Source organism: Hyperolius riggenbachi, chromosome 2 (genome assembly GCF_040937935.1).
Source record: "Hyperolius riggenbachi isolate aHypRig1 chromosome 2, aHypRig1.pri, whole genome shotgun sequence".
Lineage (NCBI taxonomy): Eukaryota > Metazoa > Chordata > Amphibia > Anura > Hyperoliidae > Hyperolius > Hyperolius riggenbachi.
Window position 1 is genome coordinate 215461759 of NC_090647.1, and position 122681 is coordinate 215584439.

General features: G+C 43.7%; 1 protein-coding gene across 5 annotated transcripts; it reads right to left on the reverse strand.

The window, feature by feature from the left end:
* Positions 1-33336: 33336 nt before the first annotated feature.
* JADE3 (jade family PHD finger 3) lies at positions 33337-111982 on the reverse strand. 5 transcript variants are annotated; one of them, XM_068268118.1, is made up of 11 exons: positions 111783-111982; positions 94610-94669; positions 93407-93465; positions 61874-62031; positions 59870-60060; positions 59566-59777; positions 56655-56822; positions 52571-52687; positions 50788-51261; positions 39548-39665; positions 33337-35459 (listed from the first exon to the last, which is right to left on the reverse strand). In XM_068268118.1, exons 2-11 carry the CDS (start codon positions 94656-94658, stop codon positions 34588-34590), a joined length of 2418 nt encoding a protein of 805 aa, XP_068124219.1. In that variant the 5' UTR covers positions 94659-94669; positions 111783-111982; the 3' UTR covers positions 33337-34587. The 5 variants fall into 5 exon arrangements, with proteins under 5 accessions (XP_068124219.1, XP_068124217.1, XP_068124218.1 ...); XM_068268116.1 differs by having other exon boundaries at positions 93407-93498; XM_068268117.1 differs by lacking the exon at positions 111783-111982 and adding an exon at positions 96496-96540 and having other exon boundaries at positions 93407-93498.
* Positions 111983-122681: the final 10699 nt, after the last annotated feature.

The window sequence follows — 122681 nt, forward strand, 5'->3', positions numbered from 1 at the left end:
AGAGAGAGAGAGGGAGGGAGAGGGAGAGGGAGGGAGGGAGGGAGAGAGAGAGAGAGAGAGAGAGAGAGAGAGAGAGAGAGAGAGAGAGAGAGAGAGAGAGAGAGAGAGAGAGAGAGAGAGATAGTACTGTATTAACTAAGCCTGTTTTTAACATTCAGTCTGAAGCAACCAGAAAGCACACTTATCCTGGATAACTGATTTTCTACTGTAATCACATCTTTGTACTGATGTTAATAAGTTATATCTCCCCATGTAACACATGAGAAAAAAAGAATTCTTAAGATCCAGCAAATAGTGTAAGAGAAAATGATAATACCAGAGTGTAAGAAAACAAGTGCATTTCATATGATTGGTGAAGCAGCCAAAGCAGGTTTGATGAAGGAATGTTGAAAGAAGCTTGGATGTGGCAACAGGAACCACTCTATAGCTAGTGTTTGAAAGGCAATTCCTGACTAGGTATAGGAAGAGTAATTGATGTTTCAGTAGTGGGCTCAGGCAGTAGCGTAACTTAGGAGCTCTGGGCCCTAGTGGGGATTTTACATTGGACCCCTTAAGCACTCTATACATAACGATTGATAAGAAAACAAACAATCTACTAATGGCTACAACTAATCAAAGCACATATTGAGGTGATCATTACCAGCTTAGCACCAATAAATAGCTGATAAAGCAGTTGAAGGAGGGCCCCTACTGGTTTAGGGGCCCCAGTAAGGTCGCTGCCTCTGCATCCCCTATTTCTACGCTACTGGGCTCAGAGAGTGTAATGTAACATACTGTGGCACCACAAAAGTAGAATTAGAAGTATTGGAGTGCAAAATCCATATAAACTCTGGTTTCCTCCCATATCCCAAAACACATACTGGAAGGTTAATTGGTTTTTCACCAAAACTTGCCCTGTACTGTGCAGACATATATCAAGACTAGACACGCGCACACGCATGACTAGGACAGCTGGTAGCTCTATGCTCTCCTTAGCTGCTAACGTGTTTTGAGTTCTGTGAAAGAAAGGCATATAAGAAATGTTAGTTCATCCATTTATTTATTAAAGGGCCAGTGTCATGATGAAAAGCGCTGCATCCCATGTAAAGAAGCCTAAGGCATATAGTTATAAATCAATGTAACAAAAGCCCATATCAGTTGCATGGCTTGTGAATACCAGTTTGTTTTTAACCAGCTTTACCAATTTTAGGCTACATGCAAAACTCAGTCTAGATATAAAAGTATGCAGATATTCTAACATTCTCTGAATAAAAACAACGTGTAAAACAGAAAATTCGGGAAAAATACAAAAAAAATAAATCAATAATTAGACATTTCCTCAATGTTGCCAAATGCATCTTAGTCAGACACTGGAGAGATACCATGTCTCCTGACTTAAAAGAACTGGTTAGAGAAATTGATCAGATATACATAATGAAAGACCTAGCTCATGTCGCTCAAAATAGAACAGAAATCTTTAAGAAAACCTGGGACTTCTGGTTGATGTTCAGAGAATCGGAGGAATTTTAGGCAGTTAGGCATTAACTGAACAACAGAAGACTACACACTTAAAGAAAACCTGAACTGAAAATTAAAAGTCAAAATAAGCATACACAAGTCATACTTACCTCCCGTGTAGTCTACTCCTCAATCTCTTTCTCCTTTCCCGCGTCCTGTATGTCTACTGTGATCAAGGGAATTCTCCGTCCTCCATTTTGAAAATGGCCATTACCCCTTAACAGCTTTCTAGTCAGCACACTGTTAAACTGTTAAACTGTAACATCGTCCACTTGAGTCCACTCAGCTATAACTGACAGCAACTGATATATTTCAGTTCTGACAAAATGTTGTCAGAACTGGAAGGAATCATTGTCAGAAGAAAATGGTGAGCTTCTGAGAGGAACTGATGGCAAGATAACTATTTAATGTTCATTTGAAGTTACCCCATGTGTTTATTTTAAATAATTTTACTCAGTACAGGTTCCCTTTAAAAGAACTCTCTAGGAGTTGATGGTGCATTAAAATATATCCTGGTTACACAAACAGCTACAGATGCTGCTGACTTTGAACATATATAAGACTAAGAGCTCATTCACACTATGTGCTGCGCTGTCAGTTTTGACTTTTGACGCAACGCACATAGTGTACGATCTACATGGCAACATGAAAGTCCGTAGACTTTCATGTTACCATTCACATTACAGGTGTGCGTTCCCATGCGTTACGTTGTAACGCTTCTGGGAACATCTAATCGCACAACGCACACATTCTCCTGATTAGTTGGCTGCCATCGTCTGCGCTCCTAGCGCACCACGTGTATTCTGCGTGTTGGCCGCACGATTGCAACGCATACACGAAATCGCGTTCGTGTATGCGCTCTGTAGTGTGAATGAGCCCTAAGGAAAGCTATTACAAAGTGTCTCTAAAGAATATTGTGGTCTAACTGGTTTAAAGTTTAGTTCTTAGTTTAGTTATATAATCATATATGTTTTTTTCCCTATAACTTACATATTTTATTCATACTGGTCACATAGACTCAAGGATGACAATTTGTTGTACTGATATATGCAATACCTTTATTGTAATATTATGTACGTTCATGATGCTTTTATTGGACACAAGGATGATATACATCTGATGCGATATATTGTACTGTTCATATATTCTTGTTAAATAAAGATTATTTAAAAAAAAGGAAAATTCAGAAGTAATAATGGACAGACTCAGAACGGATACATATTAATGTGCAAAACTAATATTAAAAACAAGAATTAACATACAAATAGTTGAACTTCCCTTTAATTGCATAATCTCCCCAGAAGGGTTGTCTCCAATCTAAATATGTATACTGTAGGCTGGAAGAACCCACAACTAGGGATGCAAATAATCAGGGTACCAATTTTATGCTAATTGTTATACAAGTTTATGTAGCTTAAAATGGACCAATCGGATCCTGCAGTGCCTTCATTCCATTGGGTTGTTTTCAAGCTACATAAATATGCATTTCTTTGACCATCCCTTCCCACAACAGTCTAACCTTAGGATCAGGTCACACAGTACAGTAGGTGTATGGGTAGCCACAGGCACTGCTAGTCAACCAAACTTGTTGAAACAAGTGACTTGAGAAGACAGAAAACCTGTTTTCATCTGTAGCACAGTCCCTCCTTCACCCTCCTGCTATATAAACTTGTATGCTTGGTTACACAAAGCACTAGAGTTTAATCTCTGTCACTGCATGTACCCTCTCATATCACTTGTCACTGAAGTCATTGCATTATAATGTATGTTAAAATAATATAAAGCTGCAGGTTGACATGATCACATGCACTGTAAATACAATGGCATTAATGTGCACTGTAGGATTCTAAAATCCAATCTGCAACAGGTGGTGTCTAGTACTAGTAAATATCTGCAACTTTCTGTAAACACTCACTGGTTGTTTATCCTAGGATTGGCCGAGTCTGGGCACGAGTCTGGTGTCTAGTCCTGCTGCATGTGACATGTAATTACAATTATCTAGCTGCAATGAGAAGCCAGCTGCCTGAGTAAGCAGAAATCGGTGTTTTTCTCCTTTCACATAGGAAATTCATTCTATACTACTTCCTGCCAAATTGTGCTGAGCGAATGCCAAAGGAGACTGCCTGACATCAGTTTTCACTCAGGACCCAAGTGCTCCACCTATAGGAGAAATAAATGTTGCAACATTTCTCAAGGTTACAGAACTCAGTTATAACAAGAACTGTAGGCGAAAATGATTATTGGCATACAGCAAGCATTTGCAAAACAGAAACAGAGTCTGCTGTAGGAATACAGCAACAAATGTTACATTCGAATCAGGCACATTCCCTAGTGCGTGGTATAATAAGGCATAGTAGCTACAATTATTTCCTGTGACTGCAACAGCCAGACATCAAACTGACAGTTATATCATTCACTCTTGGAATCTGGTTAGCCGTGTGTAAAATACAGTTTAGTCAGGGCCGGTGTGGTGAAATTTTTTGCAACTTTATCAGATTTTGCAACCGGTTGCACTTATTTATACGTATAGCTATCAGAAAGTGCAACCTAGCCATTGACTTTAACCTATCTGTATCAGAAAATGCAACCCAACCAAACCCTATTCTCACACAGAACCCTCCCCTCTTGCTCAACTAATAACCCCCCCTGGAGGGAACAATCCCCCCTGTTGCTCAACTAATAACCCCCCCTGGAGGGAACAATCCCCCCTCTTCCTCAACTAATAACCCCCCACCCCCCGAGGAAACAATCCCTCCTCTTGCTCAACTAATAACCCCCCCTGGAGGGAACAATCCCCCTTCTAGCTCAATGGGATCTGTGGTTGCAAAAAATTACAGGCGTGTTAACAGAGAGGAGCCACGCCTACACAGTCATACACTGTCCTCTATGGCAAGTTGCAAAATATGATAGGTAGCAAAAATTTTCACTACACCGGCCCTTCCTAATAGAGGCAAATGGGATGATTGATCCAAGGCCTCAAAGGTTTTAGCCCCCAAGGTGTCCCCCCCCCCCCCCCCAAAATGTGCTGCAATTATATTGTAATGGCGCATTCATATCGGAGCATTAGCAGTGTGATGAGTCCCTCAGATTAACAAGTAGCAGTTGTGCAGTACTGGATGAAGTGCAGTGAAGGGTTTATAGTTGCAGTAAAGCATACTTTTGATGTGTGGGCACCCATTAAAATACTGGCATTGCGGGGAAACATTTTTTTGGTGGGAGGGTTTTTTTTTGGGGGGGGGGGGGGGGGGGGTTAAAGGGAACTTAGGCAGTGAAATGCCTCTCAAACTCTCACAACTGCTTGCTGCTGCAGCCTGGTAACTGCTTGCTGAGCACGCAGTTCAACAGTCCGTGGAAAAGAGGCCTTAAGGAGAGAGGAATGTGGAGGCTGCCCTATTTATTTCCTTTTAAACTATGCAAATTGGCTGGCTGTCATGCTGATCCTTTGCCTCTTAGGCCTCTTTTCCTCAGACAGTTGATAGGCAGTGAAATGGCTCTCAAACTCGCACAACTGCTTGCTGCTGCCTAATAACTGCTGACTGCTGCCTAGTAACTGCTTGCTGAGCACACAGTTGAACTGTCTGTGGAAAAAAGGCCTTATACTTTTAGCCACAGACCCTGAAGCATATGCAAATCAGGTGCTCTGACTGAAGTGGGACTGGAGTAGCTGCATGCTTATTTCAGGTGTGTAATTCAGACACTACTGATGCATAAAGGATCAGCAGGACTGCCAGGCAACTGGTATTGTTTAAAATATAAATATGGCAGCCTCCATATGTCTCTTACCTCAGGTTCAGTAGAGAGGAGGGTTGAGTGTAAGGGTGTTATTTAGCTGTTGTAACATATTGGTATGTTTTACCGAAATCTACCAATATTCTACTATCAGGTTTCCGGAGTGCCCAGATTCCCCCGACGCCTTTTTTTACATGTACATCTTTATGTACTGTATGTGATGTGTAACACAATGCCCCAGTGTGAAGCTAGCCCACCTCTGGTTTGTGTTATATTCTCCATACATAGCCGCATCGTCACACATTGTCATTCAGCTGCATTCCCTCTCTGCTTTTGGCACACTTCACATACACAACTCATGCTTCACATACAATGTATGATAGTAAGTCTTACGTATGGAAATCCGTCCCAGCGTCTCACTGATGGCTCCAATGCGACACCACATGATAATTTGCCGGCTTATGTCTATCAGGCTGATTAATATTTAACTCAATTGGTTAATATACCTTTGAAACATCAGCTTAGCGAAGTTAACATAAAATTCTTGTATTCTTGGCTAATCATCCAGAAAGCCTGTCATGTTCAGCATTTCCCTATTTCTGTGAGATCAGGTGTGGAATTAGGTCAGGAACAGAGCAATAGATATTTACTAGCCCAGCACAAATCCATAACCATACTCTGTGATACTCCAGGGAATGCAAAAACCCAACATTTATTCCAGCTATGTATTCAAAAAACCACCAAAGATCCAATTATGAAACAAGGATAACATGTAAAGCACTTTTTCACTCTGTTGCTTTTAAAGGGGAACTGAAGAGAGAGGTATATGGAGGCTCGCAGGGGAGGACTGGCCAGGGGGGAAGGAGGGAAATTTCCCCCCAGGCTGCCTCTCATTTAATGATTTAGGGCTGGTACAGTGCCTGGTACATGTTTTTGTATAAGGCAATGTGAACCACTAGGCTGGCCGAGGGAAATCCATGCCTAATTACAGAGTAATTAGAGGGTGGGCAAGTTGGTAAATATAAACAGCATGTTGCAGAGCAGAGGCTTGCCTGCAGGGTCCGTGGGAAAATGTCTGATTTCAGGTGGAAATTGGTTGAAAGTATCGATCTGAGATGCTGGGAAATCTCGGGCTGATGTGGTCGATCCAGTGCGATAATCACAAACAATGAACGCGACGGAAACCCTGACCACTATAACTCAAAATGTTTTATGTGCCCCCCATTGCCAGTGCATTATATTTTACTTGTCATGCTGTCCCTCATGTGTCCTTGCTGTATTTCCCATGTGACTTTTGGCATATAGCACGTGTGTGATGTAATTTGGGCCCGGGCTGCTGTGAAACTGGGCCTCTAGTTTGTGTTTCCCTCCAGGCCAAAAGGTCCCAGTCCTCCCCTGGGAGGCTGTCATGTTTATTTCCTTTTAAGCAATACCAGTTGCCTGGCAGCCCTGCTGATCCTCTGCCTCTAATACTATTAACCATAGCCCCTGAACAAGCATGCAGCAGATCAGGTATTTCAGTGGTTCAGACTTTAAAGTCAGATCTGACAAGACTAGCTGCATGCTTGTTTCTGGATTTATTCAGATACTACTGCAGAGAAATAGACCAGCAGGGCTGCCAGGCAACTGGTATTGATTAAAAGGAAATAAACATGACAGCCTCCATATAGCTCTCTCTTCAGTTCCCCTTTAAGGCTTGTCTCACACTGGGCCCTGGGGTGTTGTGTTGCACACAGTGTAAAAACAGGATAGCAATGCAACACAATGTTTCAGTGTGAAAGTAGGCAAAGTTGTTGCCTCTTCCTATTTCTAGGGTCCTTTTAAGCTGGCCACTAACGGTCCAATTTCTAGCGAAAAATCGTTTGAGCGATCAGAAATTCTGATCGGATTGGTTGTAAATAATCTCCATTGATGGACACAATCGATTATGAACGAGTGAAAAAAATGTCGCCCGAATGAATTTTCGTTGAACGAAAATTTGGATTTTCTTGGTGGTCGTAATAGATAGGAAGCAAAGATTGGTTAGTTGATGGTGTAGTGAACGTTTTTTCGTTCGATCAGAATTACTGATCGCTCAAACGATTTTTCGGTAGAAATTGGACAGTTAGTGGCCACCTTTACACTGATGCCGTGCATACACGGCTCGTTTCTTGCGCCGGATCGAGCCAGCGGCTCGATGCCGGCGCATCCCCGCTCGTCTGCGCCGGCGCTTCCTTATCACTGCTCGATTCCATGCCATTGTCTGCCGGCGGGAATTGAACGGGCGCGGATCGAGCGGCATGATCGGGCTAGCTGAATATTATCAGCTGGCTGGATCAGCTGGTCGATACACGGTACAGAAACGTACCGTGTATCCCCAGCATTAGGCCTCTTTTCCACGGATTGTTGATAGGCAGTGAAATGCCTCAAACTCTCACAACTGCTCGCTGCTGCCTGGTAACTGCTCACTGCTGCCTGATAACTGCTTGCTGAGCACACAGTTCAACAGTTCATGGAAACTTAATCAGTTGCTGTCAGTTATAATGGAAAGGATAATGATTTTCAAAGTAATGTGCATGTTTTCCTATGGCTCAGTTCTCACTATATGCATTTTAAAAAGGGATTGTCAGCCACAAATTTTAATTTTAATTTAGCCACTGCTCTGTGTTTAATATGCAGCCTGTAACCTTTCCCTGCATTGCAAGCACTCCAATCTATTCAGAAACATTTCTGCTGTAATAAATCTCATCTCAGTCAGCCTGGCTCTATTTTTTTACATTGCAGAGGAGAGGGAGACTTGTCATCACCCCTCACACATTCCTGCTCCTCACTGATTGGCTGAGGGTAGTTCAGTGAGCTGCTGAAATCTGATCTATACTGTGGTCACATGAGTTTACAAAGCAAGCTAGCTATGACAGTGCAGTTTCTAGGAGAAAAAAGTAAGGGATGAAAGGACATCAGGGCTGGCTTCAGTCAGAGAGAATCAAGATGGAACATGCCAGGAACAGAATTCTCATTATTTAGTATATAAAATTCACTGAAATCTAAATGTGGACAGTACATGTGTTATGTGAGTAGATCAAATAGTTAACGGTACTTATCCGTTAGCCGGGCGCATCCTCTAGGTGGCGACAAAACTCCACCAGAGTTACAGCTTTCCCTACTATCCATGTCGGCCTGGAGGGGGAATAGTAATTAGCGCCACCTGCCGGATGCGCCCGGCTAACGGATAAGTACCTAGTTAACTACTTACATATGTGTTTTTTTTCCCTTGGATAGTACGGCTGTCCATGCTGCTTTAACTGAAAGCTTTTTCACAATGCACTGCTATGGAGAAAAAAAAATGAACATGCAGCGCATACCATCGCATTAAATGTAAAAGAGCACTAAGGTCTCTTTCAGACGGGAGGCTGAACTACACGCTTGCTGAGCAGTTGCCTCCCATCTGCTCACATCTGACTCTATGTGGGCAGCAGTACAGAGCGCTAAGAAAGGCCTGGTCGGCTGGCAGTAGAGCAGCTGACAGGCAGCAAGTTCACTGCCTGTCAGCTGCCACGTGAAAGGGGCCTTAATTGGTGATTCGCATGGGATGCAAATTATTCTGGCTTGCAGGCAAAGTTAATGCAAATTGTATGCAGATTGGAATTAGGACAATAAAAATATCAGGAAGTGCATTTGGCTGGCCCAGTCCCAAGCTGCATACAGTTTGCATTCAATTTGCAGGAAATCATTTAGCATCTTAGCTCCAATCCAGGAGAGATTGGGGCACCAATAAATCTGGCTTGCGTACAAATTTTACATAGCTTAGAATTGGGCCAATCAAAAGTGGCAGAAAATGCAAACGAATTTTGCATACAATTTGCATGCAAGCCAGAATTATTAGAAGAAAGCAGGTTCTTGCTGCACTCTTCATATACAAATGCCTATAAGGAAAAAGACTGGTAATACTGTATAATAAGCAAACCTGCACTAAAAATCCAGTGCCAAAGTGATACTCCACTCCCCCGCTGAAAAGGCACTCACCAGATGGATGCCACCTCAGATAACAGGTGGATCTAGCGTATTTTTGAATAGATCAATGAGGTTGCAGGATTCAGTCTCATCCAGTTAACTCAGACAGCTCTTTCTCAGCAATTCAATACTTTAATTCCATATAATCATAAAAGAGAGAGAGTACACATAGCTTAATCCAGTATCAGTGGCTTCAGCCTACTAAAAAGTAATGTACTTACAGAATACTAGTCGATGTGACACATTTCAAGCATACTCTGAGCATCTCCACCTGAGCACTGCACGTGGGGAGGGCGGCATCCCGCTATCTCACCAAGGGTCCACGACGAGAGGGGTCCAGATGCTGTAACATGTGGCCGGCTACTTCCTAGTCCTGGACATCACTGCGTGCTGACTATTTCCTACGCGTTTCGTCCAATGGATGAGAAATGGGCGCAGGGAGAAATGGGGTGAATGCAAAGTACTGTACATCAGGCACTCTAACTTGTTAAAGTTGCACATTTTATTATTAAAGCGGCAGAGACACATGCTCACTTTAGGTCTGCTGATGGTGTTCTCCACAGTGAAACAGACAAATGTTATTGCTGTAAAGTGGCGATTCCGCTAATCACTGCTTTATAAACATGCAAGTTGTTACTTACTGCCAGTACCGTAATTGGCAGCAGCAGTCACAGGAAGTTGGTAAACCCTTATAAAATTGGCAAACAATTAGGCCTAGGGCCCACTGCAATTCCGGAATCATGGAAGTCTCATAATATTAAGGGCTCAGGCACACTATGGGCTCTATTCATAAAAGGTTACCGCAAGTTTTCCGCTCAAAACAGCGGATTTTCCCGTCCATTTAGCAAAGTGTGCATTCATAAAAGCTGTTCCCGCATGAAAATCTACAATCCCCCAGCAGAGCGAGAAATTTCCGCCCTCTCCAGTGTTTTTCTAGATTTATCTAGAAAAAAGTAACAAAATGGCCATTCATAAAGTTTAGAGGAAGCGGTATGTGGACGGGAAATACCGCTTCCTCTGATTTTGCGGATTACATACAAGTGAATGGGACAGACCTCCCAGAGAGAGCAGTGTACGGAGGGACTCTGCCGGCTGAAGTGTTTCCGCATGCCTTCCGACAGCTTACCGCCAGCCTTCAGCGGGAGATCTCCGCACTTGCATCGCAGCTGGCAACATTTTTTTGAATGACCACCCAGAAGTCTAAACTACCGCTGCGGTATTTTCCCTCCAGGAGTTTTTTCGCCACAACTTTTTTATGAATAGAGCCCAATAAGTGCTTTTCTGAGAGCTTTTTAAAAAGTGTTAACATTGACTTACATTAAAATCGCTGTAAAATCGTGATCAAATGATGCGATTTTACTGTAGGTCAATGGGAGCAGTTTTTAAAATGCTCACAGAAAGCTGTGATGGCCAAAAAGCGCTTATAGTGTGCCTGAGACCTGCACATGATTTCTGGAGTAATCGTAATTTGGCTCTGCAGCCATTAATGTGATCACTCAGCGATTGCTCCTAAAATGCTGCATGCGCTGCAATCAATGTTGCAACTTAGTGGAACCACCCCAACAGGTCTCCACTGGTGCAATGCATTGCCAATTATTGGGCAAGTAAAAAGCTCTGGAAAAGCGCCGACAGTGGGCCCCAGGCCTTGAGCTGATGTTATTTTTATAAAAATGATCTTTAAAAATAACAGTGCTTATCTTGCAATCTGTACATTGCCATTTTTATAAATAAGTCCCTTAAAGTGACACTGAAACGTGGAGATATTCAGGTGGAGATATTCAGGTTTAACATACTAAAGAAAAGTATAAGGGTCAGCTTGTGCCCAAGTGAAAACTAAATGTATAACATGCACTTCCCTGTGTCCCTATGTCAGTGTATGAGAGATGATGATGCACAGTAATCGACCCGAGTAAAGAGGAGGCAAGAAGACCCGGCGGCGGAATAAATAGGTTGCTCACATGGGGGAGACACATGCTGGCTGCAGTAATTACTAAGGGGGTGTGTGTTTGGGAAAGGCACTGGGAACAGATACTGGCTGCACTGCTTTCTAGCTAGAGACGTTGAGTGTTGATAATATTGCTGCACTTGGGGACCAGGAGGGTTAATAGCTGCAATTGGGGACCTCAGGGGGTTAATGGCTGCACTTGGGAACCAGAAGCGGTTAATGACTGCAATATTTTATGCATTGCAGCTGTTAACTCCTCCTTCTGGTCTCCAAGTGTAGCCATTAACTTTCTGGGTCGACTTGTACGCAAGTCATCAAACAATTCCAGCTTAAAGTGTACCCGAGCCGAAGCGGATACTTACCTGAACAGAGGGAAGTCTTAGGGCTCGTCTCCAATAGTGCGGCGTGCGTCTCGCAGACGCACGCCGCACTGAGCAGGATCGCAGGCGAATCCCATGAGCCGTGCCATGCACGGCTATGGGATTCGCAGCCTCAGCAGCGAATTCTGCGGGGGGTTCCGGCCGAATCGCTCCCGCAAGCGATTCCGCCGCGGCCCCGTCATCCCCTATGGCAGAGTTTCCCCGTGCGAATCATGTGCGGGGAAACTCTGCAGAATCGTCGTAATGGAAACGGGCCTTAGGGCCCATTCATTCACAATTACGAGATTAGTGGTCACTTCCCGCTAATCGCTTAAGTGCTAGCACTTTTTAAAGCGCTAGTTCTATGTAACCTGACGGCAGTGTTCTCACTGCCGCTATTGGCGCCGATCACGGGCGTTTTGCGATTAGCACCAATTGCAAACACGTTACTTGCAGCATTTTGGAGGCGATTCTGGAGCAATCGCGGAACAGTTCCTATAAAGCACTGAACGTGATCGCTCTGGAATCGCGAAAGTGTACAGTGATTTTTACTGTGCTAATATCACTTGCACAAAGCACTCCCGGTTTGCCTTTTTAGATGTGAATGGGTCCAAAGGGTCCCATTGAGGCTTCCCCTCAGTATTTTGATGTCTACCCATCACTGAGAATGTGATGCCCCCCGGATGGTTAGCGACAAGCTATTGTCGCTAATCATATTGAGGCCTCCCGGCTCCTCTTCCGGCAGCATGCCTGCACAGTAGCCATCCGAGCCCGCCTGCGCATGCGCAGCAAAGCCAGAGCCGTGTACAAGCAGCTCCGTGCTACAGCGTATGCATGGCTGTGTTCGTAACAGAGGAGGAGCGCGGCCCCCATCTGGAAGGGAGCCATGTTCAGCGATGAGGGACATCAGAATACAGAGGAAAGCCTCAATAGGATCCCGAGGATTCCTTCTGTGCAGCTATCTCATGTTGATCCCAAGCTTTCACTTGGGATCACTTTAACCACTTAAGAACCACGGGCTTAAACCTCCCTAAAAACCAGGCCATTTTTTTTCTAATTTGGCCACTGCAACTTTAACCACTTGCCGACCGCACGCTTATACCGTGCGTCGGCAAAGTGGCAGCTGCAGGACCAGCGACGCAGTACTGCGTCGCCAGCTGCAGGCTGATTAATCAGGAAGCAGCCGCTCGCGCGAGCGGCTGCTTCCTGTCAATTCACGGCGGGGGGCTCCGTGAATAGCCTGCGGGCCGCCGATGGCGGCTCGCAGGTTAAATGTAAACACAAGCGGAAATAATCCGCTTTGTTTACATTGTACGGCGCTGCTGCGCAGCAGCGCCGTAAGGCAGATCGGCGATCCCCGGCCAATCAGCGGCCGGGGATCGCCTCCATGTGACAGGGGACGTCCTGTCACTGGCTGCACAGGACGGATAGCGTCCTGTGCAGCCCGGATCACCGGGAGGGAGAGGTAGGAGAGGGAGGGGGGGTGAATGTCGCCGCGGAGGGGGGCTTTGAGGTGCCCCCCCTCCTGCAACTAGCCTGCACGCAGGAGCGATCAGACCCCCCCCTGCACATCATCCCCATAGGGGGGAAAAAAGGGGGGCAATCTGATCTCTCTGCCTGCACCCTGATCTGTGCTGGGGGCTGCAGAGCCCACCCAGCACAGATCACAACAAACAGCGCTGGTCCTTAAGGGGGGGGTAAAGGGTGGGTCCTCAAGTGGTTAAGGCATCGCTGCAGGGCCATACAACTCAGCACACAAGTTGTCCCCCCCCCCTATCTTTTTCTGCCCACCAACAAAGCTCTCTGTTGATGGCTAATGATCACTTCCAGCATGTTTTAATTTTTTTTGTAAATATTTATTTCATTTATTTTTAAATAAATGTGTTTATTTTTTTTATTACAACCCCCCTCCCTTCCCCCGCCAGCCAATGACTGTGATCGGCTGTTATAGGCATCAGCCTATGACAGCCAATCACTCTTGTGGGTCCAGAGGGGACAGCCATGTCACACAGCTGTCCCCAGTACAGCGCTGCCTCAGATCGCAGCACTGTACAGTGTTAATAGACGGCAGTTTCGCCGTCTAACAGTCTGGGCCAGTGCACACCAAAACCGCAAGCAGATCCTCAAAACGCTAGCGGTTTTTGGATCTGATTTCAAAGCGATTCTAGGCATGTTTAGAGACGTTTTCTAAACATGCCTAGCGTTTTTGGGAGCGGTTTTGTGTAGCAGATTACAAATATTGTTACAGTAAAAGCTGTTACTGAACAGCTTCTTTAACAAAAACACCTGGAAAACTGCTCTGATGTAGCATTTTCAAGAGCAGTTTGCGTTTTTCCTATACTTTACATTGAGGCAGAAATGTTTCTGCAAACCGCAAACATGCAGCAGGAGGCACATTTGCGGCTTACTAAAAACCTCAAACCGCCGGTGTACATCATCCCATTGAAATACATTAGCCATGCGTTTTCACAGGGGGATGCGGCTGGCGGATCGTTCCTAAAACCGCTCGGTGTGCACTGGGCCTCTCTGAGCAGCAATCACCGCTGGGAGACTGATGATGGAAGCGGAGATGCGCACGCAATGTCCTGCAAAACAGGCCCCCAGGACCTTACGCCAATCGGTGGGGCTGCTGCCTCATCCACACCAATTGTCATGGAGCGGTCATCTAAAGGTTACGAGGGTTAAATATTAGTGTGGGCTTATATATGAGGGTATACAGTACATACTTCTCACTGCGAGAGCGGCCAGGACGCCAGCAGGTAGCACATGAGGCACTCCACGTGCAGAGGAGGCCTGACCACCGCCGCTCCACACAGCCATCCTGGAAACGCATCTGCTTCACCACAGGGCCTGAAGCCGCCGTTCCACAGCGCACTACTCCACAGTGGCTACAGTGGAGGAGAGGCCATGCATTCTGGATGGAGCTCACAGGCAGCTCTCCACCGCCGCTGCTGAGACCAGTAGCAGCGTCTGCCCCATCCATAGATATGGTAGGCAGCTGACCCCCGCACAGCCCTGGTCCCAGTCTTCAAGCTGCCCAGCATGGTCCCTGGGAGCCGTCCCCTCCTCCACTGCTGCTGCTGGAGCCTTTCCACCTTGCCTCCACCACTGCCAGAGCCTCCACGGGTGCAACGGGGGGCCAGAGGTTCTGTGCTGCACCGCTGTGCTAGGTCTCCAGTGCCCGCAGCCCCATTGTTGGACTCGGGGCCCCCATGTTGGGGCCGTTGGCTGGGCCTCAGTCAGCATGGTCTCGTGCTCTCCTTAGAGGTCCTGCGCTCCACCACCACTATGCCTGCAGCCCCATTGTTGTACATCAGGCCTCCAAGCTGTCCGTTTGCATCGTCTGGGCTGCACTCGGCCACTGGGACCTTTAACCAGGTCACTGGCCAGCTGCAGCAATGCCCAGGGACTATCTCTCTCCTTCCTTCTCTGCTCTATTTTTTTTTCTCCCTCTCCAGGGCCATTCCTTGGAGCATCCAAATAGCTGCAAAGACGTCGAGCGCTGCAGGGATTGTGGCAACTCCGCTCACATAACACTCGGATGACCCCTCAGGACCCTCCACTAAGTTCTATGTATTATGTATACACTTACCATGTAACTTATATTACTGTCTTGTGTATTTTGCTGTACCATCACTGACCCTGTATGTGCCAAAAATAATTCCAGGTACAACCCCCGTTGTACTTGGCGAAATAAACAATTCTGATTCTACTTAAACATGACTTACTTTTGTTTATAAAAAACAAAACAAAAACACTTTTGTGAATCAATTGTGTGTGCATGAACTCTGTCCTCCTGGATTGTAACCACTGAACTGACAAAAAATACTGACTGGAAGCACATTTTTTTCATCGAGTAGGATAGACAGGTACACTAGACTTATTCATAGGTATGGAGAGCTTCTGACCAAAGGTTAAACAACCAGACAAACTACACATTAAATTTCTAACTTTGCTGATGCTAGCAGTATGTGTTGGGTACAAACATTTGTTGTTATTGGAGGGGTGTCTTCCACAATGCAGTGACAATCTGTAATGTGCTGTGGGCTGAACTCCTGTAGTATGGCTATTGGGGGAGGAAAAAAAAAATATGCTGTCAAAAAAAAAAAAGTTGAATGTCACCATGTTTAGGCTATATGACGAGGACAGAGGCGCCAAAAGAATAAATACAATACTTAAAAAATTTAAAAATGCTTGGGAGGCAGTGGTGGACTTACCTCCTGCAAGCAGACACAACGAGCTGTGTGTTTAGAACAACATAAATTTATTGGTACACTCCGGGAGGTAGTCGCAACGCGTTTCGCAGGCAGAACCTGCTTCCTCAGGCAATGGAAAGTGGAGTACACAACAGCAATGAGTCCGGGTAACACCTGGCGCCTCGAGGCGCCAGGTGTTACCCGGACTTATTGCTGTTGTGTACTCCACTTTCCATTGCCTGAGGAAGCAGGTTCTGCCTGCGAAACGCGTTGCGACTACCCCCGGAGTGTACCAATAAATTTATGTTGTACTAAACACACAGCTCGTTGTGTCTGCTTGCAGGAGGTAAGTCCACCACTGCCTCCTAAGCATTTTTAAACTTTTTAAGTATTGTATTTATTCTTTTGGCGCCTCTGTCCTCGTCATATTTAATATCCACCCCTGGTGGAGGGGGATACCCCATCTTTTTCCTATCTACAGAGAGCGACTTCTTATTCCTGAGTGAGGACAGGCTAATCTCCTCACCTGCCTATATAGTGGTTACCTGGAGGTAACCCGTGTTTGTGAGTATATAGTTGTACTCTTCAGTAATTTCCCATTTCCTTAAACCTACTACACTATATTGTGGCTCTCGGTTCTTCTCTTTACATATGTTTAGGCTATGTTCATTGAGAGATGCTTTCCGTTCCCAGTAACGTGGAATGCAACGGGAAAGCGGCACCGAATGTTATCCATGCATTGCATCACATACAGTAAAATATGCTTCACTGTACTGTGAATGCTGGCATTATGCGGTAAAGACACTGCATTGATTTTGCATTACAATGCACTGCAATGGCCCACTGTGAACCTAACCTAAGGGTATTATAGGTTGTCCAGTGTGTGGTGTCAGCAGGCATGTGTTGGTTATGAAACACAGAGAACAGCTGAGGTACACAGACATACGGTACATGCCTTGTTGGCACCACACACTGAATAACCTGCAGTATTTTTTTTTCCCGTCAGGGGTCTGTCCACTAACAACTAAAGAGTTGTTAATTCCCTAACGCAGTGTTCCCCAACCCTGTCCTCAAGGCCCACCAACAGTGCATGCTTTTTATAAAGCCACAGAGGTAGTTAAGCTCTGCTGCAACACTAATTGACTCACCTGTGCATGTTTGTGGTTTCCTGCAAAACATGTACTGTTGTTGGGCCCTAAGGACAGGGTTGGGGAGCTCTGCCCTAACGGGTTTAAAACAAGTTGCTTTTCTAAGCGATCAAGCAACCTAGTAATAATTATTTTACCAGTGTAACTTAGCAACTTCATATGAATATGGGGTATCAACAGGTGAAAATATGTAACCAGTCTTAGGCTCCCTGCACACTGCAAATCCATTTTGCGATTCCGATTTTCAATTCAGATTTTCCCTGAATACATTCAACAGAAAAACGGATCAAAAAATGCAGCATGCAGTAAAGATTAAAAATCAGAATCGGATGTAAAAACCGATTAAAAAGCAGAATCGGAATCGCATGCTGTGTGCAGGGAGCCTTAAAACCGTGAAACACGAATGCCAGGTTATCGTGCAAGTGGGGCTTAGTGCTAGGGCACACCGAGCGGCTTTTTGAGCGTTTTTGCAGCCGCTTGCGGCTGCGGATACGCTAGGGTAATGTATTTCAATGGGGGTGTGCACACCACAGCTGGAGACGTTTTGCAGAAACGAATCCTCCCGGGATGAGGCATTTTTTGGATTGCAGAGGCGTTTCTGCCTCAATGTTAAGTATAGGAAAACCACAAACCGCTCTGAAAAGCGGCAGATCAGAGCGGTTTGCCAGGCGGTTTTGTTACAGAAGCTGTTCAGTAACAGCTTTACTGTAACAATATATGAAATCTGCTACACTGAAATCCACAGTAGCAAAACGCTAGCAAAACATCTCATAAAAATTTAAAAAAGTGTTTAAAAATCTGCTAGCATTTTGCGGATCTGCTAGCGGGTTTTGGTGTGCACCGGACCTGAAAGCGGTTTAAAACACTGGCAAAATATTCAACAAAAATGTGTTTTCCTACTTTTTATAACCCATACAATTATATTTTCTTTTGTGCAGAAGTATTATAATTCATTTATAAATTGTAACTTCAGAAAGTTCAGTTTATTTACTTTGAAAGCTGCTGGTGCATTTTATTCATAACTGTTGTAATTCTGTTTTAAATGCAGCCATCAGTGATTTCTGACCTGTGTTTCACTCCAGGACTCAATAGCATAAGTTTCTGCACAGCCAGAGAATGTTGACTTAATTGTATCAAGTAAAGAATGTATACAGAAGATAAGCTAATCACCAGTTCGGATGCGGCAGCCCCTGCAGGAGAAAAAGTAAGTCCTGCGATGTAACCATTTAAATGCTGTTTTACTAAAAAGAAAAACATTGTGTTAGTATATTATATGCTGTAAATCTTTTAGAGCAAAGAAGAAATACTGGGTTATAGGGCTGCACGGTTTTGCGGTTTTAAACCGAAACCGCGATTCAAGTGCAGACGATCTGCAGATAGTCAGTAGCTGCGGTTTTGTCAGTTCTGTCAGCGCCCGCCGCCCGCTGGGCTTGGTCACATTGTTCCGCCTACCGCCGCCATAAAGAGCCACTGATTGGCAGAAGACAGTGCATATTTATGATTGTTAATGAGGCTGGCAGCAGGGGGATGGCGGGTCCAGTCCAGAGCGGCACACAGGGCCACCAATAGCTAGATAGAGATGCTATGACGGAGGCGGTAGGCGGAGCTGTACAGAGGGTACAGCTCCGCCTACCGCCGCCGTCATACCATCTCTATCTAGTGATTGGTGGCGCTGTGTGCCGCTCTAGACTGGACTCGCCCCCCGCTGCCCGGCTCATTAACAGTCAAAAATATGCACTGCTAAGTCACGCTGCCTGCCGCCCGCCTTGAAGTAATGATGACCTGCCGCTGCCCCCTGCCCGCCAGAGCGAGATGGATGCCTGCCGCCAGCGCGAAATGGATGCCCGCTGCCTAGCCTGCCATCGCCACCAGTGAGCAACTTTGCTGTCGTGCTGTGCCTCAGTCACTGCTTCAGCCTGCTGGACTTAATGGTGGCAGGGAGTGAGAGGCCTCAGCCTGCCAACAGAGATACCCCAGCCAGTCCTTCCATCTGCATTGGGCAGCGGCCACCTCTAGCTCCGACCACTCTCTCCCCCCCCCCTCTGTCTCTCACCTCCCCCTCTCTCTGTCTCTCCCCATCTATCTCCCCCCCCTGTTATCTGTCCCCTGTCTCTCTTTCCCCCTCTCTGTCTTGCTCTCTTCGTCTAGCCCCCTCTTTCTGTCTCTCTCTCCCCCCTCTCTGTTTCTCCCCCACTCTGTCTCTCTACCCTCCCTCTGTCTCTCCCTCTGTCCCTCTCTTCCCATTTCTCTCTCTCTCTGTCGCAGGACATCATGGTCACCACCAGCCCCTACCACTCTCAGCCGCACTAACATTGCGGCCACTGTCAGCTCTGCCACCAGTGACCCAGGTCCACCAGCCTGTGGTTGCCAGGCCACCATCCCTTTCTCGGTCTCTCCCCCTCACTCTCTCTCACCCCGCCCTCTCTCTGTGCGTGTCTCTCTCTGCCCCTCTCTCTCTCTCTGCCCCCTCTCTCTCTGTCGCAGGACATCATGGCCACCACCAGCTCTGACCATTCTAAGCCGTCAGCTCTGCCACCAACAACTCAAATCCACCAGCCCCCGTGGCAGCCGGCCACCATCCCTGGCCCTGTTTTAAATATTACTCCTGCATCTCACAAGGGCCCCCCACCAGACTAGAATCTACTTGACACTATACCTGGCTACCTAACTACCTATACGGAGGGTGAAAATTGTGGGGTGCTGTGTGATCAATCCAAATGGGGATTGATTACAAGTTTGCCTCAGGCAGCAAAAAGTCTAGGACCGGCCCTGAATCCGTCCCCCGCTGCCCGGCTCAAGCACTCCGCAAAACGCTGCACATTGTGAACTGCCTTCAGCCCAGTGTCCTCACAGAAGGCCCCGCCGCATATATACAGAAATATGCACTGTTAGTCGCAGCTTCTAATACAGTGCATTGCCTGTATTAAATTACTCTGCGCATGAACGCAGTAATATTTACAAACATGACAGAAAATGAGATACTACACTCAGTTTGATAATATGATTTCATTTTCTGTCAGTGTAGGTTTGTAAATGTTACTGTACATTGTGAATTTAGTGCTAAAGCTTGTTTTGAAAAAAAATTGAAATCTTCAATTTGAGAGAAAAATCGCAATTTTAATTTTTCCCTAAAATCGTGCAGCCCTACTGGTTTATAGTCCACTTTAAAGGGAACCTGAAATGGGAAAATTATGGAGGCGGACATATTTATTTAATTTTAAATAATACCAGTTGCCTGGTAATCCTGCTGATCCCGCCTCTAAGGGCCCATTCACACTAGGGTTATTAGCAGGGTGATTCCCTTTAATCACCGAAACCACTTGTAACCCTATGGCAGTGATCTCACTGCCACGATTGCCGCCGATCGCAGGCGTTTCACGATTAACATCAATTGTAAAAGGTGTTACTTGCAGCATTTTCTCCCGATTATGTAGCGATTGTGATAGTGCTTATAAAAGTGCTGATCGCGATCGCTCTGAAGTCGCCAGGTGGACTGGAGGAAGCCCCAGTTGATTGTAGCAAAATAGCTAGCGTTTTGCGATCAGCAAGTGTGAATGGGCCCTTAATTTCTAGGATCTATTCTTTTACAGGCAGCCATCCCCACTGATGCACTGAACAAGCTGTCCTGCAACTCTAGGATCCTACTGACTTCCCATCTACTAATCTGCACCTGTGCTCATATGCAAAGCGATTCAATAGCTGAATTGTGACACATCAATGTAATATGTGCAATGAACAGATATGTGCTAAATTATACATTTTCTAACACATTGAGCATCATGCCTTTGCTCTATTAAAAAACAAAAAAATCATATTAAATGGAATACGGATTCAAATGTACAAAAACAAACTTCTAAACACTGAAGGGAAAAAGGAAAAGAAAAAAAAGGTACTTTTCCGTTAGCCAGGCACATCCGATAGGTGGCGCTAATTACATTAATAGTCGCGTAACAAAAGTGTAGTGTAACCAATTCTATTGTGTTTTTTACTGGCCGTCTTGCTGCGGCCAAATGTATTATCAAAAGGGAGTTCATTGAATTAAATGAAGCCGCCGGCTTCGGCTCTGCCTCCTCTCCTCCCCCTGCCTCTCTCCTATAGAATATTGGCAGCCGGGGGACGCGCGTATCCCCGAGAGTCGTTCGTCGCAAGAAAGAAGCAGAGCGGGGAGGCTGCAGACATTGCTTCTGCCAGCATCAGCTCTTCAAGAACGAATGGCAGTATTCCGTGCGGTGACGAACGACTCGGGGGGGGGGGGGGGGGGGTGGCTTTGCGGGCCACGCATGTCCCCCGGCTGCCAGTATTGTATAGGAGAGAGGCAGGGGGAGGAGAGAGAGACGAAGCCGGCGGCTTCATGTTACATTGCCGCCGGCTTAATTTAATTCAATTCGCTCACTTTTGATAATACATTTGGCCGCAGCGAGACGGCAAGTAAAAAACACAAAAGAATCAGTTACATTGCACTTTTGTTACGTTACTATTAATGTAATTAGTGCCACCTATGGGATGCGCCCGGCTAACGGAAAAGTACCAAATAAAAAAAAACAAAAAAAAAAACTTTGAGGAAGCATACGCCACATAAAAACCATAGTAACTGATTTTCTTTCTAAATGTATTTTTTGTGTCAATTATACATTGTCACAGCACTTCACAGAGGAGACAAATGATATTCCTAAAGGGGCCCATACATTTAGCCGATTAGCGGCCGTTCGATCGAAAATCGATCACAAATCGATTGCCCGATCGACCGATTTCGATTGATTTCAATTGATCTGACATGCTGGAAAATCTAGGTCGATCTGATGAGATTGCTTATCAATTTGCATTGGACCTAATGGAAATCTGATGGCAAAAAAATGCCATCAGATCGATTTTCAATAGATTTCATACGGAAATCTATTCCTAGTAAAAAGAAACACCAGATAGATCAGAAAATCTATCTGATGATCTATCTGCTGCTAATCTAACGAGTGTATGGCCACCTTTAGTATAGGCTAAGTTCACAGTGAGAGCTGCATTGTGTTCCATTTAACCACTTTGCGTCCCTGGTAATTTCCCCAGTTCAGCTCAGTTCTGATTACTTTGGCAATAACTATCACAGCTAATTAATCTATATATTGTTTTTTTTTTTCAGGACAAATTAGGCTTTTTGTGGCTTATAGTTTTCAGTAATTACCTTATTTTCTATGCATTATAAAATGAAAATAGGGGAAAAAAGTGAAAAAATACACAATTTATCCACTTTCATACATTACATCTTTAATGTAAACATTCCTATTGTACATTAAACCCACACATTTTATTTGCCCATCTCTCCTGTTTATTTAAACAGTTCTTTTGTTTTGATAATGTATTATTAACACATTGTACACACCAGTGATCTGCAAACCTGGCTTTCCAGCTGTTAAGGAACTACAAGCCCCACAATGCATTTGCCTTTATGAATCATGACTGTGGCTGTCAGACTCCTCCAATGCATTGTGGGACTTGTAGTTCCTTAGCAGCTGGAGAGCCAAGTTTGTAAATCACTGGTATACACTACCTTAAGGGGCCCATACACCTAACAATTTTCCTGCTGATATACAGCAGATTCGATCACTGATCGAATCTGCTGGGAAATCGTGATCTGCTGTGAAATCGTTGCGCAAACGCTGACAGAACGATCGATTTCCATCCGAAATCAATCGTTCCCTTCGATCTATCCGTGCGGAAGATTTTGTTCGATCGCCGGCAGGTCGGGAGTACGTCGATAGCGGCGTTTGAATGCCCGACAATACATTACCTGTCCCGGCAGGAAGTTCAATGAAGCCAGCCGGACCCGGAGACCAGCGCAGAGAAGACAGCGGAGACCGGGGGACTCGCGCCGACCAGAGCAGGTAATGTATTGGGGGGGTTGGGGGGTTAGCCGCTTCACAGATTGTGAACCGATCACAATCTGTTTGCAGTAAAGCCAGTCATACGATCCCTCTCTGATCAGAGAGGGATCTATCTGTTGGTCGATATGATGGCAAATCGACCAGTGTATGGCTACCTTAATTGTTACATTTGTCTGCTCCTAAAATGTTTTTTCACTTGTTAATTCATTAGGCTTGCCATTGAATTCCCTAGGGGAAGAAGAGTGATTTGCTTTTATTCTGTTACAACTGTATACCATTTTTATCAGTTTAGAGATAACTAAACAGTGTTATCTAGGATTTTGTAGGGAAGAGAGAGTGCAGGGACTTAAGCTGGCCCGATTTGCCGCCATTTCGATCACTGGGATCGAATCTGCTGCCAATCGTTCGCGCTACACGCCGAATTTCGATCCATTCCGTCCAATCCCGTCAATCGCGCCGTGCGGAAAATAACCATCGATCGCCCGCGGGTAAAGAGCGCATCGCTAGCGGCGTTCGAGTGCCCGACGACCGACGCAATAGAGCTGCAATACATTACCTGCTCCGCCGGCGCGACTCCCGGGTCTCCGCTCTTCTTCTCCGCTCTGGTCTCCGGCATGCTTCCCTTCTTCCTGTCCCGGCAGGAAGTTTAAACAGTAGAGAGCGGAGACCCGGGAATCGCGCCGGCGGAGCAGGTAATGTATGCGGGATGGGGGGGGGAAGCGGCGGCAGCACCACCACACATTGTGAACGGTTTCAGGCTGAAATCGGTTCACAATCTGTTTGCAGTAAAGGTAGCCATACGATCCCTCTCTGATCAGATTCGATCAGATAGGGATCTGTCTGTTGGTCGAATCTGATGGCAAATCGACCAGTGTATGGCTACCTTTATTTTAACTTCATGAAGCTTCTTAAAATGCAATGGAGGTGAAAAGAGGAATTAGATTTTATGCGAGTGTTGCATCGCATACAGTCAATGAAAAATATGCTTCAGTGCCATGGTAACACACTGCACTGGGATAACGGAGACTATTGGATCGCATTGCACCGGATGCACTCCACATCATAGACAACACTCTGCTGTGAACTTAGCCCAATATGATGTGCTACTACTTATTTTCTATTATTCATATTGTGGAAAAGGTCTGAAGAATGCCAGAGACAGATATAGGTTGCCAAATACATAATTTAATGAAAAATTATTTGTAAAACAGGGACATCAGAAAAGGCTCAGTCCATCTTTTTAAAATTGAGTATATACATATTTATATATGTAAAAACAGAAGAAAAAAATGAATGAAAAACAACAAGGGAGGTTCACCAGATGACGGACAGGAATAAAGCTCCTTCATTAACTGCAATAAAACAATGCACGCAAATTACAGGTGTTCAGAAAAAAATATGTTCATATGGTTATTTCAAGCAATACTACTAGCATTCTGTAACATAGCACCAGTGTAATACTGCTGAGAGAATAGCTCATCCCTTCTGGGTACCGAGGCAAAGACCTTGCCCAGTGTGCGTAGCAACTGCATGGGGTCATGTCTGGAGACACTGAAAGATGGGGCCATATTTTATTTCCTCAGAAAACAGTTAAGATGCAGACTTAGAAAATGTACAGCAATGTAACTTATTAGCGTTATTTATAAAAAAAAACAATAATAAAAACAAACAATCTCATACTTGACGCGCCACCTGCTGGCCTGACCTGGACATTTTCTTGGTTTACTACTGAGCAGATAAAGCAGTGAATACAGCTCATCTGCAGGGAGAGGAATATGAAAGCCACTGTTTGCTCCCTTTTTTAAAACCATGCTTGTGGCACGTTGCTGTGTTCATGCTCTGACTTTCATATCTTCTGCATTAAAGACCCAAGACAAGTATGCAGATCCAGTGTTCTGCATGCCTCTTCCAGGTCTATGGCACTACTGAAGTGAAAAGATCAGCACAGCAGCCTGGAAACTCACACAAAATATTCTAAGGGCTGGGGAACACTAGAGCCATTTTTTTTGCAGCATTTCTGGATCACTAACAATAGACTCCAAAAAACGCTTTGCCAATGTATTCTAATGGGGTTGAAGCCACTAATGCAATTGCGGTAAGAAAAAAAAACAAAAACGCAGGACAAGCAGCATTTTAGTTGCGTTTGCGCTCAATGCAAATTATTTTAGAGCTGCAAAATCACTTTTCAAAGTGATTTAGCAGCAATTTGGGGCCGAACGTTTTTTAAATAGCTATACTTACCGAATGCTCTGATGTCCGGCTTACACCCGTAGCCCGTCCCCTGGCAGATTAGGTCACAGGCGCTTCTCTGCTTGGTCCTGGAGAAACACCTATGCCCGTCCTTTTCCGCTAAATGGCGGGGCTACAGACGGAAGACGGACATCTAGACACCTGGAGAAACTAACTTTATTGACAGGTACAAATCATTGATCGAAGGAACCACCAATAGCAAATGGAAAATGCCTAGGAATCTCTGAACACAGCGCTTGCGTGATTTAAAAGTGGTGCAGCGATTCCTAGTGTGCCCCAGGCTCAGAGAGGTGTATTTAGAGTAAGCAAACAGTTTGTTAAGGATTGCCACTATGCAATGAACATATAGAGGTGTTCATTACCAGCATAGCACCAATAAAAAGCTAATGAGATAGCCGACTAGGGCCCCTCTGGTCCAGGGGCCCTTGTGCAGTTGCAACCTCAGCATCCACTATTGCTATGCCACTGCTTGTATAGAGATTTTGGTAAATACATCATGTAAACACGTAAACATTTGTATACTCTTCCAGTAACTACTCTCACTGAACTTGAATGTTTGGTAATGTAACCCAGCTGCAGGGATTACCCAATATGTGAAATAGTGACCTTGTCCTGGGTGTGGGACAGGAAGCACCATAACTATTCATAAGTCTAGCAGAATATGCTCTATGATGAACACAAATCACAATACTTCAGGGTAGTATGAAAGCCAGATAGATTTTGTATTGCTGTAAATTGATCAAAGATTTCCTAACTCCTAAACCGCTAGTTGTCTAGAGTCTAATCTTGGCCCGCCACACCGCTCAACAGTAAGTGTTCCTCCGATATGTAAAAGGGACATATTTGCTTTAAGATGAAATGCTGAGGGATCAGCTATGGCAAATTAACTATTACTTCATTGCAATGAAAGAGAGCCATGTATATGTGATACCCTGAAAAGTGATGGGCTTCATCTTTCAGTTAATATCAGACATGTACAGCAAAAGATAGATGCAGAGCTGTTGCAGGGAAAGCCTATCATGCTTACTCATAAACTAACAAAAAGAGGAAGTTGCCACACAGATAGTCTACATGTCTTGACACTTAGGCCCAGTGCACACCGAGCGGTTTTTGGAGCGATCCGCCGGCCGCATCCGCCTCTAAAAACGCTTGTCTAATGTATTGCAATTGGATGGTGCACACCGGCGGTTTGCGTTTTTTGCCAAGCCACAAACGCGCCTCCTGCTGCGCGTTTGCGGTTTTCGGAAGCGTTTCGTCCTCAATGTAAAGTATAGGAAAACCGCAAACCGCTCTGAAAAACGCTAGTTCAGAGCGGTTTGCCAGGCATTTTTGTTACAGTAGCTGTTCTGTAACAGCTTTTACTGTAACAATATGTGTAATCTGCTACACAAAAACGCACGCAAAACCGCTAGGTATGTTTAGAAAACCTCTCTAAACATACCTAGAATCGCTCTGAAATCAGCTCCCAAAACCGCTAGCGTATTGCGGATCTGCTAGCGGTTTTGGTGTGCACTGGGCCTTAGAGCCAATTCACACTGGAGCAATGAGGTTTTGTAAAAAAAAACCATAGCATTACATTGGGAAGAGCTTTTAGAGGTTTCAAAAGCTCTTCACAATGTAATGCTATGGGGTTTTTTACAAAACCTCATTGCTCCAGTGTGCACAGACACATAGGATAACATTAGCAGCAGATTTAAAAACTCAAAACGCTCAGAAAAACTCCTCTGGTGTGCACCAGGCCTACAAGAGCTTTTTAAACGCTAGATATTTTAAAAGCTCTTGCTAATGCAATGCCACAGAGGATGTTTACAAACTCACATTGTTCCAGTGAGAGCACACACATAGGATTACATTAGCAAGAGCTTTTACAATCACAAAGCGCTCAGAAAAGCTCTTGTAGTGTGAACGAGCCCTTAGCAGGCATAGAAGACCCTTAGATATATTTTTTTTCAATACAGCTTGGTTTTCTGGAAGGCACTGGAATTACATCTTCAGTACAGCAATTATGCTACATACACACTTGAGATAAAAGTATTTGGAAAAGACAAGATCACAGACCAATTTTACCCCCTTCCATGTAGTATGACAGCCATACTCTACACCAGTGGTCCTCAAACTAAGGCCCGTGGGCCGAATGCAGCCACTTGAGGCTCCTGCTCTACACAGTCTGTTTTATTGAGCTGAACTCCCCATCAGATAAAAACCTTTGCAAGATGCTGCACACAAAGATGCCTGTACACATGCAAAAGATCAGTATCTGCAAAAGATCCATTCCTGCAAAATGCATTCATAGTCTATGATATCTGCAGATCTCATACACACCTTGTTTAACAGACATTCATCTGCATATCTGACAATCAACTGCAGATCTGAAGATCCATCCTGGTGGATCTGATCTTATGGGGAGTCCAGCTCAATAGAATATACTGTGTAGAGTGTGCTCTCATACTACATGGAAGGGGTAAAATTGGTCTGTGATCTTGCCTTTATAAAGACTTCTCTCAAGTGTGTATGTAGCATCAGGATAGTTGTGTTAATGAGCGACACTCTGCATTTTAAAAATGAAAATGCCATTCGATATTAAATTTGCAGGGTAGACATACCCGTGTTTACAGAATTCAGAGGTGTACGCTGAATCCACTCTCTCTGACAGGGATTCTTGCCACTAAAGGCCATATCACACGAGACACTAACAACTAAGTGCAGATGTTGTTAGCAACCGCTTTGGATAACATTAGTAGCAAACACATACGGTAGCAGCTATAAGCCTCTTGTGTGACAGGTCCTAAGGCCCCGTTCACACTACACGCGTTTCCAGCCGCGTTTTTGGAAACGCGTGCAGGAGGCAGACACGCATAACATCAGACAGTGCATAGAGTGCACTGTCTGATGTTCACACTGCATGCGTTCCAGACCTGTGCGGTCCGGGAACGCATGCTGCACGCATTTTTTGTACAAACGCATGGCTGTCCCATTCACTTTTCAGTGATGGGATCAGCCACGCAACGCACACAAACGCGGATGGCGTGTGTTCGCATGCGTTGCGTTCCGCACGCATGGCCATCCGCGTTTGTAATGTGAACGGGGCCTACAGAACACTTGTCACATTATAAACATGCTGACATTCAGGCAGGACAAACTCAACCGAAGCTGTACAGAGGAGTATGATGTTGGCACCATCGTGCATGTTCATACACTTTACCTCAATGTTTTAGCCTTACATATTTCTAGGCACGGTGATACTTTTATACTGAATGGCGCTGTCTCTCACAGTAGGCTAAAAGATGATCAGAAGCATGATATTGGATCTGCAATGTGCCTCTAGTAGGAACAACAGACATTGCTTCCTATGCACCGACATTCTTGCATATGGCACAGTAGATGTGTGCTATTATTACTGATTTATAAAGCGTCAGCATATTCCGTGGCGCTATACATGCATAGTTCTGCACCATCCCACACACACAGCATGACCAGGTTCTGAAGAAAGCATTTGCTAATTCTTAGCCGATTATGGACAGCTCTATACAATAAAAAACAAACTACACAATATAAATAATTCCAGTTTAAACTGCCTTTTTTTTAAAAAAAAATCAACAACCCCACCAGGGCACTACAGTGGCAGAGTGTTTAGCACCTTCACCTTGTAGCATAGGGTCGTATGGGTGAGTTCTCCACAGGGCAATTTCTACAGTTGGTATGTTCTCCCCATGTTTCTGTGCGTTAGCCTTGGTTTTCTCTCCCATACCGCCAAAACATACTAGAATACTGTAAATGTATCTGCTCTGCCGTAGTTGGAGGTGAGAGAGGAAATGAGTCGGATGCTGTGGAAGAAGCATACCAACAATTAAGAACAAATACTGCTCCCTGTGGCCTGTCATTGGAAGATCTCCAGGTGGAATTTTCAAGATATCAGTTTCTGAAGTGTTTAGCTGCAAAATAATAGGACACATTAGCTGTGGGGCTTATTTGTACAGTGGCACGTGTTTGTATTTGACATACATTTCTGAAGTCTATTTGAGGAGCCTTGCACATGCCCTTTCTTGATCTAGAGACAGGGTGAGCTTGCACCACAATATTGTAAATACATCGGGTATTCTGCTAAATTTTTGTGTATTCCAGTTCAAAACAAAGTTGCTGTAAATCCAAACATATCGTGAAGTGCTAAAAGCATGTAGATCTGAGTCACCCCGCAAGGAAAGAAAAACAAAGCAAATGTACATAGCGGCTGGTATGCCCCGGGAAACCACTGGGGACACTTCATATGTCATTACAGTAGATGCAACCCACACAAGATGTAAAATAGTTTCTTTTAACCTTATCCCATAAAGCAAAATGCCATGAAAAAAAAAAGCGTCTCCATAGATAAGACTGTTGCACAAGCCGCTGTTTTGGGTGTCAAGAGTATATCCATTCCCAAGCCATGGAGTGCGCCTATATATCACCACTACTCTGAAGCATCCAATCACAGTAAATCAAGTAAATACAAATCCACCAATTACAAGCCATAAATTGAGAGGATTTGATGAGGAACTGCAGGCCATGAAATAGAAACCAGCCGCTTAAACATCAGGCCATGACCAATATGCATACATTGATAGGTTTCCAGACTCCAGACCATTATGCCACATTTCCACTATAACCAGGCGAATCTGCATAGAAATAAAGGCTTGTGGATTCAAATGCGTAAATGAATTTGTGTGAGTTTGCAGGGGATTTTTAATGCGAATTCGCATGCGTAAGCAGTCTCTCCCCCCCCCCCCCCCATATTTACCCATCACTATTCATTACTATCGACAGGCTCATGGAAATACATTGCAGATAATGCATGCAAATTCGCCATGGTGGAAACGGACCCTTACTAAAGCATTGCATAATGATCAATATTAACCTATCAAGCAACAGAAATGTATTCATTTAACCCATAAGTTGCAGGAATATACATTTAGCCCATCCATACATGCACTAACTATACAAAGGTTAAACTACTGTACAAGAAAGTGCAGCAGCAATTAAACAGCAAAAAATAAAAATATATGTTTGCTTGGGATTTGCTCTTATGTTAAAAAGGCTTTTTTTTCATTTCAAGGCCTGCAGTTCCCCATTAGGCTGCTCCATTGATGGTTTCTAACATGTGGGATTTGAATTCTTTTACATTGATTGGATGTTCTATAGTATTGAGGTTGGTTTAACACTAGAGGGTGCTGCATTGCACATTCTGTGAAATCAAACAACTAATACAATGGAGGGAAAAGTTGAATTGTGCATAACATGTGCAATGTGATGCATGTAGTGAAAAATACAGTACATAAAAATATGCTTCACGCTACTCCCAACAGATTCCGACCCATCACACTGCTAATGAGCCAATGTGATGTTATTACAATATAATTGTATTACGTTAGAAAGGAGATTATATTGGCGGACACAACACAGCATGTCAGCGTGAAAGCAGCCTACAGGCAAAGCATTTTATAGAAGGATAAAAAAAGAGCTTGGGCTTCATTTCAAATAGACTGGCTAAGGCTTCATGGAGGCCTAAGAGGTGAGATTGTAATCTACAGTATTGGACATGACTGATCTAGCTAGTGCTGTATGTAAGCTGCCCTCACAATAACACAACACCGGTCATTGGTAGAGATGGACAGCATGATGCTTATAATACAGACTTGCACTCACTTCACATGCAAACTGGAAACAGCTTGGAAGTGGGCCAATTAAATGCCCTTCATGGTGATTATACAATTTGCATTAAATTTGCCTGCAAGCCAGAATTTTCAGCATCTGCCTGCCTATCGCCAGTCACTGGACTCACGAATGTGCACACTTGTAGTTCATATTTAAGCTACAGAACAGAAAATGCCACAGAGATGAAATGAAGCACAACAGGAAGCATTGTTCACATCCCACCCAGCACCTTGGCAATTTCATTTTAGGCACTTTACTTTGACAAACACAAACACTTGGGAATACCGATATGAAATCATTAGACATGCAATATGTGTTCATTTGAATCTGAATAGCACCGACTCTTGGGCAAGCATGTAGCTCAGTGTCATGTGAGCACCAACTCCTACAGACATTTAAAAAAGGCAAGCTTTTTACTGCAACTTCTAAAGGTTGTATGAATTTATCTTTTACTTCCCCTGATTTCAGCTTTGTACATTTGCAATCACTGCAATATAAAACAATAAAAGTGCCATCTGTCACTGCTTAACAAATTGGCCTGGCAGTGGCTTCCACTGCATGCCATTTGTAGCACGTGCTCAGTGTTTGCTGCTGCACAACTGGCCTGATTTACTAAGGAGCTCCTAGAGGGAGAACATATTGTGATTGACCCAGTCTATAAGGTAAAACTGTTTGCAACTTCCATTTGGGACAAGGTGGCAAAAAGGCTGACAAATTAGAGGCTGTGCAGCTGCAGCTGCATGCAAAAACCTGCTCCACAGAAAGACACAAGCCAGGTTTAGCGGATCACTAGATGTTCTCAAATGTACTTTTACCTGAAGGGCCTAAGTAATTCAGGTCCATTGTATCCAAGTGCATATAGATAAATCTGACAGACAGACATAGGTAAATAGATACCAGAACCTGGAAATGCGTGGTGGAAAGTACATGTTACAGTCTCATCACATATGGGATTTGTCATTGGTGACACCCATCAAAGCTGTTCATTCTACATACTAAATAGCAATGATCCTGCAAGCTATACCAATTAAGGTTATGTGGTGTGGGAGCACCAAAATCCTTCAGAGTAATCATCCACCCCTGTCAAGCACAATGAAAGCAGGCATTACCTGAGCTCAGCCACAATTATGGATGAATTCCTTTTATTATGCAGTGCGCATAATGCAGACAAGCAAGGACATTGCGTAATAAAAGGAATTCATCCGTAATTGTGGTTGAGCTTAGGCCATATCTGCTTTCACCAATCTACATAGTAACTCCAGAAGTGTCTGGAAAAACATGTACATGCACTCTTCCGTAGTGATGGCAAACACTCAGTATGGGAGCGCATGTCCACTTTCAAACACCAGAGGAAGTATGGTAATTTAATCCATAAAACCTGAAGTATTTGCTACCAACATAGGCTCAAGTGGCAACTTGGGAGTATCACCACAGGCATCAGTGGATGCAAATAGCAAAGATTGGGAATCTACTCCCAAGTGTTAAAGAGTAACTGTTAGCCCCCAAAGTGAAATTTAAATCTCTATAGCAATGTTTTATTTAGTAATTAAGTGAGCCAAAAAGCCAATGCAGAACTTAAAAATCAATGTAATTTTTATACTATGTAGCCTTTTGGACAAGCTCCGGACGCAAAGCCGCATATCAGAGACTGCTTCAGCATGCAGAGCATGCCTATGTCTCCCCGACCCCCCTCTCCCCCCCAGGACCAGGTGCCGATCTATTCTCACATCAAACAGCTGACCGCTCTGACACGGAGAGAGAGCGGGAGCACTTACAGCGCCGCCACTGCAGAGCAGCCGCCGCCGAGTCACATGTGAGAGATGCACGTGCATCTCTCACATGTCACTCGGCGGCGGCTGCTCTGCGGTGGCGGCGCTGTAAGTGCTCCCGCTCTCTCTCCGTGTCAGAACGGTCAGCTGTTTGATGTGAGAATAGATCGGCACCTGGTCCTGGGGGAGAGAGGGGGGTCGGGGAGACATAGGCATGCTCTGCATGCTGAAGCAGTCTCTGATATGCGGCTTTGCGTCCGGAGCTTGTCCAAAAGGCTACATAGTATAAAAATTACATTGATTTTTAAGTTCTGCATTGGCTTTTTGGCTCACTTAACCACTTGAGGACCCACCCTTTACCCCCCCTTAAGGACCAGCGCTGTTGTAGCTGATCTGTGCTGGGTGGGCTCTGCAGCCCCCAGCACAGATCAGCGTGCAGGCAGAGCGACCAGATCGCCCCCCTTTTTTCCCCACTAGGGGGATGATGTGCTGGGGGGGGTCTGATCGCTCCTGCCTGCCGGGTGTTGCGGGGGGGGGGGCACCTCAAAGCCCCCCTCCGCGGCAAAATCCTCCCCCTCCCTCTCCTATCTGGCCCCCCCTTGGAGATCCGGGCTGCACAGGACGCTATCCGTCCTGTGCAGCCAGTGACGGGACGTCCCCTGTCACATGGCGGCGATCCCCGGCCGCTGATTGGCCGGGGATCGCCGATCTGCCTTACGGCACTGCTGCGCAGCAGCGCCGTACAAATGTACACAAAGCGGATTATTTCCGCTTGTGTTTACATTTAGCCTGCGAGCCGCCATCGGCGGCCCGCAGGCTATTCACGGAGCCCCCCGCCGTGAATTGACAGGAAGCAGCCGCTCGCGCGAGCGGCTGCTTCCTGATTAATCAGCCTGCAGCTGGCGACGCAATACTGCGTCGCTGGTCCTGCAGCTGCCACTTTGCCGACGCGCGGTATGAGTGCGCGGTCGGCAAGTGGTTAAATACTAAATAAAACATTGCTATAGAGATTTAAATTTCACTTTAGGGGCTAACAGTTACTCTTTAAGGAACAGCAAGTGGGTATAGCGGACAAGGCTGTTGCTGTGCACAGAGCTAACACTTATGCCCTCAAGGATTCTATCCTTATCATTGATTCACATGGGTTACCAAAATGCACCTGAAACATACAATACAACTGGTGCTAACTTACACTAATAAACTGTAGTGGGCAGTGCTGAGAGGATTTCATTGCATTCTGCTGCCTGCCATGAACGGTCAAGTCAATGCCTCCCAGTGTGCAATGTAAGACATCCAAATCCTTGTTTGTTGGTGGACTAGCAAAGGTTTCTGCTCTGAACAATGAACAGCTACATAATCTTAATTGATGCAAGTGAGAAGACATGACAAGGGCATGGTAATACCACCAACATTCAACATCAATGCGCACTGGTTCAACGCAGCCGACAGAATGCAGGAACAGAAGTCAGCACAATATGTTTTCTGTCCATAAATGTAAACAGTACTGTAATGTGTGATATTCTGCAGAATGATCAGTGCTTTTTTCTGAGTGTAACAAAGGCTGAAACCACAAAGTGGACACTTCATGCATTTTCCCCACACTATTCGCCTGTCTTCAGCATGTTGGACGATGTAAAATGGATAGCTACCATTTGTCTCTGTAAACAGTGTTTGCATGTTGGCTTCATTTGGGTAAAATATTTACAAAGGCATTGCACAAGTAGCATTTCTGTACATAGGCCTTAAAATATTGATGAATGCAACATATTTACAGTAAATCGCTTTCACCTGCTGGCTAATAAAGTATATTACAAACCATACAGAGCTCTGTAGCCACATAAATTAACCAACAAGTATGTGTTAGTTGGGAACTCTTTATGAACATTTTGTAGGTACAAATTATATAAAAATTTTGTTTTAGATATCTGTGCATATTCTTCTGGCTGTTCTGTTGAAAGGATTTTTTTGCATTTGTGGATAATACACATCCTTGAAAAAACCCTTCTGCTGAAACCCAGAGCTTTCAATAACACGATTACGTTTTATCTCTTTCCTCTGTATTCCAGTGGGGGTTTGCAGGACCTCCTTTGGCATATGGATATGCACTAGCACAACATGAAAGTCTGTTCCAGTATATCAGTTATCACCTCTGCCCTGAACTGTGTGGAATCATGTTCTTTTTGCTCCTACTCCGACTGAGTTTCTCCAAGTCTCTGCTTGGACTATCTAGACTTGAACTGCCTCTCCTTAGTCGCATATGGTCCTTATTCTCATCACTTTCAGCTTCTGAGTCACTTAACTCAAGGTCGGGACAGTAACCGTCATTATCCTGGTAAGGAGTTCCTGATGATGGGCATTCAATAGACTGCTTATTCCATGAACGATCTTTTGTGGATTGTCTCCTTTGAAGCTTCCCACAACCTTGAAGGTCTTCCATGGTCCTGACCAAGCTGTTGGTTGCCTCTTTAAAGGATCTATTAAAATGATCCAAAGAGGACTTCCTAAAGCTGCGCTGGTTAGTTAAATGACTTAAAGACTCTGGGTCATGAAGAGTTTGGCTTGAGTTGTCTTTCTGAGATCTGTCCTCCCCAGAATGCAAAAGTCCATTCGATTTAACCGACCTCAGGTGTTCATGCTGAACTTTCCCACTGCCATTGGAGGATTGTCCGTGGATTACGGCTTGTAGTGACAACGGTTTACCTGAGGTCCTAATTCGCGTTTGGTGGGAATCTGGAGCTTGGGGGTCTGTCCGTGTTTTATTATCAAGCAAGCCATTGCTTTTTTTCTCTGAGGCATACCTATTGTAGTATTTGGCGCTGTGTTCAAACGAACCTTTCTGTAGTCTTCTGCCACCACTATGAGAACTACTTTTCTTCTCTGAAATACTTGATCGGTTTCCAGTTTTCATAGAGCTATTAAAGTCTCCTGGTGTCGATTTTGGCATTTTAAGTTTTAAAGTAATTCTGGGAGGAGGGTAGAACAGTGTATTTTCCAGTGCACTTGATAAAGGTTGTCCTAGATAAAGACACAACAAAAATATAGTTAGTCACATGCACTACTACAACTGATAAAACAAAAATGCACTGGAGCAAGTAAATGCATACTTCCAGCATGTGGCCGTCTACCCAAAATGGACAACGAACGAAGAATCCAATATGTTGAATCACCCTGACCTGAGATAGCTTGACTCATTAAAACTGCAGGTTGAAGTCTGTCCCACCAGAGGTTTCATATGCATTCACCATTGGGTGTGTTGCCACGGTAATATGGCTATTTATGATAAACCTTATGTTGTATTTACAAATAAATCATATTTAAGTATTTTAGACATCACCTCAGAATTCTACATCTCAATAACTCAAGTGTAGTTTGGTTATACTGGGCTCACCCTGTGCCCAGCTCACCGATGCACAAGAAAAAAAAAAAAGAGTGAAAATTCCAGGAGTGGAGAATACCACTCTTCAAATACACTGTGACAGAGATGGGCTCACGTAGAGGCACCTATAGTTCTGATTTTCCTTAAAACGATCCTGAATTTTAAAATAAAACAAATGTTAGATACTTAACTCTGGTGGGAAGCCTCTGGATAATCCACAGGCTTCCCGGATCCTCCCACAGTCCACTGTTCCAGCGCAGGGACCAACTTTACTTACTGGCCGTGCTCTCAGCCGTGGATATGTGCATCCAGACAGGACATATGCAAGCAATATCTGCCCATGCCCAGTACAACCAAGCTGCTCAGGCATGGTTTCTTTCCTCCATGTCCGAGCACTTCCTTCTACTGGGCATGCACACCAAGTCCAGATGTCCACAGCTTTGTTCACGCCCAGAAGAAAGCGGCTCCAGAGTATTATCCAGAGGCTTCCCACCTACTACGATAAATATCTAACTTGAGTTTTATTTTTCACTTCAGGATTGCTTTAAAGGACAACTGTAGTGAGAGGGATATGGAGGCTGCCATATTTATTTCCTTTTAAATAATACCAGTTGCCTGGCTGTTCTGCTGATCCACTGCCTTTAATACTTTTAGCCATAGACCCTGAACAAGCATGCAGCATATCAGGCATTTGATATTATTTTCAGACCTGACAAGATTAGCTGCATGCTTATTTCTGGTGTGATTCAGATACTACTGCAGCCAAATAAATCAGCAAGGTTGCCAGGCAACTGGTATTGTTTAACAGGAAAGAAGTATGTCAGCCTCCACATCCCTCTCACTTCAGTTGTCTTAAGTACAGGTTTCGTTTATTTACAAATGTTTGGCTGTAACATTTTAGTAGTGTCCAGGAATCCAGGCTTAGAATTTGAGGAAATGTACTGTACATGAGCTCTGATGGAATGCTGACAAGGATTTATGAAACATTTTAGAAGGACCCTGATACCACTGTTGGAATTTTGCATGGAATGTTGCAGAGCAGTGCACACATTTTTTGCTGCTTTAGACAAGTTTTGTTTTAAATTCTTGAAACACAGCACGTCTAATACTACTGCTTTGAAAATGCGTTTGCGACTCTTAAAGCAACTAAAATGCACTGCTTTAACTGCATTTAAAAGCTGTAGATTCAAAACTTACACAAACATATTAAGTTTGCTTGAAAATAAATGGAAGCTCTGTTCAAGAAAACCTGCACTAGCTGGGAAAAAACAACAAGTAAGGCCCAGTGCACACTGAGCGGTTTTTGGAGCGATCCGCCGGCCGCATCCGCCTGGAAAAATGCTTGGCTAATGTATTGCAATGGGATGGTGCACACCGGCGGTTTGAGGTTTTTGCCAAGCCGCAAACGCGCCTCCTGCTGCGCGTTTGCGGTTTGCTAAAAAAACTCAAACCGCCGGTGTGCACCACACATTTAAATACAATAGCCAAGCGCTTTCACTGACTGATGCGGCTGGTGGATCGCATACAAAACCGGCTTGGTGTGCACCCGGCCAAATATCTGCTCTCTGCTCCCAAAACCGCTAGCGTTTTGACGATCTGCTAGCGGTTTTGGTGTGCACTGGGCCTTACTTACCTAAAGGTGGCCATACACTGGTAGATTTGCCATCAGATTCGACCAAAAGATAGATCCCTCTCTGACCGAATCTGATCAGAGAGGGATCGTATGGCCACCTGACTGCAAACAGATTGTGAATCTATTTCAGCCTGAAACCGATCACAATCTGTGGAGCTGCCGCTGCTGTCGCGCCCCCCCCAACCCCTGCATACATAACCTGTTCCGCCGGCGCGAGTCCCCTGGTCCACCACTGTCTTCTTCTCCGCCTGGTCCCGGCATCTTCTTCGCATCGGCATCCGCGTATAACGTTCTGTCACTCTATTTGTACTTCCGCTGTCACTGCAGTGACACAGGAAGTTATACACTGATGCCGTGATGCGGATGGTGATGGGAGAAGATGCCAGCCGGGAGGTGACAGCGGGGACTCGCGCCGGCGGAGCAGGTAATTTATCTCCGCTGTATTGCGTGGGTCGTCGGGCATGCTAACCCCGCTATCGACGCACTCCCGACCCGCGAAAATCTTCAGCACGGATGGATTGATGGGAGTCGACGGGAATGATGGATTTCGGACGGAAATCCATCGTTCTGTCAGCGGTGTGCGCAGCGATTTCACGGCCGTTTCGATCACTGTGATCGAAACGGCCGTATTTCGGCGGGAAAATTGTTAGGTGCATGGGCCCCTTAAGAAGAGGAATAGTCCCAGAAGTTTCCCATATCCTCCTCAACCCAGCCATTGTGGCACTTGAAGCTTCTGAACATATCCGACAAGACCTTGCCTTTTCATGGCTAGGCTCCCCGCCATGCATGGGCACAGCCATAATGCAACTGCGAGAGTACGCCTGTGCCTGCACAGTATAGTGGCCCATATACCTAATGATTTTCCTGCCGAAATATGGCCGTTTCGATCACAGTGACTCGCGCCGGCCGGAACAGGTAATGTATGCGGGTTGGGTGACAGCAGCGGCAGCTCCACAGATTGTGATCGGTTTCAGGCTGAAATCAATTCACAATCTGTTTGCAGTCAGGTGGCCATACGATCTCTCTCTGATCAGATTCGATCAGAGAGGGATCTATCTTTTGGTCGAATATGATGGCAAATCGACCAGTGTATGACCACCTTAACTGTGCAGGTGTGAATGCAAACTGTCAGAGGGTCCCGGTCATCGACTGTGGGGTTAAGGGGGGCATGGGATGCCTCTGGACTATCCAACGGCTTCCCTCTACCTAAGTATCCATGTTTTTTTTCCCCCAAACACTTTGTGCTCACACTGAAGTGAAGGTGCGTACACACGTACAATGATGGTTACCTGTAGGGATCGGGACTCAATACCTCAGGTGACAGTTTATAGGCAAGTGCTGTACAGATGCATCACTACGCTGTTGTGTGGCCCCCCAAGGCCTCAATCAGAGGCCCAAAATGCCAGATCATCTCAGCAGAGTGCAGGCCAAGGACATTGTTCTCCTTCTTACCCCGTCCCATTCTGTCATGTGCCACGCATTGCCTGTAGGCTAGCGACACGTCTACACAGCCTCTGCCCTGAACCGTCACTGAAGGGATTGAGTCCCTATCTCTATGGGCTGACAGTTCCCCTGCATGCGTACAAACAAAAACATACAAAGTTTAGACATTAAAGCAATTTAAAGAGAACCAGAGACCACGACAAAAAGATGTTATACATACCTGGGGCTTCATCCAGCCCCATAAGCCTGGATCGCTCCCACGCCGCCGTCCTCCGCTGCCTCAGACCGCCGATACCGGGTTCCTTCATTTCGGCCAGTCGACGCAAGCACAGTGAGCTCCCTCCGTACTGCGCATGCGTACAGAGCCGGAGGGAGCCCCTGGGCATGCGGAAGACTGGTCGCGTCCAGCGGAAGTGACGGGACCCGGTACCGACGATAGAGGCAGCGGATAATACCTTTTTTTTTCATTTTTTTAGAGAACGTTCATCTCTGGTTCCCTTTAAATCTATGTTAGCTTTATTAGTACAAAAAAAAAACTTATTTATAGCCTTGCAGATATGATATCATTAAAATAGAATATCAAAATTATATACATAAAACTATGCCTTCTTCAATCATTCTATGTAGCCTTATTATTGATAAGCCGATTACCTGCAGCCAACTCCTGATTGACAAGCTGTACTTCAAGGTTGAAGATTTGTTCATGGACTTTACTGTGGGAAAGTTTGAGCTTCTCCCTTCTATTCACCATGTAGCATAAATTCCTTACCTGTTCATGGGAAAATGCAAAGTAATACAAATAAGTAAAGCTTTACCAAAAAACATGTGTTGGCATGATTTTAGAATAGCATATCCTACGAAATATCTCAGACACTATGACATTATTATAATCAGAAGAATGCAACTTGGATTTTGTAACCCACTTCAGCCAATGCACCATTTTTTCTAAACCGCTTTATATACCTTAACTAAGTACCTGAAGTGTGAGGGATACACAGGCTGCCATTTCTATCCCCCTAGAGATAATGCCTGGCTGTCATGCTTAGATTTAGGTTTTGTTTCTGAGTCACACACCTGCAAACATGCAGCCAGTGGAGACCCGAGTCAAAGCATCTGATCTGCATTCTTATTTTGGGAAGGAAGTAATGCAAATGGCTTCGTTTAATACACAAAAAAGATTGCTATCACTTTAGGTTCCTTTTAAAGTGTACCAGACAAGAGAAAAAATAGAAGTTTTACACATACCTGGGGCTTCCTCCAGCTCCATGCGCACGGATCGCTCCAGCGCCGGCTTCCTCAGTCTTCTGTATAGTCAGTGTCGGGTCCTGTAACTTCGGCCAATCACGGCCAGTCAAGTGTGCTCTCTACGCATCTCTCCGTCGGCTGCCGGATATATACGTAGAGAACACCCTTCTCTTGCACAGACTGGCTGAAGTTACGGGACCTGGTACTGGCGCTGCAGAAGACTGAGGATGGCGGTGTGGGAGCGATCCGTGCGTATGGGGCTGGAGGAAGCCCCAGGTATGTATAAAACTTTTTTTTTTATCTTCTCTGGTTTCCTTTAAGGTGTGAGGGTACAATACAATCATGTTATCTATGCAAATGAAGCAAAAAAAACCAAAACAAACAGTTGAATCCAGGGTTTTGCTAAACGTAAAACAGAAACACCACTTCTATCTGCTGATAGCACAACAGAATATGAGGCACCAGGAGTTACATTTACTATTACTACTAAACATGCAATGGATTACCTCTTTAGTTTTAGAAGGCGGTCAACTGCAGGTCAACTCCATTTGACCTAAATTTAAAGCTCCATGTACATTAGCCCTTAAAATGAACACTCCTAAGTGCATTTTCTATATAACTGAATATACCACCGTGTATATTGGACACAGTATTCACAAGAGTTCTTGTTTGTTATCACTCTTATGTTATATCTTAAGTCTGTGGATAGCTGACCGTCTCGGATGCTGTGCCTCCCCCAATCCAGATACATTCAGCAATACTTACAGCACCAAGTACACTCGGGAGAGACTGTAACCGATTGAACTGATTGTTAGTTATTTTATCTGGCAGTTTACTGGGTGCACATTTCCAAATGTTCTTAGCCTTCTCTTTTATTGATCCAGAAAAAACATCAGCCAGCTGCTGTTATGTTTTCCCACTGTCTGGCAGCAGGATTAGGCCCCGTTCACATCTGAGCGGGAATCACGCGTTTCCCGCTTACCACAAACGGCTAGCGGTTTTCAAAACCACGTAGCAAAGGTTATCCAATGGCAGTGTTCTCACTGCTGCGATCGCGGGCATTTTGCGATTACCGATCATTGCAAACACGTTACCTGCAGCGTTTTGGCGGCAATTCTTGAGCGATCGCGATTAGCATGTATAGAACCGCTAATCGCGATTGCTCCCAAAACGCTACTGTGTCCAGTGATTTTTTTCCCCGCAAAACACTAGCCGTAATTGCTAGCGGTTTGCAATTTTAGATGCGAACGGGGCCTAACTGCGGATTGAGCATTCTCCATAGAATAGTACATGCTGTTTGACATGAACAGGAAACGTGTCTGTACAGTTATCACTGGTAAGCTGTCACTTCAAACGACCACGACAGACCATTTAGTGTGACAAACTAGGTAGGAAGTTTGCAGCCCCATACATCTCTTCACCCTAAGAGGTTACGCTGTGCAGTCCCCCTGGTGTGTGTATAGCTGTCCCATGATGTCATTTATAGATGGGCCACAGCGGACCATTAAATGACCAGCAACAAACAAGCCCTTTGTGCTCGTATTTAGGGTTCTTCAACACTGCGCATGTTGTGATACCATCGCAATGCAAAAGTGCAGAGACCATACAGTGAATTACAATGAAAGTATTATGCTTCACTGCCACTGTAAACTAGCACTTCGTTCAGTAAGTGCACAGCAGGCTGTGCGTTACTACAGCAAGATCTCTCAATAGAGAGTATTTCATGGACGTATCTATCCTCCCACTTACCATGGGTACATTTTAAAATTGGATTACATGGCCAAATTCTTTGAATACACTGAGCAAATTGAGATGCATCAATACGGTATAGGGTTTATGAAAGGATACAGGGAAAGAGAAGGAGTCGGCACTGCAGCTGGATCTGCTTGCAATAGGGAGGGCTTGCAGGATTGCGGTAGGTTCGCCTTATGGCACAAACAGCGTGCTCAGACTGAAAATAGACAGGGTCTGACAATAGAAACAAAGGATGCGAAGTCGGCACTTGCTGTGATCCGTGTTTAATCCATAGGCAGTGATACATCACATACGTGCAGTACAAAAGTTCACATACCGTTAGGTGGAGGCTGCGAGCTGTGAGCTGGTGGTGGGTGCTGGGCACAGGATAAGCCTGACAGCCGTTTCGCGCTGTCTAAGTGCTTCTACGGAGGCTGGATTAAACACGGATCACAGCTAGTGCCGACTTCGCATCCTTTGTTTCTATTGTCAGACGGTATAGGGTTTGACAAAAAAATTTACCGATTTTTTTTCCTATCTTTGAGAACTGAACACCATCAAAACCATCCTCTTTATGCCTGGCAAGCAGCTGAACTGGCATTTGAGTAAAGTGCGAGGCTGAAGCTGGCCGTATACTGTTCAATTATGACTCAATATGGCAAACTAATCAATTTACGGATTGATTACTTGGGCTGTGTTTAGGGGGTACTTAAAGGAAAACTTAAGTCTCCTAAAAAAAATGACTTGTACTCACCCGGGGCTCCCCTCAGTCCCCTGCAGCTGAACGGTGCCCTCGCCGTGTCTCTCCGATGCAGCTGGACTCGCCGGCGGCCACTTCCGGTTTGGTCGTCACCGGCCGACAGGCTGGGAACGCGGCTGATTAGTCGCGTTCCCGGCCGCAATAGCATTACAGAGGGCGCTATTGCGGCCGGGAACGTGGCTAACCAGCAGCATTCCCAGCCTGTCGGCCAGTGACGGCCAAACCGGAAGTGGCCGCCGGCGAGTCCAGTTGCATCTGAGAGACACGGCGAGGGCACCGTTCAGCTGCAGGGGGCTGAGGGGAGCACCGGGTGAGTACAAGTCATTTTTTTTTAGGAGACTTAAGTTTTCCTTTAAACTCTTACAATGAGATTGGGGATTTAAAAAAAAAAAAATGATAAACCAAAAACCACAAATAAGCTTGAACAAGAATTTATACACAAAAATGTTTGTTTAACAAAGTACTTGAAATTATGATATACACAATAAGGGGTACTACGCAAACACCATCTTTTGTTGCGCAACACTGGTCTAGACTAGAGTGGGTCCACACTAGACCCGGTTGCAGGACGGACACTGCAGTCCGGATCAGGGGAATTACCCACCGTACTGCAAACTGATGAAAGTGCATCAGTTTTGCATCAGTTTCCGTTCAGGTTTTAACCTGACATAAAACGTCTCCATCATTAGGAAGGAGTGGGAGGATTTTTTTGGGCCAATCATAAAGCGTTTTAACATCCGTTTTTTGCCTGTGGAGCTGGAGATGCGTTTTCTCATTGCTTTCACTACCCCTGCGTGTATCCGTGGTCCTGATCCGTTGCGTGAAAATGCAGCAGATCCGGACCTTCCGTTCAGGTTTTGAAAACGGATCCCCGCAAACGCAGACGGATCCGTTTTTTACTTGGGTGAGGCTGGCTGCTATTTTCAACATTAGTATCCGGGACTCAGTTTTTCATCAGGTTTGAAAAACGCAGCCACGGATACGTATCCGGACCTAGTGTGGACTGGCTCTAAAGCACTTGCTGTTTTTCTCCATACCAGATTTTGTTATGTGCATAGGAGAGTCTCGCAGTCTTTTTCTGTAAACCAGCCATGGCTTTTTAGCTGCAAGTCTTCAGTGAAGACAATCTCAGACAGACATCCCTGGACTGGACTTTAGCTCTATACCAGGATTCCACTGGCTAATTCAAGTCTGTGCTGATTGGGCCACATTACACCTTTCAACTGCACTTGATGCGTCTCATTTGCATATATACTCAGGTACTGAGGAGACCATTACTTCTGATAACATTCTCAATAGAAGTAAAGATGTAACCAGGGCTGTGGCGTCGGAGTAGTGGAGTCGGAGCAAATTTTGGGTACCTGGATGCCCCGACTTCTAATGAATTTAAACTGTAATTAAAATAGAAAATATATAATAAAATGTACTATTTCTCAGAAAATAATCATAAATTATATATACAGTAATAGCTGTGCTTAGCCCACAAAAATTAAACAAACCAATCAAAAATAGTTACTTGCGCTGCTTCAATAAAGCAGTCCTCATATTTTTCAGATATACATATAGTCAGATATACACATCTGATTGTGACTGTATATATGATGTGTACACAGGAATCTTTTATATATACGAAATAACATCTATGCTGTAAGAATAAAGCCTGATGTGTAGCTGTGTCACTAATAGAGATGGTCAATAATTCTGCATTGATGCTGGTTTATACAAATGTATGCACTCCTTTTGCTCATGAAATCAAATAAATTTGATATGTTAAAATTTGGTTTGGTGACTAAAGGGTACCTGGGACAGATGAAAAAAAAAGTTTTATACATACCTGGGGCTTCCTCCAGCCCCCTTCAGGTTAATCAGTCCCTAGCTGTCCTCTACCACCACCTGGATCTTCTGCCATGAGTCCCGCGTAATGCGGCCGCATGCCGCTTCCACAGCCAGGAGCATTCTACATCTGCGCAATAGTGCTGTGCAAGTGCAGTACGTTCCTGGTGGCGGAGTGTGTGCATGCCCACTACGCCCGACTGGCTCAAGTACCTGGACTCATAGCAGAAGATCCAGGTGGCGGAGGAGGACAGCGAGGGACTAATTAACCTGAAGGGGGCTGGAGGTTGCCCCAGGTATGTATAAAACTTTAATTTCATCTGTCTCAGGTTTACTTTGTTACACAGTAGTACTATACTCTACATATGCACTCCCCACAGAGCAGCAGGGAATCCACTGAGAATGCTGTGCACATTGAACACAGAGGTGTTGTCTATCACCCTGGTTCAGATTGTGCATGAAGAATGTAATAGAGGAAGAAATTCCTCATTCTCCTGCTGAGTACCTGCACATCACCCTTACATGTACCCACAGTTACATTGCCTAGGGCCTGATAGATGTTCTTTGTTCCTGTCTGTACCTTCTACAAGTACTCTTACCAAGGATTAGTTTTAGGCCTCGTTCACATCTATGCAGCGCAGATGGCTGTGCGATTGGAACACACCGCGTACAATCGTACGCCATCTGCGCTGCTACCCGCTGCACTACTGATCCCATCCATTGACAAGGAATGGGTCAGCTCTGCGCTTGCGGCCAGAATGCATGCAGCAGTACGCAAGCGCTTCATTGCGCATCGTACTGCTGCACAGCGCATTTGATGTGAACGGCAGAAGGGTTTTCTATACCCTTCTCCCGTTCTTGTATGTTACCACGTCATACACACTTCCAAATGCAAACTGAAGCGCGTATGATGTGAACGAGGCCCAAGTCTATGACTAAAAGTATTACAGGCAGAAGATAAGCTGGATAGCCAGGTAGCTGGTATGGTTTAAAAGGGAATACATATGGCAGCCTCCATATCCCTCTCAGTTCAGTCGTCTTAAAATTCCTAAGCGTTGGCATTTAAGAGACCAATTTCATGTTACATACTTTCAATCAACAAGATTGTGATATGCAAATTAGAGGAGTCTGAGTCGAGTCGGTGGAATCCTAACCCAAGGAGTCGTAGTATTTTTGTACCTACTACACAGCCCTGGATGTAACTTCAAACCTGCAATGATTTTTACATTACACCTTACAACTGCAAAACGGACGTACATCTGATCAACCCTTGTTTTAATCCTCAGTGCTGCCTTTTTTGTTTTTTGAACAGCAAGTCCTCAAAATTTCTGCCTGTGAGAAACCTTGTTGATATAGAAAGATTATATAGTAGCAAATATATCGGCGCCAAGGGACAATGGAACCGCCGCTGAGAAGAACAATGTCCAAAAGTTCAGAAGTCAGGCATACATCAAAGGTCAGCGCAGGTTTAGAAAGTCATTGTATGTAGGGAATGGTAAATTCTTCACCACAATATATCAAATGCTCAGAGGTAGGTATCCGCCAAACATCAAAACTAGAAAAGGCTTACCAGCTCCCAACAACCCACATTATAAGGTTGTGAAATGGCTCATGTCACAGATAACGTCCAGGGAACATCAGACGTCGTGAAGATCCAGTGGACATCCGTATGGAGGTAAAGTTTCAGGAATTTATATAGGAAAACAAAAACGGCAATATCTAAGCGTAACCCGTTTATTTAGATAAAATTTCTTTAAAAGGCAGTAGACATAAAAACGATAACTCACATACGGGGCCCATAAACAGGGAACCCCAGAAGATTAGCGCGCATGTAATGGTCAATCGAAGATCAATAGACAATGGTGCCGCCTGTTACCTTCCCAGGCGGCACCATTGTCTATTGATCTTCGATTGACCATTACATGCGCGCTAATCTTCTGGGGTTCCCTGTTTATGGGCCCCGTATGTGAGTTATCGTTTTTATGTCTACTGCCTTTTAAAGAAATTTTATCTAAATAAACGGGTTACGCTTAGATATTGCCGTTTTTGTTCTCCTATATAAATTCCTGAAACTTTACCTCCATACGGATGTCCACTGGATCTTCACGACGTCTGATGTTCCCTGGACGTTATCTGTGACATGAGCCATTTCACAACCTTATAATGTGGGTTGTTGGGAGCTGGTAAGCCTTTTCTAGTTTTGATGTTTGGCGGATACCTACCTCTGAGCATTTGATATATAGTGGTGAAGAATTTACCATTCCCTACGATTACAATGACTTTCTAAACCTGCCGCTGACCTTTGATGTATATAGAAAGATTACTATGCATATTTTGTTGCAGAGTTCAACCTTGTCAGTGTGCACAATTTTGTAAACTGAATAGTCTTGGTGACCTTGATTTGTAAGGAGAACTGGCTGTTCCTCATTCACTTTCAATTCATAGCAGATTTTCTTAGTTTACATGTTCTCTTGCTGATTAATTACATCTGTTTAACCATGCACTGGATCATATGCCTGCAAACCAATAAAGTGGATTTATATTGTATTACACAATATTGCAAATCACATTTGTTAAAAATGGCCCAGCCGGCGATTAGCTGGCGGCGATCAGCAAAAAAAAGCTGTTTTTTTACTGTACAGGAAAGCGATTTAGGAGTGATTGCGTTTTGTGATTCTATAACTTTGAAATGCAATCGCTCCAAAAATGCTACATGCACCATCAGCAAATTGCTAATCGCTGCGTGAATCGCTACAGTGTGAACACTACCATTGACTTGCCATTGACTTGCATTAGCAGCAGCATTTTGCTGATCGCCAGTGATCAGCAAATTGCTGAAAAATCGCCCAGTGTGAACTAGCCCTAAGAGTGCTTACCCACTTAATCCCACCACTACAGTACATCTACGTCAGCTGTGGCACCCTCCAAGCCACAGCCACGTAGATATACTGACCTGTTTGCAGCCCTGCTGTGCACGATCGGGTGTGCTTCAGAGCGCACCCTCTGGCACGGTCAGCTGCATTACTAATTGGCGAAGGGGAACATGTTCCCTTATAGCCAATTAGTCCACCAGTAGTCAACTGCAGCGATCCTTCATCTGTCCCCCCTCCGTGCATAAATAGTTTAAAAAAAATCCACCAGCAAGCGGCCTCACTCACCTTACCTCGTTCCTGCGACTATCCTGAAGCCCGATCCTCCGATCCCCGCTCTGCATTCGTATTGCCGGTTACCGGGTCCCGGCTTGATGACGTCATCAAGCCGGGACCGGATATTCGGCATAGCGGGGCTGACTGCAGAGCGGGGATCTGAGGCTCGGGCTTCAGGATAGTTGCAGTAACGAAGTAAGGTGAGTGAGGCTGCTTGCTGGAGGATTTTTTTTTTAACTATTCACACACCGAGGGGGCTGCCTGATTTTTTTTTGGGGGGGGGGGGGGGGGTGTTAGATCACTGGGGGACATCTGGCTAACTGGGGGGGGGGGGGTGTCTTATTAGTCTGGCACATCTGGCTACCCTGGGGGGGGGGGGGGGTAATCTAATACCGGGGGCCCATTTGGCTATGATGGGGGGCTGGTGCTAATCCTGGGGGCACATCTGGCTATAATTAGGGGCACTATTCTTAGGGGCGCATCTGACGATCTATGCTGGGGGTGGCAAATGCAGGGGACACATCTGACTATACTGGGGGGGGGGGGGGGGGGCTGATACTGGGGACACATTTGACTATTCTGGGGGACATAATGCTAGTGGAATGGTTTTTATGACAGTAGCACTTTTTATTTTTAAGCTGGAACCGGTAAAAACTGAGAAATCATGCATTTTTAATTTTTTCCCCTCTTTTTTCCCATTAAAATGAATAGAAAACAACTATTTTCTTAGCACAAAATACCCCCCCCCCCCCCCCCCCCCCCCAATGAAAGCCTAGTTTGTCTTGAAAAAAACGGTATATAGATCATTTAAGTGTCATGAGTAGGGATAAAGTTATTGCTGATTAACTAGGATCATGGCTAAAACGTCAAAACGGCTCTGGTCCATAAGGGGGAAACAAGGTCTGGATGCGAAGTGGTTAAAGAGACTCTGAAGTGTCCTGAAAACAATCTTTATTTAAAAAATGTGCTTAAAGGGAACCTGTACTGAGTAAAATTCTTTAAAAGAAACACATGAGGTAACTTCAATTGAACATTACATAGTTATCTTGCCATCAGTTCCTCTCAGAAGCTCACCATTTTCTTCTGACAATGATCCCTTCCAGTTCTGACATTTTGTCAGAACTGAAATATATCTGTTGCTGTCAGTTACAGCTGAGAGGAGAGCTGATGTGTCCATGTTTCCCTATGGCTCAAGTGGGCGATGTTACTGTTTAACTGTGTGCTGACCAGGAAGCTGTTATGGTGTAATGTCCATTTTCAAAATGGAGGACAGAGAATTACCTTGATCACAGTGGACAAACAGGAAGCAGGAGAGGAGAAAGATATTGACGGGCAGACTACACTGGAGGTACGTATGCCCTGTGTATGTTTATTTTCACTTAATTTTCAGTTCAGGTTTTCTTTAACATCTTTGTCCTAACTAAACCGCCGCATTCCCTCCGCTGAAATCTATCTAAATCCCCCCAAACTCACCCTCCCTCCCTCTCCCCTGCAAAATCCACGACTTTCATGGTCGTGGATTTTGCTGCTGTTGGAGGCAGAGCTATGAGCCGCAGCTCTGCCTCCATGCCCGTCTATCAGCGGCGGATCTCCGCCTCTCCCCCGTCCCTCTCATTGAAGGAAGACAGAGGGGCGGCGATCCGGGGTGTCAGAAGCGCTGAGAGGCAGAGCTCATAGCTCTGCCTCTCACGAAAGCGATGCCCGGACTGCCCTCTGGAGAGTTAGAGGGGATTTAGTGTACAGCAGAGGGAATGCGGTGGTTTAGTTAGGGCAAAGATGTTCAGCACATTTTTAAAATAAAAAGATAGTTTTCAGGAATTTCAAGAGACTTTAGAGTCTCTAAAGTAGGGCCCTGGTCAATGATGCCATATACTGTCTTGTATATTTTACTCCTGAACTTGACACCTGTTTGAAAGTTTTCCCACAGCTTTACACACTGAAATCCCTCTACTGATGTGCAAACTCTGAATAAGGGCACAATCACACTGGAGTGAGTAGCAGGCGATGATATCTCATGGAGCAGCTTCAGGGTACACTGGGGCGCCTGGAGGTAATGTGAGTCTTTGAATGTCATGTTATTGAATAACCAGAAATGACAAGAGGGAGGGAAGGGAGTTGTGTTTTTGTTGAATTTTGGTAGTCGCTTTCATATATGTGATATATTTTATGGCAATGTTGTGCTGCTTGCATTGGTCTTCCAATAGTAATTTTTGCTGTTTCGTATTGAAGTGTTCACTGTTTCGGTTGTTTTTGATATTCCGTATAAAATTGAAAAATTGAATAACGTTTGGAAAAAAAAAAACCCTGTGACATAAAGTGAACCTTAAGTGAAAATAAACTGATGAGATAAACATTCGCATTTATCCTCTTACTCCTAAAACACTTTTTTTTTTTAATCAGATATCTTGCAGTTTAGGTCATGTTTAAAAACGTAAAAAAAATGGATTTGTTTTGTCTCTGCTGAATGACTGACTTTTGTGTCTCAGAGAGCTAAACTATTTGAGCTATTGACTTTTTATTCAGGGCTGTGGAGTCAGAGTCGAGGAGTCGAAGTTGAAGCAATTTTGGGTACCCGGAGTTGGAGTCGGTGATTTCATAAACTGAGGAGTCGGAAGATTTTTGTACCGACTCCACAGCCCTGTTTTTATCTCTCCCCTGCTATCAGAAGCCCAGTTTTCTGCCAGGAAAGTGTTTAATGGCTGCAATTCCTTATCAGTGAGGCATGCTATAGTCAGACTAGGTCTGAACTGGAGAGAAACTGTCACTTGCATGCCTGAATGTTCGCTCTTTCAGTCAGAAAAATAAGAAAACTAACACCATATTTATTTGAATGCTTGACACTGTACATACTGTACATGTGTATCTCATGTCACAGGTCCCTTAAGGTTCCTTTTAAGATGGCCCAATCCTTGAACCGGCAAAGCAGAGCAGTAGGTGTACAGTCAAAAGACAATCTGTGGAGTTAACCTGTATTTCATTTTATCTCAGAGGCCATTAACTAGCTGGTTAACTGCAACTGGCTTGCAAGTGGATAGCGACAAAGCTACAAATATGGGCAGAAAATCCTAGATGTAAGAAGCCACAATTAAGAAAAAAAAAATAAAAATGAATTAGTGTCACAAACTGTTAGGTTATTAAATAAGCTGAAAATATAATTGTAACTCTAGACTCACTCTTTCCAGGTCTTGCCTAAGGTGCATAAACATCCTCATCCTTGTGTGGATGCTATCCTCCTTGGGCTGCAACAAGCCATTCTGCTCCTCCTCCTTAGGAGGTACCAGCGGTTTGTTGAAGTTGCTTTTACGTTTCAGCATCCAGAAAGAGTAAATCAAGTCTACAGTATGTCTGGGTAATCCAAGCTCCGCTGCCACAGTGTCCACATTCACCATAGTGTAAAATTCTTCTTCCAGCTCTTTCAGCTTCTGGGCACGCAGGCTGGTTTTCTCACTCTCGCTTTGCCGGTTGTCAATGGATACCTCATGAGAGTCTTCCTGCTCCCCTTCAGCACAATGTTTGTTCGAGCTGTGCTTCAAGCAATAAGACTTGAACTTCACTTCATCTCCCTCATCCAACATTGTCTTCATGTCCAGACTGTGTTCAAAGGCGCAGGTGACGTGAAATGCTGTTATGCAGCTCTTAACTGAACACTAAACAACAGAATAACACAAGCTATGATGCAAAATGCAAGTGGCTTTGAAGAGAATACAATAACAAAAATACATTCAATACACTTATAAAAATAATTATATTTATATTAACAAAAAAAAAAAAAGTTTACATTTCACATTGTACAAAAGAATGTTTTTCCCATAATTTTCTGATTCTAAATGATCATGCAGTAAACCTCATGAAAAACTAAATTCAACTCAAACAGTATTTATTGTTATGCTGACTGTGACCCTGGAATATAGATCTTGTCCTAATCCAAACAGACTTAATAACTTCTCTCCCACAGGGAGAAACACATCAAGAAGTTCAAAGCATTACTGTACTTATGCATAGAAACACAGACATTTGCTCTCACTCCACACCCACTGCACCTTAACTTGCTCCTCAGCCTAGGGCAGGCCTGGGCAAACTTTACGCGGACTGGGCTGCATTGTGTCAACTATGGGCCACCTTCCTTAAATTCAACGCCCCCTACCCCTTGCAAAGTTGCGAGCGTACACCGTGGGATTTGAAACTCACCTCGCTCACCGATATCCCATGTCGAGAGTCTCCAGGGCAACACATGTAGTGACGTCAGGACGTGCCAGCATATTACACGCTGGTTGTAATATGCTGGGGTGTCCTGACGTCACATCATGTGACTTTCTGTTGACACAGATGCGTAGCAGCACATCGGTGACCAAAGAGAGTTTCAAATCCCGTGGTGCACACTCGCAACTTTGCATGGGGGGGAGGGAGAAGAAGGGCAATCCGGCGGTGGCCCGTAGTTTGCCCAGCGCTGGCCTAGGCTGTCAGGAGTCAGAAATCTACCCACTGCAGTCCAGAGCCCCTCCAGCCCAGGCTAATAGTGGTAAGCAATAGTGATGTCATATCCTGTCTACCAAATGATGCTAGGAGTTTGGGGGGGGGGGGGGGTGGAGGGGGGCTTCTGTTTGGCAGGGCAAGGGTACTGTTTAGCTAGTACACATATCTTCAAATCAGACAGCCATTGACTACCATCATACCACCAGAAACCCTACCTCCTAGATTGTTTCAGTATACACAAAGGCTGTGTTTCAGGATCCAAAGACTTCCCTCTACTGGGGGTACCTGATTGTTTTTTTTTCTCCTTGAAACTTACAGGTCTGCTTTAAGAAACAGTTTAATAGCCAAGTGCAGAAAGCAATGTTGTGAGGGAATGTATATGGCATTTGTTTTCTATACAACATTGCTAAAAGGCTGAGTATTAAGGCTAAACAAACTATAACTAGAGGACACCTGTACTTGCGCAAACACTAACAGACTTACTTGTATGCAAGCTCCAGTTTTTAGTTTGCAGAGACTGCAGACCAAGGCCCATCGACTTGGAGGGATGTGAGAAACTTTAGTAATTGGCTCCATTCTCTCAGGGCAAGCAATGTTCACCTGTACAAAAAAACATTTAAAACCATAACCATCACATAAAAACTTCGGGGAGGTTCAAGTTACTACCACTGCCTACTGCCCTCTGAGGAAATTGACTGCTGCTGACTAGAAAGATGGATTTTCTATTCATTTCATCAAAACGACATCTACTAACAAATTAAGTGACACCATAATTCAGGATCATTGAATTAGAACAAGATATATTGTTTATATTATCATAAGTTTCAATCTCGCTCTAGATTTATTTTGTTATTTATAACCCACACTTTTTATATAGTGCCACTGTATTTCAGCATTCTGAAGTGTACCGTACATTAAACTATTGACATCACTCATTGTCCTTCAAGCAGGCTCACAATCTAATGTCACAGCTACTTTCTTGACCACAGTTGGGGTAAGCTTCTGGGATGTGGAAGAAAACTAAAGTGTCTATACGAAGCCCATACACAGAAATACAAACTCATGACAGATAATGTTCTTGGTGTATACAGAGCTCAGGACCCAAGATATTAAATACAATGGAACCTTGGATTGTGAGCATAATTTGTCCCAGAAACATGATTGTAATCCAAAGCACTCTAATATACAAGCAAATAACATTGCATCATTCTCCAATACTTGCATTTTACAAATTACACTCTGTATATTAAATGATGGAACAGAGCAGAGCTAATGATCCTTTGAACTTCCTGGCAGGAAAATCATAAAAAATGAACAGTGAGAGACAGGTCGAGATAAGTGCTTCAGAAAACAGCACTGTAGCCGACCAAGCTTGGTTGGAGAGCATAGAGAAGTTCCTTTGCATAGATACAGTGGGTTGCAAAAGTATTCGGCACCCTAGACATTTTCCACATTTTGTCACATTACTGCCACAAACATGCATCAATTTTATTGGAATTCCACGTGAAAGACCATTACAAAGTGGTGTACACGTGAGAAGTGGATCGGAAATCCTACATCATTCCAAACATTTTTTACAAATAAATAACTGCAAAGTGGGGTGTGCGTAATTATTCGGCCCCCTGAGTCAATACTTTGTAAGAACCACCTTTTGCTGCAATTACAGATGCCAGTCTTTTAGGGTATGTCTCTACCAGCTTTGCAGATCTGAAATCCTTGCCCATTCTTCTTTGCAAAAAAGCTCCAGCTCAGTCAGATTAGATGGACAGCGTTTGTGAACAGCAGTTTTCAGATCTTGCCACAGATTCTCAATTGGATTTAGATCTGGACTTTGAATGGGCCATTCTAACACAGATATGTTTTGTTTTAAACCATTCCATTGTTGCCCTGGCTTTATGTTTAGGGTCATTGTCCTGATGGAAGGTGAACCTCCGCCCCAGTCTCAAGTCTTTTGCAGTCTCCAAGAGGTTTTCTTCCAAGTTTGCCCTGTATTTGGCTCCATCCATCGTCCCATCAACTCTGACCAGCTTCCCTGTCCCTGCTGAAGAGAAGCACCCCCCGAGCATGATGCTGCCACCACCATATTTGACAGTGGGGATGCTGTGTTCAGAGTGATGTGCAGTGTTAGTTTTCTGCCACACATAGCGTTTTGCATTTTGGCCAAAAAGTTCAATTTTGGTCTCAACTGATCAGAGCACCTTCTTCCACATGGTTGCTGTGTCCCCCACATGGCTTGTGGCAAACTGCAAACGGGACTTCTTATGCTTTTTGTTAACAATGCCTTTCTTCTTGCCATTCTTCCATAAAGGCCAACTTTGTACAGTGCATGACTAATAGTTGTCCTATGGACAGAGTCCCCCCACCTGAGCTTTAGATCTCTGCAGCACGTCCATAGTCACCATGGGCCTCTTGACTGCATTTCTGATCAGCGCTCTCCTTGTTCGGCCTGTGAGTTTAGGTGGATGGCCTTGTCTTGGTAGGTTTACAGTTGTGCCATACTCCTTCCATTTCTGAATGATCGCTTGAACAGTGCTCCTTGGGATGTTCAAGGCTTTGGAAATCTTTTTGCAGCCTAAGCCTGCTTTAAATTTCTCAATAACTTGATCCCTGACATGCCTTGTGTGTTCTTTGGACTTCACGGTGTTGTTGCTCCCAATATTCTCTTACACAACCTCTGAGGCCCTCACAGAGATGCTGTATTTGTACTGACATAAGATTACACACAGGTGCACTCTAGTCATTAGCACTCATCAGGCAATGTCTATAGGCAACTGACTGCACTCGGATCAAAGGGGGCCGAATAATTATGCACACGCCACTTTGCAGTTATTTGTAAAAAATGTTTGGAATCATGTATGGATTTTCGTTCCACTTCTCACGTGTACACCACTTTGCGTTGGTCTTTTATGTGGAATTCCAATAAAATTGATTCATGTTTGTGGCAGTAATATGACAAAATGTGGAAAACTTCAAGGGGGCCAAATACTTTTGCAACCCACTGTAACTGAAGTTTCTTAACTCTTCCTGTACTGGAAACAATATGAGACTCATTTGTGCTACTAATGGTTTATTTCTTAGCTGTACTACACATACAAATCATATCATACGTTTATTTTCACTTCAGATTCCCTTTAGGTTTTACGCAAAGTAGCTGGAGGGGAGCGGGGATGGGGGACCCAGGTGAGGGGGGGGACGACCCCCCTCCCCTCCAAGCTGCTACCCCCTCTAGCATGGCAACCCTCTCACAGGCTGTGACACAGAAACTGATCCATTTCTGTGTCCAAAATTGCCTGTGTAGAGGGTGATCAGTTTTCCTATTCCCCTTCACTACCCCTCCGTGTTTCCGGATCCATGTGCGGTCCGGGAAAATGCTGTAAATCCAGACCGTCTCTTCAGGTTTTTTAAAGGGATCCCCTGAACGTAGACTGATCCGTTTTTTGTTGGGTGAAGACAGCTGCTATTTTTAACATTGGTATCCGTGGCTCCGGTTTTGATCCGGCCTGAAAGACATAGCCACGGATACGTTTTCGGAGCGAGTGTGAACCGGCCCCTACTATAATTTACATATTACATCTAAGCAATGTAGTTATAAGGACCATTTTTCATCTCCCACTAAGATATGTAATTCACAAAAATATATATATATATATATATATATATATACACACACACGCGGAAAAACGGGCCTGATGGGGAACGGCCGTATACGTGTATAAATGTCACGTGACGCATAAAAACGTACGCATAAGAATAATAATCCAACGCGAGGGAATTTTTTGTAGGATGTACTTCCTGTTTACTGAAATCCTCCATCAGGTCCTCCTGTTTTTTATTTGCCCTGAGTGGTCGCTCCTCAAGCATCAGTTTGTTGATTGGTTGACATTTGAATCTGTAGCCATATAAAAGGCTGTGTGTAAGCACTGTTTGTCAGAATGAGCTTGCAACTTGAAGAAGAAGCATGTTGCTTCGAAACAGCGGGCTGTAGTTGCCCTCAGCCTATTCTTGATATGTGATTTTATTGCATCAATAAAAACACTTTTCACTTAAGCGGTGCTGCTGATATTTGGTTTTTGCTATTTTTTTTTTAACTCGGTGGGCAACGAGTTCTAATCAGCTATAGCACGCTGGTCTCCATTGCTGAGTGCTGGATCCAACATTTTTGCATAAGATTTCTGATGAAACAAAAATCACTAATTTTATTGTTTAAGTTTTATCGTACTGTTCACCTTTACCTTAAGTTTTAACTGTAATTTATATAAAACAAAATTGATTAACAAGTTGAGAAAAATATGTATGTTCCTGCATAAAGTATCAGTATTCTCCCACCAAACTCTTCAATGGCCTACTGAAAACAGAGGGATTTTTATAATTGAGCACACAGAAGCCTCTGTACACTTGCAGTCTTCAGATATTGCTGTTAAACACGCTCCAACAGATTTCATCCAGGGTCACCGAAGGTAATAAAATAACAAATGGTGCCTGTGCAGCTTGCATAACATGTAACCAGCAACAGGAACACTGATGGCTACAACAGGCAAGGAGGAGTGAAAACCAAATAGATTTTTACCTCTGGTATCCAGAGAGCACAGCTTACATGGGCCCATTTAGTACCAGTTCTGGTAGCTTTCATGGCTCCACCTCTCTTCGGACACAGAATACACTGAGGATGAATGCCCAAAACACATGTTCGACACAGCCAGCTGCCTTCTGGAACCTTCACAATGCCGTAACATGCCTATGAACCAGATTTAAAGAAAAAAAAGATAAAAAAACAAAATAGGACAATAAGAGTACGCAACAAAGTCCATAACAGTACGTCCAACATAAAATCAGTATATAGAGATTTTCTTCTAGCAACGATTTCATTCATCTGATCAGATTGGTTGGGAGATTGTTTTCCATTACTAGTCCCAAACGATCATTTGCGATCCCTCGTACGAAGAATCGTTAGTAAAAGATTGTTAAGCAGATTGTATCGTTAGTGGCCATCTTAACATAGAAACGGTGAAAAGTCCTCAGACCAGGAGAGAACAGTATGTACAAACATCCCCAGGGAAGCTCACAAGTCTCAAAGTGTATAGTGTCATAAGGGATATATCAATCCAGGGGTTCAATCTAAAATGAATGTAGAACAAATAATCTGGAATTATTCTGCCAGTCCAACCATGAACTCCATGTTTTATAGAAAATGTTCTTAATTTTAGCCAATATATGTTCAGATGACAAAACTGAGCTCAGGGCTATAAAGACTTAAGGTGTGGAGATTTCCAACGAGTTGTCTTAACATGAGAGACCACGTGCTGTATACACCGATTCATTGGAAAGGTAGACCCAGTGGATATATTCACCAACAAAACGATCCAGCTGATTGTAGGGGTGTGATCAGGCAAATGTTATGCCAAATCAAAAAATCCTGTGCTTTAGGACACTCCCACCATATGTGCCATAGATTACCCTCATTACATCCTCAGAAGCAAAGGTTAGAAAACTGAAATTGATGTATACGAGCTGGAGTAGAATAGCATCTACTCAGCAACTTCAGGGAGGTCTCATTTGTGGAACTGTAAATACTATACTGTATTTAGTGAGCTTCTTGCAACAATGTGCCCTGCGGGGACAGAGGAGCCATATCCTGTTCTCATTTAGAGTTGGAAGTTAATTTTTAAAGCAGAACAAAATAATGAAACTAGCACAATTGGAAGTGTACCTTCAACAACGTGTTTTTCTTTTAAGTTTTATCTTATAAAGGACACCGGAAGTGAGAGGCATATGGAGGCTGCCATATTTATTTCCTTTTAAACAAAGCAATTTGCCTGGCTAGCCTGATGATCATCTGCCTCTACTTTCAACCACAGACAATGAACAAGCATGCAGGTCAGGTATTTCTGACTGAAGTCTGACTAGATTAGCTGGGTGATTGTTTCAGGTGAGCGACTCAGGTAATTACATAATATTAATGTCAGAAAGATCAGCAGGGCTGCCAGGCAACTGGTATTGTTTTAAAGGAAATAAATATGGCAGCATCCATATCTCTCTCACTTTCCAACTCTCTTCGACAATACTTTTGCCTTCTACTACCGATATATTTTGGGCCACCACCAGTACTCAAATTACTCTGTGGGTGCACCTACAGCCGCAAAATACATTGCAGTCTATATGCTGCACCCATTTTAACAAAACACCACCGGTACCCAAAATACCAGCTTCAACACTAACCTTTTGTCTCCATTGCCTAACGTTATAACCTCTCTGATGCCCAAATGCCAACCTCTTCCCTCATATGCCTAAAGGTAGCTATTAGCGGTACAATTTTTTGTAAACGTTCAGGTTTTCAATCAGGTTATTCAGATTGTATCGTATGAAAACAGATTAGATGGTAGGCCTACTCAATCCTAAACGATAGCATTAACAATCATTCCTTAAAGGACCACTCCAGCGAAAAATAAAGTACTTTCTTCTGACAAAGATTTTGAAACCAAAAGAAAACCTTGGTAATCCCCCATGAGGCGATGTCCAAAACCTGTTGGTTCTGTCAGAATTTAACAGCTTACATTTTTCCTTTAAAGGGTTTTTTTAACCTTTAGTGAAAAAAAAAAAAAAAAAAGGTTTCACTTACCTGGGGCTTCTAATGGCCCCTTGCAGATGTGCCGTCACGCAGGGATCCTCCTGTCTTCCGCCGCGGGTCACTTTCCCATTATTCGTCTAACTAAACGTGAACACAACTGCTGAACAGTATGAGAAAACTGCACTGCGCCGGAAGCTCCCAGAGGTGCAAGCGGGAGCAAGGACGTGCGCGGCCACAGCCACGCAGTTGTGTTTTTCTAGTTAGATGAATAATGGGAAAGTGACCCGCATCGGGGGACATGAGCACCCTTGAGTGAAAGCACGGGACAGGACGACTGCAAGGGGCTGGTAGAACCACCAGGTAAGTGAAAGTTTTTTTTTTGTTTTTTTTTTTACACGAAAGGGTAAAAAACCCCTTTACAGAAATAGTCACTGGCCTTTTTTTTTCTTCCATAGACACAAACTTAAATGGTTTAGATATGATCGCAACTTTGAATCCTGCAATTGCGATGTGCATTGACTAAATACAATCTTACTTTTAGATCTGAATGATCTTATTGAAAGTAAGATTGTTCGCTGAAAATTGCACCATCAATAGCTACCTTAATGCTAACCTCCTCTCTCCGATGCCCAACACAAAGCTTTCTTCTACCTAATACTAACCTACTCTCTTTGATATCTAACACTAACCTCTGAGATGGCCTACACTAGCTCTTCACCACTAATAGCATCCGCTCGAATCAGCTGTTAGGTCAACAGGCTAATAAACAAGTACCTGGTTTTCTTTATCTTGACTTTAGTTCTGCTTTAAGGTGCCATGTTTCTGTTGCCTATAATGTCCATACTAACGCTGGTCCCATTGACACCAGGAAAGTGCTGCGTATTTGCAATGAATTAAGTAGTTTCTGAATTACCTGGTGTACGCAGATGTTGCAGCTATCACAGAACACCATTTCATTGCTTTCTTCACTGTCAGGGGAACGACACACATCGCAGATGACATCCTCATCATACTCTATACCTAGACCCTCTTCAGTTTCTATGGCGTGATTCATGTTTTCATGGCAATGGCGTTCCAGTACTTCTAAGGTCTTCTCCATAGTATTCTCATCTACAGGAGTGCAGCCTGAAGTAACCACAATATAAAGAAGGCTGCATAAGGGGCTTGGACTACACAGCATGACTACTGCTCAAATATTTGGATTGTGTCATACATACCCATGTCAGCAAGCTCAAGGTTACATTCTTCAAGCCAGAAGAGGTCCATATCGTCTAGGTCATACCTACACATGCTCTCCGCCAGCTCTAGGATGTTAATGTACCCAGGCTCTGAGGTCTCCTGGCTTGAGCAGTGAATGTACTTTCGAGGCCGTGAATATAGCACCTCCTTCACCTTATCAGCAATGACCCTATTGATAAAACAATACAATGTATTAAAATAAGGATTAAACAGGAATTGCCTGACACCAATACTTGCATTCCAAGTAAAACGAAAGTATATGCCAGTACTGTATAACTCCATCCCATTAGGTATGGGCACATTTGAGATTGCAAAACGCTCTAAAAAAACGACAGCCTTCTTTACCGCGATTTTGCAACTTAAAAGCAGAACAATTTCAGGTAAGGTGATTTGGGGCCCTGCTTTCCCTTATGAAAAATGCTCTGAAAATGCTGCATGCGTGTGATTTTGGCAAATTGCAATGGCTCTTGTGGGATCATCCCCATTCACTTTTGGAATCGCCAGTGATTCCTACAAAGTATAAATCCCTGCTGAAAGAGCGCTTGTGGGTGCCATGCCTTAAGCCTTGTACACATGCTGAGCTTAAGCTATGTAAAACGTCCGACAAATTACAGATTTTGCCATATTGGACGGGAATCGTGCAAAAATGTAGCCAAATGACATAATGGGCCACGTGTGTACAATGTCATTTGAACAACATTACTACATTTCTACTGAATATGAACATATCATGGATACTGTCGTTTACATTGGCGTTCTCAGTATTTAAATCATTATTAAACATTATTTGCATTATGTGTGGAAACTTCTAAACTTTTCAAGAAAGTTGCCGGTAAAGTAGTTTCCATTGCATTGGTTGTCTGTTCTCTGACTTGTTGGGCGCGTGTATGGACCCTTTACTCTTCCAGCAGTATGTCGCGTGCCCAAAGATGACACATCACGTCCCAGAAGTAGTGATAGCCCTACGAGGCTATTACACTGATCGCGCTATGGTGGGTCCGGTGTGTTGTTCGCGTTAAACCCAGAAGTGAGGCATATTTTCAATTGAATGTATGCCTCACTGATTTGCTTGCACCGGAGCTATAATGATCGATTGACTTGCCGTGGTCATTGCAGTGCAATCGTCTAACAATCACACCACAACAGTGTAAAAGTGGCCAAGTCTCACTGCTTGCAGGTATTTGATGACCATGTCTCACACTGATGACAAGCTTTGCACTACTGATTTAAAGATTGTGGCTAGAAACTCTTTCTGGACCCCACGCCACTGAATGAAAGGGTGACTGAGGAAGGAAAGAGGAAGCTCTACAATGCAACAGCATGGGAGACAGTAATGTGCAAAAATTGTATGCAAAGTTTAATTGACCCAGGAAGGGAAAAACTAACCTTAGTCTGCAACTCTACAGCCCTGCTATAAAACCCTAATGCTGGGTACACACAGATTTTCTGGCCGATTTACTGTCAGATCGATTATTTCCAACATGTTCGATTTGCTTTCCGATCGATTTCTGAGCATTTTCCGATCGATGTCCTATTAACATGCTCGGAAATCAATCAGGAAAATGCTCGTAAATCGATCAGAAAGCAAATCGAACATGTTGGAAATAAATAGATCTGACAGTAAATCGGCCAGAAAATCTCATAGTGTGTACCCAGCATAACAGATGCTGATCAATTAACTCACAGATGGTAAAATAACCAAATGCTAGAGTCAATTGGTTAAATAATCAACCCTACTAGCATAAGTGGAGATTTACAAATACAAGAAAAATGTGCTAACCACAGAAAAAGCGGGAGACTTTTTGAAGTGAACATTGAGATTGCCAGCGTGTATATACACAATTTTCACCATGACTGGTTCTTTTATTTTGCTCATACTGTTACTTTGAAGTTTAATGAACTCCATTTCTCTTAACCAGTTGACATCCTGCTATGAGTATGAACACAAGCCATGCTATTTGTGTGTACATTTCTATACTAACCTGAGAGAAGCCTGTGGGATGGTCTCTGGATTAGCAGGAACTTGAACCCCTTTCTCCCACTCCTGCTTCCAAGTGTCTGCAAAACTGTAATATTCATCTAGGCTGACATGCTGGGAGTCTGGAATCTTCATGGCACTAATTAGGTCTTTTCGGAATACCTAGAAAAACAAAAGTGTGAAAAATCAGAGTGCGGTCATTGATTACAACAGCTGTTCAGAATATTGGGGTCTACAGTGACCAAATGAGACTCACATTTCCAAAGTTTGTTTCCCTCAGCCCAACTACATAACCTTTTACATCAGATTCACAAGCCCAGACTTTGAACATGGATTACGAGAGCCCAGTTTTTGGAATGCAATTAAGCTGAAATAAACTTTTAAAATCAAATTGCTCCCTACAGTCCGTTGTCTACTAGGGTGATCTGTTAGAGGCCTCTTGCACACTGCAAGCGATTCCGATTCCGCTTTTTAATCAGTTTTTACATCCGATTCAGATTCAGATTTGCAGTTTGCTCCCTGCACACTGAAAATCGGAATCTGAATCGGATGTAAAAACAGATTAAAAAGCGGAATCTGAATCGGAATCGCTTGCGGTGTGCAAGAGGCCAGAAGTGGACTCAGAGGGCTCGCAGAAGCCATTCTTTACAGAATTATTTTTTGCATAAAAAGGAAGACAGAATGAAGCTTCAGTTTCCCAGAGTTATTAGTAAGCAGTATTTATAACCTTAAAAGACACCCAAGGCAAGAATGAACTACCGGTAATGAAATAAACGATTGCATCCATCTTCCGTCTCCTAAAAATGATTTAAAGCAGAACTGTAGATAGAAAAGAAACACATTGTTTCACTTACCTGGGGCTACCTCCTGTCCCGCGCTGCTTCTCAATGAGCCTCCGTTCTCCCGCCGCCAGCTACTTTGCCGCCGGGCCACTGCGCCTGCGCGGCTCCAGCCACGCGTATCCTTTCTTTGCGTTCCCCGCTATTGCAGAGGGGAGCGCGAAGAAAGGATATGCTTGGCAGGGCTGCGCTGGCCACGACTTACAAGTCGAGGTACGGGACGGAGCGGCGGCGGGAGAACGGAGGCTCAGGCAGGACTGGTGCAGGACGGTACAGCTGCTGGGGGCTTGGGGAAGCCCCAGGTAAGTGAAACAATGTGTTTATTTTCTATCTACAGTTCCGCTTTAAGATATTTCCCAGTTTTATTTTATGTTTAAATCTACTTTAAGTTTAAACTATTTATTGCTTTTGCTCAATGACACATTCAGCCCTGCCTTTTAGGTTTACGTGTGGCATGAAATGCATTCCTGTTGGTGGACATGCCCACAGGCCAAGAACCATTGAGGAGCACACAAAAATTGATAGACACCACTGAGGCCCAGTGCACACCAAAACCGCTAGCAGATCCGCAATATGCTAGCGGGTTTGGGAGCTGATTTCAGAGCGATTCTAGGTATGTTTAGAGAGGTTTTCTAAACATACCTAGCGGTTTTGCGTGCGTTTTTGTGTAGCAGATTACACATATTGTTACAGTAAAAGCTGTTACTGAACAGCTACTGTAACAAAAATGCCTGGCAAACCGCTCTGAAGTAGCGTTTTTCAGAGCGGTTTGCGTTTTTCCTATACTTTACATTGAGGACGAAACGCTTCCGAAAACCGCAAACGCGCAGCAGGAGGCGCGTTTGCGGCTTGGCAAAAACCGCAAACCGCCGGTGTGCACCATCCCATTGCAATACATTAGACAAGTGTTTATAGGCGGATGCGGCCGGCGGATCGCTCCAAAAACCGCTCGGTGTGCACTGGGCCTAACTCATGATAGTTTACTGCCAAGTTTAAAATTATACATAATACCAGGGCTGTGGAGTCGATACAAAAATCCACCGACTCAGACTCCTCAGTTTAGGATTCCACCGACTCAGACTCCTCTAATTTGCATATCACAATCTTGTTGATTGAAAGTATGTAAAATAAAATTCATCTCTTAACTGCCAACGCTTAGGAATTTTAAAAGACAACTGAAGTGAGAAGTACATGTAGACATACATACAGTGTTCTCCCCAGGATCAATTAAGTGGGCGGGCCGCCCGGGTGAAATAAGGCCCCGCCCGGCTGCTATTTTGCATATTACAACAGCCAGCGCTGTTCTGACTCCTCTGTAGCAGATTGCCCAGCAAGCTCAGCTCCTCTATGTACGAGATCTCGCGCTATCCGGCGGGCTCGTACACTCATTGGATCGGCATGGCAATAGGCGGGACCATCTGTTACACTGACTGCATAGCGCAGTGCTCCTCCAGGAACGAGGCACATTGCAAACAGTCTCTCTTTGCCTGCACAATCGTGAAGGGACGCTGGAGCCTGTGTCTCTAAAGCAGAGCTGGGCAAACTACAGCCCGTCTGACTTGTAATCTTGGTATTTAGTGCCTCCTTTCCTCCTCACGTCTGTGTCACTTGTCTCTCTCCCTCCCCACCTTACAATTGTTGTACATTTACGTGCCGTACTAACTTTCCCATCTCTGTGAATTACGGCACTTTCATCTGACTGAAGAGAGGAGGGCAGGCAATCACTCACTTCCTCCCCCGTGTGTCAGACGCACGGAGCAGATCTCCACTCTGCAGAGAGCGGGATGTTTTGGCTGCCCAGAGAACAGAGCACACAGACAGCAGCGCTGAAAGGGGGAAAAAAGCCGTCTGATCTGATAGGTACAGGCAAAAAAAAAAAAGTTGTGACCTTAGGTCAGCTTGCACATATAAGGGCCGGTTCACACGGACGGCAGGCGGTGTTGGGACGGCCAGGAAGTCGCGTCATCCTGTGACGTCCCGTTCGGTGGCGGCGGTACAGAGATCGTCGCGATCGGCGTTTCTCGTCCCCGTAGGGGGACGTGAAGCCGCGCCGGCTAGCCGTCCCTGGACGTTGCATGCGGCTTCTAGGGACGGCCGAAACGATGCGTTAAATCGGGATCAGAACGCCGCGTTTATGCAATCGACGGTAATCGACCGTAACCGCGCAATGCTTAACGCTCCTATTCACTTGAATGGGAGAGTTTAGCCGATGGGTCCCGAACGCTTGACGGTAGACGCCGCCAAGCGTCCGTGTGAACCGGCCCTAAAGCTCTGTCCTGACATTTTATTCCCACCCCCTGTTTTTTTAACCCTTAGGATACACTAATAAACCTCTGGAATCTCAAGGGGCCAGCATGTCCTTTCACACCATGCTGAGCTTTACATAAAAAAAAAAAAAACAGTTCGTATCTAGTGAGTTTGCAGCTTGTCAGTTTAATCTGTAGGACATGCTGAGCCTTGTGGTTCCATAACGATGGGGTCCACAAATATTGAAAACCTTACCAATCAGATTGGTAGAGGAACCAACCCCCAAAACATTGACGGAACAATAGTGGTTAATGCCCAATACGTATAACTGTCAAGCTCTGGACATGTGTGAAAAATATGATGTCCGTTTCACCTGCACTGTGAACCGGATTTGTGTACTGCAAATCAAGCCTATTTTTGTATTTTTTTTTTTTCAAAAGCAAACAAAAAGCACTGTGATAGCACATTAAAAACAACCAAAAAACTGTTTTTCCTGGTTTTGACTTGGCAGGTTCACTTTAAGACAGATGGTGCATATCTAATACTGGTTACACACTATGAAATTTTCTGGCTGATTTACTGTCAGCTACATTATTTCCAACATGACCGATCTGCTTTCTGATCGATTTCCGAGCATTTTCCGATCAATTTTCTATTGAAGTGATCGGAGAATGCTCGGAAATCGATCAGAAAGCAGATCGGACATGTTGGAACTACCGGTAATCGATCTGACAGTAAATCGGCCGATAAATCTCACCTAGCATCTCTGTACCTAGCATTAAAGCAAGAGTCATATGGAGGCTCAGTGTTTTCACCAGGCCTCCATCCAGCTAATTTTGGTAAGCACCCGTCTGATATCGGCTCGTTTCCTCCTCCTATGCTGTAAGCAGAGCTTACACGGCCCTGCATTCCCCCTGTTGCACACCACCCGGCTACTTTTTCATGCCACCCGGCTGGAGAAAATTTCTGGGGAGAACACTGGGGAGGTATGGTATGATACATGAACAAGGGGAGGGAAGTTTAGTTCATGTTTACTCTATGGACTGTGGAATGGAGGATGCAGTTTACTCCTATCATTTACATCTTACATGGAAATTAGAGGTTCCTTTAGAAAATGTGGAGGCGGACCACAAGGAAGTTCATCAGAATAAGCAACTAAGAAAAAAGTATTAGTCAATGTGTAGACATGCAACATAACAAAACCAGAAGTAAGTGGAGATATAAAAATAAAAAGTCTGAATTACTTCATGATGCTAGCATTAAGTTATGATGGGGGGAAAATATACAAAAATGATGGAACATGAACTAGGCCTTGATGGCCTCTACCTAGACACATGCATATTAAATTACATGTATGTTCATACAATATGATCTTAAAGTGGATCCAAGATGAACTTTTACTCATTGCATAATTGTGTTCCTTTCCTATTGTTTATAGGGTATTCCTCAAGCCAAATACTTTTTGGTTTTAATACTCTAATTCCCTATAAACTAAAGAAGCCACGCCCACAGGTTTTCAGAGAGCCAAGGCACTTTCAGACAGTAGCAAGGGCTCATGGGAGCTCAGTCTGGCCAGGAGGGGGAGGTATTACTAGCCAGAGATTTTAGAGGCAGAGGTGAGGGGGGGTGTTAGGTTTTGTTTTTTTTGCTCAAGATGCAGATAAGCCTTCTTCTGTGTAATGCTTACAAACAACATGGCTGCTGTCATTGTATCACAGTGATAATCAATCATATGCTATTAAAGCTGTTTGCAACTAGAGTTGCTGTGTAAACTATCTAAACTTTAGAGAAGATATATAGACAAGTTACTTGTTATAGTTATAGCAGTAGGGTATTGTACCGTGTTAGCCATCAGTGATTTAAAACTTCTTGTTCTAGTTAGTTTTTCATCTCGGATCCGCTTTAACACTGCACACCACAGCAGGAAAGTGGGAGATAAATGCCAAGTTCATAGGTTTCATTCTGAAGGAAGACACAAGTGTGTCTTTTGAGACAGAACAGCTGCTCTTGGCTGTTGTCCCAGACTTGTCACAGAATACACCAACACCCAGGCATGTCTGACACTTGGCACAAAGCACTACCATACAGGAATGGAATATTAAACAGCCCTGAATTTATACAGTGAGTATGGATCGTTCAACAGTAATCCGTAACTAATACACTAGAACACATCACTTCTAAGATTTCTTTCAGATATAACTTCAGTCAACCGCAGCGCTCAGAACTCCATACCTCGTAGCACAATGCTGTAAAGACGCATCAGTAGCCAACAGAAAAATGCACTCAGGCGCATTGATCCACCACACACACATGCTGTAATGCACACGTGAATGGCTCAATATAAAAACACAGCAAACTTCATGAAGCACATTACACTATCACTGTCGGCGCATTTAAATATAACGTCACATAAAGACCTATGAAATGAAACAACTGTGAATGTGTCCAGCAAAACTTTCAACATGAATAACCTGGCAAGTTCCCTTGACATATGGTTTTATATTAATGGAGTGCAAATTATCGAACATTAGCAAAACAGCTGGAATATTTAAAAAGGAGTTGTAGGATTTTAAAGCCTAGTGGGGAGGGGGGGGGGGGGGGGGGGGGGGGGGGAGACTGTGAGGGGAGGCATTACCCACCAGCAGACAGACTAGTTTTTTTGTTTAAATTTTGCCTAATGCTATATGCCAAATACATCCATGGAGTTTCTAAAGCCAATAACTAATGCTTCAACAACTACAATAACCAACTCAAAAGCTAGCTTGAGCTAGAGGACTCATCTCTCCATATGTCAGTTTGAGGTTACGAAGAAGTCAGCACTTCTTTATATGCTGATGGTTTTAAATATATGGCCATGATAGTCTTAGGTCATCCTCCCAGGCTGCCTTTTCCCAGTCCACCAACAGAAGTGGTGGTGATTTATTGTGAGGAGGGAAGAAATCAAGCAGTGCAAAGTCAGCAGTTTGATAATCAACTAAACTAACAGTAATCAACTGACAGATCTGGTCATTAAACTTTTTTATTTTGATTTTAGGCTTGAATAAAGTTTTAATTACTGGAGAAAAAAGGTGCAACCTTTTCCACTTGCAGAGAGAGTTTGCATAGAGCAATGAAGAAAATTCTCTGGTAGAAAATAATGAGGCATCTCACACACAAGGATTATGGGGAACTGCACAGCAAAGAATCATGTGACATCAATGTCCCCAATTTACACAGGGGGTCTAAAGGCACCCATATGTTAGAATGTAAGTATACTTGAATTCTAGCCTCAGGTACTGAAGTAAAGTAAAGACTTGAGATACAGGGTCTCTTTAAGCAGTTTCTCGGAGAAGAAATGATGCAGCGAGTTACCAGGAACATAGGTCTCTAGAAGGCCACATAATGGGTCAGTTAGTCAACGGGAATAAACCGAGCCGATATTTACAAAAAACATTGCATTCTTTGTAACTAGGGTATAGAACAAGGGAATATTAATTAATTAATTAGGTGCGTGTCATGACACCACGAGTGATCTGAGCCAATTGTAGGCTTGGGGGGTATGGCTCAGATGTCAGAATTTAACTCTTTAACTCTTTGATGTTCATATAAATTAGGGAGACTGGAGGGAAAAGGGTACTATACTTTCCAGCTATCCGGCTCTCTCTACGCTTCCTAGTTAGAATATTAGCTTCCTGTCTGTATGCTGTAAATATATGTGATGTACATAGGAAAGACTATTTATACTCTGAAGAAATCAAACTGTAACACAAGATGCTTAATAAAACCCCTTTGAAAGGTGAAGAAGGCTGTCTCCGCTCTATCTCCTGTACGATGTCGCTGTGAGTTGCAACACTGATGAGTTGCTGGTGCCGGAGCAAAAGGTGTGTGGTGATGTTGCCAATAGCAACCAACAAATTCTTACACCATACACTAGTCAATTTCTGCCATCAATATATGGCCGATTCAACAGTTCTGATATCTGCTAGAAATTTATGCAGCAGGAAGCATGAGCGATCATTTTCTGGCCGATTTCAATCGATTTACTTGTTTGGTTCTAAGTCGATTGGCTGCTAGTAGCAGATTGATGGCCCTTAGCGGTTCATTTTATTCTGAAATCTATTCTTCGTTTGTGCCACATAGATAGATTCCTGTCAGATTCGACCTGACAAGCATCTGACAAGAATCTGACGGTCGAATCTGCTGCAAATCTAAAAGTGTATGGGTTGCTTTACACACACAAGTTTTGTATGCACGTTAGATCAAACTAAGCTGAATCAGCCGTGCAGGTTTATCTGAGCAAAGCTTCATCTTAAATCTATGGACGTACCAAAGAGAGACATTATCCCATACAATTAAAGTGACTCCGAGCTCAGACTAAAAATAAAATTTGAACTTGCCTCCATCCCAGCCCTGATCGGGACGTCCCACGCCGGCCTCCTGGCTCTTCTCCCGGTGGCTGTCCGCATAGCGCGTACAGGCCCGGTCCCCCGGGCGACACTGGCTAGTGTCGGGCCTTCTCCTTCCTTATACGTCACACGCCGGCCGCCGCGCGTCATGACGGCGGCCGGCGTGACAGCACGGCGCATGCGCGGTTTAATCGCACATGCGCCGTGCTGTCAGCCGGCCGCCGTCATGACGCGCGGCGGCCGGCGTGTGATGTCATTTGTGCCGTATAAGGAAGGAGAAGGCCCGACACTCGCCAGTGTCGCCCGGGGGACCGGCCTGTACGCGCTTTGCGGACAGCCGCCGGGAGAAGAGCCAGGAGGCCGGCGTAGGACGTCCCGACCAGGGCTGGGATGGAGAAAGCCCCGGGTAAGTTCAAATTGTATTTTTAGTCTGAGCTCGGAGTCCCTTTAAATTAAGATTTTTCAGATATTTAGGAGAGTGTCCTATCAATGAAGGGATAGAAGTGAGGTTATAACCGGCTACTTTTTCATGCCACGCGCTGGAAAAAAATTCTGGGAAGAACACGGATCTATATACTGTACTAATCAATGAGTAGCTGTGCCAGTAAACCATCTTCAGTTGATTTTCTAGATTTCTGAGGTCTGCATGTTAGGGCCGTAGTTGTGGCTTTAACCACTTGAGGACCGTGGGCTTTACCCCCCTTAAGGACCAGGCACTTTTTTTTCCATTCAGACCACTGCAGCTTTCACGGTTTATTGCTCGCTCATACAACCTACCACCTAAATGAATTTTGGCTCCTTTTCTTGTCCCGAATAAAGCTTTCTTTTGGTACTATTTGATTGCTGCTGTGATTTTTACTTTTTATTATATTCATCAAAAAAGACATGAATTTTGTCAAAAAAATGATTTTTTTTTTTAACTTTCTGTGCTGACATTTTTCAAATAAAGTAAAATTTCTGTATACATGCAGCGCGAAAAATGTGGACAAACATGTTTTTGATTAAAAAAAACCCCATTCAGCCTATATTTATTGGTTTGGGTAAAAGTTATAGAGTTTACAAACTATGGTGCAAAAAGTGAATTTTCCCATTTTCCAGCATCTCTGCCTTTTCTGACCACCTGACATGTTTCATGAGGGGCTAGAATATAGTATAAATACCCCCCAAATGAACCCATTTTGGAAAGAAGACATCCCAAAGTATTCACTGAGAGGCATAGTGAGTTCATAGAAGATATTTTTTGTCACAAGTAAGCGGAAAATGACACTTTGTGACAAAAAAAAAAAAAAAAAAAAAGTTTCCATTTCTTCTAACTTGCGACAAAAAAAATGAAATCTGCCACGGACTCACTATGCTCCTCTCTGAATACTTTGAAGTGTCTACTTTCCAAAATTGGGTCATTTGTGGGGGTGTTTACTGTCCTGACATTTTGGGGGGTGCTAAATTGTAAGCACCCCTGTAAAGCCTAAGGGTGCTCATTGGAGTTTGGGCCCCTTAGCACAGTTAGGCTGCAAAAAAGTGCCACACGTGGTATTGCCGTACTCAGGAGAAGTAGTATAATGTGTTTTGGGGTGTATTTTTTACACATACCCATGCTGGGTGGGAGAAATATCTCTGTAAATGACAATTGTTTGATTTATTTATTTATTTATTTTTTTACACACAATTGTCCATTTACAGAGATATTTCTCCCACCCAGCATGGGTATGTGTAAAAATACACCCCAAAACACATTATACTACTTCTCCTGAGTACGGCGATACCACATGAGTGGCACTTTTTTGCACCCTAACTGCGCTAAGGGGCCCAAAGTCCAGTGAGTACCTTTAGGATTTCACAGGTTGTTTTTGTTTCAAGACTACTCCTTACGGTTTAGGGCCCCTAAAATGCCAGGGCAGTATAGGAACCCCACTAATGACCCCATTTTAGAAAGAAGACACCCCAAGGTATTCCGTTAGGGCCCGTTCATACTGCACGCGTTTCCAGCCGCGTTTTGGAAACGCGTGCAGGTGGCCGATACGCACGACATCAGACATTGCATAGAGTGCAATGTCTGATGTTCACACTGCATGCGTTCCGGACCTGTGCGGTCCGGGAACGCATGCTGCACGCAGATTTTGCTAAAACGCGTGGCTGTCCCATTCACTTTTCAGTGATGGGATCAGCCACGCAACGCACACAAACGCAGATGGCCATGCGTTCGTACGCGTTGCAGTCCGCACGCGTTCCGCACGCATGGCCATCCGCATTTGTGATCTTAACGGGCCCTAAGGAGTATGGCGAGTTCATAGAAGATTTTATTTTTTGTCGCAAGTTAGCGGAAATTGATTTTAATTGTTTTTTTTTTACAAAGTGTCATTTTCCGCTAATTTGTGACAAAATAAAATCTTATATGAACTCACCATACTCCTAACGGAATACCTTTGGGTGTCTTCTTTCTAGAATGGGGTCATTTGTGGGCTTCCTATACTGCCCTGGCATTTTAGGGGCCCTAAACCGTGAGGAGTAGTCTTGAAACAAAAATGACCTGTAAAATCCTAAAGGTACTCATTGGACTTTGGGCCCCTTAGCGTACTTAGGGTGTAAAAAAGTGCCACACATGTGGTACCGCCGTACTCAAGAGAAGTAGTATAATGTGTTTTGGGGTGTATTTTTACACATACCCATGCTGGGTGGGAGAAATATCTCTGTAAATGACAATTGTTTGATTTTTTTTACACACAATTGTCCATTTACAGAGAGATTTCTCCCACCCAGCATGGGTATGTGTAAAAATACACCCCAAAACACATTATACTACTTCTCCTGACTATGGCGGTACCGCATGTGTGACACTTTTTTGCAGCCTAGGTGCGCTAAGGGGCCCAACGTCCTATTCACAGGTCATTTTGAGGCGTTTGTTTTCTAGACTACTCCACACGGTTTAGGGCCCCTAAAATGCCAGGGCAGTATAGGAACCCCACAAGTGACCCCATTTTAGAAAGAAGACACTGCAAGGTATTCTGTTAGGTGTATGGCGAGTTCATAGAAGATTTTATTTTTTGTCACAAGTTAGTGAAAAATGACACTATGTGAAAAAAAAAAAAAATTAATTTCCGCTAACTTTTGACAAAAAATAAAATCTTCTATGAACTCGTCATACACTTAACAGAATACATTGGGGTGTCTTTTTCTAAAATGGGGTCACTTTGTGCGGTTCCTATACCGCCCTGGCATTTTACGGGCCCAAAATCGTGAGTAGTCTGGAAACCAAATGTCTCAAAATGACTGTTCAGGGGTATAAGCATCTGCAAATTTTGATGACAGGTGGTCTATGAGGGGGCGAATTTTGTGGAACCGGTCATATGCAGGGTGGCCTTTTAGATGACAGGTTGTATTGGGCCTGATCTGATGGATAGGAGTGCTGGGGGGGGGGGGGGGGGGGTGACAGGAGGTGATTGATGGGTGTCTCAGGAGGTGGTTAGAGGGGGAAATGGATGCAATCAATGCACTGGGGAGGTGATCGGAAGGGGGTCTGAGGGGGATCTGAAGGTTTGGCCGAGTGATCAGGAGCCCACACGGGGCAAATTAGGGCCTGATCTGATGGGTAGGTGTGCTAGGGGGTGACAGGAGGTGATTGATGGGTGTCTCAAGGTGTGATTAGAGGGGGGAATAGATGCAAGCAATGCAGTGGCGAGGTGATCAGGGCTGGGGCCTGAGGGCATTCTGAGGGTGTGGGCGGGTGATTGAGTGCCCTAGGGGCAGATAGGGGTCTAATCTGATAGGTAGCAGTGACAGGGGGTGATTGATGGGTAATTAGTGGGTGTTTAGGGTAGAGAACAGATGTAAACACTGCACTTGGGAGGTGATCTGACGTCGGATCTGCGGGCGATCTATTGGGGTGGGTGATCAGATTGCCCGCAAGGGGCAGGTTAGGGGATGATTGATGGGTGGCAGTGACAGGGGGTGATTGATGGGTGGCAGGGGGTGATTGATAGGTGATTGACAGGTGATCAGTGGGTTATTACAGGGAAGAACAGATGTAAATATTGCACTGGCGAATTGATAAGGGGGGGGTCTAAGGGCAATCTGAGCGTGTAGGCGGGTGATTGGGTGCCCGCAAGGGGCAGATTAGGGTCTGATCTGATGGGTAACAGTGACAGGTGGTGATAGGGGGTGATTGATGGGTAATTAGTGGGTGTTTAGGGTAGAGAACAGATGTAAACACTGCACTTGGGAGGTGATCTGACGTCGGATCTGTGGGCGATCTATTGGTGTGGGTGGGTGATCAGATTGCCCGCAAGGGGCAGGTTAGGGGCTGATTGATGGGTGGCAGTGACAGGGGGTGATTGATGGGTGATTGACAGGTGATCAGGGGGATAGATGCATACAGTACACAGGGGGGGTGATCAGGAGGGGGCAGGGGATAAAAAAAAATAGCGTTGACAGATAGACAAGGAGTGATTGATGGGTGATTAGGGGGGTGATTGGGTGCAAACAGGGGTCTGGGGGGTGGGCGATCTGGGGCAGGGGGGGGGGAATCCCTGTGCTTGGGTGCGACATAGGGTGGCTGCAGCCTGCCCTGGTGGTCCCTCAGACATTGGGACCACCAGGGCAGGAGGCAGCCTGTATAATACACTTTGTAAACATTACAAAGAGTATTATACACTTTGTATGCGGCGATCCGGGTGCTAGGAACCCGCCGGCGCTTCCGAACGGCCGGCGGGTTACAGCGCGAGATGGGCGGAGCCAGTCCCCGGTGGCCGATCGCGTCACGAATGACGCGATCGCGCCGCCTATGCCCCTACAAGGACCGCTGCCATTTGTCAATACGGCGGTCCTTGCGGGGTCCACTTCCCGGCCGCCAGTTGTCTGTACGGCGGTCGGGAAGTGGTTAAAAAGTGTATCTGAGGTGAGCCTTGGGTACAAAAGTAAACTCTAAGCTAAGAAGTAAGCATCCTATAGAGGCTTCCCATGCCATCCTCCGGTCCCCCTTCGCTAAGCGCAGACCCCTGAAGATTACTAACAAGGGCTTGTCAGTAATCAAATCGGGGCCGCACTCCCCTTCAGGCATGAGCAGGGCAGTACAGCGTGGAGAATCCAGAGGCTTTCCTCTCCTTAAAGTGGTCTAACACCCAGCATTTTAACTTTGCTTTAAAAGATTGCTTACAGCTTAGAAACTATTATGCCAGATTCTTTTTTTAGCAAAAATTCACTGAATAGGTTTAAAGGGATACTGTAGGGGGGGGTCGGGGGAAAATGAGTTGAAGTTACCCGGGGCTTCTAATGGTCCCCCGCAGACATCCTGTGCCCGCGCAGCCACTCACCGATGCTCCGGCCCCGCCTCCAGTTCACTTCTGGAATTTCTGGCTTTAAAGTCAGAAAACCACTCCACCTGCATTGCCTGGTCCTCGCTCCCGCTGATGGCACCAGGAGCATACTGAGCAGACCAAAGACCATACTGGACTTGTGCAATACACTCCTGGTGCCATCAGTGGGAGCGAGGACACGGCAATGCAGGCGCAGTGGTTTTCTGACTTTAAAGTCAGAAATTCCAGAAGTGAACTGGAGGCGGGGACGGAGCATCGGTGAGTGGCTGCGCGGGCACAGGATGTCTGCGGGGGACCATTAGAAGCCCTGGGTAACTTCAACTCATTTTCCCCCGACCCCCCTACAGTATCCCTTTAACATGACATTTTAGTGTTGCATTTAGCTAGAAATCGGTGTCCGTGCTGAGGTTTAGATACAAATGTATTTACAACGTAAATAAACAAACATCTCTGAAAGAGCACAGAGGGCTTCCCAGACAGGCTTTTCAGAGGTCTATTTGCATTCCAAACAAAATGAATTTCTGCTTAAAAAAAAAAATCTGGCATAATAGTTTCTAAGCTGTAAGCAATCTTTTAAAGCAAAGTTGAAATGCTGGGTGTTAGACCACTTTAAAGGGATACTGTAGGGGGGTCGGGGGAAAATGAGCTGAACTTACCAGGGACTTCTAATGGTCCCCCGCAGACATCCTGTGTTGGCGCAGCCACTCACCGATGCTCCGTCCCCGCCTCCAGTTCACTTCTGGAATTTCTGACTTTAAAGTCAGAAAACCACTGCGCCTGCAAGCCCGTGTCCTCGCTCCCGCTGATGTCACCAGGAGTGTACTGCGCAGACACAGACCATACTGGGCCTGTGCTGTGCGCTCTTGATGACATCAGCGGGATCGAGGACACGGCAACGCAGGCGCAGTGGTTTTCAGACTTTAAAGTCTGAAATTCCAGAAGTGAACCGGAGGCGGGGCCGGAGCATCGGTGAGTGGCTGCGCCAACACAGGATGTCTGCGGGGGACCGTTAGAAGCCCCGGGTAAGTTCAACTCATTTTCCCCTGACCCCCCTACAGTATCCCTTTAAGTATTCGCTTTTTGTAGGTATTTCAGCCTTGCATTCTCTCCAAGGCACAGAGCACGCTTATTTGCATCCCAGCCATTTTACCGCATAGTGAAAAATCATGCAAGATTGTGTATAATGATCAGCCTTACATTATATCACATATGTCAAAATTTGTGTTCTATGTGCATTTTAAAATCGTACAGTTTTCGGCTTCTTTCTGCATACAAATCACACACAATGGTTTCCTGAGGAGACACAATAGGTATGAGTTTTAACCACTTTATACCAAGCGGTACGGATTTCTCCGTCCCTTTTTCCACCCTGTTACCACCAAGGGACGGAGAAATCCGTACCTGACGCCGCTCCCGCGCTCCTGCTCGCTCGTAAGCGCGCCCCCGCGCTCGTGCATACCGCCGCCTGCTCGCCCGGAGATCAATGAACGGGAAAAACCTTTCCCGTTTGTTGATCTAAGCCCCCCACAATGATCAGCTGCTTCTACGAGAAGCAGCGCAATCATTGTGAAAAAAAAAGTTGCCCAGCATCCCTGAACTTCCTGCAAGCGTACTTCCTGTACGCTTGCAGGTCGCATAAACAAAAACTTACTGTGGCCATCTTGTGGCCAAATAGTAAAACAACACCCTAAAGCATTTTTCATATACAAATACATTATACATTAAAAATTAACTCATTACCTCCCACACTCCCCAATTTATTTATTTTTTTAATAAAAAAAAATACAATTAAAAAAAATACATAAATAGTTACCTTAGGGACTGAACTTTTTAAATATTTATGTCAAGAGGGTATAACACTGTTACTTTATAAACTATGGGCTTGTAATTAGGGATGGACGCAAAACTGAAAAAAATGCACCTTTATTTCCAAATAAAATATTGGCGCCAAACATTGTGATAGGGACATAATTTAAACGGTTTTATAACCGGGACAAATGGGCAAATAAATTTCATGGGTTTTAATTACAGTAGCATGCATTATTTAAAAACTATAAAGGCTGAAAACTGAATAATAAATTTTTCCCACATTTTTTCCTATTTTCCCATTAAAACACATTTAGAATAAAATATTTCTTGGCATAATGTTCCACCTAAAGAAAGCCTAATTGGTGGCGAAAAAAACAAGCTATAGTTCATTTCATTGTGATAAGTAATGATAAAGTTATAGACGAATGAATGGAAGGAGCGCTGAAAGGTGAAAATTGCTCTGGTGCTCAAGGGGTAAAACCCCTCAGTGGTGAAGTGGTTAAGCTGCATTTAACAGTGGGACGTTGTGTTGTGATGCAACGTTAAAGTCACAGAGCAGCATTGCAAAGCAAAAAAAAAAACGCACATTAACGATGCGTTACAGTCGCATACAGTAGGTACAGGAATGCATACAGGCAATGAAAAGTATGCTTTCCTGTACCTGGTAACGTGCGCAATTAGCATTACCATAACGCTACAGAATAGAACGCCACGCTGATGTCACACTGTGAGCGACGCATAGGATTAGCATTGCAGTGTGGTAAGCTGCGTTATAAGGAGTTTATAATGCAGCTCCGCAACATCCCACTGTGAATGCAGCCTTCAGTGCATTTTTATATAACACATATCTAGTAATGTATTTGCTCTTCCCGTTTTCTCTAGATGAAAAGGCAGATTAATAAAAATGCGTACGCAGAAAAAAATTACATAAAACCGCATGTTTTTCACATTACAGAAATGCACAGGACCGGTTTTGAGCTGCTGGCCTCATTCATTCATGGTATATTGATGGGTGTTGCTGGACGTAAAAGATCATATGCAAGAGCAATCAGACATGTACATCGGTTTGCCCTTCCTTAGTAATTGATTCCCCAATCGGTACCGATCAGAAAGATCCATCGCTTGAAAGTTAGACTGCCAATTCCCTCATTTACCAGGCTTAAGCATCCCTGACATTAAACCTTCTCTTGCTCCAATCTTCCCACCTACTAAATCAATACAATCAGCTCTAAACACTACTCAAAGACCATCGTAATTATGCATCATATAACTGCGCCCCAAATGCACCAAAAATCACTGTGCTCAAAAACATTAGCAAGAAGAGACCAACAGCAGCCTACTGTGAACTGACTGGAATTTAGCACATTTTGCTTTCTGCTAGTCTTCACTGTTTAGCGACTTCTTGCTTGGAATTGCTTCTACAAACCAGCTTGTTTGAGCATAATGACAACAAATGCTTGCCACAACGTAACCTAGCATTAGCACCACAAAAGGAATTCAGTTATAAATAAAATGTACAGTTATACCACATCTATACAAACACCATGTCACTTGTACTGGAGTAAGCCAATTAAAATCACAAATACAAGACAGGCTTAACATGGACAGTAAGCTTAACAAAAAGGAAAACATGCTACCAGAATTAAGCGATAGTGACAAAGATTAAGCTAACAAAAGTAAAGCACTTTCGGGTATTAATTTTGTATCATTACTGCGAAGCAACACATTCAATTTTAAGAACTCAGAATAGTGGTTCAGTGGTTGTCAAGTTCACAACAGCTACCCTACAAGCAATCAAAACAGCAAGCCACGCCAATCCTGTGTCCTCGCCCTGAACTATAAGCTGGTTAAGACTGCAGCTCAACAAGGAAGGAGGGAAGGGGGATGCATTAGACAGAAGCTCTCACTGTATACTGAAGACAGAGGGACTTCAAAATTAATCAGCAGTCATTTTTCACATCAAGCTCATAGCTTTGCATGCTGTATTTTCCATAATCCCCATTAAAAATTGTAGCCGTTAGAACGTTTGTGTAATCTTATTCTGTTTTGTTTAAACAACATGCTTGTGCCTCATAAGAAACAAGACCCTAAAAAAAAGAACAATAAGGGTCGTCTCTGAACAACAATACTGCATTCCATGTGGCCAGACAAAGAATTCCCTTCATTACACAAAATAGTTTTCTTTATGTACATCCTGACATTTTGTTAAAGAGAACCCGAGGTGTGTTTAACCACCCTGGCGTTCTGATTAAATCGCCAGGGTGGCTGCGGGAGGGTTTTTTTTAAATAAAAAAAAAACTATTTCATGCAGCCAACTGAAAGTTGGCTGCATGAAAGCCCACTAGAGGGCGCTCCGGAGGCGATCTTCCGATCGCCTCCGGCGCCCAGAATAAACAAGGAAGGCCGCAATAAGCGGCCTTCCTTGTTTTGCTTATATCGTCGCCATAGCGACGAGCGGAGTGACGTCATCGACGTCAGCCGACGTCGTGACGTCAGCCGCCTCCGATCCAGCCCTTAGCGCTGGCCGGAACTTTTTGTTCCGGCTACGCTGGGCTCAGGCGGCTGGGGGGACCCTCTTTCGCCGCTGCTCGCGGCGAATCGCCGCAGAGCGGCGGCGATCAGGCAGCACACGCGGCTGGCAAAGTGCCGGCTGCGTGTGCTGCTTTTTATTTCATTAAAATCGGCCCAGCAGGGCCTGAGCGGCAGCCGCTGGCGGTGTTGGACGAGCTGAGCTCGTCCAGACCGCTCAGCTGGTTAAAGAATGTTATCTGCATACAGAGGCTGGATCTGCCCATACAGCCCAGCCTCTGTTGCTATCCCAAACCCCACTAAAGTCCCCCTGCACTCTGCAATCCCTCATAAATCACAGCCGTGCTGTGCGGCTGTGTTTACATCTGTAGTGTCAGTCTCAGCTGCTCCCCGCCTCCTGCATAGCTCCGGTCCCTGCCCCCATTCCTTCCCTCCAATCAGCAGGGAGGGAAGGGATGCAGGCGGGGACTGGAGTTCTGCAGGAGGCGGGGAGAGCAGCAGACTGACACTATAGAGATAAACACAACCAGCTCTGACAAGCTGTTTGTCAGCAGCGTGGCTGTGATTTATGAGGGATTGCAGAGTGCAGGGAGACCTTAGGAGGGTTTGGGATAGCAACAGAGGCTGGGCTGTATAGGCAGATCCAGCCTCTGTATGCAGATAATATTCTTCAAACCCACCTCGGGTTCTCTTTAAGCCCCATATACAGGATATAATTCTTTGTGCGATTTGATTACGATTCTATTTACGATTCAATTAAATCCGACATGTCCGATCCGGATTAGATTAGATTCAATTCAATTTGCAATTGCAAAAGGCGGCAAATCGAACTGAATCAAATTGAATCCCGATCGGAGATGTCGGATTTAATCGGATCGTAAACAGAATCTTAATCGAATTGCAGAAAGAATCGTATTGTGTAGATGGGGCTTTAGGTGTAAAAACTCCGCCCCAGATCTGTAGCAAAACTTTTAGCACGTCACCTGAGTATGAAGCAATAAGATAGGCGGGTACCCTGGAGCTTTTTCCTGCTCTCAATTCCCCCTGTACTGACTGAGCTGCCCTATTCATGAAGGATATTTATACACGCTTTTGCGATAACTTTAAACTTTAACCACTTCAGTACCAGCCGTTTCTGGCCTCTGAAGGACTAGGGGACTGCTAACACAAAAACTGGGATTTCTGACAACATACTGCCGAATGCGATGCTGTCCCGTTGCTGAAGCTCACTCGTGCTACTGTCGCTAGGACAGCATTAGGGCTGCTCAAATCCGGATCCGGGAGACGCCCAGATAGTTGCTATATGGTTATCCCCCAGTAAACCTGTGCGGGGTGGGGTCAATCTTACCTGTCTGATGTCTTCCTCGTCCGTCCCTGGTGCCTCCCACGAAGCGTTCCACGCGGCGGTCACTTGACAAACACTTCCTCCTCCCGGGTTGAAGGAGGAAGTGTTTGTAGTCACGTGATGCACGTGGACCGCATCGTGGGAGGCACCAGGGACGGACGAAGAAGACATCAGACAGGTAAGATTGACCCCACCCCGCACAGGTTTACTGGGAGATATCCAAATAGCAACTATCCGGGTGTCTCCTGGATCCGGATTTGAGCAGCCCTAGACAGCAGAGCTCTGTGAACTGCTCAGGAGCCGATTTCATCAATGTGAGCCAAAATGAGATTGGCCCACAGTGATCACAGGGTCAGGAATCAATTAAATCGGCTCCTGACCAGCTCCCGGAGCTCTGCTGTCATAGCAACAGCAGGGCGAGTGATCTGCTGCGGTGTGATCGGCGGGTCAGTGCAGAATGCGAAAGTTGAAAAACTACGCACTGTCAGGCTTAGGCAGACACAGAGTATAAAATTTCAACTACAACAATCCAAAAGCAGTAAAAGAAAAAACAAATATAAAGTTAAGTTCTGGTTATTCATTTTCTGCCTTTTGTTTAAACATCCGGGTTAATTAATGTTTTATTAAATAAGAAAAAGGACAGAAGCTTAGCTAAAGATTCTAGACTGAAATTTGAACAGTATTTGTCAAAAACAGGGCTGTGGGGTCGGTACAAAAATTATCCAACTGCTCAGCTTACTATTCCACCGACTCCTCGACTCAGACTCCTAATTTGCATACAAGTCTTGTTTAGAGTATTTCATCACTGCCAAAGCTTAGGAATTTTAAAATTATATTAAGATGGCATCTCCCTTTGGGAACAGTACATACATTTGCATACAAAAATTTGAATAAATGCAGATTTGCATCTCATTGACCATCCCTACTAGTGACAACTACAGTAAATGTGTCGCCAGTGTTCTCCAACCTTAATAAATTAGCGCAATACTCACTGCTGTCCAACGCAGGTACTTCTCAGCACTCACATGTACCAAACATCCAACCAGTAGTAATGATCAAAGATGCAAATTTTTTCTAGTTTATGCAAAATTTTTATGCAAATATATGCAGCTTGAAAAAAGAACCAATCAATTTAAACCTGGTTTTAAAATGATTGGTCCATTTTCAAACTGCATAAAAATTTGCATCTCCTTGATCATCCCTACCAACCAATGCCAGTAACTGAACACCACTCAGGAAGTATCCGCTGTTCTGCACCACATTCAGTGTGAACAGGTAGTTGATCTTTAAAGAAAGAACCTATTTAGATGTAACTTTTATACAGGTTCTCTTCTTCTGCACAAATTAAAATGTGGAGCCTTTTCCTGAGTTTTCCAAAATAGGTGCACAGATTATAAAACTTAAGGAAGCAATATTCATCGAACTGCCAAACAGAAAACCTTTAAAAAGTCCCCAAGGAAATTCTGGCGAGTTTTATATTTCATCATTTCATGAAAGGAACTCACATATATTTTGCCATTTACAGTGGGGAGCGAAATTCAGGTGGTTAGCGCAAAACAAAATCTGAGCAAGCAGGTTATTTTTAGAAGCAATATCCCACAGTATTCAGACTGTGCAAAGCGGAATGACTGTGAAGAGCCATATGGTAAGTCACAGGTTAATAAACAGAGGCGCTGGAAGCAGATCAGCACTATGGAAACACACTCTGCGGGAAGCCTCCTATCTACAGCCTGGACTCACTAACACGCATTCTTCATGAAACACACTGGATGGCTGTGTAATCTAATAACATTGTGAATTACAGTATTCTTCAATGTGAGCCCTGCAGCTGCAGATATCGAGTGGAACAAAAACAGATTGTTCGATTAACTGTTTCTTTCAACATTAATAAATTTAACATGCTTCTCTCTGCCTTTGTTAAAGAAAATGAAATACCATTCTTGGCCAATCTGCTGATTTTGCTGAACAACAAACCTTGACTATATATGCTGCACTCTAGTATTTATTTCAAAGCAGTGGGACTATTTGCAACTAGTTCAGCCTTAAAGAGAACCCGAGGTGGGTTTGAAGAATGTTATCTGCATACAGAGGCTGGATCTGCCTATACAGCCCAGCCTCTGTTGCTATCCCAAACCCCCCTAAGGTCCCCCTGCACTCTGCAATCCCTCATAAATCACAGCCACGCTGCTGACAAACAGCTTGTCAGAGCTGGCTGTGTTTATCTCTATAGTGTCAGTCTGCTGCTCTCCCCGCCTCCTGCAGAACTCTGGTCCCTGCCTGCATCCCTTCCCTTCCTGCTGATTGGAGGGAAGGGATGGGGGCAGGGACCGGAGCTATGCAGGAGGCGGGGGAGCAGCCGAGACTGACACTACAGATGTAAACACAGCCTCAGCACGGCTGTGATTTATGGGAGATTGCAGAGTGCAGGGGGACCTTAGGGGGGTTTGGGATAGCAATAGAGGCTGGGCTGTATAGGCAGATCCAGCCTCTGTATGCAGATAACATTCTTTAAACACACCTCGGGTTCTCTTTAATGGTTTATATCCAGGATGGCATGGGTGTAATAAATAAAAGGTCATGGGGGACCTTAGGGGGGTTTGGGATAGCAATAGAGGCTGGGCTGTATAGGCAGATCCAGCCTCTGTATGCAGATAACATTCTTTAAACACACCTCGGGTTCTCTTTAATGGTTTATATCCAGGATGGCATGGGTGTAATAAATAAAAGGTCATATTTCCTTTAACAATTGTTTTCCTAATTATGTCAGTAAAAATAATGGCAAATGATTGCTATACTTCTGGGCAGCACGGTGGCCTAGTGGTTAGCACTCTTGCCCTGCAGAGCTGGGTCTCTGGTTCAAATACCCGCCAGAGCACTATGTGCATGGAATTTGTATGTTTCCCCCTGTCTGCTTGGCTTTTCTCCGGGCACTCCAGTTTCCTCCCACATCCCCCTAAATTGGCCCTAGACTACAATACATACACTACTCAATATATACATAGACATATGACTATAATAGGGATTAGATTGTGAGCCCCTATGAGGGACAGTTAAGTGACAAGACAATATACTCTGTACAACACTGCAGACGATGTCGGCGTTACATAAAATAAAAAATAATATTATACTTCTCCATTTTAAATCTACCTCCCATGTGGTCCCATTTCATACTCAAAATCCCTACACAAAGCTGAATGTTTTTTGTTTTGTTATTTTAAACAGGATGAAATCAATACACCCAAATATTTAACTTTGGGCTATGGAGTCTTATTTGTTAGTTTTCATTGTGTTCGGCCCAGCGCACACCAAAAACCTCTAGCAGATCTGCAAAAACGCTAGAGGTTTTTGAAACAGATTTCAGAGCAATTCTAGGCATGTTTACAGACGTTTTCTAAACATGCCTAGCGTTTTTTTGGAGCGTTGTGTAGCAGATTAGAAATATTGTTACAGTAAAGCTGTTACTGAAAAGCTACTTTAACAAAAACGCCTGGAAAACCGCTCTGATCTAGCATTTTTCAGAGCAGTTTTCCACTTTCCTATACTTAACATTGAGGCAGAAACGCCTCAGAAATTAAAAAAAAAATGCTGCAGCCCCCGAGTTTGCGTTCGTGCAAAGAACGAACTGCTTTGGTGTGCACCAGCCCATTAACTTTTATTAGCCAAGCGGTTTTCCCCCTGCGAGCGTTTTAAAAAACACTTCAGAACCGCTCAGGTGTGCACCAGCCCTTCTTGTCTTATAAGCACTGTGCACTTTAAATGTTTACCTAAAATGCTTCGCTATATGTTCAATAATTCCACCATTCCATTTTCAATAATCATCATCATATTGTATTTTATGATCTTCAGGTCAGGCATTTATAAATTCTAATATCTTAGTGATGCCAAGCGCTGGTGATTGCCTATTTTGCCACCTTGAAAACATATGCTAATAATTTAACCTATGGGTTATTAATTCTTTTAACCAGTAAAGAGACTCATTTCTAGACTTAATATTATTCAGTTTCCAGTATTGTTGGGGTACTGGGCAGCTTCCACCACGTGTGCAACACATTTCCAATTTCAGAACAATCTCTGAAACAATGTGAAGTAACCTAAGGAAACATTTTATACATTTTTTTTCTGTGGTTGGGAACATGCAGTCTACTTCATATTTGTAGATTCCACTAGTTTTACATGTAATTACCAGCTCTAAATTCTGGAGGTAAAACTAGCTTCTCTTCCCACCAGGTATGTCATACGGTTTGGGACCTCTCCCTCTTGTAGTCATCAAATTTTTATGAGAGAGAGATTAAACCTTTAGCGTCTTATTAAAGTGAACCTCCGGACTAAAAATCGACTCAGCAGCCCTGAAAAGGCTTTGTGTTTCTTTAAAGAGACTCTGTAACAAATTTTTGAGCCTTATTTCTTCTGTCCTATAAGTTCCTATTACTGTTCTAATGTGGTCCGTCTTACTGCAGCCTTTCCTACTTGCACTCTCTGTAATAAATCTTATCTCCTTTGCTCTGTCGTGTCTGTCGGGCTGAGGCTGGAATGTGTGGAATGTGCAGCACTGCTTGTCATTGGCAGAAGCTTTACACACCCCCTGCAAGCTCTGCATGAGTCACACAGTAAGCTAGTTCTCAGCCTATGAAACTCTGGTTAGAAGCCAGTCTTTTGTTTGTAAACACTGCCTAAAACTGTCAATTACAAGCCAGGATTGCAGCAGGGAGTGGCAGAAACAGCAAAGAGGGGCACAGGAGAACATAAGGAATAGAATGGTATGCTTTTTATTTTAAGAATTTTAGAGTACAGATTCTCTAACAGTTTCACAGCATCAGAACTTTGTTTCTCTTATACAAGCCTCATTTTTAGCTGCACAGAAGAAAACTGCCCGGGCTATTTTCCCCTGATGCTGTGCAAAGCATGATAGGATTTCTGATTTTGTTGTTCTCATTCTTCTGTTTTGGTGCAATTTTTTTTTTTTTGACATTTTGAATTTGACATTTGAAGCCTAGCGTGTGCAGCTGGGAGGGGTAATCAGGACACAGGATAGTTGGAACTGTGTCTCCTGCTCTTTGTCACCTCCTTTCAACCAAAAAGATGGCAGCCCCCATGAACACAAACATTTGCCTGTTCTTTTAAAACAAGGTGGGTAAGAGATTAGATTACCCATCTATTCTAATTAGTATAACTAATGTAACTTGATGACAGTATGTTTGTTTAGGCTGAAGTTCCCCTTTAAGTCTGCTAACTGTGGCTCTTATTCAACTCACTTTTTCTACTACGTAATATGTTCACATCCTCTGTTTGGTACTTTTTTCAATAACAGAGTGTTGAAAAATTATTTTAAACAGAAAATAAAAAATGATCTCTAAGAATAAGCTGGCCCTGTGTTGCTCAACCACTTCACTACTGAGGGGTTTTTCCCCTCATGGACAAGAGCAATTTTCACCTTTCAGCATTCCTCCCATTCATTCGCCAATAACTTTATCACAACGAAATTATCTATATCTTGTTTTTTCACCACTATTTTGCTAAGAATTATTTTATTCTAAATGCATTTTAACAGGAATAATTAAAATTGAAAGAAAAATAGTTTCTCAGTTTGCAGCCATTATGGTTTTAAAATAAAACGTGCTGCTATGGATAAAATCCACACATTTTATTTGCCCATTTGTTCCGGTTATTTAATTTATGTCCCTAGTACAATGTATGGCGACAATATTTTATGTGGAAATAAAAAGGTGCATTTTTTTCTGTTTTGCACCCTACACTAGTTACAATAATAATATTTTTATAGTGCTTTTCTCCCTGAGGACGTTAAGCAGTGTCAAAGGCTCGAGAAAAAGAGGTGGGTTCTTAGCCTTTTCTTAAAGCAGTCCAGAGAAGGAGTTTCTCGCAATGATTGTGGAAGTGAGTTCCATAGAGTTGGGGCTGCACTGGAAAAGGCCAGAGCACCAAATGTTTTTAAGTGGATCCTGGGAATAACCAGATTCATCTGATTGGCAAACCCATATTTGCAAAAATAACAGTAATATACCCTCATGACATACATATTAAAAAAGTTCAGCCACTAAGGTAACTATTTATGTTTTGTTTTTAATTGTCATTTTTTAATACATATGCACATTTTTTATTTTGGTATCTATGGGTGAATGGGGTAAGGTGTTAATTTTAATGGGAAATGTATGTATTTTTATTAAATTAATGTATGTCGGTAGGTGTAATTTTACTATTTGGCCACTAGATGTTCCCCCACCCCCACACTTATTCCTCTTGTGTACTGAACAGTAGAACACAGTTGTGTGTAGGTTTTACTTTCTCTTTAATCAATGACCACGGCATCTCATTGATGCTGTGATCATTGAAACTTAGATCTGTGAATGAGAACGGTGTTCTAATCTGTGTACTAACGGATGGCGATGAGAACACGAGCTGGAGCACGCACTGTGGCGATCGTGGCAGGAGGCATAGATCCAGGGCTGTGGAGTCGGTCCAAAAATCCACCGACTCCTCAGTTTAGGATTCCACCGACTCTGACTCCTCTCATTTGCATATTACAATTTTGTTGATTAAAAGTATGTAACATGAAATTCGTCTCTTAACTGCCAATGCTTAGGAATTTTACAAGACAACTGAAGTGAGAAGGATATGTAGACTACTATATTTATTCCCTTTAGACTAAAACTAGTCCTTGGTAAGAGTACTTGTAAAAGGTACAAACCGGAACAAAGAACATCTATCAGGCCAGTGTTCTCCCCAGGCTCTTTTAGCCGGGTGCTCCACCCGGCTAGATTTGATGACCACCCAGCTGTCATCGGCTCACCTCCTCCTATGCTGTAAGCACAGTTGCCCTGCATTTTCAACTCTCCCCACCCGGCTACTTTTTCATGCCACCCGGCTACTATTTCATGCCACCCAGCTGGAAAAAAAAATTCTGGGGAGAACACTGCAGGCCCTAGGCAATGTAACTGTGGATACATGTAAGAATGATGTGCAGGTACTCTGCAGGGGAATGAGGAGATTGTAAACAGACAACACCTCTGTGTTCAATGTGCACAGCATTCTCAGTGGATTCCCTGCAGCTCTGTGGGGAGTGCATATGTAGAGTATAGTACTACTGTGTAACAAAGTAAACCTGAGACAGATGAAATTAAAGTTTTATACATACCTGGGGCTTCCTCCGGCCGCCTTCAGGATAATCAGTCCCTCGTTGTCCTCCTCCACCACCTGGATCTTCTGCTATGAGTCCAGGTACTTGAGCCAGTCGGGCGTAGTGCGCATGCACACACTCTGCCACCAGGAGCATACTACACCTGTGCAGCACTATTGCGCAGATGCAGAATGTTCCTGGCTGTGGGAGCGGCATGCAGCCGGACAGCGCTGACTGGCTGAATTACCAGGACTCATAGCAGAAGATCCGGGTGGTGGAGGACAGCGAGGGACTGATTAGCCTGAAGGGGGCTGGAGGATGCCCCAGGTATGTATAAAACTTTACTTTTCACCCGTCTCAGGTACCCTTTAATTTGTAGTCACCAAACCAAATTTTAACAACATATCAAATTATTTGATTTCATCAGCAAAGGGAGTGCATACATTTGCATAAATCAGCATCAATGCAGAATTATTTCCATCTCATTGACCATCTCTATTAGTGACACAGCTACACATCAGGCTTTATTCTTACAGCATAGATGTGATTTAGTATATATAAGAGATTCCTGTGTACACATCATATACAGTCACAATCAGATATGTATATCTGACCTTAAAAATACGGGGACTGCTTTATTGAAGCAGCACAAGTAACTAATTTTGATTGGTTTATTTCATTTTTGTGGACTAAGCACAGCTTTTACTGTATATATAGTGTATATATATATATACACATTATTTTTAATGACTATTATCTGAGAAATAGAACATTTTATCATATTTTCTATTTTAATTACAGTTACAAATTCATTAGGAGTCGGAGTCGGTGCATTTATTCCCGACTCCGACTCCAGGCACCCAAAATTGCCCGACTCCACGACTCCGACTCTGACTCCACAGCCCTGCATAGATCTACTCCCATGTGTGAGAAATGAAGTCCTGCGGGGCATAGATATACTGCCACGGATGGCATAAGCGGTTAAGTGGTTAATAAAGTCTTTCAGCTCAATAAACTATATGTTCACCAATGGCAAAGGCTACATTCTCAGAGGTCAGCTGCTTAACACATGCATTATGATGAGTGTGAACAGCAATGGAGACTGGACATAGACTTTAATGCAAAGCCTGCATGCAGAGTTAGAATAATGTGATTAGTTATAGCACAGTACTGTTAACAACCCCACAGAATTGTATGGGCAGCGAGTTGACATGCAGAATTTTTCTGCAACGCAACTGAGCACTGAACAGAGCCTCAAGCTATTAAAAACACCATAAGTGAGTGCTACACCAGCAGGTATCAATCTCTGAGATCTATTCATTTATAGGCAGCCATCCCACTGATGCACTGAACAAGCTGTCCTGCAACTCTCTTCCCTCTAGGATCCTGCTGACTTCACTCCCACTAAACTGCACCTTTGCCTCCTGTATGCAATACAATTCAATAGCTGAACTGTGTTACATAAATGCAATATGAACTGATAATATGTGCTAAATTATCAGTTTACTAACACATTGAGCATTATACCTATGCTGTATTAAAAATATATCATATTAACTACTACCCAAAAGTTATTTTCCCCTTTAATCTAATCTGAATGATTTATCCCACTTAGCTCTAGCGTTTAGCACTGGTGATTTTTCCACAATTATGGTAAAATCACTGAGATTTTTGGGCAATCACGATTAGCGATTCTTAGCATTCTAATCGCGATAAAATGCTACCCATGGCGCGCTTTGAGATTGCCGCTAATCATACATCGCCGGCAATTGTGGCAGTGAGATCCCTGCCATATACTTAATATTCTGCTATTGCACAAAAACACTAACGATATCTGCCGATTAGCAGTAATTGACTGCTAATCATCCCAGTGAGAACTGGCCCTTAATAATGCTTAGAGCTGTTTTATTGCTATAATTGGGACTTATGCTTCAGGCAGTTCTACAACATAAGGAATTGCAAAACTAGTTTGTTTTCAAGGCATTCAATCTGTTTTCCTGTAGTTTGTGACCGCATAAGTGCTCTATCTTCATTCCAAAGACTCTCTAGTATGCCATTATAACGTAGGTTCAACCCTTCTCCCTTTAAATACTTAATAGCCTATTCTAGGCCACATACATTTCTCTGTCCAGGCTTAAAGGCTTGGAGCAAAATAAATATAATAATAATAATACAAATCCACAAGACTCCAATGGTAAGCATCTGGTTAAATAGGAACTTGGACAATGAGACCTTTCTAATGCCTACTAATTTTGCCATTCAAGATATTTCATGGCAAGTCCAGAACAATCAGTTTGCATATTATTTTGGAAGTTAATGCAAAACATTTGCACACACTGATTTTGGAGAAATACTTGTAAGTAGGCTGCATATTATTTTTCAAGTACTGCAGCATATTTAGCACTAATAGTTTGAGTACATTGGTGATTACTACTAACTACACATTCAGTACTAAAAAAAAAAAAAATGAAGGTGGTGGCATTTCAGAGGACTTTCCTTCAGTCTTGTGATAAACAATAAGATCACCTGCATAGAAACTCCTTTTAAAACATGTTTATTCCATGTACTCTGCAATATTTGGTGATCGATTGCCCCTACCAAGGAAGAAGAAAAACACTAAGCAGGCACCGTTTTCCAGTTTCAAAATCCAACTCCTTGCAACTAAACTACTCCTCAACACCTACAGCCATCCACACCAGCTTGAAGAATGCAACAGAAAAGGCTGCAACTCACCTTTATTGGTCCTCCAAAGTAGTAGCTACACGAATCTGTGCCTGGAAGTTAGGCACTGGAGATCATGTTAACGATTCAGAGCTATTGTTTTCATGGCTGGGCACAACATGGACATGTTAGGATAACAGAGCTCTTCCCAAGCGCAGAGAGCATCACAGTAGCATCTCAGAAAGACCCACTAGTAAAACAGGACCGGCAAATCCACCAAGGAAGTTTTATGAGGTTTATTCATAGCAGAATAATGAACAGACAGTGAAGGAAGATGGATAGGTCTGACAAAGCAGGGATTGTACAATGCTGGATTATAAAGAGGTTTTAGGGTGGTGAAACAATATAATTACATCAGGCTATCGAAGCAAACATCAGGTAATTATGTAGCAGAAAGTTAATTAATAATTATTGGGATCAGGAAAGTCACACTGATATTACTTTACAGCTTTGTTTGTCACATAATGTGGAACATTAGATCATTTTACCTCTCAGTCGTGTAATTTCAGGTCATACTGATTATTACCTTAGTCAGCAGAACGTGTACCAGCGCTAGCATGTATGTGTTCTCCATGTAATATTCCAGTGTCACCATCTCATTCTACACCTTACGGATCAGCACAAAGGCTTTATTGTTGAACAATTTTTAAATGAAGTATACAGTATGGGCTGGTGCACACCAAAACCCGCTAGCAGATCCGCAAAATGCTAGCAGATTTTTAAACGCTTTTTTTTTATTTTTATGAGGCGTTTTGCTAGCGTTTTGCGGATTGCTGCTGCGGTTTTCAGTATAGTAGATTTCATATATTGTTACAGTAAAGCTGTTACTGAACAGCTTCTGTAACAAAAACGCCTGCAAAACCGCTCTGAAGTGCCGTTTTTCAGAGCGGTTTGCATTTTTTTCCTATACTTAACATTGAGGCAGAAACGCATCCGAAATCCAAAAAATGCCTCACCCAGGCATTTTTCGTTTCTGCAAAACGCCTGCCGCTCTGGTGTGCACCACCCCATTGAGATACATTGACCAAGCAGATCCGCAGCCGCATCTGAAAACGCCCAAAAAGCCGCTCGGTGTGCACCAGCCCTGAGGGCTGGTGCACACCGAGCGGCTTTTTGGGCGTTTTCAGATCCGCTTGCGGCTGCGGATCTGCTTGGTCAATGTATCTCAATGGGGTGGTGCACACCAGAGCGGCAGGCGTTTTGCAGAAACGAAAAATGCCTGGGTGAGGCATTTTTTGGATTTCGGATGCGTTTCTGCCTCAATGTTAAGTATAGGAAAAAAACGCAAACCGCTCTGAAAAACGGCACTTCAGAGCGGTTTTGCAGGCGTTTTTGTTACAGAAGCTGTTCAGTAACAGCTTTACTGTAACAATATATGAAATCTACTATACTGAAAACCGCAGCAGCAATCCGCAAAACGCTAGCAAAACGCCTCATAAAAATAAAAAAAAGCGTTTAAAAATCTGCTAGCATTTTGCGGATCTGCTAGCGGGTTTTGGTGTGCACCAGCCCTGAGTGTGTTACAGAATTGTATTACGTTAAATCTTAAAACGGTTACCAGCATGGTTTTCATGTAACTCAATTAGACCCCGATCTTTGAAAGTACACGAATGGATAACTTCATAGCTTTACTAATCATAAAGGACTACAACAACTTGGAAGAATCAATATATGATGAAAATGTGGAGACAAGACCTGAGCTCAACAACAATTACGGATGAAATCCTTTTATTATGCAGTGTACATAAGGCAGAGAAGCACAATGTTTCGGGGAACAAGCTACATATTCTGCAGAAATCGAACAAACAACATTGTAAACTACAGTTAAGACAGACTGGATTTCAAGCCTATTCCATATGGCTACCATACACATACATACATCTCTATAATGCAAGAATACAGACTTTGCACTATTTATTATGCTGTGTAGCACAGTGTTGAACCTGAGACACCATTAAAGCAAACGTTAATAATAATAATAATAATAATAATTAAAAAAAAAAAAAAAGCTGCTACTTGGCTGCATCCTTTCCTCGGACTGTTCCGGACTAGAGCGGTCCGCGAATGCATGCTGCACGCATTTTTTAACAAAACATGTGGCTGATCAATTCAGTATAGTGATAGGGATCAGCAACACATGCAAACGCAGATGGCGTGCGTTCGTACACGTTGCGATCGCACAGCCATCCGCATTTGAGTATGTGAACGTGGCCTAAGCTAAATAATTTATTTTCGGATGATTTAATTCTTTTCAGTTGATATGGAGTTCCATCCCACTTTAAAGCACACCTGTCCCAAGGCAAAGCTACCGTAAGCAAGAACAGATGTAAGTTCAGGGTGTGCATGTTGTCTGTTCCTCTCCTTGTTCCCATAATCCCCATTTAAAAAATGTACATTGAACTTGTGTCAAAGAAAACAACTCAAATCTTTCAGCAGACAGAATTCCTTCATACAATGTAAAAAAATAGATGTGCTGAAGTTTGTAATCCAGCAGTGAAAAAGTTATAGTGAGCTCACTTTTGCTTATCTCATCTGTAAGGGCTCAGACACACTACAAGCGCTTTTCGGCCTCCAGAGCTTTCCGAGAGCTTTTTTAAAAAACGCTCCCATTGACTTACATTAAAATTGAGGTAAAATCGCACGATTTTAATGCAAGTCAATGGGAGGGTTTTCTAAAAAGCTCTCAGAAGGTTCTGGAGGCCAAAAATCGCTCAGAAAAGCACTTATAGTGCGTCTGAGCACTAAGTGTTTTGCAGAGACTGTAACCAATGCAAGGCTGAGGTTTTACAGACATGTCGCTAGCCCCCAGGCTGGCAACTCATTCTGTTGCCATGCAGGGGGAAGGAGAGCCAACAGGGTGCCACAGATCAAGCGGGGTAAGCGGTGAAAATAATGCCCTTTGTGAAGTCAGTCCACCAGGTGGATCACTCACCAATGTGCCAAGGAGGATCAGGGACCACTGTACACACGCTTGATTGTCACCCGAGGTCTAGCTTTATCGGCCGGCATGGCAGAGTCTAATCTAGCCTGTGTACGTAGCTTTAAGGTGTGTACATATGCAAAAAAGTTTTTCTCTGTAGGAATTAAGACTCAATTCCTAGGTGAGCTGTGTCCTGTAGAAAGCAGTTTTCACAATCACAGGTTGGGTCATTACCTAGCTACATTTAATGCAGTACAAATGTTCACACAAGCTCCCAGATTAACAATATGTTGGTGGTTACCTCAGCAGATTTCTTCTCTTCCTCCTTTGTGGTTTTACCCTTGTTCCTGCTCTTGTAGTCTTGGAAAGAAGAGGAAAAGGAAGTTGAAGGACCTTGAACAATACAAAAAAAAAAATAAAAGTCACTGAACTACTAATGTTTGTTTTCAAACTAATGAAAATTAAAAAAAAAAAGTTTTTCCTTTATGTGGTCAGTGAAAGTGGCTCCAAAAATGTCCTGCTGGCTCCTAAATGCAATACAACTTTGTCCATCCCTGTTTTTTTTTATTCTCAAGTGTCAAAAATCTTATGGAGTAGGTATAGGTGCACCCAATGGGACCTCATTCTCTCATCAGCACCCAGCATGAATATAAGTACACCACCCTGGCAGTGTACAGAGCTGTACCGAGCAAACCATACTATACAGCTTGGTGATGGCAGAGGAGGAACAGAGAGTGAGTGAGTGTCCCCCAGCCCTGCCTACACTTGAAGCAGTAAGCCTCCTTTTCCAGATGAAGCTTGGTTGCCCAATCTTATTTTAGCATGAGGACCAACAGATATGGAATAGTATAAAGAGATTGTGTAGGTAAGCTCTAATAGTACATGGAATTAGTAAAGTTGTGCGTTTACCAGGCTGATCACCCCCCCCCCCCCCACACACACACACACACATACACACTTGTTTCCCTCTAAAGGTGGCCATACACTTAAAGATTTGCAGCAGATTCGACCATCAGATAGATTTCTGTCAGAGGCATTTCAGAATGAAATCAATTGAAATTCGATCAAAATGCAGTGTTGCACCATTCGATCCAATGCAACAGCCAACCAACCCAGATTTTCCGTCCGGACCGATCAAATCATTCGAAATCGGCAGGGAGTCAATCTACTGATCGATCATGCTTTCTGCTGCATCAATTTCTAAGCGCTTCGATCAAAACACTTGAATCAGCCGTCGATCGATGACTAAAATCGACCAATGGATGGCCCGCTTTAGAAGAATGAATGCCCTTTTCTGGCTACCACTAGAGTGTCACAGGAAGTGAATGAAATTCCTAAGGGAATCATGGACATCTAAGGGATCAGCAATTGTTGGCCTTGGTATGGCATATTTGTTTCTCTCCTTGGGTCAGTGGAAATTTGTATGCTTGGAGAACCCAGCATAGGTTTTAACCCTTCATTGTGCTATACAAATAGACCAGAAAGATTGTCAGAAGATACTCACTCTCATTGTCTGAGCTGTCGCTGCTGCTGAGATGCCTGTGTCGCTTCATCCTGACGCATCCTAAAGAAACACATCAATCAACATTTTTAATGTCTGAGATACGGAAATACATATATATAAAAAAAAAAAAAAAGCTGTAAAAACATTTTTCCCATTCTCAATATAATGCTGATGTGTCCCTAAACCCATCAATACATAGTAAACTATTTGTTTTCTTATTTACTAATGAATAAGTAGATTAAAACTGTCATTTTTACGTTTCATGTGGGAAATCAATCAAGCATTGTTCACTAGCCATTTTGGACAACACACAATGGCCCATACGCAATCAACTTTTTCTCCTAGGTGATGTTTTCACACTGTCAATAAAACATAAAAATAATTTTTATAGTACTTTTTCAACAACTTTTGGGTACTTTTCCAATGGCAAAGTGAATGAAAAATTATTTTAAACAAAATAAAAATGCATCTCCTAGAGAAAAAAAAAAATCTGCTGGAGAAAAAGTAAATTTTATATGGACCAATATGTCTTTAAACACACTTTGCATTCAAACTACCGGTAGATCCTCTGTCACACCTAAACAGTTGTTCTTTATGACTGTAGCACCGTGATAGATTAACCTGGAAACCTTGACATTCTCATAATACAACTGCACTGTGTAGCTTTAGTGGCCAATTGATACACAATAAAATTACAATACTGAAATACAATTTACTAGATATTTCACAGGTCTATATCCTAACCACTGAGGCCTGCATGCTCTGACAGTAGAGCTCTAGCAATCCAGAAACAATAGGGAACTACTGGACATAGTAAGAGGAATGCGCTGATGTGCAATTCACCAACCAAGAGGCACACAATCCAAACCCAGCAGAAACTAAAAGGTGCATACACACAGACTATAGTCTTTGGAAAATGAAAGATCACAGAACAATCTTACCACCCTTCATGTAGTATGAGAGCCATACCTTCACAGTCTTTTCTATGGAGCTGAACTCCCCATCAGAAAAAAATCTTTGCAAAATGCTGCACACAAAGATGCTGTACAGACACAAAAGATCAATATCTGCAAAAGATCTGTTCCTGCCAAAAATCCATTCCTGCAAATTGCAATGATAGTCTATGAGATCTGCAGATCATCATACACACATGATTTAACTGACATTCATCTGCAGATCAGATCCACCAGGAAGGATTTTCAGATCTGCGGATGATTGCTTGATCTGCAGATGAATGTCCGTTAAATCGTGTGTATGATGATCTGCAGATCTCATAGACTATCATTGCAATTTGCAGGAATGGATTTTTGGCAGGAACAGATCTTTTGCAGATACTGATCTTTTGTGTCTGTACAGCATCTGTGTGTGCAGCATCTTGCAAAGATTTTTTCTGATGGGGAGTTCAGCTCCATAGAAAAGACTGTGTAGAGTATGGCTCTCATACTACATGAAGGGTGGTAAGATTGGTCTGTGATCTTTCATTTTCCAAAGACTATAGTCTGATGTGTGTATGCACCTTAACAGCCAGCTTATCATCTACATCCAATTTCACACCTCTATTCATTACCTAAAGCCCCATCTACACGATACGATTCTTTCTGCGATTGAATTACGATCCTATTTACAATCCAATTAAATCCGACATGTCCAATCAGGATTCGATTCGATTCCCCATTGCAAAACAATGGCAAATCGAAATGAATCGAATCCCGATCGGACATGTCGGATTTAATTGGATCGTAAATAGAATTGTAACCGAATCGCAGAAAGAATCGTATCGTGTAGATGGGGCTTTCAACTGCATGTCCACAACTGTTCAAAAAGAAAAATTCTAAAATGAAATAAATGCATATTACAGTTTGCAATTTACTGTAATTAAAAATTACCTTTCTATTTCAGTATGCAGGAAGTCATGATTTAAAGGGGTTCTTTCGCGAAAAAAGTAGGCAGTTAAAAAAATGTGACAGATGACAGGTTTTGGACCAGTCCATCTTTTTAAGGGGGATTCTCGGGGGTTTCTTTGTTTTCAACAGCATTTCCTGAACAACAGTTTAACTGCCAAAATAGCAAGATACCAGCCAGCCTCCCTAATCACTTGCACACTATTATGTCAGTTAGATTTTGCAACTGTTGTTCAGGAAATGCTGTTAAAAACAAAGAAAGCCCTGAGAATCCCCCATAAAAAGATGGACTGGCCCAAAACCTGTCATCTGTCACATTTTTTAATTGCCTACTTTTTTCGCGAAAGAACTCCTTTAATAGACATTAAAATAATGAAAATGATGTTCCCTTGGCAACAGGTAATTCCTTCTGTTTGCTTGCATAAGATATAGTTCTCAAGTAGGAATGGTCAATGTGATGCAGGAATATTCAAAGATTGTATGTAGATTTAAAGGACAACTGTAGCAAGTAAGCTTTGTAGGCTGCCATATTTATTTCGTTTTAAGCAATACTAGTTGCCTGGCTGCCCTGCTGATCCTCTGCCTCTAATACTTTTAGCCATAGACCCTGAACAAGCATGCAGCAGGTCAGGGGTTTCTGTCATTATCGTCAGATCTGACAAGATTAGCCACATGCTCGTTTCTGGTGTTATTCAGACACTATTGCAGCCAAATAGATCACGAGGTCTGCCAAGCAACTGGTATTGGCTAAAAGGAAATAAATATCGCAGCCTTCATATAAGATTCACTACAGTTGCCCTTTAAGCACTTTGAAAAGAGCTCAAACTACCCCCTGGTGGGATTCGTGTGGTCTATTTTCAACCTGCATAAATTTGCTTAGACATTTTGCATAGTCCTGCATCAACTCAGAATGTTTTGCATCTCACTGACCATTCCAACTTTAAGTACCCAAGTACTATACAAGTATAGATGGACGAAGCTCAATGATCAATATCACCAGATTCAGTCACCAACATACTCTCTATCTGAAATACTTTATCTGCAGTCTCCTGCAAGTAATAAACTTACATGTATATCAGGAGGAAGGATACTAAATACAAAGCATAGGAACTGGAAGATAAAATTAGATTGATTGGACAAAACACACATTGACTTCACCATGATACAATTTTAAATTCAAATACTCATAAAAAAAGAAAAAGCTATAATAGTTAAAATCTAAATTGCAGAAAGGTAATTTTAAGAATAATACCCAAGTGGCAAAATGTTCTGAAAAGAAATGAAGACAATTACAGAGTGTACTTGACCCAGATTCAAAACACCCATCTTACATCATACCAAGGGGCTAACTGGGAGAACCTGAACATAGCGCCTGTAAGAGATTACAACTCTTTTAAAAGGCAAATAATTTTTGTTTGCAATATCTTCAGTTACTGACATACAGCTTACCTATGATGACAAATCTTTTACACAGCTTAACGACAAAGCAAAACTACAGTCGCTGCATATACTGTCTGAATACCCTGCACTCAATATAGAAGAAAAAAAAAAAAGTACTTTCTCTTTTTAAGCTAAAAAGCCTTTCTGTTGAAGGTGTGGCCCTACGCATTCTTACGATGGAGGTTTAGTCTCAGAGCACGTGTGACAGTTTATTGCAGCAGCATCTGAGCTAACATGCCAAAGAAGGGAAGTGAGGAGTACCTAAGCAGATCACAAAGTCACAAGTGATCCTGGGCGTTTTCAGAACCAGTAGGTACAGCGGATAACACTCCAGGCTCAGGAAAGGAGTGCATGGAGAGAGTGGAGACAGGGAGCCCTTGTTGTTCAGGCACAGAAACTAAAGTTATTTCACTCCATGAACTTAACTCAGTGGCAACCGATATAAAAGCCACACTTGGGACGGCTTTATCCTCATTACAAGACACCTTTTAATCTTCCTTTCCCCCCAAAGGGACAATAATGTAGCCTGCAATAGACTATATTACCTGAATAAAATCTATATTGCCAAGATCAGATACTGTTTATGTACAATTAAATGACTATATAAGTATACTGACGTATAATGCTTCTTGCCCGATGCTTCGCGCAGCAATCAGCACAGCGGATGGACTGTTCTCCCCACTCATCCCTCCTGCTGTGACGGCCTCCTCATGCAGCGTTCCACCTCCCCAGAATTCATCAGCCCTACAATGTCGCCTGAAGGACAGAATCCTTATCCCAGCCACTGGCAGGTAGAACATGCCCCATACCTGCATACAAGGCTTGATCCTGTATATAATGATCATGGAAAAATGCACTTCAAAACCTGATACCTCCCTTTGCTATCCCATTTGCCTTCTTACCACCACCTCAAATTCCTCTAAAGGTGCGTAAACACGTGCCATTAGTCACCCATCAAGACTAAGCTAGAACCCGCAAGTATGGGGGAATGAGTGCTGTATAGAGGTGTCACTGTAGCAGAATGCATGTATTGTTGCTTTAGGGAGGAAAGGAGGGACAACTGCGCATGTGGCAGCACCTTCCAAAAGAGAATAATGCGCTCGAGGAGGGGGGAGAAAGCGCTGTGGCTGAGATCCAGCGCGTCAGATCTTTAAGCAACCTCAGGGGACACCTGTACACCTGCAAGGTTCTTGGCTGAAGCAGCCCTTAGTCAATTCCATCTAGTATGTGTACTCAGCCTAGCGATGGTTTTTAACAAGAATTACTATTTTCCAATGCAACTGCCACTCAGGTTTCTTTTACACTGCAAATCGCAATTCCGATTTTCTATGCTCACACAGTACGGAGCAGCCAGTCTTCAAGAGCTCTCAGGCTCCCGAAGCCTTCAAAGGATACTCAGAGTTGAATCCAACCAATTGGTCGAAAAGCTCTTGCTGTCTTTGCAATTCTTGGTCTCCAAAATTAACTGGACAATGTGGCAAGCAGATGTTTTTGACACATCAGGTGGATCAAAGCTGGAGCTGGCAGTTCGCTAAATACACCCAAAATTCTTGTCCGTGTAGATGTGACATTTATCATGCAATACTGCAGTGAAATCAGTCTTTAAAACCACATACACAAAGATATGTTACAGATAATGAGACAGTGAACTGTCAACTGTAAATACAGTACTACTGTATCTGGGGAGATTTGATTTTAATACAGTGCTATTCTCTAGGGAGAATTATGGGGAAAATGCCTTGCTATAATAAACCAGACGCATTCTCCCTCTTCTGTATTCCTCACTGTGCAACTAAACTGATAAATGTTCCCATTAAATGTGAATGGTGAAACCTGTCAAGATATTCTGCATTGTATCCTGGAATAGCTGTACTTACTGACTGTCCCATCTATATATAGCACTAGGTGAGCTATATCTATCGTGTTTTAACCAAATGGTGTGTTTTCCATGCATCCAGGTTTGTAAATTATTTGCAATGTCCCATTAAAAGGTTGGCAGCATATAATGTAGTAATGTCCAGCCAGTTTAAAGATGCATATATCTAGTAACACGAGAACCAATTTATTGTTCCATACCCTCCCAAGCGGAGCAGAAAAATCATAGTAAAGTCCTCCTTTCATCCTGCTGACAGGGAAATGCAGGTAAGCAGTTTGCTTAGCCCTCATGCACATTTGCAACTTACGTTCACCACTTCTAAAATGATCTGACGTTTCGATTATCTGATCATTTTAGCTACCATTGTACACGAGACCTCCGGGATCCACAGCATTAGCAATAGGCCAAGCTAAAAAACCAACCCTGACTGGTATTTCCCACAAGAGCCTGCTCTCTCTTGTCCTGCATTGTCTTATGTCCACAGGGTAGAACATATTGGTTGCAAGCAATGATCATTGCGGATTACCATTATTGCAGGTCTGTATAGGGCCTTAGGCCTCTTGCACACTGCAAGCGATTCAGATTCAGATTCCGCTTTTTATTCTGTTTTTACATCCGATTCCGATTTGCAGTTTGCTCCCTGCACACTGCAAATCGGAATCTGAATCGGATGTAAAAACAGATTAAAAAGCGGAATCTGAATCGGAATCACTTGCAGTGTGCAAGAGGCCTATAAGAGACTCTGAAGTGAACAAAAATTGCTACTTTTACCTGTTAGTTTGCTTCAGTAGTAGATGTAAACAGCCACATCCCCGCTGCAAAACGAGGACCCCCCAAATCCCAGAGCAAACATCCACGACCAAGATGGATTGTGCTGCCCTGAGAGGCAGAGCTTTTAGCTGCAGCTCTGCCTCTACTGAAGTCAATCGCCGTCCGGATCTCTGCCTCTCCCCGCCCCTTTCAGTGGAGGAAGAGTGAGAGGGGCGGGGAGAGGCGGCGATCAACATCAGTATAGGCAGAGCTGCAGCTGAAAGCTCTTCCTCTTTCAGGAAGTGTTGGCCAGATAGTACCCCCCTGGGATTTGGGGGGTCTAAAGCCCTCGTTTTGCGGTGGGGATGCGACAATTTACATCTACTGAGAGTACTGAAGAGAATTAGAAGGTAAAAATAGCAAATTTTTGTTCACTTCAGTCTCTCTTTAAGAATACAGTGACACATCACCAGGGCATGAGATCCTGTAGCAGGCAGGTTAGTCAGACAGAAGCTGACCAGTCCATTTCTCATGTCGCTTCCTGATAACAGCTACATGAACACCCTTCCAGATGTCTCCCTCAAAACTATTTAGATATGTAACGCTAAATACCATTTCAGTAACAACGAAATCTAGAGATTTGTTGCCTAATGTAGGATAGATAAAATAACGCTGCAAGCACTGTCCAAAAAGTCAAACGTTGTGCTATTCTAAGTTAGTTTACAAATATAAGGCTGCTGCTAGAACATAGAATACTACATTTGTGCTTGTCTATTATATACTGCGCAAATGTAATATTGCTAGTTTAACACTAGTGCATACATTATTTCATGATTGTTTTAACAGAAATCTGCCCTTTGGGTGGTTATAGCCAGCTTACAATTGTTTCACGTTGCCCGCTTCTGCAGACCAATTTGCAGTATTTAGGTAGACATACACTTGTAGATTGCTACTCATTATGGCAAAAGGATAGATTCATATCTGATCCGAATCTTATTCCTAGCACACACGGCCCATAGATTTTCAGTGGATTTTAGCATTCTATGGAAAAATGTATCTAACCTGAGCGTTACACTGCTGTCCTGTCGTGGAACCTTAATCTATCACCACTCCCGCTGTACCTCTGATCAATCAAGGTTTTCTGCAATTTCAAAATTATTTATCACTCTGGACGGAAAGATCTTGCTCAAAAGGGAGCAAAATAGATGAGGGGCGGTAGCTTGACAGCTGACTAAACGGACCCGCCTAGGTCTACCCGCCCCATTTAAAGTGGACCTAAACTCTAGCATAGGATAAACGGAAAAACTGAGAAATGCACCCTGTATGTATTTAAAGAGTTTAGCCTGTCTAATTTACCCTCATTTGTGACTAAGCACAAGTTGTAATTTGATCCCTCAGCTGTGTCACGACTGCCATGGCAGAGAAGCTCATTTGTAAACACAGGATGTTAACAATATGTCTGCTTCCATGTAAGCAGGAAGTAGAAACATTGCAGATTTATAGCAGGATTTGTATCAGCTGTTATGTTTTTCTTTAAATGTTATGCTGGTGCTTATCTTTTAGAGCTGAGGGAAACTTTTCAGTTCAGGTCCACTTTAAAATAGTGCTCCCCGGGGACCCTGCAGAGTGTTGGCAGTGAAGCACACTGACCTGTCTGCCGGCACACTCATGTGTCTTGTCTCCATCCAAGCTGGCCGCCAGCTCCCTGTGACCCGCCATCATAAACATTACTACGTACATGATGCAGGATGAAGCATGCAGGTAAGAAGGTGAATGAGCTCTGCTGCCAACACTGTGTAGAGGCCAGAGGCACTATTTCAGATGATGGGGGAGAAGACCTGGGCGACCTGCCAGTCAGCACTGCAATGTGGCAGCAGCCGTTCCATAGGATTTATCTTCTGAGCGTTACGCCACTCAGGAGGTTTTGCTAGCCACAGAGTCCCCAGGATTAATCAATTAGATGTAATGGCTGCAAAAGGTTTATCTAGCACTATGCTAGCTAGCATAGATAGCCAACACCACCCGATGCAGCAGTTTTTACATTACCCAGCCTGGTTCCAGCGATCGTCGTGGCTTGGAGGATGCCACAGACGACATAAATATATTGTATCAATGGAATAAGAGGTTAAAAGAAGTCATCAGGGGGGTTATGAGGACAATAAGTGCTACTTACCCCGGGCTTTGTCCAGCCCCAAGCTCCCAGCATGTCCCTTGCTGCAGCTCCGCGGTGAGCCGTTCGCCTGTGAAGCTTCCCGGTCCCAGGCAATGACGTCAGGCCGACCTAGAGGTCTGCCTGTACTGCACCTGCCCGAGTGGCGCTATCAATCACCGCCACATGGTTCGGAGCGCACAAGCATGCAGCAGATCAGAGGTTTCTAACATTATTGTCAGATCTGACTGGATTACTTGCATGCTTGTTTCAGGTGTGATTCAAAAACTACTGCAGCCACTAGATCAACAGGACAGCCAGACAACTGGTATTGTTTAAAATGAAAAAAAAAAAAAAAAAATGGCAACCCTCATATACCTCTCATTACAGCTGTCCTTTAAGGCTTATTGGCTACCTGGTTCCTTGGATATGTCCAGTCCTATTTTTAAGTATAACTCAGCTCCTCCTATTTAGAATAACCATTACCAGATTAATGTTAGACATTGCAAGTATCTTAGAAACCTTTATTGCACACAAACCCACACATTTGTGGGTCACACCACTTGCTTTTAACTGATGTGCAAGTTAAAAGGAAGGATCTTCTTTCTAAGGCCACATACACACATCAGACCATAGTCTTTGGAAAATGAAAGATCACAGACCAATTTTACCCCCTTCCATGTAATATGAGAGCCATACCTACAGAGTCTAGTCTATGGAGCTGAACTCCCCATCAGACAGAAATCTTTGCAAGATGCTGCACACAAAGATGCTGTAGACATTTAAAAGATCAGTATCTGCAAAAGATCTGTTCCTGCAAAATACATTCATAGTCTATGAGATCTGCAGATCATCATACACACCTTGTTTAACAGACATTCATCTGCAGATCAGATTCACCAGGATGGATTTTCAGATCTGCAGATGATTGTCTGATCTGCAGATAAATGTCAGTTAAACAAGGTGTGTATGATGATCTGCAGATCTCATAGACTATGAATGCAATTTGCAGGATCGGATCTTTGGCAGGAACAGGTCTTTTGTGTCTGTACAGTATATGTGTGTGCAGCATCTTGCAAAGATTTTTTTCTGATAGGGAGCTCAGCTCCATAGAAAAGACTGTGAAGGTATGGTTCTCATACTACATGAAGGGTGGTAAGATTGGTCTGTGATCTTTCATTTTCCAAAGACTATAGTCTGATGTGTGTATGAGCCTTTAGGCATATGTTGCATTTTACCCCAAAAAAGCACCAATCCTGCATACGTTATGACTATACAAATCTTTATTGAACAATCTTGTAATACCATATAAAAACAGTTTATGTTGCATCATATGTGCAATACATGAGCTTGCAATAAACAAGTACTGTAAAGTGCCTGGAAAACAGCTGTTGCTCAAAGTAAATCTGAAATGAGGAAAAAATAAGGGTGAGGGTATCGGTGGACCTAAAAAAAAAAAAAAAAAAAAGTGCTGTTAAACTTACCTGGGGCTTCTTCCAGCCATCTGTAGTCTTTCAGGTCCCTTGCTGTCCTCCGGGTGTGATCCGTTCTGCCCCTCAAAGCTGGGTAACACCCGTGGAACTAGTGGAGTGGGTCCATCTGAGGGAGTCCTCCTCTCCTTGCCACACAGTCATTCGCTCCACTCTTCACCATCCTGGGCTAAGTATTCTGTATTTATTTCACTATGCACTTTATTTCTATGGGCTGCTTCACTGTCTAATTGCAAATCCAAATGCTGATTGAATTTTGAGTTTTTCTATTTGCACAGATATCTGTAGCAATTAAGGTGGCTTACCTCACAAACTACAACACTTATGCTGGGCATACATGGCTAGATAGTGCGCCGGTATCGAGCCAGCGGATCGATACCCGCTCTTCCCCGCAGGCGCTTTCTAATCAGCGCTTCATTTTTTTCTATTGTTCTGCCCGCCAGTATCGCACACGGAATCGATCCAGCAGGCAATCGAACCTGTCGGAAATCAATCGAGCCATCAGCGGCTCGATTGATAAGAAGAAACGAGCAGTGTATGCCCAGCATAAGGGCCTGTTTCCACTAGAGCAAATCTGCATAAGTTTCCTGCATGCAGGTTCGCATAGACAATACAAGTGGATGGGCCTGTTTCCACTTGAAAGGATTTCTGAGCTTTCTTCTGTGCAGAAAAAAAATCTGCACGGTAGACCCCGCAGAACTCTCATACCGCTATGCTATTCGCATACAATGTATTTAATAGGAAATTCGCATGCGTTTTCGTATGCGAATTTTACTGCGAATTTGTGGGCATTTTCGCATAAAATCGATGTAAAAGCACACAGGCACTGACATGGTTAAATTTGCATACTTACTAACATATGTGAATTCGTGGTAAAAGTCGCATAGGCATGCAAATTCGTTTTGCATTGTCCACGACTAATTTGCACCGCACAAGTGGAAACTGGCCCTTAGGCTTTGTTCTCACCTAAAATCAAAATAGCAAACGCCTGTTTTTCAGATTTTGTGTGCTATTTTTTTTTAGCGCCTCCCGCCGCATGCCTGTGTGCTGTGTGCTTTTTGTTTTTTTTTTAAGCGCTTTTCTAAAGCTCTTTTGCAGAGCGTTTTTTTTATTCACTCCCTGACGCAAGTGAACTCTTTGATGTGGAAAATAAATACAATGTATTTATTCTTAAAACCGCAATCGCTGCACAAAACGATTGTGAGCATTTAGCACTCCTCCTATACCTTCCATTAGACCACAATCGCCCCAAAAATAGTACAGGCACCGCTTTGCAGAGCGCAAAGTGGACGAAATGCGTTCATATGAACATTCTCATAGCGATTCATTGCACAAGCAACCCCCCACTCCCCCCCCCACCCCCCCCCCCCCCCCCCCCCCCCCCCCCCCCCCCCCCCCCCCCCCCCCCCCCCCAAGCCTTCGGGCTCCAGGCCTTTTTCAGAGAGCGTAACCAGGAAGAAAAAAAGGAAAAAGACATCCGGGAACCTTCCGTCTTCAAATTTATTGCAAAGTGATTTCATCAATTCGGGTTGCATACCACTCGTGCGTACAGCTGATGGTCAGTGCGGTGGTGGTGAGTTGGAGGTGGGGGTGCCGGGCATCAGTTGGGGCTTGCGACAGACGTTTCACGTCTTGCTAGACGCTTGGTCACGCTGTACTCCAGTGTGCTTTTTCAGAGAGAGACCAGCGTACAGGCTTTCCCGTACCCTCTTAGAGACGGTTAACCTCCACAAGCGCCGATTGGATGGTTGTCCAGAGTCGCAACCCACCTTTGTGAGTACCACAGCTTTTATATTACATCAAATGCTATTACACTTGAACTTACTGTACCATCCGGGCTGCCGGAGTCTATTTTCGTAAAGGTTTACCATATCTACCCTACAGACTTTATTATTGGGTCATTATGGTGTCTGATAGGTTAGGCCTTTTTGCACAATATACAGCTGATATTACACTTTTTTAGATTTTGATGTATACACTGATATTTTTGCAGTACTGTACAAGCACACACCGCATTCTACTGAACCAGGGTTCAATCACCTGGGAGCTCAGTGAGGATGTTTAACAGAATGTTAACAATATGTCTGCTTACATGAAAGAAGGAAGTAGACACACTGCAGATGTACTGCAAGATTTGTATCAGCTGTAACCAGGGCTGTGGAGTCGGAGTCGTGGAGTCGGGGCAATTTTGGGTGCCTGGAGTCGGAGTCAGGAAAAAACGCACCGACTCCGACTCCTAATGAATTTAAACTGTAACTAAAATAGAAAACATGATAAAATGTTCTATTTCTCAGATAATAGTCATCATAAATAATGTATATATACAGTAATAGCTGTGCTTAGTCCACAAAAATGAAATAAACCAATCAAAATGAGTTACTTGTGCTGCTTCAATAAAGCAGTCCCCGTATTTTTAAAGTCAGATATACATATCTGATTGTGACTGTATATATGATGTGTACACAGGAATCTCTTATATATACTAAATAACATCTATGCTGTAAGAATAAAGCCTGATGTGTAGCTGTGTCACTAATAGAGATGGTCAATGAGATGGAAATAATTGTGCGTTGATTCTGATTTATGCAAATGTACTAACTCTTTGCTCATGAAATCAAATAATTTGATATGTTAAAATTTGGTTTGGTGACTACGAATTAAATGGTACCTGAGAAGGATGAAAAAGAAACGTTTTATACATACCTGGGGCTTCCTCCAGCCCCCTTCAGGCTAATCAGTCCCTCGCTGTCCTCCACCACCTCGATCTTCTGATAGGAGTGCTGGTCATTCAGCCAGTCAGCGCTGTCCGGCCGCATGGCGCTTCCACAGCCAGGAGCGTTCTGCACCTGCGCAACAGTGCTGCGCAGGTGTAGTACGCTCCCGGCAGCGGAGTGTGTGCATGCGCACTACGCCAGACTGGCTCAAGTACCTGGACTCATAGCATAAGATCCAGGTGGCCGAGGAGGACAGCGAGGGAGGGATTAGCCTGAAGGGGGCTGGAGGAAGCCCCAGGTATGTATAAAAAACTTTAATTTCATCTTTCTCAGGTTTACTTTGTTATTCAGTAGTACTATACTCTACATATGCACTCTCCACAGAGCTGCAGGGAATCCACTGAGAATGTTGTGCGCATTGAACACAGAGGTGTTGTCTATCACCCATAAACCTGGTTCAGATTGTGCATGAAGAATGTGTAATAGAGGAAGAATCTCCTTATTCCCCTGCAGAGTACCTGCACATCACTCTTACATGTACCCACAGTCACATTGCCTAGGGCCTGATCCAAGTTCAGATGTCTAATAGAGAAAGAATTGCTTCATGCTCCTGCAGAGTACCTGCACATCATTCTTACATGTACCCACAGTTAAATTGCATAGGGCCTGATAGACGTTCTTTGTTCCGGTCTATACCTTTTACAAGTACTCTTACCAAGGACTAGTTTTAGTCTATGACTAAAGGGAATAAATATGGCAGTCTCCATATCCTTCTCACTTCAGTTGTCTTTTAAAATTCCTAAGCGTAAGCAGTTAAGAGAGACGAATTTCATGTTACATACTTTCAATCAACAAGATTGTAATGTGCAAATTAGAGGAGTCAGAGTCGGTGGAATCCTAACTGAGGAGTCGGAGTCGGTGGATTTTTGTACCGACTCCACAGCCCTGGCTGTAACAAATGTTTTCTTTAAAGGTTATTATGCTGTTGCTTGTCTTTTAGAGCAGTGAGGAAGTTCTGAGTTCAGGTCCGCTTGAGGACCACAGGTTTACACCCCCTAGTGACCAAACGATTTTTCACAATTCAACACACTGCAGCTTTGACAATATATTGCTCAGCCATACTACTTACCATCCAAATGAATCTTACCTCCTTTTATTGTCACTGGGAGGGCTTTCTTTAGGTGGTCTCTGATCACTGCTGTGAGGTTTTTTTTTTTTTACTTAAAAAAAAAAAAACAAAAAAACACATTTGTAGTACCCTCCTTAACTACTTTGGCCTCCTGGACGTACTAGCTACGCCCAGGAGGCCATGTGCGTGTCCGCGGCCGATCGGATCGTTAGCCCACGAATCAGGGCTATAGTGCTGATCACTGATTCATCTCCCCCGCAGAAAAAGCGACAGCTTCTCTCAGAAGCTCCGCTTTTTCTGGCTGTTGCGCCCCCCATGCGTCCCTCTAAGCGTATGTTACGCTTAGAGTGACGTCATGTAAACAAACTCATGGCCGCCATCTTGTGGCCAAAAAGTTAAACTACAACTAAAAGTAAAAAAAATAAAACTCAACACACATTTACATTATAAAAGTACTGTTTACATCCCACCCTCCCAAAAAATACCCAAATAAAATGTTTAATATAAAAAAAAAAAACAACATTACAATAATAAAAACAAAAACATGTAAATATTTACCTAAGGGCCCTTTCACACCAGAGGGATTTTTTGGCGTTTTAACGCCACGGCCGAAGTTGGCGTTTTGCTAGGTAAGAGAAAGTCCATAGACTTTCACCTGTCACATCTAACTCGGCGTTTTGGAGCGTTGCGTTTCAACGCTCCCAGGAGCTTTTTCAGGGCTGTTTACAGCCGAAGTTGGCTGTTGGCGTTTCAATGATAGTCAATGGAAAACGCCAACTTCAGCGTTTTCAAAGCGTTTTACAGCTAACTTGTTCACTTATTTTTATAGAAGAAAAAAAAAAAGACGTTTTCATGAGCTGTAAAACTCTTTGAAAACGCTATGTATTGGCGTTAAGCAAAAGGCTGACTTTCAGCCTTTTCTACTGCAGCCTCTAGTGTCAAAGAGCCCTAAGGGTCGAAAGTTTTTAAATATCAATGTAAAGATGAAATATTTCTATTTTTTTTTTATTTTAAACTTGTAAATAGTGATAGATGCAAAACGGAAAAAAATGCACCTTTATTTCCAAATAAAATATTGTCGCCATACATTGTTATAGGGACATAATATTAACGGTGTAATAACCGGGACATATGGGCAAATACAATACGGGAGTTTTAATTATGGAGGCATGTATTATTTTTAAACTATAATGGCTGAAAAAATGTACCACCCAAAGAAAGCCTAATTGGTGGCGGAAAAAACAAGATATAGATCAGTTCATTGTGATAAGTAGTGATAAAGTTATAGGGTAATGAATGGGAGGTGACATTGCTCGGATGCATAAAGTGAAAACGACTGAAGGCTGAAGTGGTTAAATTGGCCCTGGACAGTAATCCATCCACTTCCTGTCATCTCATAGTTAAAGGGAATGTCCAAGGAAAATAAAAAAATGAGTTTCACTTACCTGGGGCTTCTACCCGCCCAATGCAGCCATCCTGTGCCCTTGTAGTCACTCACTGCTGATCTAGTCCCCCGCTGGCAGCTTGCCGGCCTCGGAGGTCGGCGGGACGCATTGCGTACATTTTTACGCATTTCCGCTAGTGCAGGAACATTAACACATATTTTTACGCGTTACCGGTTCAATGCGTAAAAATTTACGCATTGAACCAGTAACGCGTAAAAATGTATGTGTTAATGTTCCTGCACTAGCGGGAATGCGTAAAAATGTACGCAATGCGTCCGGTCGGCAAGCTGCCAGCGGGGGACTGGCGCGGCAGTGAGTGACTACGAGGGCACAGGATGGCTGCATGGGGCTGGTAGAAGCCCCAGGTAAGTAAAACTCTTATTTTGCTTGATCCTTCCCTTTAACAGCCTATGAGAGAGATTAGATAGTAAGTCACTCGAAGGACAGCTAAATCCCCATACACACGCTCAATCGCCGTCTTTTACACTGAGCGAAAATCAAAACAATTTACAAAAGTTGATCGACAGTTGTCATGTGTAGACGTGCTGACAACTGAGCGAGAAAATAGATAAGAAACGGCAAACGACAGATAAGAATCGATCCGGTTGTAGGGTTGATTTTGGATAAGATGGTGAGAAGACGCCTGCAAACTTAATGTGCACACAAATCTAGTACGATTATGCTATTATGCACTATTATCGACTATGGTGAAGAGACGTCGCTATGGAGCTTTAACGATATGGTAAACACACATCTCTAAGGAAGTCACTCGTTTTGTCATACGGTGTGTATTAACATGTGCATGTCAAGCGTATATTATCGCGTAAATTTGTCCTCTCGTTTGTACTGAGCGTCCTTGGTTGAGCGTGTGTATGGGACTTAAGTGTGCCGGCCCTGTTCGTAGTAAAGACAAACTTTCAGATATTTGCTGCAGGAAAGGTGTAAACAAACTACTTTAATATGCAAATTTATATGAACAAGAAAACTAATTTAGGGGAGCAAATAAGGTTGAAAAACTGCAAGTATTGGCCCATTCACACACAAATGCAGATGCGTGCAATAAGCGCATCTGCTCAGAATGAGGTGGCGTCATTTCTGCCTGCCGTGTCCATCGATCCACGGTGTTTGCGTCACCACCCGTCCATTTCTCCCTCCTTTTGTCCGCCACTATCCCCACTCATCCACTGCTCGTCCTGGATATCAGGCCACCGATCCCCCTGCCGCTGAACCCGAAATCCATGGGACAGGTGAGCGTTTTTCATGTGGCAACCAGCTTAGTTGGAACGGACACCGTCCATTCCTAGACTTATGCTCAACACACACACCATACAATCTTGGTTGTACAGATTTACCAAATCTCTGTAGTATAAGGGCCAACAGATTGAAAATATCTTGAATGATTGATTGGATAAGCTCTTATACTACATGAAAGTGGTAAGATTGAACAACCAAGATTGTATGGTGTGTGTTGAGCCTTACACTGTGTCCAATTTGCAACTATTAAAGAGAAATGTAGCAGGTTGAGACTTTGCATTTGCGTCTCAATCCGTGCACGTTACATTTCCAGTGTGAATGCATTTGACAACATAAAAAGGAGTTCACTATCCGATTTTGTGATTTTCAGTGTTTTATTCAGCAGTGTGAACTGGCCCTTAGCTAGTAAGGGTTTAGTCCTTTGAGAATAGGATTAGCTGTATGAAGTAGTAGTGATCAATAAATTGTTGTTATTTTGTTTTTAATTCAAATTTCCATTCAACAAGAGAAAATTTGAATTAAAAACAAAATTATAACCACAATTTATTGATCACTACTACTACTCCATACAGTTATATGGATACAGAAATTAGCAAACAAAATACTCAATTGTGTTAGAGTTCTGAACCAGGTCTTTCACTGTGCAGTCGTTTTACTATGTAAAATGTGAAAGTGTTATCATAATAGCAATAGCCGGCATGTCACTGAGCTCAGCAGTGTGCAGTGGCAGCGGGAGGCTGATGTGACACCAGAGACAGGCGGGATGTGACAGGAGATGCCTTCCCTGGGGTTGCCTTGGCGCCAAATTTCAGAGTAGCGGTGAGAAGTGAGAGCGACCGGCCGTCGCAGCCCTGACATGCGGCACACGGGCGGGAGGGGACTGCCGCTGCTCCAGCCATAAGGTCACCTTACCATGGAGCATCATCCAGCAGTGTATACAGCAGGCACACACCCAGCACCGCTCTCACACTCCAGCACAAAGCACAGGCAGCACAACAATCACAGCGGGGACAATCCTTCCTCACCTTCTCCGGAGCTCCTCTGTGTTCACTGCTTGGCGAGGGGCCTGAGCATCCCGGAGCCAGCCTGGCAGAGCTGTCCGGAACACAGAGCCGCGGGCAGGGCTTGGCCGCCCGGATGGAGCTGAAGAAAGCTTGCCTGTCTCCCCCCCGTCTGCAGCCTCCCAGCAGCAGGCGCACGCATCCACACACAAGAAGCCTATTGTATTGGCACTGCTTGCTGCTGGCTTCTCACGCTCCTCCTCTTCCACTTCCTCCCTGACTGCATCCCTTCCTCCCTCCCTGCTGCTAGTAGGGGGGTCATGTGGCCGCTCTCCGCATTCCCACACTGTGGAGCTGCCTGCCTGGCTTCCTGCTCCAGCCGTGTGCAGGGATTCCCCTCACTCTAATGTCCTACAGTCATATATTCTCCTCACACTACAGCCATCATGCTCTCTAGGATACTACTGACACGTGTCTCTATATACTTGTATACTGTACTTTCTAACAAAGCTGTGCCAGCTGTTTCCACCACACAAGTGCTGTGATGTAGAACTGCTAACAGGTGTCATTTTACATGTAACATTTCTACCACAAATGCAAACATAAAATGTATTTATATTCAATTGAAGCATTAGAGGAAATGAAAATTATTCCCCGCCCACATCAAAGTGATTATTTGTATAATTTGGTAATTAACTGTATGTACTAACATCCATTTTGTCTTGTAGATTACATTTTGTTCCATAAATTCAAGGTTAAAAGAAACAAGATATGGATGAACTGGTAGACTGTTGCTGAAATGAAGGAAGTACTGAAAAAACAGGACACATCTTGCTTTGCTGGCCCATGTAGTTAAGCCTCAGGCAGAGGTCACACTTGTCTTTCAGTTTCTACACTTTTCAGAAAACTGAAAGACAAATGTGACCCCTACCTTACAACAGCTAATGTAATTTATAGAGAAAACTGACAAATTGCGCAAGATGTCAGTTTTTTTTCTGCATGCGAAATCTGCATTAAAGTGTGACCTAGCTCATTGATTAACATGAGTTCTCAGTTGAAGTCAGTTTTTCTGTGCAGAAAACGCGTACGAAAGCCGGTAAATGTGACCCCTGCCTCACAGATGACAAGGAAGTTGGAAGCAGTTAGCAAGGCTCATTTATGGCCTTTCATCATTTATGGCCTTTCAGTACTAAAAACTGTACAGCTACTTAAAGTGGACCTGAACTCTCAGCTCTTAAAGATAAGCAACAGCATAATAACCTTTTAATTACCTTAGCGCTAATTTAAAGAGAGACTGAAGCCTAATAAAATAATTATTTTTATCTGCTGCATATGTAAAGCAATATTACCTGTGCTGAAATGACGCACGCCCGCCCGCAGCAAAACGAGGGCTTTATATCCCCAAAATCCCCGGGCCAAGAATCAGGGAGAGCTTCCTGCATCAGGTAGCACCCCGTGAACTCTCTGAAAAAAGGGTGAAATGACTAAAAAGAGCAGTAGGGTATTCAACAATTAGGCACATTGGGACAGCAGAATGTGGGTACCTAGCATCATCTGAACATGAGTGTGAGGTGGTGGTATTCCTTGCTAACTCTATGCTGCCAACCGATACTGCATAAATAAGCGCTGCAACATAATCTTGGTTTTATCATCTGAACATGGTTTTGGAACAGCTAACGCACAACACCTATAAAGTTCAGGGGTACACTCAAAGGCACATTCAAACAATTCTCAAAAAAATGATTGCACATGGTAAGGGTGCTGCATGGGAAATAGCATGTATATCCATGCAGACTGAGTTAATGGCAGATTTCAAGATAATGGCTCAAGCCTTATCAGAAGGTAAACCTCCTTTACAACTGAGATTTGACGAGGAGAGATTTATCGATTTTCCTGGGGAGGGATCTTTTGCATGTCTTACATGGTGTAAGAGAGGTCAGCATTTTGTGGTGCTCGATGAAGAGGAGAAACAAGTTATTATTTTAGTATTTATGTAGCGCCGACATATTACGCAGCACTGTACAGTGTGTGTATATATATATATATATATATATATATATATATATATATATATATATATATATATATATATTGTCTTGTCATCATGCTGGCAATTTGCAGATAAGTACCTGTGTTTGCCAGGACAAGTCAGATTTAGTGATGAAGCCTGCTGGCTTAATAGCGCTGAATGCACAGCTCCGCTTCAAAAGATCCGCCCTGAAGCCAAACCAATACTTCCAGTGGCTGAAGGAAAAGTTTTTTGTTTTTTTTTAAACATGATGTCCACGGACACATTCATTGTACATTTTCATAATTGTTCAGACAAGTTTAATCTTACAAGGGGGACATACTGTGTAACACACCATGGGATAAATAGTTACAGGTTTTGACACAAGACAACACTTTGTTAAAAAGGTTAAACAAACATAACATTAAATTAGAGGTGATATTTCACCATGATCAAGGAGAGCTGACAGAGGTTGAACACAAATATAATCAGGTGAGTTCCAGTCTGACCTGGTGGAGAAGGTTTCTGGCGATATTCCAGGGGCACTCAAGACTGGGCCTCCGCAGTTCAAACCTTTTTCCTGCACCCACTGGTCGTAGTAATGGGGATTACAATCATATGCATCATTACACAGGTGAGTTTGTGTTTAAAATTACGCAAACAAATAAACATGGGTAGAGGATTGGTGTCAAGTACACAATCTCACAAGCATATATTTTCAAGCTAAGCGACATAATACAAAGTTTCAGCGGTACCTATGGGTCGGAGCTGATTTGGCAAAGGTGGTTTTCTAGAAGACCCCTAGGACTGCTCTGTCGCTTTGGGTACAAACAAGTTTCACTTTTTCATGGTCAAGTGGAGTATGTAAGGGATGATACACCTGTGACGAGAATGAGCGGAGAATGGGATGAGGGCTTAGAAGAAGGGCATTCCCAGAGAGACAAGAGGTCTTGCTCTCCTTACCAGGGGCATTCACCTAGAGCAGAGAGAGTGTGTTTGGAAACGAGAATGGAAGGGTGAAACATAACAAAAACAGGCTCATAGGTACCATCTGAATCCTAATGGAGAAACCTGCTACTCAAGTCATTTCAGGGGGGCTGTTAGAATGTAAGTATACTTGAATTCTAGGCCTCAAGTACTAAAGTCTAGTAAAGACTTGAGATGCAGGGTCTCTTTAAAGCTAATGGGAACCGATTTAGAAATAAAAAAGTCAGATACTCACCTAAGGAGAGGGAAGGCTCGATCCTAATGAGACTTCCCTCTCCCGATGCCCGGTCCCGCTCAGGATCCCCCAAGCAGTATTCGACCAGTTCGGTCAAATACTGCCACTTCCACCGCCACAGGGAGGTTATCGGAAGTCTACGGGAGCACTCGGGCTCCCGAAGACGGCCCGCTCCACACTGCGCATGCGCGAGCGCTCTCTATGACGCACTCGCAGTATGGAGCCGCCTGTCTTTGGGAGGACTCGGCTCCCAAAGTCCCCGTGGCGGGAGATTTGAACGGAGGATCCTGAGGGCACCGGGAGAGGAGAGGGAAGGCTCATTAGGACTCAGAGCCTTTCCTCTCCTTAGGTGAGTATCTGACTTTATTTATTTTTTTTAGGAGGGGTAACATTAGCTTTAAGCATAGTTTCTCGGGAAGAAATTATGCAGTCATTTACAAGAACATGTTCCTCAGGTCTAACTGTACCGACAAACGACGAAACAGTAAACACAGCCGATATTTGGAACACATTGGCTATCAATCATAAAGCATTCCCACATGCGGAAATGCTAAAAACAGCCGACTTTACCGAGCACTGAGCAAATGTGTATTCATAAAGGCTGTTTCCGCATGCGAAGCTGACTTTTCCGAGCAGAGTGATAAATCACCACATTCTGCAGTGATTCTATGCGGAAATGTAACAAAATGTAAATTCATAAAAACTAACGCAGGCGGTATGCGGACGGGGATTACCGCTCCCCTGGGTGTAGCAATAGGCATGCGGAGTACATGTAAGTGAATGGGACAGACCTCCCAAGCAGCAGAGAGAACACCGCATGGTGGGACTCGGCCAGCTTCTCCTGTTTCCGCATGTCTACCGACAGCCTACCGCTAGCCTACAGCAGGATATCTCCACACTCCTATCGCAACAGGCAACATTTTTATGAATAACCACCCAGAAGGCTGAAATACCGACAGTGGTATTTTCACGCACGGATTTTGGTTACCGACAACACTTTTATGAATGATAGCCATTGCATTCTTTGCAACTAGCTTATAAAGCACTGGTATATTAGATGATGATGTGGGTTAATGTGAGGTTTTTTCAGACTACTTGTTAGTTTTTACACACTAGCATTTTATGTGGGTCTTCCCCTTTAATTGCTGCTGATCGGTGCTGCTCCTGTAGATTTATAATGTATTTTTGTGTTTTTACTTTTTAGAGTCATATTTTGGTAACCTGTACAGGAAGCCTTGCTCCTGGACACCGTTTGGTATAAGGAATTGAAGACCCGCCTTCTGGAACATCCACATCGCTACCTGCCTATCTTATGTTGCTCAGTACTGTTATTTTGTGTAGCGTATGTGTCCCATTAATTATCACACTAAAGCCGCGCCAGTATTCTGTATGTGTCCCGGCTTGGTGTCCCTGCTTTGCGCATGTGCGGTGGCCATATTGGGGATGTCTGTCCCCGTATGGTTGGTGGTACAGGAAGCGGGGCTTCGCGATACCGGAAATGACGCGGTGGGACTTGCGGCGGCCGCCGTGTAGTCTCTCATGCGCCAAAAGGGCTAGTCCAGGTGTCCAGGGCGGGCAGTCGGCATTTGTTCAGGTACTTAACCACTTCACAGCTCCAGTACAGTATATCTACTCCCCTGCAGACTTCATCTAACCGCCCAGGGGAGTAAATATACGTACTCCCGCTGCTACCACTGCTGAAAGCGCTCCCGCTTATTTGTGCGCTCGTTCATGTTGCCATCTGCCCGCCAGGAGGTCAATGAATGGGAAAGCAATTCCTAATCATTGACCTAAGTCCCCGTAGCAATTATCGGTGCCTTTTATGAGAAGCTGCACGATCATTCTAATAAATAAAAGTTTCCCATCTTCAGTACACTTCCTGTAAGCATACATATTTTGCTTACAGGACGTATAAAAAAAAAAAAGACTGAGGCCATCTTGTGGCCAAATAGTAAAACTACAACTAAAAGTATTTTTTTTAAATGCAAAGACCTGTTTTTACATTTTAAATTAACCCCTTACCTCCCACACTTCCCAATAGTTACCAACATTCAGGGCTCGTTTCCACTATCGCGAATCTGCATGCGTCCAACGCATGCAGATTCGCACATGTAATGCAAGTGGATGGGCCTGTTTCCACTGTAGCGTTGTTGAGGTGCGTTTTTTTCAGCGGTAAAAAAACGCACAAAAGAGCCAACGAATTCGCCTGCGAGTGGAATGCATGCAAATCGCCGCTAATGTATTTAATAGTAAAAACGCATGCGTTTGTTACATGCGTTTTTACCCGCGATTTCGCGTGCGATTTCGCACCTTTTTCAATTTTATTTTGCCCTGGCAGTGTCATGGTTAATTTCGCATGGCACCCTGCCATGCGAAATCGCACGCGAAATCGCGGGTAAAAACGCATGCGGAAACGCATCCGCATGCGTTTTTACAAGCGTCGGAATGCCGGCGAAATCGCATCGCAACAGTGGAAACAAGCCCTCATTTTTTTTTTGTGAAAAAATACAATGAAATGAATTTACAATTATAAAAAATGCATAAATAGTTTTCTTAGGGACTGAACTTTTTTAATATGTATGTCAAGATGGTATAATACTGTTACTTTATAAATTATGGGCTTTTTATTAATGATGGATGCAAAACTGAAAAAAAATGCATCTTTATTTCCTAATAAAATATTGGCGCCAGACATTGTGATAGAGTCATCATTTAAATGGTGTAATAACCGGTACAAATGGGCACATAAATTACGTGGATTTTAATTATGGTAGCATGCATTATTTAAAAATTATAATGGCCGAAAACTGACAAATAAGGATTTTTTTCCAATTTTTTTCTTATTTTTCCATTAAAAACATTTAGAATAAAATAATTCTTGGCATAATTTACCACCCAAAGTAAGTCTAATTAGTGATAAAAAAAAAAAAAAAAAATTAACACATTTCATTCTGATAAGTAGAGATAAAGTTATTGGCAAATGAATGGAAGAAGCTGAAATGTGAAAATTGCTTGGATGCTGAAGGGGTAAAACCCCTCAGTTGTGAAGTGGTTAAACCAGTGTGTCATAGTGCTTTCTTGCAGCAGCCAGAAGGAGCTCATTGTGTATACTCTCTGACGAAGGTTACGAAACAGCGTGCTGTCAGGGTATACTTTTCTTACTATGGAGTCCTTGTTTTGCTCTTGATTTGATTTGTACAGCTTATTACCATGTTTGTTGCCAGTGTCATGTATTTAACGATTTATACTCATTTCAACTTGACTCCATATGTTTGATCAGTGTTATGCTCATTAACTGTGATGTCTGCTAAGCAGGCCATTGTATGTAATCCTTTCTGACATGTTATACTGTGTTGCTATTTATTAGCATTTTGAATACAGACTTTTTGCATTTATATCCTTGCTGGTGTGCAAGTCATTTCTGTATATATTTTGGCATTTTAGGGCCATTTAGGTGCCCGTCTTACAGACTCAGCACCCATTGATAATTTAAGGCTTATTGCATAATTAAGGGTGTGCAAACCTTTTTTTGTAAATGATGATGTGGGTCACATGCCCATGTCTGCCAATTGTAGGCTTGGGGGTATGGCTCGGGTGATATCAGAATTTAACTCTTTTATGTTCATATAAAATAGGGAGACAGGATGGCAGAGACTACTTCACTTCGTCTTCTGCATGCTGTCCTGCTCTCTACGCTTCCTAGTTAGAATACTAGCTTCATGTCTGTATGCTGTAAATATATGTGATGTACATAGGACATAGGAAAGAATGTTTATACTCTGAAGAAATCAACATGTAACACAAGATGCCTGATTGCTGAATAAACCCCTTAGTGAAGGTGGCTGTCTCCGCTCTATCTCCTGTGTGCGGTCGCTCTAATGAGTTGCTGGTGCCGGAGTAAAAGGTGTGTTGTGCTGTTGTCAATAGCAACCAACGTATAGATTCTTACAGAAGTCAATTGCCACCTCTCCCCACCCCTCTCAGTCTTCCTTCCCTGAGAGGGGCGGGGAAAGGCAGAGATCCACGCGCTGATTGACTTCAGTAGAGGCAAAGCTACAGCACGAAGCTCTGCCTCCCCGGGCAGCAAAATCCACGACTTTGAAAGTCGTGGATGTTTGTCCCGAGATTTCGGGGGTATAAAACCCTCATTTTGCCACGGGCGTGCGGTGTTTCAGCACTGGTAATATTGCTTTACATATGTAGCAGATAAAAATAATTATTTTATTATGCTTCAGACTCTCTTTAAATCTAAAAATGACACCCTGTGTGTGGGGGAGGTGTGCACAGGCTTACCGCACCTCCCATGGCCCAGCATCTAATATAGTTTGCCCGCTGTGCCTCCAGTTCTGTATATCCTGGCCCTTTGATCCAGACATACTGCGCTGCACATGCGCAGTATGTACTATCGGGCTGCCTGTGACCGCACTCGCACTTTGTCTACTTCCTGCTTTCATATGGAAACAGACATACTGTTAACATCCTGCTGTGGCAGTCAGCTGACACAGCTAAGGGATCAAATTACAATTTGTGCTTAACCACAGATGTTGGGGAATTAGGCTAAACTCTCAAAGTACATACAGGGTGCATTTCTATATGTTTTCCTTATGTCCAGTGCAAGAGTTCAGGTCCACTTTAAAAGAAAAGAGGAACTGTCTGCTAAGCAACTTATAACTACCTGATTTTATATTTTAATGTAGCACCTTTGATTGGACACTCGCAAATAAACCATATATGCTATTTTTTTTATTAGAATTCTAAGGGCCGACTTTTGCACTGTGCAGGCATGGGTGTTGCAAGACGCATGCTGGCACTTGTTGCGATTTGAGAATACATCCAAATCCCTCTAGCCATGCCATGCGCAGCTATTAGGATTTGCATGAGTGACGTTAGGGCCCTTTTCCACTTAAGCTGGGGTGTATCTCAAAGACGCATGCCGACCCTTGCTGTAGTGATTGGCATGTGTGACCTGATTTATTTTTTTGCTGCATACTGTCAGTTTTTCCCTGCATGTGACTAGGAAAGCAGCCTACTGATTTCAATAGTTTGCATTTCCTTGACTAAATTTGCGTGCAAGGAAATGCAGTGAATCGCCACTAGTGGAAATGAGACCCGCATTTCAACGCAAAGTTGATACTTTGCGTTAACCAAGGTATAATGAAAGTCCATACACTTTCATTTTACCTTTCACACCTGACGCTGCGTTTCGATGCGTTGCAGTACGACGCACCGGGAGCTTTCTATCATCGGGAGCCGGTGTTTGTACAGGTGTATACAGTACATTTCACTGGCAACCTCTTTGTTTACTGTGATCAAAATACTTTCACACTTTACTGACCCAAAACGGGCAGAATGAACTATGAGGGGAGGGGAATTCCCCTCACACTTCTTTTGTTAACCCTGTATGTAACTGTGTGAGAGAGAAAGCTCTTTGTCTCTGACTGAAGTGTGTGAAGAGTGCAGAGAAAATGTAACTGATTAACATTTGTAATTGTGACACCACGGCTTTTCATACTTTTTTTGGGGGGGGTTCAGAGAAATACGCTGTAGTCTGATATGCAACACTGGCTGTGCATTGAAGCAGACACCCCTTCTGCAATTGATTTGTCCCAATATAGCTAAATCCTATACTCAAATTAAAAGCTTTTGCTCATTTAACATGAAACGTAGGAAAATGTTAACACTGCTACTTAGACATTATTTGTACATTATTTTAGAACACTTGGGTATTGATAGAGTTCCTTTAACCACTTAAGGACCAGGGGTGTTTTGAATAATATGTGCTGCGTGGGCTTTTCAGCCCCCAGCACAGATCAGGTTTTAGGCAGGGCGATCAGACTTCCCCCTTTTTTTCCCACTAGGGGGATGTCCTGCTGGGGGGGGGGGGTGTGGGGGTGTCTTCGCAGTGCTATTCCCCCCTCCCCTCCTCACTATAGGCGGTACAGGACAGTAATCCGTCCTGTACCGCCTCAGATAGGCTTCAGCCTATCAGATGCTGGCGATCCCCAGCCAACCAGAGGCCGGGGATCGGCGATCTCCGCCGTACAACGTAAACACCTGTGTTTACTACCCCGGGTGTTTACATTTAGCCTGCGAGCCGCGATCCGAGGCTCGCAGGCTGTTCACGGAGCCCCCCGCCGTGAACTGACAGGAAACGAGCGGCCGTTTCCATAGAAACCCACATGCGACCAGCCGCCGCCTACCGGCGTTGGCTGGTCGTTAAGTGGTTAATAGGGAACTGTTGGTGCTGTGTGGAAGGGGCAAGTTCCCACACACTCTCTGGGCTGGTGCACACCAGAGCGGTTCTGAAGTGGTTTTTAAAACGCTTGCAGGGGGAAAACCGCTTGGCTAATGAAAGTGAATGGGATGGTGCACACCAGAGAAGTTAGTTTTTTCCACAAATGCAAACTCGGGGGCTGCAGCATTTTTTAGATTTCTGAGGCGTTTCTGCCTCCATGTTAAAGTATAAGAAAGTGAAAAACGCTAGATCAGAGCGGTTTTCCAGGCGTTTGTTACAGTAGCTGTTCACTAACAGCTTTACTGTAACAATATTTGACATCTGCTACACAAAAACGCTCCAAAAACCGCTAGACGTGTTTGGAAAACATCTCTAAACATGCCTAGAATCGCTCTGAAATCTGCTTCAAAAACCTCTAGTGTTTTGCAGATCTGCTAGAGGTTTTTGGTGTGCACTGGGCCTCAGTGACATCTCCCTACTGCAAACAAAGTGGAGAATAGCTTCACCCCTCACATCAGATTGCAGTGAAGAGTAATGCTGGAAATACAAGTCACGTTTTTTGCGGAGAATCATTCCGATAGATGCTTTCGATGATAAAATTCCGACAAGTCCGATTCTCCGCTAGATTCTGTTCCGCTCGATTTCTCATAGAAGTGAATGGGAAAAAAAAAATAAGAAAAACGAGCAGAAGATAAGAAAAACGAGCAGAGAATCGAATGGCTAATAGATCGCATGGAAAATCGAACGCGAAAAACGTAACATGTATTCCCAGCATTAGTTTTCTACTTTTTACTGTATCACCTGTACTTATCTCTTTTCATTTGTATTCTTTCTTCTGTTCTGTAAGTCTTTCTTCTTGAGTATTCTTGCATTCCATGTAATAGTGTATACGTCTATAGTTTTCACGCATAAAGTTTTTTGGCCAGGATTCAATTGGCCTATTTTCAAGCTGTATACACTAGACTAGAGCATTTAGGGAGCGCTTTAAATTACTAGCGATTTCCTTAAAGGGAGGGTTCACGGAGAAATAAAAATACTAATCAACTTACCTGGGGCTTCCTCCAGCCCGTGGCAGGCAGGACGTGCCTTCGACGCCGCATCGGAGGCTCCCGGTCTTTTCCGGTGGCTCACCCGACTTGGCCAGGCCGGCTCCAGGCTGTACTGCGCAGGCGCAATAGTTCTGCGCCTGTGTAGTACAGTCCGTAGGACGTCCGATGACACCAGCGAGACCGCGTGAGAAGCACGTTGGAGCACAAGGAGAAGCCCGACCAGGAAGCCGGCCTGGCCAGGTCGGGTGAGCCACCGGAGAAGATCGGGAGCCTCCGGAGCGGCGTCGAGGGCACATCCTGCCTGCCACGGGCTGGAGGAAGCCCCAGGTAAGTAAATCAGTATTTTTTTTTTTTTTTTAACTCTGTGGATCTTCCCTTTAAAGCTCTGCCAATGTAAATGGGACAGATT

Bases quoted from the DNA above. Each gene is read 5' to 3' on its own strand.
- JADE3 (XM_068268116.1), bottom strand. From the start codon at position 94,658: ATGAAGCGACACAGGCATCTCAGCAGCAGCGACAGCTCAGACAATGAG. The intron at 60,061-61,873 runs GTTAGTATAGAA...TTTTATCAATAG, and splicing joins ATCCCACAGGCTTCTCTCAG to GGTCATTGCTGATAAGGTGA. The intron at 51,262-52,570 runs GTAAGTCTGTTA...TCTGTTGTTTAG, and splicing joins AAACTGGAGCTTGCATACAA to TGTTCAGTTAAGAGCTGCAT.